General features: G+C 38.4%; 1 protein-coding gene and 1 pseudogene across 5 annotated transcripts; one reads left to right on the plus strand and one right to left on the minus strand.

The window, feature by feature from the left end:
• Positions 1–24,340: 24,340 nt before the first annotated feature.
• Positions 24,341–87,231, minus strand: GUCY1A1 (guanylate cyclase 1 soluble subunit alpha 1). Of its 5 annotated transcripts, none has more exons than XM_011281606.4 (11): positions 87,090–87,231; positions 86,640–86,713; positions 57,388–57,540; positions 55,823–56,191; positions 52,144–52,205; positions 48,884–48,942; positions 46,873–47,582; positions 44,749–45,234; positions 40,484–40,627; positions 35,838–35,992; positions 24,341–25,235 (listed from the first exon to the last, which is right to left on the minus strand). In XM_011281606.4, the coding sequence occupies exons 4-11, from the start codon at positions 56,075–56,077 to the stop codon at positions 25,034–25,036; spliced, it is 2,073 nt and encodes a 690-aa protein (XP_011279908.1). In that variant the 5' UTR covers positions 56,078–56,191; positions 57,388–57,540; positions 86,640–86,713; positions 87,090–87,231; the 3' UTR covers positions 24,341–25,033. The 5 variants fall into 5 exon arrangements, with proteins under 5 accessions (XP_011279908.1, XP_044911679.1, XP_011279907.1 ...); XM_045055744.1 differs by lacking the exon at positions 87,090–87,231 and adding an exon at positions 86,861–87,001; XM_011281605.4 differs by lacking the exon at positions 87,090–87,231 and adding an exon at positions 86,815–86,956.
• Positions 87,232–100,590: 13,359 nt separating this feature from the next.
• On the plus strand, positions 100,591–101,003 carry LOC101091692 (annotated as a pseudogene).
• Positions 101,004–144,179: the final 43,176 nt, after the last annotated feature.

The following is a 144,179-nucleotide window of genomic DNA, read 5'->3' on the forward strand; positions in this document are numbered from 1 at the left end:
AATGAACTTGAATCAGCTCTTTAATCACGGCCATTTTTTAAGTCTTTTATTATTTACAGACAGTGATACTTTTACTCAGATGCTCTTATAAAAGTTTCCTGCAGATGTGTTTCATCTTTAGCGAGACTCATGGAAAGAACTCTGAGTACAGGTTTCTGATAGCTTTAAGATCATAAAACTGACTAGGTAAAAATTTCTGGTTCTACCAGAAATACTGAATTCAAGTAGAACAAGAATTAATATCATGAGACTTGTATAAACTAAGGAGCTATATATTTTATAACTTTTGTTTGTAACGTTGCTGACTTTTTAAAGTGTTTTGTTTTTCTTAATTTAAGAAAACTTCTAAGCAAACTGATAGTAATTTGATAAAATATACATTTGTGAACAAATTGAAACATTTGTTTTCTCCCTACCTAAACCCTCCAGAACTCAGAAACTCTCAGTTAGTACTCTTTTTTTTTCTTTTTTTTTTTTTTTAATTTTTTTTTTCAACATTTATTTATTTTGGGGACAGAGAGAGACAGAGTATGAACGGGGGAGGGGCAGAGAGAGAGGGAGACACAGAATCGGAAACAGGCTCCAGGCTCTGAGCCATCAGCCCAGAGCCTGACGCGGGGCTCGAACTCACGGACCGCGAGATCGTGACCTGGCTGAAGTCGGACGCTTAACCAACTGCACCACCCAGGCGCCCCTCTCAGTTAGTACTCTTATATTTTTATGGCAGTATATTTATTTGCATAAGTTCAATAAGAACTCGTATTTCTTATGACAGGACACAACTGAAAACGTAGGTTATGTTACCAAAACTTTGACTGGAATGTCAAAAAGAGATATGCATACACTCAGATATGACCAGCTTTAAGGAATTAGGGTAGACTCAGCTATGACCAGCTTTAAGGAATTAAGTCCTTTGGAAATATCAGCCTGGTAATTCGTTTACAGACTTTCCAAAGCCTTACCAGTTGAGTAAAGAAGGTCACTTCTGGCAGGTGCAGGAAACAGAATATTTTAAGGCCCTTGGAAAGAAGGAATTCACCCAAATGTATACATATTGCAGGCATTTTCTGATGGCAAGTATTTGGCTTGGCTTCTGTCCTTGAGAGGCTGTTCAAAGTTCAGTCTAGATATTCCTAATGAAAAGTTCCAGTAAAGTAGGTTTTAAAGTGTCTATATGGTACATCACTACTGTCACAGCGCTTATGCAAATAATTGGGCCAAGTTTTGTTCTGTTTTTGTTCTTTGAAACTAGACTTGTTTTGTAAATTATTGTTAATTTGGCTATCTTTGGTAGAAATGAGAGTGATTACAGACAGAAAATTTGTTTCAATAGCACACTTTTGTAGATATTAGATTTTAATACTATTCATTATAAACTGGAGTAAATCCCTATTTATTCTAGCATCTTCCAATGCCTGGCTACAACCTCTAAACCAACATTTGATTTTTTTCCCCATCTTTTCAACTTGGAATCATTTGAGAGCTAAAATTATTCTTTTTCCTAAAGCCCTGAAAACTGACTATAAACAACTTGATGTAAACGTCAGAGAAATTGCCACAATGTTCACGTATAGCTGATGTTTGTGTGTGTTACTCTGTGGTCCACTCAAAAAGATGGCCAGAGACATTTAAACTACAAACGAGGACAATCTGTGAGATTATCCCTGCCTGTCCTCACTCTATCTGAAAATGCTTGCAGCCTGACATCTAGAAATTTTAACTGGCTACCTTTAAGAACTCAGAAACTGGTTTATAATTTGATCCAATAAGTAACTGTTATTTTGCTTTGGTTTCTAAAGAAATACCTCTCATTTAATACCTGAATACTTGAACCATAGGCCTGACTTTGAGAACACAATTGTATCACTGCCTCCTGAAATGAATTGAACTGAATTGACTTGTTGTCAGGAGTAAGGGACGAGTTCAATGAGATGAAACAATATACCAGGTCAACTTCCCTGAAATTTCAGAGGAAGGAATTGTAGGGGCCAAGGGCAGCTTGCCCCAAGATGAGCCATTTGGCATGTAGACTGTTTGACCTGAAGGCAGTTGAGACCCTGTAGTCTCATGAGGAATTTTTGCCCTTCCCTTTACTACATAGGAAAATCTAAATTGGGGATTTTTTTTTTCCAGACTAAGGGTTAATAGAGATAAATTTTATCTCAGTGGCCCATCTGCATGGCAGGGCAAACATCTAATTATGAAACATTTGTTGTTCTTTATATCACCCTGTGAAGTGCATTCCTTTCCTCTTAAGTCCTAGACTAATACCCTCTTCTCTAATTCAGGATGACATATATGCCTCATTTTCCTGATTGTCTTTGGAATCCCGATGTCTGTGTGGATTCCCTGTATGTACATTATTAAATTTGACTATCTCCTGTTCATCTGTCTCATGTCAATTTGACTCTTGGTCCAGCTAGAAGGATCCTTAAAGGGACAGCATTTCTTGCTCCCTGACACCCTCTTCTCTGTATACCCCATGCTGAGAAGAATTCCTTAGGTAGGAATAGGAAGATCTTGAGGAATTCCGTAGCCAGCCCTAAAGTTAACACTATGCAGATCAGTTCAATGCATGAAAAATAAATATATCAAAAGACAATATGTGGCCTTCAGAAATATCAGCTGAAATGACTCACATTTTCAGGTAATAAAAAGGAATTAGTTAGGTAAGTTAAATATTAAAGGTATTTTAACTATTGCTTTCAAGGCTTTTCAAGAGATGTGAAAATAATAAACCTTAGGTTAATGACAAAAAGGAACACATTTTTGGAAGGTGTTCTCAGGTCTGTGCATGTGTTTTTCAAGGTTTTGATGTTTTGCCAGTTTTTTCTACCATGGAATCAAAGCTTCTGTTTTTGGATCATTTCATGGAACAGCATGTTCTTTAAGTTCGATAATTCCTTATACAATGATTTGATTTGTATTTGTATGCTTCTTAATCTCCACGGTTCAAAGCCCGATTAATGTGTCTTCATGGAGCTTCTGGTCCTAGTGTTGGATGGGTAGTCAGTAATCACACCTGTTGCTGTAATTTTTGCTAATACAGTCACTTCAATACTTCAAAGCCAGGAATGAAAAATGCTTATGAGCCAAAACTGTTCTAAATGACCCATTAGATGATGTAGTTGAGAGACTAAGAGAAAAATTACTGCAAAGAAAAGAAAAGACCCCCCCCCCCCCCATTCCTGAAACCAGCCAGGGCGTGCCCGGTTGTCGTCTGACCTAAAGGCAGGAACCAATCAAGTTCGGCTGAGTGGTTTGAAATAAAGGCAGGAACCAAACAAGTTCTGCTGAGCGTTCAAATTTAAATGTCAACCAATAACAGCTCTGTAACCTCAAAAAAATCCCTAACTTGTTTGTGCCTGTCTATAAAAGAAGCTGTAAGATCCTTGCTCGGGGCCTCTTAGCGTCACCGGCAACGAGTGCGCGGAGGACCGGGTTCGAACCTGCAATAAACGACCCTTGCCGCTTGGCTTTGGCTCTGGACTCTGGTGGTTTGTTTTCGGGGGGGTCTCTCGAATCGGGGCATATCAGTAGTAGTGGATCAATGGAAAAAATTCAATAGTTCAGATTCCTAAAGAGGTGACATTCAGATTTCCTTTGAATTTGCAAATCAATTATGAGTGTAGTCACATAAAAAGTTACCATTTCTGTATCAGATTTGTTTAAATGTTTATCTTGTCATCAGAATTAATAAACAAATAAGCAAAAATAATCACACACACATAAACACCCACACACATATAGTCAAGCACTATATATATATATATATAAATTATTTACTCTGTAAATAAATGGAAAGAAATGAAAAAAGAATGAAGGATAATGCTTACTATTGATGACTTAAGAATTAGAAGCATTAGGGTAAATCAACCCATTACCTATATTTATATTAGAATATATACAATTAAATAAAAATATGTTTTATTTCTGAGAAAACTTTATGAAAACAAGATTCACCTCTAATTCAGCCAAACTGATTAAAATAAAAACTAACTGGTCTCAAAAACAAAGACAGAAACAAAAAACTAACAAGTCTTACTGGCCACAGTCTGCACTTGTATATGACTGGGAGAGATTATCAGATTTTTTTATAAGAATAGGTCTACCATGACTTTGTCAAAGCTTCATCTACTTTGAGCAGTGAAAGATAATTTAAAGGCCATTTAGTAAAACTTTATTTTTCTATATCAGGAAACCTTTTATGTACTTTGCTTTGTTAGGGGAACAATGAAAAATTAAAACCTTAGCTAAAAAACAGTAATTAGTAAAGTAATAGGTTATTGGCCTCAGAAGCCCTGAAAGATTTTAAGATTCCCATGAAATTAGAGCTAAATATACTTTCCCATAGTCTCATTTAGTGGTAGATGGAGTCTATTGAGCTGCATGTGTCTATTCCAAAACAGTTCACAATTCTTAAAAGCCTCTAGATATCACATTACAACATTGATCTTTTCTAGCCTACGTTCAGTTATATACTGAGTATTACTGATATCAAAGGAAACAGGAGAGAATGAGCCGCTAATTCATTTGTTTGAATATTTGTTTGATTATCTTTTTTTGGTTGGAAAAAAAACAACAACAAAGAACAAGGTTATTAACTATGAGGACAATATAGTCTCATAGTTAATTGCATAGATTCTTTAGTCGGACTGCTTTTGCCCCTACCATTTAGTAGTGGTGTCACATTGGACAGGTACTTGATTTTTTGAAGTGCAGTTTCATCACTTTTAAAATGGGAAAAATAGAATATTAAAAATATTACCTACCTCGCAGGTTTATTGTGAATAGCAAATTGCTAATGCAAATGTGTTGCTCAAAACAAGAGTGGCACCCTAAAGTACTAAGAAACTATTAGTTAATGCCCTTTTTGAAGTTGTTGCTGTTATTGCGGTTTTTACAATCAACCATTAACATGAGTCAACTCCTTGCATCCCAGATATGTCATAGGTCCACTGGCATTGCACGCATGACGAAAAAAGCTGGAACACGGCAATTTAGAAGATTTCAACCAGCCTTGTCAGTTACTGCTTGGCAGGTTAACCTGAGCTCCAAATTCCCCATTTTACAATGGTGATAACATTGCCTGGCCCACTTTCCTAAACTAAGGTTCAAGGAGAATCAAATGAGACATATTTGAAGGCTTCTCCATAAACCCTAAAGAGCTATACCACCGAGTTACTGATTGTATGGAATTAGTAACTAAATAAGCCAAAGACTCACATAAGAAGCACTCAGTGACAAGTGACAATCTGACAATCTCTTGACTTTGTTAGAGGCCAAGGGCAGGCTGCCCCAAGATGGACCACTTTGGCATAAACATTGTTTTGAGTAAAGAGCAAATGAAACCTGGGGCGCCTGGAGGGTTCTGTGGGTTAAGTGTCTGACTTCAGCTCAGGTCATGATCTCATGAGTTTGAGGCCCGCAATGGGCTTTGCCCTCAATGCAGAGTGCCGAGTGGGATTCTCTCACTCTCTCCCTCTCTTTCTGCCCCTCCTCTGCACCCACACACACACTCTCTCTCTCTTAAATAAAACTTAAAAAAATATATATGTATAAGAACAAACAAAACCCAAAACCCAACAGATTCAGAAAAAGCTCTTTAACTGTTCCCAACTGCCTGCAGGTACGAGGAAGAGAGCTATTAACAGAGATTCATCTTTATCTAAGATACTTATTTGTATAATAGGGGCACCCTTTGTTTTCCCAACATCTCTCAACTTCCTCCTAATGGTCTTTCTCATCTTTATATCCTTGGACTCCTGCCATCTCCTTCTCACTTAAGCCTCATGTTGCCTTACTGTCTTTGGGATTTCATGTCTTTGTGGATTCCTCATATGTGTGAAATTCAATTTTTCTCCTATTAATCTGTCTTATGTCAGTTCAGTTCCTAGTCCAGCTAGAAGGATCTTGAGGGCAGAGTAAATTCTTTCTCCCCAACAGCGGCATCCACCTTTGACATTCATATTTGCCGTTCTTTAGCTTTTTGTTAAAAATAAAGTCCAAACATAATGGAATGATACAATAATGTTATGCATTTTTTAACAAACACAACATGAGTAAAAATAATGAAATGAAAGTAAATTGTCCACTGATCCATTTACAGAGAATAAGCTTTTTTTTTTTCTGAATGAGTACTTTATCAGCAACATAAAAGGTTAAAATGTGATAAAATATTAATCATTTAATTGACATTTAAAGCAAAACAATTGCATTGAATGTAATCACAAGTGTGTTTACAAAACATAAGTATTTAATAAAATATCATTTAGAATGAATTTTGAATGCTCTTTAACTATGATTTCTGGTGTCTCTATATGATGGCTCCCCACATAACAAAGAACATCAAACTAGAATGAATAAACAAACAGTCCTAAACTGGTTTAATTAAATTCAAAGAGCTGGCAGTGATGTTTCACTTGAGAAGCATCAATACCTTATTGAAAAAATTAGAGTGCAAAACAACATTTGCTCTACTAGAATGATTTTAATGCTATTTAGGTTTTTTTTTTTTTTTTTTAATACATCTTGCCTCTAAATAGCCTTTGCCATTCACCTAGTACTTGCAAGCACAGTATCCCCTTGCCTACGAGGAAGAAGGTTTTGCTCATTTTATTTATTTATTTATTTAAAAAAATTTTTTTTTAACGTTTATTTATTTTTGAGGCAGAGAGACAGAGCATGAACTGGGGAGGGGCAGAGAGAGAGGGAGACACAGAATCGGAAGCAGGCTCCAGGCTCTGAGCCATCAGCCCAGAGCCCGACACGGGGCTCGAACCCACGGACCGCGAGATCGTGACCTGAGCTGAAGTCGGACGCTTAACCAACTGAGCCACCCAGGTGCCCCGGTTTTGCTCATTTTAGATGTGAAGACCCAAGGGCGAAAAGGGTGAGGGACTCATACAATGATAAGGGCAATGGCTCTACTCATTGATTCCTTGGCAGATCATTGATTCCAAACCCATAGCTCTTTCCTTATGGCATCATTCTTTTCCTTTATTTGTCTGGAGAAATCAACAACTGGTGTTTGTTTATTATAATGCCTAATAGAGTAAAAAGAAATCAAATCAAAAGAGAAGTTATCTGCAATGAGCTATGTAAATTGGAAGGAACTAACATAAACCTCACTTTTCTTGTCTTTAAAACAAAGACATTATAAATAGTAACTTTTATGCCTTATGTAGGATTTTGGTAGGGATCAGATGAGTAAATACAAAGAAATGCATTTTATATACAGTACAATTAATGCACATTGTGTTTGCTCCCTTTATTATATGATTCTTTGAATGATATGAATGGTGAACATGAGTGTTTTCTTAACTCATGTTAAAATAAACTATGTACATTTTTATAAACACATTTCTTAAATGGATTGTAAATTCACATATGATGAGTATTTACTGTGCACCAAGCACTGTGATATGTCCTTTACATATATTATCATATTCCATCTCCACAATTGCCTTAAATCTTACAGCTTTAGACAGTTCAGTAACTGGTCCACAGTAGAACCAAATGCCAGCAATCTGACATATCCCACTCTCCTATCTCCTTTGTGCTATTTTCTCACACGACAAAAGGGACTTTGTACATGTGAGTAAGTTAAGGATATTGATTTGGGGAGAGTCTCTTGGATTTTTCTGAGTAGGTCTAATGTAATCACAAAGGTTCTTATAAAAGAGGGACAAGAGCATCAGAGTCAGAGAAGATGTGGTGAGAGAGACAGAGGCGGGAGTGATTTGAGGCAAGAGCCATGAGCCAAGGAATGCAGGTGGCCCTAGATAGGGAAGAAGATGGATTCTTCTCTGGAACCCCTAGAAGGAATGCAACCCTGCTGACACCTTGATTTTAGGACTTCTGACCTTCAGAACTGTAAAGAAATAACTTTGTGTTTCAAGGCACTGAATTTTTGGTGATTTGTTAAAGCAGCAATAAAATACTAATAGTTTTTTCAGTATCTTTTCTGAACCAAATTCTGAGATCTCTTGAAGACCTTGTTAGGGACTGAATGTTTATATCCCCTAAAATCCATATGTTGAAGCATTTCTTAATTCCCAATGTGATGGGATTAGGGCCCTTGGTAGGTGATTAGGTTTAGATGAGGCCATAAGTGTGGGGTCTTTATGAGGGGATTAGTGTCCTTATAAGAAGAGGAAGAGGTCAGCCATGTGAAGACACAACAAGAAAACAGACACCTGCAAGCCAAGAAGAGAGACCTCACCAGGAACCAAATCTGTCAACACCTTGATCTTAGACTTCCTAGCTTCTAGAACTGTGAGAAGTATGATATTTAAGCCACCCCAGTCTATGGTATTTTGTTATGATAGCCTAAGATGACCAAGACAGACTTATAAGTTATATTTCTATACTGAGCTTTCAGAGATGTTGGTAATAATAGCACATCTTCCACTCTATTCCATGCATATCCTATCACTATGTGTATAGATCTCTTGTTCTGCCATTGGCTATGTTGTGTTTACTGAGAAAAGGATCATACTGATAGAGCTGATATATAATGTAGGACCACCAGTGGACCCCTTCCCATGGTTAACCATAGCCTTCTTTGAAAGAATGATCTTTCCCCAGAATTATTGTCACAGAAATTGTTAGTCTTTCCATCAGTCCAAGTTTTGCATTGCAAGCAACATAAATTAGCTATGGCTAACTTAAACACAAAAGGAAACATACGAATACTGAGTAATTCACAGAATCACAAGGAAGACTGGAAAAATAGTGGGAAAAACATAAATTATGTGTAATTCTATTCATTTCCTGCATGAAGAGTGATCCAAGAGATATTGATTTGAATCATCTGTATTGTATATATTACAAAAACATGTAGATTTGGGGACATTTCCTTTTTACAAGAAGATAGATAGTTTTATTTAATAGTTTTTCATCTGGGGAACTAAAAAATATATCTCTGCTCTTTGTGCTGGTAGCTGCCTTATAGGGTCTGAAGTTTTTTTCCTGCCTGTTTTCTTAGCGCTCTCCCTTCCACTATTATCAAAATATTTGGTCTGTTTCCCAACACTAATTAATTTTCCTTTTTTCTAAATTGCACTTGAACATCAGGAATATGTAGAGGGAGGTAGTTCATCCTGAGAGTTGAGCATAAGATTTGAGAAAATGCCAACAGTGAAACTAGAAGGCTGGGAAAGGAAAAGGGGAGCAACATATGAAACTAATCATCTCGGGGGTAGGGAAAAAATCCCCAGAAGATGAGTCACATTTCAGTGATGAGTGTGAGAATAAAAATCAAAAGGCTATTTATCATGGGTTTAACTAAAGATTCTGATAACGTATTTGAGAAAAAAAATGCAGTGAAACCCCTGTAAACCAATTGATTGGCTTTTTTAGGTCTCAGTTCTACTATTTCATCTTCTGGTTCCTGACTTCCCTATTACTCCTTGGCACAGATTCTTAATATCTGTCGTTTAGTCTTGGTCCCAAATGCAATCTGATGGTGTATGGTCTAGCATTTTAAGGTCCCTTTTACTCTAGACTCAGTGTACTGGACTGTACATATCATCTGCCTAACATACTGAGCCTTGGAGAGCTAGAAATAACCAAGATGGAAGGAATCCAAGGAAGCTGCATGTTCCTTACCTCTGTAAATACCACCATGGTCCAGAAAGTAGGGGAACTATGAGTTGAAATGCTTACCAAGCAATCTACATAGTTAGAGAAATATTAGTTGTTAGCAGGTCTTTCCACCTGTTGGGTAAAACCTTAACAGTTACTCCAACACTTTGGGAAGAGCTATAGTAGGTTATTGGGATTGAAAATGCTGATAAAAATCTCATGAGAAGTTTGTGTAAAATACAGATCCCTGGACCCCAATCCTGCTATTTTAACTGTTACGTCTGTGATTGTTTCCCTGGATTCTGCAAGTTTAACAAGCATCCTATTCCTCCAATGATTCTTTTATTTTGATGTTTATTTACTTTGAGAGAGAAAACAGGGGAGAGGCAGAGAGAGAAGAGAGGAAAGGAAAGAGAATCCCTAGCAGGCTTTGTGCTGCTAGCCCAGAGCCCAACGTGGGGCTCCAAAGGACGGTGAGATCATAACCTGAGCCAAAATCAAGAGTTGGATGCTTAACTGACTGAGCTACCCAGGCACCCACCTCCAATGATTCTAAAGCAAGTGGCACACATTTAGGGTTCCACTGTCTTGTTCTCAGATGAAGTCTAATGCGTGGTACTCTTAGTCTCCTCTTACTCCTTGTCAAGGTTGAAAAATGAATGACATCCAATGTGCAGGGAACACCCTGTAAAAAAACTATAATACATTTTTAGACAGGTTGGATCAGCTACAAGAAAATTCTATACAGATTCCTTCCAGCTCTGGCAGTGATTGGCTCCAATTAGCGATTGCTTTGTAAGGCTCCTGCGCTTAGTGTAAAACTTGTCCTGAAAAAAACTGCCCTCAGTGTGCTGGTGGGGAGAGAACCAGCATGTAAGAACTGATTGGTCAGAGCATCTGGCCAGTGAACGCTTCCAGAGTACCCTCATAGCTCATACTATAGCCAAAGAGTGGTGGCACCCACCATCCACATAAACAATCTATAAGTAAGAGACATTTCCTTGCCTTGACTCATTATTTCTTGTTAGGGGTGCCCTGTTCCCTCACCTGGGAACCACCAAGGTTTATAATAGGGAGTACGATTTTTGCTCTTAACTCACATGTGTTTCATCTTTCCCTGGAGACAAAGGGTTCTGGGCTCCTGTCCAGTAGGCTCAGCAAATGATGGGCAAAATCCAAACAGCACCATCAATGGTTGTCCTGATTTGGGTGAGGGAAAAGGGCACATCATGCTATCCCCACAGAGGCTTAGATGCATTGCCACATTGAGATTCTTCCTTCATTGTCACCTACTCTCAGTGCTACATGGCTTCCAGACTTGAAGATGGGCCTGATCTGGCCAAAAGCGTCCAGTCTCCTGAGTATGTAGAACTGCCAAATGATTTGTGGCACAAAGTACAAAGCACTGCCTGATCCCAGGTACGTCTTCCGTAAATCTTTGTACCAGGAACTGCACTGATCAACCAAGCGATCAATTTCTTCCCCTTCCTTGCAGTGAAGCTGGCCATGTCACTTCGTTTAAGCTAACAAAATGTGAACCAAAGGGACATGGGTACAACCTGCCACACAAACATTCCCATTTTCTTTCCGCATCTGCCCAATGGGTATCCATGCTGAGGATGTTGCTGAAGATGAGAAAGTTTCGTCTGTCCAGGCCCTGAATGAATGGTGAAGCACCACTCTTCCCCATCCCTAGTTTGGTGAGAGATAAATAGCTCATGTGGGCTACAAACATTCAGGGTTTTATTTATTTGAGGGTTAACCTACCTTAAATAACACAGGACTAGCTGAGGGCCTTGCAGACTGGATTACTCACCCTGGTAATAGGGTACCATATACAGCTTTCCGGGGACAGGAACTTGAGGAAATTGTTTCCCCTATATTCTGTCCATCCAAATGAGTGTGGGACTGTGCCTTGTCCTTGTGTTACAAATTGGATTCCAGTTAAAGGACACCTGGGTGGCTCAGACCATTAAGTGTCCGACCTCGGCTCAGGTCGTAATCTCACAGTTTGTGAGTTTGAGCCCCATGTTGGGCTCTGTGCTGACAGCTTGGAGCCTGCTTAAGATTCTGTGTGTCCCTCTCTCTCTGCACCTCCGCCACTCATGCTGTCTCTTTCTCTAAAAAATAAATAAACACTAAAAAAAAAAAATTTTTTTAAAAGAACTCGGTTCCAGTTAAGAGGATTACTTTTCCGTAAACAGGAAGCAAAGGTGTAATCTGCGACTTTATCTGGTCTCAAAATCATCAGCCAGAAGGTTTGGCATGAGTCATAATATTCAAGTTATTGACACAACAATCCTCTAGGGACCCCAAGCTGTGAATGTCTGTACTACTGGGCCAGCTCCAAAACACAAACCTACCACCCTGTGCCATCTACAAAATAAACACAGCTCTCTCGTAGCAGAACGATGAGAGAACAGTATTGAAGTAAATCTCACTTTATAGAAGCTGTATTCCTGACAACTACATGCAGTTCTTAAGACCGTAAATCAAATCACATTTAGATGTACCAAGGGTAGATACTTAATGAAATCCTAAAATGAGCTAAGAGTTATAAAGGAAAGACTCTTTTGACACAGTGAACATTCCATCTTCTCATCATTTTCGCAAAGCAGGTTTGCTATCCTGGTGAAATATGCAAGAGCCACAGTCTCTAAAGCCCACTGGGTTTGGGAAGGTAATATAAAGCGATGAGGCAGTTTGGATACATTTAAGATAAAAGAGAGTGTTGGGGAATGCAGTGAACTAGTCAGTATTTTTCCAGCCCCAGTGAGGCCTCTGCTACTCAGGGACAGCCTTTCATCGACAGGATAGATTGTGGGCCAATAATGCCAAATACACTGAAATTCCTTAGCGAGATCTATAACTAGATTTTTATGCAAAATAATCTAATTTTTGAATTTTGGCATTCTGTCCTACCTTTGCCTACTTACAAGCTAACAAGTCAGCCTGAGGCAGTTCCAACGATGCTGGCAGAAAACTCCAGATTCGGGAGAGTGACTAAGGACTGTATTATTCACAGCAATAGCGATAGCCAGTTTCCTGAGTCCCAATTCCCACAGGGTGATGCAGAGTGGGCCAGGAGACACCTGTGTATGCAGTGGGTTAAAAAATAGGAGCCTTGACCTTAGGGAACCTAAGTGTTTTATCCTGAACTGTAAGGGCGCCTCCCTTTGCTCCAGAGGGAGATACTATCTGTATCTTCCAAAGTAGTTTGCTATACAAACATCCTTGAAAAAGATAGAGTGGAAAAAGACAGTCAGAACCTCTGGTCATAAGACCCACACAAATATGAGGGGTGCATGGAAAATGATCTCCCAACAATATTCATCCTTTTTTTCTACACCATCCTGGATTTTGGTGAATTTTATAAGTATAGCACTCTGATTAATCTAATTGAAAGAGCTGAGTCCAAATCCGTTCAATTTGGCTCATACAACAGTTAATTATAGCTAGTGTCAACAGCACTTGGGCAACAGAATGAGGCCACGATGAAGTACTGACCTCAACCTTGCCCCAGAGTCCTAGACAGATGAACAAGCCCCCAAAACCACCAGGTCTAATTTAGAAGGCCAGGTGGCTTTCTTGTCAATTTTTGTAGTGACCTCTCCACTCGGTTATGTTAGAGATTGCATAGACTCCACTTTGACCTGCAAGGGGAAAGTCTAGGGCAATTTTATCATCATTCACAATCACCCAGACCAGTCAGTTGAGGCTGAGTGTAATGCCTTGGAGGGCCTAGGTAGTTTCTTTGACTTTAGCTAAAGGCAGGGAAATTTTATTTTATTTTATTTTATTTTTAATTTTTTTTTAACGTTTATTTATTTTTGAGACAGAGAGAGACAGAGCATGAATGGGGGAGGGACAGAGAGAGAGGGAGACACAGAATCGGAAGCAGGCTCCGGGCTCCGAGCCATCAGCCCAGAGCCTGATGCGGGGCTCGAATTCACGGACCGCGAGATCATGACCTGAGCTGAAGTCGGACGCTCAACTGACTGAGCCACCCAGGCGCCCCTAGGCGGGGAAATTTTAATTGCACCATTCTAACTGTATGACTCCCATCACAGGAACAACTGCTTGCAGTGTATGCATAAATAACCAGTCAGTTATTCCTCCAGGAAGCTTCCCTGAGTAATCAAGGATGGCCCCACTCTGGAGAGATCTCTGTAGTTGTGTGCAGTTGTTTACTCTGGGTGTTGCATTAAACATTTGAAGGTCTCCTATTCCTTCCTTATTCCTCCATACCCCTACAGTACAAATCACTTGTTTTCAGAATGAAGGAAAATTAATGCTGTGCATCCACACAGGGAATACGGTCCCAGGTCGCATGTGGTGTCCCCAGAAAGGAAATGGCGTTGTTTATCATTCCTGGGATCTCTCAAGTGGATCCTGCTTTATTCGGGGGCACAGGTTGATAATGCCTCGTCTGCTGCTTCCCAGCAAGCTAGTAGACATTGGGGTGCCCAGTTCTGTTTCGATACATGAGTCTAGTCTTTGTTCGTGGAGGCACTGGGGGCAGATGGCCCAAGCTGTGCTGTAGATCCATGCCACCAGCCAATGGTATTCATTGGGTCCATGAAATGACTGAGCAACAGTCACAGGAATGGGGTGGAGAACACAGGTAGTTTGTGTAGGATACACATGTGCTACAGTCATCTCCTGTCTGACAGATTCAGTAAAGTTAAGGGAGTGGTAATTAATTCATGTTCAGAGTTGTTTCAGAGGAAATGGCAGGCCAGTAATCAGCAAAAGTTAAGGCATTTAAAACAGTTTAGAGCCATATTAGAGCATTTTCTTTTATGAGACAGGATCCAGGAGTGGCTCTGAATGATAAAGATTGTCAATATTCTTCCCTCTGCCACATCTCCTGGGGTTCAAAGTGTTTGCTCCCCGGGTGCCAGGGTTATTGCTCCTGCTTCACCACCATGAATCTGGGTCTTATTTTAGTAGTTATGACTTCATCTTTTTAAAATCTTCCTCTAATTGCACCCAGACCATTTATCTAGAAAGGTTAGATGGTGAAAGACAAGGGCATTTTTTAATGAAATTTAGAAAAATGGATTGAGTTCCCCACTTTGGCCTATCTGGGGACTCAAAAATTACAGTCAATCAAGAGGTCATCCTTATGATTTAGGACCATGTTAACACAACAAGGGAATCCAAGTGGCTAAACTCAAGTCTGAATTTTCTAGGTTCCATTGTATATGGGGTGCCAACCTAGAGGCTGGAGAGCTATGCTGGCCTGGGATTTTCTGTTAGGAACAGAAAGAAGCATCATGTCCAGGAAAAGTCAGAGCAAAATCCCAAATTTTTAAATTCGGTCTACTTAACAGCTCTTTATCCCTTTCATTCTGTTCATTATCCAAGAAGCAGCCTAGAAGAGATGATTCGTTTCTTCAGACAACTGCATTCAGTAATCAAACTTTCTTATTAAGGAAGGTGATGGGAATACTGTCAAAAAAAAATTGTAGTCAATTTTTGAGAAGCTCATTCTAGTCGTCAATGATACAAGTATTTGAGGATGGTAGGAAGTATGGAGGTGAAAATTTGAGTATCAGGGGCACCTGGGTGGCTCAGTTGGTTGAGCATCCGACTTCAGCTCAGGTCATGATCTCACAGCTCATGAGTTCGAGCCCCGCGTCAGGCTCTGTGCTGACAGCTTGGAGTCTGGAGCCTGCTTCAAATTCTGTGCCTCCCTCTCTCTCTGCCCCAGCCCACTTGCATTCTGTCTCTGTCTCTCTCAAAAATAAATAAACATTAAAAAAAAATTTTTAAGAAGATTTGAGTTTCAGCACATTGGTGAGTGGCTTTTGCACTAAAAACTACAGCATTGTTAGACTGTAAATGTTCCAAGAAACCTAAAACAATACAGAGCTTATGTGCAAGGACTACAATGCTTCAAGAAAGGGTCAAAGGTCTGAAACACATTGTTATGCCTGACCTATGATGGCAAATGTGTTGCTATGTTAGTTACAGTGATGGATCCAGGGTAGTGATGGTGGAAATCTGAATGGTGCAGTTTCATTCAGTCCCTGCATTCCATCCCGTATCGTTAGAGAACAGATCCTCATCGCAGGCATTTACATGAATGATTCAGCAATTGCCATTTGTTTTGAGTGTTCATGGCCCCAGAGAGGGGTGTCTTTAGTCTGCTAATATGTAGCCGTCCAAAGAGCCAGGACATTAGCAACAGCCCAAGAATAAGTAAAAATATAACAGGGCACCAATGGGTTTTAGCTTAGCTGAACCATCAGTGAACCAGGCCCAGAGAGGTGGGAAACCTCTGTCACCCAATGCCTCCACTGAGCCAGTAGCTTTCCTTTAAGCAGCAGAGTAGGATATAAAGTTTACCCCACAGTGACAGCTGTCACTTTTTCTTATAAAGCGGAGATGCTGCTCATGTGAGGCTCGCTGCCTGCTTGAATATCCTGTTTCTATTTACCTAGTGAAGCTTGTGGACCATTCCCACCTTGTTAATTATTGAGGCTGAGTCAACCCACCCTGAAATGGGAATATCAGACTGGACAGTCACAAGACCCTTATGAGTAAGGCATTCAGTTTTGACAAGAGTCTAATAGCATGCTGCCCTTCCTTCCTTCCTTTATTCCTTCCTTTATTCCTTCCTTCCTTCCTTCCTTTCTTCCTTCCTTCCTTCCAGAATTCCTTCTGGCATTTAGGGAAAAAGGAAGTACAAGCATATAACACATCAAATCTTAATATACATTCAGATATTGATGTGACAACAATGCACTGAATTAATCTAAAAGACCCCAAACACAAAGTATGTCTGCCTCCCTTCTCCACTATGATTCCTGCCTAAATCCCATTACTTTAATTCACTGCCCCATCCCACCAAGGACAGCTAAGATGATGATGTGTATACAACAGAGGTATACAATTTGATTTCCTTCCTTACTCCTCCCCAAAGGCCTCCCAGCTCCAGATATTTAGGCAAGAGCTTACTTATTACCTTTGATTTTCCTTGACCCACCCATAATAGTCTTTCTCCTTAACGCAATTGAGGTCAGAGTAGAGAAGAAAGGATAGGTCAAGGGGTATAGAGGCCAAGAGTGGCTCTAATCCACTAAGCAAGGAACATCTACTATTAGTTTGGAGCACATGGTGGTAGCTCATGGATTGAAAAAATGAACTTCCAAAGTCTTTGACTCTGCACAACACTCTAGCAGGTGGACATCCCTTGATTCAGCAGCCACAGCAACATTGTATTCCAACTGGGGGCTTGGGGTTTGCTCGCTTTAGCTGACAAGTGATTGACTTAGACAACAGCAACTTCTTAAGGAGATCACCTTAGTCCGGGGAAATTGCCTCATTACTAAGAAAATATCTTTAAATTCTTGCCCAATTTAAATGTAAGGTCTAGGGGAGGTTTCCAAGGCTGCAGGTCTGCCTTCAATAATTGATCTATTTCAGTCTCTCGTTCTCCAGTGAGTCACTTTGAGCAGCATTGTAAATCCAATTCAGAGCATTAAAAGTCCAAATATAGGCCAATGTCTGTATTAGCTACTAGGATTGCTGAAACAAGTATCTGGGTGGCTTAAACATTACAAATTTATTGTCTGTACTGGGGTACAGAAGACAAGAAGTCCAAGATCAAGGTGTCAGAAGAGTTGGTTCCTTGTGAGGCTGTGGGAAAGAATCTGTCCTATGCCTCTCACTTAGCTTCTAGTTTTTCTTGGCAATAATTCATTTCCTTGGACTTGTAGAGTCATCACCTTGATCTCTGCCTTAATCTTCATATGGCATTTTCCCTGTGATGTCTGTGTCTAAATTTCCCCTTTTTATAAGGTTATCAGTCAAATTGGGTTAGGGGCCTAACTGCTCTAGTATGACCTCATCTTAACTAGTTATATCTGTTCCAACCTCATTCCCAAATAAGGTCACATTCTGATGTAGTGGGACTAGAACTTCAACATATGAGTTTGGGGTAATACAATCCAACCCATAACAATGCCTTACTATAGTTTCCCATGGGAGTTTGTCTGTTTCAGGGAAATCTCCCCAAAAGAACCAAGCTCCCCTATGGCAGCCAGGACTATTGAAAAGAACATCAAGAACTTTAACTGTCATCTCTGAAGAGATCTAAGGTTAGCATGAAAGATTGCAGGAAGGGTTAAGCCTTAAGACTTCCCTCTACTGCCATCCTTCCTTCACGAGCATTGTGCATCCAGCATGCTCCTTTCCCAAGTGAGCAATCTGAAATTTTAATAATTCACCTGGTTTATGCAGATTTCCTTCCTTTGCTTTGAGTGTAAATGTATATCTCAGTAACTATTGTCTGAAAAGGGTAGGAAACTTCTTTTAACCTGGGATTGTTCTTTCTACCATTTATGATATTGAGGTAGACTTGGGGCTGGCAGCCTGACTGGAGAGGAAGTCTTCTCCCCTAGGGGAGTGTAAGCAACAATCAAGCTGTTGCTCAGGCAACTGGCTTTGAACCTTCTTTCTGATACTTGACATGCAAATTCCTCTCTAATTCTTCCTCACTAGCAGACAACAAAATGGAGGACCATTTATCACCCTGCCGAACATACAATTTGGTCACCATCCTTGCCCCTGATTCCTACAGACTCGTCCCTCAAACCTTGTTAAATCAGCCCACGAGACCCTCATACCCTCTCTTCCAGGAAGCCATGTCTCTGTCAACATTCCATCCTCTTTGCCAAAACTGTTGATAACTATGAGGAGTGAGATTTTACACCATTTGCAAATTAACAAGTTAAAATGCCACAGTTATGTGGATGCAGCCAGAAGACACAAGATTCCTGGGTCAGAGATTAAAGACTTCATTTCTCACAACTATGATAGCAGACAGAGAACATCAGCTTTATCTTGCACTGGTTCCCTGGGTCCCAATTTCCACAGGGCAAAGGGGAGAGAACCCCTGTACACACAGCGAGTTGCATTATAAAAAAGAAGCCCTGAGCTTAGGAACAGAAATTTTTATAATGGCCACTAAATATGCCTGTCTTTTTGCTCAAGGGAAAACATCATCTCTATTTTCTAAGATGATTTCTTATACAAGCATCCTGAAAAGATAGTGTAGAACAAAGGCAGTCTGTACTCCTGTTTCTCTACAAAATATAAAGGCAGTGATGGAAAGCATTTTTTTGGTGGTTTTTTTGGTTTGTTTTTTGGTTTTTTTGTTTGTTTGTTTTGTTTTTTTTTTTAGCAGATTGTAGCTAAAACAAATTGTCCCCAGAGCTTATGCTACTAACCATTACACTTGGGTAGTCAGAGCACAGCTTTATTCTTAAGTTTAGGTTTAAAAAATAATTTGATATTATGGGTGACTTGAAAAACTTGGATGTGAGTTCTGTTGAAAATAAAAGCATTACATACCTAATGAAACGTATCTTGGTTACATTAGTACCATCATTAACTGTAACTTTTTGAAAAGGGATAATAGCTGTCAGTCCTGTTTTTCCACACTCTTGTGTTGGAGGTTCCCTCTATCTGTAGCAGCAAGACCTACATGAGAACAAATGTGTTTGTGCTACTTGAAACAGCATTGCTTTCACGTGATTCAACAGTTCATTTTTCTTTTTAGACAGCACTAGTTTTAAATTTTAAAAAGGTTTTTATTTAACACTTTTGTTACAATATTTATGTGGCAGCACAAACAAGCTTCTGAGACACAGGATCACTTTTTGATAGACTGTGCAACTCTGCCAGAGGCAGAACTCAAAATAAATGTGTTATTTAAAATATCACCTGTGAAAGTAATAATAAAAGGAGTGTTGTTAGTATCAAGGTTTTCAATGCAAGGTCCAACAGTGATTCTATTTCACATAGAGGAAAAGTGAAAAGAAGTACTTAAATTAGAAAAAAAAAATTGGGATACCTCTAGCATACACATTTACCAAAAACTAGAGAAAAATAGGTCGAGAAATATGTTAAATATTGGCTGAAAAGAAACTTTAGTTGCCTATATGTGAAGCCCCATGAATTATTCTACAGAATAGTACCAAATAAACTAATTCCCTTTATTCCTCAAAAATCAAAAGTGGTTTCATCTAAACCAAAAGTCACTGGCTTCTCCTGGTTGTACACTTCTCATTTCAAACATCATTTACTATTTTTCCCTCTCTTCTAGTAAGTTCTCAGTTTGAGGGTTATGCTACCTAACAAGAGTGGCCTAGGAATAGAATCCAGGGAGCCCTCTGGAAATACAGGTAAGTCTTAGGGTATAAGGTCATATGCACATTTTTGGAAGGATGATGGTCTGTATCTATCATCTTTTACCTAGTTCTCATAGTGATACAGGATTCAGTGAAAATGAAGACCCACTAGCCTATTGCAGCAGTTTCCAAAGTAAAATATAAAGATGATTGATTCACTCGGGTTAAGTGAAGAAAATATTAGAATTTTTATTTATATTCATGCTCATTCGAAAAATAAAATAAGCTTTACCACTATACCATAGTATATCAGATTGAGGGTAGCATATTATGTTTATAAATCATTAATCTTTGTAATATTTACATTTATGCTTATGTATTGATAATATACTGTCCATGTACCAAAATATCTTACTAATATTGTACAGGACTCCAAAGATTGAAGAACACTGCTCTAGATTAGTGAATATTAAGTTGTCATAAGATTTTGCAAGGCATCTTTAATTAACATGTGGGAGGAGGTGAAGGAACAGTATATTCTCAAATACTAATATATTTTTATTCACTTCAAATTTCCAAGACACAAGTTGTTTGGGGAAAAAGTTGGCTTATTGTAACTGAACTGTGCCTAGATGCTGCATATCCCTGTTTCACTGGTCATCACTCTCTCTGAAGGCACAGAATTCCGTGACCATTATCACTATAACTTTCTCGACCAGTTCAGTTTTGCCCCTTCCATTCTGCAATGTATTATGTGGGCTTGTCCAACTCCTGTAACTGTATGTTTGTTTCGCTGTGCTTTAATTTTCTCTGAGACTACCTCAGAGTTCTTTCTTCAATACAAATGGATTTGGCAACATTTCAGATGTAACAAATATCTTAGCAGCTACTTTAAGGTTTAGACATTATGCAAAGTCATTTTTCTGCCAAGCAAATTTCTTCACAATCTGTAAGGTTTATTTGCAATGTAATATTTTGACATTAAATACTAAAAAAAAAAAGGAAAAGCAGCACAACTTTATCCAAAATCTTCTACCAGAATATCTGAAAAGTCCTAGATCTGCCATTTAAATTTTGTCCTGATTTCTACCCGGGTATTTAAATCTAAATTATTAACACTTTCCTGAAATGTAAATTCACTATGATGAAAAAGAATCTGTACTGATGATAAAAGAAGCCTGGCTTTTAGAATATCACCTTTTTTTCTCCTTTTGCTTAGTTTGTTTTTATTCTTTTTAAATCAGAATCTATGCATTTATAAAACCTATGCTTTTTTGTTTGCTTTTTGTTTTTGTTTTGTTTTGTTTTTTCAGGCATTGAATAGAAGAAATGGGGGTAGGTATGGGAAGAGCTTTGAATGAAAAACTGTGTAGATTGTGTGAGTTAGTCCAAACAGATGTAGGTGTGACAGGTTCAGAGCAAAGCTCCTTCACAGGAAATGTATAGATGGCAACAAAATGAAAAATGTTTGAGGTGCTTTAAAGTAACAATACCAAATGAGTGCATATCAACAACACAATAAAAGAAGCACTTAAAAGAAAGTTTGCACTTTATGTAAAACCTGGAAGCAGTGGTGGCTAAGAGCAGAAGGCTGAGTGCAACAAAGACTCCCAAGGACTAATTACTTCCATAAGCTTATGCTTTTCGGGACAGGAGTGATGCTTCGCCTTCTCACTAGAGGACGCAAAGATTTCCCAGGCTTTCGGAAGAATCCTAACAGCAAATGTACATTTTTAACACTGTAAACTTTGATTAAAAATTACATTTTGGTGTTCTCTGCTCAATAAAGCAAGCTGTCCCTGCTTTTAGCTTGTATTTAGACAAGAGGATTGAACTTATCTAGGGTCTCTGTAGCACTCAGTTCTTGCATTGCAGAAGATGGTAAGTCCTTCAACAAAGGAATTGCAACACCTTTTGCCTAGCTCCTTCCAGTACTGCCCTCCCACCTCCCACAGGGCCGGCCGTATCCCCCAATCCTTCCACCTTTCAAATCTGCCTTCGTGTAACTTTCCGTGTACAGCCATCTAATGAGTGAAATACCACCAAAGTGCACAATCAGGCAAAACACGTTTTATGTTGTATTGTTCAGTGAAAGATAATGACCTCTCAAGCCACCCCAATGAATGTGTATGAGAGATTCCTTTTCACTTTTTTTTTTTTTTGAGAGAGAAAAAGAATGCATGAGCAAGAGAGGGCAAGATGGAGAGGGAGAGAGAGAGAGCCTTAAACAGGCTCCTTGCCCAGCATGGAGCCCAGTGTGGGGCTGGATCTCACAACCTTGAGATGATGACCTGAGCTGAAATCAAGAGTCATATGTTTAGCTGACTGAGCACCCAGGCACCTCTTCTTTTCACTTTTTAATAGTGATTTATCCAGGTAAAATCCATGTGCTTAAAACTACTACAATAATTCATTAACTTATTCTTTTTGGGACTACTAACTCTTGCTTTAACAGGGATTTGAAAATTGCTTTAAAGCATTGTGTAGCCCTAGACTTCATTGGGGCTTTGCATGTAAAACTCCAGTTCGGCACTTTCCCAGCTGGGGAGTCTCAGGGAGCCATGTCTATACCCCAGACAGTATGTGGAGTAAACACTCCCCTTCGTTCACCTCTTCAGCTTGCTGGGCCCACCAGAGAACATCCTGTTCCATCCTAGGACTGCTTTTAACTTAACCATAGGACAAGACTGGAAAGGTCGGCCTTGGCATGACAGGCAATATGAGGGATAAGTAATTTGGAGAAAAGGTTAAAAAATGTTGAAGTAGCTTTTCCTTCCTTTCCACCAAAGGTTCTGAAGGACTAATGGCCTTTAGAGTAATACGAAATTCCAATGCCTGACGCACCAGTTCATAACTACGTGTACACACCCAGGAAAAGGTATCTTTTGAGATACAGAAGGAATAAGAAGCCACATATGGAGACAGTAAAACCAGAACTGAAGGAACAGTTCCTGGCATTCCTGGAGTTAGGAGAAGCAGGCTGACTGGGAAGCCCTCTTGGGACCCACATTACTTTTTAGAATAGTTGAACTGGCAACAATATTCAGAAGCGTTAGCCCCCAACCCCGTCATAGGCCCTCTCTGTCCATTTTTTCCTTTATCCTTAGTTCCACTCCTAACCTCAGAAGTGCTAGTTTGATCCCTTACTTTCCTTGAAAACTTACTCTCTTGGGTCTCTGGTTTCCATCAGTGGTCTGGATCTGAAAATGTCTCCATAACCACTACCCTCCAAAATGGATAAGAAAGAGAGACAAAAGGGACTCCTTAATGTGCTTGCCATCCACGCTGTGAATTTTGAACACACTCTATCATGGAAATGTATGTTCATCTTACTTATAATCCACAAGGTAATCTTTTGTAATTAATGTGCTTTTGTAGGCTGGGCTGGGTATCTATCACAGATGATTTCATTTCTCCATGAAAATACATTCCTGATAACTTTTTATTTGGGTACAATGTCAAACTTATGGAGTAGTTACAGGAATAGTCACATTGTTTACATTGTCTTCCATTGGTTCTGTGTGTGTGTATAAATTTTAGTTAACTTACAAACTTAGAACATGAATTATTAAAAGATTGGGGTGTGTTTAAAAATTTGATAAAGAAAACATTTTATTCTACGCTTTTTAATTTCCTTTAATCCCTTAATTCTTATTATTTCGCTATAATAAGGGTTCATTCCAAAATTCTGTTTTCCCAAGACCTGTGATACTTTCCAATAATAGGATTGGTATTTAGTGAGATATAATCAGTGCTTCAAGATGTTGGGATATCATTTAATAAATGATAATCATTGCCATATCTGTAGTAGAAAACTGGGGATGCTAGAGGTCAATGAATGGTGACTTTTTATTCCTGAGGTCACCAGGCTAGTGTATCAATGACTCTGCTAATACTGATTTAAAGATTGCAATGTTCATCTTTCTCCTGCTTTGAAACTGAGCTCTTTTAAAAATCAAATCCTTATCCAAAATCAAACTCTGTAGATTACTCTCTTCTTCAGAGAGCTTAGGCTAATGTCATTAAAAATAAAAGTTCCGGCTCCAGAAAAATGTTTAGGAATTTCCATAATGAAGTCGCAGCATCATTTTCATCAATACTAACATTCTCTTTAAAAAATAACATTGCGATACCTCAAATAGAATAGAAAAATTCACAGATGTGTACTTGATTAGACAAAAAAACTTGATGATTCTTAGGATATACATACACACCAAAGTGTCCAACACAAATACTTAAAAAAAAAAAGCTATTAGCAAAAAGAACAAGTCTCATTTCCCACTTCTGAACTTAAATTTCTCACTGGAACTTTATAGAACTCAACATGCCAATGCAGAATGGCTGCTGAAATAGATCCAAATCACTCTACGTGTGTGTGTGTGTGTGTGTGTGTGTGTGTGTGTGTGTTTAAATGTTTTACGTCTGTACTTCATGGTATATTCCCTGATCCTTACATTACTCCCATGTTACTTCTAATTAAATTAGAATGATATTACTGCATTTTTATATTGGCTATAAGCCTCTTGTATCCTGGATATTATGACATAAAATGAATTAACAGGAATTAAATTGCTAATATGAATGAAAATAGCCTTTACCAAAGTGCAGAATAATGTCAAACAAAAGTCAATATTTATTGATATGACACATTATGTTATGGCAGATATTTTTATAAAACAGTCTTTGATATTTATAGATGAACTATTTTATATTCATATTGCATCTAACCCATAATTGCTTATCTTCTTAAAAAATGGAGAAGAAACAGTGCAACAGAAAAAATGCTCAACTTATTTTGTTATCTACGCCAACAGTTAAATGAAGAAATGTAAGAAAAGGCAGACTTGAATGGTTCAAAGAGCTTATGGTATCAAAGACTATCATTTCTATTCAGAAAGCTTTTTTAAGGCAACACTATCACAAATACACTTTAACAACCATTCCACTAGGGCACAGACTGCAGGTAACCCCATCAGTTTGTGCAAGTCAGGTCACTACAATTACCGGATATATGTACAAGGTGCTGAGTTTTGAGTACAGGTAATAAGTGTTTGTTATAGTAACAGAAATATCCCCCAAATGTCATTTTTGAGGCTTCTTTCCTTTTTTTTTTTCTCTGAAGACTTGAAGTATTGAAGTGAATACATTTTTGTCATGTTAAATGGAAGAAAAAGTAGATGGTGACTTAGCTCCTGAAATTTGAATATTGTTCTTAGTCATCTGCAATCTTAAAGTGCTTTCAGAGATTCCACACATGCTCATAGGAGTCAAAACCCAAGCCGAATAACCGGGTTTACATTTTGCTAATCTATTCCTGAGGCTTTGCCTAAAAAATTGGCATTGCCATCTTCAACATCTTTCGTTTGGAACCATGGTTTTGAATTTGTTCCTTGTTGATAAGCTTCCAGAAAATGACAGATTCCAGGAATTTCACTGGGGAAGTTTGGTGGGAGTTCCTCCCTTGATCGAGGGGTAAACACAAAACCAGGACAGTCTTTGAGTAATCTGAAAAGATTAAGATAAAAATATCAATATTAAAATCTACTACCGATATAACTGTCTACACAAGAAAAGACAACCTAAAAATGAATATTCCTGAAAATACAGATCTTCCTTGACTTATGATGGATTACATCTTAATAAATTGAAAATATCATGAACTGAAAATATCGTAAGTTGAAAATGCATTTGGTACACATAATATACAGAACATCATAGCTTAGCCTCGCCTGCTGTAATGTCCTCAGAACACTTACATTAGCCTGCAGTTTGGCAAAATCCTCTAACACACAGCCTGTTTTAGAATAAACGTTTATTACCTCATGTAATTTATCAAATATTTTATTGAAACTGACAAACAATGATTGCGCGAGTGCAGAATGGTTGTAAGTGTATGGGTTGTTTATTCCCGTTTGCAAACGTGGGTCATGTGGCATACTGGTAAACCAGAGAAAAGATCAAAATTCAAAATTCAAACTATGGTTTGTGCTAAATGCATGTAGGTTTTGTACCATGGTAAAGTTGAAAATTCGTTAAGTTGTATCATTGAAAGCTGAGGACTGTCTGTATTAATAAAGCAGCCATTTTCAGTATGATTGACAGATCTTAATGATGTTAACAAACATCTTCACAGAAGAACAATGAAGAATCAGTTCACAAGAACTAAAACAATTCTACCAAATAATATATTCACTCTTATTAGGAAAAGTAATTATAAAATATTTTTGTAAAGATATAATCAATAACTCATTTAACCATGAATTCACAGTACTGGGAGAAAATGCAAAATAACCCAAAAGTCTAACAATAGCAAGAAAACCCCAAGTCCATGCAGAAACATAATGTTATAGAATACGGCTTCCTAAGTTGAAAGAGAAATAACATTATCCCTTTAGCAATTTATTCCTTTTGTAAATACTATTGAGAAGCAACCAAGGGCAATAAATTATAGAAGAAAAATTCTATATAAGATACATGCCAATAATGTGAGAATAACATTTGAATCTCAATAGAATTTATATGAATTCTAGGTTAGTAGGACTAAAAGGAGATTTAATTGTACAAATTGACACTCTTCTTAACTATCTGGTATTTGAAATATTTCTTCTTCTATCTATCTACCAAATTTTATTATTTACTACTATTTGTCCAGTACAGTAAAGTCATTTTAGTTATTTATTTTTATTTTGTTTTAACGTTTTCATTTCTATTCCAGTTAGTTAACATACAGTTTATATTACAAACAATGTTATATTAGTTTCAGGTATACATCATAGTGACTCAACACTTCCATACAGCACCCGGTGCTCATCACAAGTGCCCTCCCTAATCCCCATCATCTATTTCACCCATCCCCCTGCCCACCTCCCCTCTGGTAACCATCAGTTTGTTCTCTATGGTGAAGCGTCTGTATCTTTTTTTTTTAAGTTTATTTATTTATTTTGAAAGAGAGAGACAGAGACACAGAGAGACCATGAATCTGCTGACAGCATGGAGCACGATGAGAGACTTGGATCTCGTGAACTATGAAATCAGGTCCTGAGCCCAAATCAAGAGTTGAATGCTTAACTGACTGAGCTACTCAGGTGCCCCAAGTGTCTGTTTCTTGGTTCCCAGCCCCTCTCTCTGTTTTCCCTGTGCTCATTTGTTTGGTTTCTTCCACATATGAGTTCAATTCATTTTAAATCCCAATCCTACTGATGAAGTTACTGGCTCCTCTTTCTACTTGCTTCCCTAGCTTTCTGTCAAATGCAAACTTAATAAGCGTCTTTCTAATCTATTATTCAGGCAATGGATGAAAAAATGTTGTCAGTTCTGGGCCCTAAACCAGACCATGGCCTCCTACTCATTAGTTTGTGATGTCATGTCCTAATGCAATTGGATGATGGTGCTGCATTAGATTTGGTACTGTGACACCGTTCTATGCAATGAAGGAAAAAAAAACTGAATAGAAACCTAGGTCTCACAAATGACAGTCTTCCAGCAGAAAAGAACATGTGAGTATTCAGTTAGCTCATTTTTGGACAGTCATCAATAAATATGCAATCTGAAAAATAATTAATGAAATGATGCTTTAGTCATGATCCAGAAATATTTAAGTGCGTATTATTTATAAAGCATAATATTTGGTAATATATAATGAAAAGTTACAGAATTCCACAGTATTAAACATATAGGCTTCAAAGTCTGGTAGACCTAAGTTTGAATAGCAGCAAAGGTGTCCATTTTCTAGCCTGTGAAAAGGAATAATAGTACAGGTCTCTTAGGACAGTTGTGAAGATCAAATAAACAGATTAAACAGGATTGGTTAAGCATCAATTAGCTATCACTCAACATTCATACTGGTAACATTTCGGGAACAGAAACCTTCATATACCGCTGGTGGAATATAAATCAACAAGACCAATTTGGACAGCTAATGGATGCTCAGCAAAGCTGAACTGGATATGGCCTATGATCTGGGAATATCATTTATAGGTATGTTATAGCTGTACATGGCTTATTCATACTCTAGAATACATATTATACCACATGCACAGATAGTGCCATGCTAGATCTAGCTCATGCTGGCTTATGAGGACCAACTGGTAAACATTCAGGAATTTTATGAGCCAATGAAACCATCTGTAGCTTGAAACTTGCTATGGTAGCAGTAGGCACGCCACAGAAATTGGTAAATGCTAAAAAGGTAGAGATTCTCCGCTTTACCCCGCCCCACCCCACCCTCCCACCCCACCGCCCCAGTGCTGGTTTACCAGCACACCACTGCATTAGGAATAGTTTAAATAAATGAACTAGATTTACATTTCATCAAAAAAACAATCTCAAAAACATAGTATTCAAGAGATTTAAGGCAAGTCGTGAAAGGATAGGGGCAGGTTGAACGGGAATCAATTTTTCTCTGGTTTTGCTTTTCTACCTGCAGGTACCTAAGTGAGAGTTTAGCCTCCTGGCCTCTCTCTGTCCACTTTCTTTCCTGGTAATTAGAAGCAACATGTCTTATTGGTGAGTTTGGGAGAAGCTGCTGAACATGCTCTTCTCAGTGCCTTCCTGCCTCTCTCTCTGGGAGCCTGTCCGTATGTAGGAAATACATGTTCTCAGCAACTCCCGCAAACCCTAAGGGGCACAGAGTCCAGCATGTCAGACAGCAGGGGCCGGGGCCTAGAATATTTTAATTTTTTAATAAAACAGCGATCTCAAAGGAAATATGGCAAAATGCTGACATTTATTAAATACTAGCTTTGGCCACATGGGTATCATATTTTCTTTGATTTTTTTCTGTATGCTTGAAATATTTAAAAAATAATTATAAAAATGCCCGAAACTATAAAGGTTTGATAAATAAAAACATAAAATTGTAAGTGATTAAGGGCTTTCTTTTTTTCTGTCCACATTATCCCAACATTTCCTGTTAAATATGGTAATTAATTTTTTTTCTTAACATTTATTCACCTTTGAGAGACAGAGAGAGACAGAGCAGGAGTGGGGAAGGGGCAGAGAGAGAGGGAGACACAGAATCCGAAACAGGCTCCAGGCTCTGAGCTGTCAGCACAGAGCCCGACGCAGGGCTTGAACCCATGAACCGTGAGATCATGACCTGAGCCGAAGTCAGACGCGCAACCGACTGAGCCACCCAGGCACCCCTTAAATATGGTAATTATAATCATAACTTTATATTTAAATTTATATAAAATATGCAGCATTTAGAAGTGGCTTTAAAGTATATCATTAGAATTTATTAAGTGCCTTGCTCAAGATGAAATATCTGGAAAGCTCTGTGTTTGGGGCTGTATGGCATGTCTTCTGGATACAAGTTTTATGTTTTTTTAATTTTTTTTAATGTTTTTATTTATTTTTGAGACAGAGAGTGACAGAGAATGAGCAGGGGAGGGGCAGAGAGAGAGGGAGACACAGAATCTGAAGCAGGCTCCAGGCTCCAAGCTGTCAGCATAGAGCCCGACGCAGGGCTCAAACTCACAGACCGCGAGATCATGTCCTGAGCTGAAGTCGGACGCTCAACTGACTGAGCCACCCAGGCGCCCCCAAGTTTTATGTTTTTTAAAGAAACGTACAGATAAACACAATTAGAATGCCATGGAGTTAGAATGTTCATTAAATCATCTTTAAGAAAAGATCAGAATTTTTAAGGAAAACAGGTGGAAAAAATAAAACCATTTAAATGAAAGCTTGATGAAATTAAGGCATATGAAAAGCAGCAACAGGCTCAGGCAGGTCATGGGAGTTTTCCTTACTCCTTCTTGACCAGATATCAGTTACCTCAAAATGCTGCATCAACTATCCTATTTTCTGTCATCTCTCCCACATTCTCTTTCTTCTCTTTGTTCTTTCCCCTTATAGAATTCAAGTCCTGTTTCCCTGCTATCAGTTCCCAGCTCTCTTGCAAATAAGAGTTCCGAGGTCTACTACCTGCCTATACTGGGCAGTATCCATTTATACTGCCCACCTGCCATGTTTGTCTTTAATGATCCCTCACCACCACATAAACCTATCTCATTAATCCACTGACCTGAAACTTGGACAATACTTCCGTTTTCTGCACTTCAGTAACTGCTAACAGGAAAGCAGAAAACTGTCCCCAATAATAAACTCCTCATGACATTTAGAATAAAGGAATGTATAACGGTCATTACACAGCAACATTCTAAATTACTGATTAGAACTGGAAATGAAAGATAAGGATTTGAGGTTAGGGTTTTTTGTGCATGTGGGTGTGTACTCTGTGTCTTAAATGTATAAGTGTTTCATAAATATATCAAGGAAGCTACATCAGATATTATTTTATTTTTTGACAAATGCCACCCTAAAATTCAATGTATTACCAATAAAGTTCTCCCAAGGAACTAAATAGGTTTTATATTTGTATAACTTTAAAAAAATTTTTTAATGTTTATTTATTTTTGAGAGAGAGAGAGATGGAGAGAGAGAAAGAGAGAGAGAGAGAGAGAGAAAGAGAGAGAGATACGGTGCGCGAGTGGGGAAGAGGCAGAGAGAGAGGGAGACACAGAATCCGAAGCAGGCTCCAGGCTCCAAGAGCTGTCAGCACAGAACCCCAATGCAGGGTTCGAACTCACAAACCGTGAGATCATGACCTGAGCTGAAGTTGGAGGCTTAACCGATTGAGCAACCCAGGCACCCCTATATTTGTACAACTTTTTAATTTTTTTTAATGTTTATTTATTTTTGAAAGAGAGAGAGACAGAGCACGAGCAGGGGAAGGGCAGAGAGAGAGGGAGACACAGAATATGAAGCAGGCTCCAGGCTCTGAGCTGTCACCACAGAGCCCAACACGGGGCTTGAATCCAAGTGAGCCAAAGTCAGACACTCAACCAACTGAGCCTCCCAGGCACCCCTGTACAACTTCTAATAGCTTCTACTATTTGTCCCCAACTTTGATGGAACTGAAATTATGTCTCTGTTTTATAATCCAATTATTAAATTTCACAAAGCATGGACTTTTTATCAAAATTTAAATTACTCTCTTTTTAAGTTTTTCTATCATTTGGAGAAAAATAAACTATTTTTAAAAGAAAGCATTTTAAAATGCTATTAGAGGTATTTCATGTTAAATATTTCTTTGCTTCCTACATAAAGCATTTTAACTGTCATTTGCCCTTTACGTAAGACATAAATATTTCCTATATAAGAGTGAGAGGTAAGTAAATTGAAAAAGGAAAAATAGTGGCACATGCACCCCAATGTTTGTAGTAGCACTATCAACAATAGCCAAATTATAGAAAGAGCCCAAATGTCCATCGACTGATGTATGGATAAATATATGTGTATATATATATATATATATATATATATATATGTATGTATATATATACACAAATATATACACACATATATATGTGTGTATATATATATATATATATATATATATATATATATGAATATTACTCAGCCATCAAAAAGAATGAAATCTTGCCATTTGCAACAAAGTAGATGGAAGGAGAGTGTATTATGCTAAATGAAATGTCAGTTAGAGGAAGACAAATAGTACATGACTTCACTCATATGTGGAATTTAAGAAAAAAAAACAGATACACATAGGGGAAGGGAAGGAAAAATAAAAATAAGATAAAACAGAGAGGGAGGCAAACCACAAGTGGCTCTTAACTATAGAGAACAAACTGAGGGCTGCTGGAAGAAAGGTGGGCAGGGGATGGGTTAAATGGGTGATGGGTATTAAGGTTGGGGGCACTTCTGGAGTGCCTTGGTGGCTGTCGGTTAAGCATCTGACTCTCGTTTTCGGCTCAGGTCATGATCTCGCGGTTTCATGAGTCTGATCCTGGCATTGGGCTCTGTGCTGGCAATGCGGAGTCTTCTTGGGATTCTCTCTCCCTCTTTCCCTCTCTCTCTGCCCCTCCTCTACTCATGCTGTCTCTATCTCTCTCAATTAAATAAACTTAAAAACAAAAAGGGAGGGGGCACTTGTGATGAACACTGGGTGTTACAGGTAAGTGAGAAGTCATTAAATTCTCCTGAAACTAATATTACACTATACACTAACTAGAATTTAAATAAAAACTTGAAACAAAAAAAAAGGAAAGAAAAGCATACCATATTTGTTTATAACAGATAGAAATAAAAATAGCAAATGCATTGATGCTCAGTATCGATTAAGTTTTCATTATCATTTATATATGTGCATATAAACACATACTAAGAAATCATTTTAAAAAAACAAAAAAGTGAATAGTTATGGTCTCTGGATACTGAAATTATGAGTTATTTTTATTTACGTATAACTTTCTGATATGCAAATATATAACTTTCTGATATGCAAATATAACTTCTGATATGCAAATATAACTTTCTGATATGCAAATATGCATATATATGCAAATATATATAAACTATAAATTTTTTAGAAAAAAATTTTCTAAAATAAGCATAGGTTACTATTATAATACAAGATATTTTATTAATAAAAGGTAACGCTGTAGTGTAAAATCCTGTTTTTGCACATCTAGTAAGTCTAGTAACATGGCCAACATGGTGAATCTAAGGATTGAAGCTATGGACCTTATCCTGTTGCCGAATATGTATATCAAAATGTCATGATCCTCTGTTGGAAGACAAGAGATCCTGTATTACGTTTTGGGAGTAAAATGAGTTGCTGATATCAACGTTTCCTATCAAGATTCAAGACAACCAGACTTTGAGATATGAAAAGAAGGAAGATTTTCTTTTATGCTGCTTAAAGACAATCAGAAGAAACAGAAAATCGCTTTTTCTATATGCAAAGGTTTGGTTTTAAGGATAGACACACACACACGGACTCCTCAACGTGCATGTGCACAAGTATGACATTATTGAACACCCACCAGCAGTGACTGGACTAGCAACTAGTCATGTGATCACAGGATTCTTACTCTCCAATCCTCCAAAGAAAGCAAAGTCAAATCCTGAGACAGAAGTTCTCATCCCTTCCTGGTTTACCTGGGAAGCTTACAGGTCTATTACCATTACAATAATCCCTAGGAAGTTTTCCAATTCTCATGGATAGTGACTCATTTTCGTATCAAAGCGTGGACAATCAATAAATACTCACTACTTTCCTACTACTGTGTACCAGGCATTGATCTGGGAACTAGGGAGAGAAAACGTCTACCACAGGAGGCTGACACTCTACAAGGGGAGGCAGGCAATAAACACATAAAGAAAACAACATTTTAGACACAGGTATGAGCTGAGATGAAAAAAATAAGATAACGTGAGGTGTGTGAGGTGAAAGATGTTCCTCTAAGTATAACAGTTAAGGAGTGTCTTTTGTTTTTGAGAAGGGGGGGGTGCACATGAGCAGGGGAGGGGCAGAGAGAAAGAGAATCATAAGCACTCCACACTCAGCATGGAGCCCAACGTGGGCTCATGACCCTGGCATCACGACCTGAGCCGAAATCAAGAGTCCGACGCTCAACCGACTGAGCCACTGAGGCACCCCAGGAGTGTCTCTTTGAAGAGGGGATATTTGACTTAGGTCTAATTATGAGAAAGAAGAATACATACGATGATCTAGGAAAGGAGTGGGAAGCAGAGGAATAGCCAGTATCTTCGATTCAGGAAAGGGTTTAGGAAGTCTGATAAATAAAAGTAAGGCCAGGGTGGCCGGGTATCAGAGAGTGACGGAAAAAATGGAAGAAAATCAAGTGACACAGGCTGGCAGGATGTTGATCAAAGAGGACATTTTAGTCTGTGGTAACAAATTTAAATTTCATTCCGGCTGCCATGGGAAGCCATTAGAGGGTTTTTAACACAGGAATGATGATATCTGACTTGTACTTCAGGAAGATAGTCTGGCTACTGTGTGCAGGATGAACTGCGGGGAGGAGGTGAGCAAGAAAGCGAGCCGAAGAGTGAGGATGATCCTTGGTTGGCTGAGGTGGAACAGATGAAGGAGGCTTGCCTTGGGGTGTAGTACTGAAGGAAGTCAAAAAAAGAGGTATTCGGGGTATTTAATTGTAGGCGGAGGTGGTGAGCTGTAAGGGGGAGAAAGCAACGATCACTCTGAGGTTTATAGTCTAGGTAACACAATCGACGGTGGTGCCATTTTAAGGACATTGATAAAGCGGAGTGGGAAGTGGATTCATTTCATCAGATTGGAGTGTGTGGGAAATCACTTGTTCTAAGACTATCATGTTAATTTTAGTGTGTCGACTAGTCATCCAAGTAGAAATATAAAATATGATACATGAATCTGTAGCTCGGTGGAGAATTGTGGGATGGGCTAGAGAGAAGAGAAAAGATGAGTCAATAAAGTTCAGACAAAGAAGAGAATAGGGACAGAGCTTTTGGGCATTACAACATTCGAAGGTTCGGTAGGGAAAGAGTACCGACATGAGACACTGAGAAGGTGCAGCCACGGGGTAATAAGAAAACCAGGTTAAGTGTGGTGTCACAGCCTAAGGAAGAAAATGTTTAAAGGAGGGAGTTCTCAAGCTCTTCAGTTGCCAGATGTTGAGGAACATAAGGGGAGAGAATCGACCATGATTTTAGCAAGCAACACTGACGGCCTTGATAAGAACCATTTCAGTGGGGTGCAAGGGACAAACACTGATCGGAGTGAGTAGAAGGGCGAACGGGAGGTAAAAAAGTAGAGACGTGAACATAGACAGCTCTCGCAAGGAGCTTTGTTGGAAAAGGGGGCAGAAATATAGGGGAGTAGCTGAGATACACTGGGAAACAAGGAAGCAACTATTTTAAGAGTTTTAATAGTAAGATATGTCTATATTCTGATGGGAATAATCATTTCACCCGAGAATTTAATCACAGAGGGAGAGCAGGTATTTTCAGAAGGCAAGTTTTGGAGAAGATGAGAGGCAGCGGCACTCAGAGCAAACCTGGAGGGATCATCTGGAAAGGAGCCAGGCAGCTGGTACACAGTCACTGGCCACCGGAATGAAGTCCTAAGACCAGGGTACCGGGATAGCTAGGCTGATGGGATCTGCCCGGGAAGGTGGTGCAGTGCTTACCTGACTGCATTTTTTTTCTTTTCCTGTGAAATATGAAGTGAAGTTATCAACTTAGAATTAGGGCCGGAAAGGAAAGGTTGTGGAGTTTTAAGGAGAAAGAAGATGCTATAAAATATTTGTCTCTGAGAATAGAAAAGACAACTCGCTTGGTGTAGTTTGATAAATCAGCTACCACACATATCTGGAAAGCGTTTTGTTATTCAAGCATTTTCATTATGATTGGATTCTTTTTTTTTTAATTTTTTTTAACGTTTATTTGTTTTGAGAGAGAAAGAGTATGAGCAGGTGAGGGGCAGAGAGAGAGGGAGACACAGAATCCGAAGCAGGCTCCAGGCCCTGAACTGTCAGCAAAGAGCCGGATGCAGGGCTCGAACTCATGAACTGTGAGATCGTGACCTGAGCCAAAGTTGGACGCTTAACTGACTGAGTCACCCAGGCGTCCCTATGGTTGGATTCTTTTTTTTTTTTTTAATTTTTTTTAAATGTTTTATTTATTTTTGAGACAGAGAGAGACAGAGCATGAACGGGGGAGGGGCAGAGAGAGAGGGAGACACAGAATCGGAAGCAGGCTCCAGGTTCTGAGCTGTCAGCCCAGAACCCGACGCGAGGCTCGAACTCACGGACCGCGAGATCGTGACCTGAGCTGAAGTCGGACACTTAACTGACTGAGTCACCCAGGCGCCCCTATGATTGGATTCTTAAAATGAGATGACATGTATCCTTGTCTGACACCTGAATTAAGGATATGTTGAGGACCATGCCCTATAACTTGTGGGGACCATGCTAACTCTGGCAGTTAGCTACCGTACTGGTCAGATTAGCCATCAAAGCACGGAGAGCATTAACACATGCTTCAGAAAGAATAGCGAGGGAAAACAGGATGTGTATCAAGGATTACAGCTGGGCTACAAATATCTCAGGAGGGTTGTTCTCATGATGCTAATGGGTAATTTTAGAAAAAGTGAGGATGATAAAGTCATTGCGTTCCTTTTCCTCGCAAGATTATCTAAGCAAGAAAATGTCATGGAGGATGAAGGAAACCAATGGGAAAAATACAACAACTCTGAATCAGTAAAAATAATAGATTTCAGGCATTCAGTGCAAACAGTACCTGTACGTTGTCGGGCTGACGTTGATTTTCCGTGGTACGCTGCAGGACTCAAATTTGTTTGCCAAGGTGACGTTGTTTCCAAAAAGACAGTAACGAGGCATTTTAACGCCGACGACTCCAGCAAAAACTGACCCAGAATGTAGTCCAATCCGCATCTGAAGGCAAAAAGTAACACGGGGTCCTCACCGTCAGTAAAATGTTTCCTGCTAGTCGGTATTGTACAACTGCTGTTTGTTTATTTATTTATTTTTTTTTTTTTTTAATTTTTTTTTTCCTTTATTTATTTATTTTGGGGACAGAGAGAGACAGCATGAACGGGGGAGGGGCAGAGAAAGAGGGAGACACAGAATCGGAAACAGGCTCCAGGCTCCGAGCCATCAGCCCAGAGCCTGACGCGGGGCTCGAACTCACGGACCGCGAGATCGTGACCTGGCTGAAGTCAGACGCTTAACCGACTGCGCCACCCAGGCGCCCCTATTTATTTATTTTTTAATGTTTATTTATCTTGAGAGAAAACACATGAGCACTCAGGGTAGGGGCAGAGAGAGAGAGGGGGGGAGAGAAAGAATCCCAAGCAGGCTCCTTGCTGTCAGTACAGACCCTGACATGGGGCTCGATCTCATAAACCCATGAGATTATGACCTGAGCCAAAATCAAGAGTCAGACACTCAACTCCATTGACTGAGCCACCCAGGTGCCCCAAACGCTGTTTGAATGATTTTGCCTTTTGCTGTCGCTACACCATTCCTCCCTCGGCAACACCTCCTGCCAACTTCCTTCTTTTCGCATCCAATTACTAGTACAGGGGGGCGCCTGGGTGGCTCAGCCAGTTAAGCGGCCAACTCTTGATTTCGGTTCAGGTCATGATCTCAAGGTTCTTGAGTTTGAGCCCCACGTCAGGCTCTGCGCTCACAGTGTGGAGCCTGCTTCGGAGCCTCTCTCTGCCCCTCCCCCACTCTCCTTTTCCCTCCCTTTCTCTCTCTCTCTCTCTCCCTGTGTCTCTTTCTCTCTCTCAAAAATAATGTTTAAAAAAATAAAAAAAAAACATTACTAGTGCAAAATCAATCACACTTCTCAACTCTTCTCCATTAAGCACCTACGTCTAAACAAGGCATCTTGCACCTGCCCTCAATGTCTGAAACACATTTCCACACATACCCATCACAGTCACCAGAGTGACAAGACAAAGGGTCTATGGGCAGTTTCCGTGAACCTGTTCTGTCCATCAGGTGAGACAGACATAATTCCTGGACCCCAGGTGTTGTTTCCCAATGCGCTGTCAGAGAAGGGCAAGAGAAGCCAGCTCTTAGAAAAGAAAGAATAAAAAGAACTTTAAGACAAACACTACCCTACTGTTCAAATGACTAACAGGAAAGAAGAAAGGCACTGTGACGTTTTCATAGAAAATGACAGGGGAAGCAGAGCGGGAGCCGCTTAGGTCCGCATCACAGTGACTATATCAACACTGTTGTTAAACACACCTGGACGCACAGAAAACCAGAGTTGTGCCATATCTAGATATGAGGTGCAGTCTGGGAAATGTTGGCGTAAAAGTTGAGGAATTCTGAAGGTTACCAGTGATTTGGAGAACAATTAAAACAGTATCTTAAAATTGCATCTTCCAGGGGCGCCTGGGTGGCGCAGTCGGTTGAGCGTCCGACTTCAGCCAGGTCACAATCTCGCGGTCTGTGAGTTCGAGCCCCGCGTCAGGCTCTGGGCTGACGGCTCAGAGCCTGGAGCCTGTTTCCGATTCTGTGTCTCCCTCTCTCTCTGCCCCTCCCCCGTTCATGCTCTGTCTCTCTCTGTCCCAAAAATAAATAAACTTTGAAAAAAAAAAATTAAAAAAAAAAAAAAAAAACTTGCATCTTCCAGAAGATCTGAATTCTTGATGATCTTAGAGGATGCGCAAATTCTTAAATTGCTGCTACAACTCGGCAAGTTCAAGTGGAGATGTTTTATATCACAATCAGACACCGTGTTCATTATTTTCAAGTCCTATGTTTAGTTGACCATTTAAAAAAAGTTACATTATATATGAATTTTAAACAAAGGCCAAGTACTCAACAATTTAGATGTTATTCAAGGAGACTCCAGTTTTGCCTAGTTTTGCAACAAATTTTTGGTATTTGCTAACAACGTTCTAGAATCATTTGTTCAGAAGGTGTCAAATATGAATTCTGCAAAATTTTCAAACAAAGCACCAAATTATAAATCAGGAGATCTGCATTCTCAACCAAACTTTGCTAATAACTGATGGTCTGACTTTCTGTAAGTCTCTTTATCTCCTTATTATTTCCTTATCCATAAAATAGAGGATTGAATTAGTTTTACAGTCCCTTCTTTGTCAGTCTCATTTTAATCAGCAAAATTTAGACATGTTACCTCTAGCATTTTCTTCTTTATGGACAATATGGTTTTACACATCTACCAACTGATCAATACGAACAAAAAGCTATTTTCTGTGTATAAATGTCAAACACAATTTTAGCATACTTCAATCAAGAAGTTTCTGCTCTTTTTGGGCACTCTTCTGGTTAAACCAGTTTCTCTCGCTGTACTTAATTATTCTAGTTTCTTCTTTAAAAATTTTTTTTCACAGATTTTATTTAAATCCAAGCCAATTAACATATAGTGTAGTAATGATTTTAAGAGCAGAGTAGTGATTTATCACTTACATATAACACCCACTGCTCATTCCAATAAGTGCCCTTCTTAATGCCCATCACCCATTTAGCCCATACCCCCAACCAACACCCCTCTAGCAACCCTCAGTTTGTTCTCTGTATTTGAGAGTCTCTTATGGTTTGCCTCCTTCTGTTTTTATCTTATTTTTCCTTCCCTTCCCCTATGTTCATCTGCTTTGTTTCTTAAATTCCACATATGAGTGAAATCATATGCTATTTATCTTTCTCTGACTGACTTGTTTCGCTTAGCATAATACCCTCTAGTTCCATCCACATTGTTGCAAATGGCAAGGTTTCATTCTTTTGATGGCTGAGTAATATTCCGTTGTGTATATAAACCACATCTTCTTTATCCATTCATCAGTCAATGGACACTTGGGCTCCTTCCATAATTTGGCTATTGTTGAAAGTGCTGCTGTGAACATTGGGGTTCATGTGCCCCTTCGAATCAGCATCTTTGTATCCTTTGGATAAATACCCAGTTCCTCCCATGCTGCTCTCCCTCCCTCTCTCCCCTTCTCCAGTTCTGAATTTCACTCTTAACTCCACAGCTTTCTTATCAGGGAACTTTTCAAATTCACAAGCAAATTCACAAATTCATTTCCAATTCACAAGTAAATGATCCCAAATTTAAGATGCATATCAAGCCCTGACTGGAAACCTGTTGGGGGCATCTTCCATTTGGGGACCACTTTTGATGCAGCCCACGTCCCATCATGGACATCTGGGAACAGGAAGGGGGTTAACAGGAGTCTGTTTCCATGTTCACTTTGCACTCACTGACTTTCCCTGCCACATTCAGCGCTCTGGCTTCTATCAACACTCCACCTGCAGTTTTCTAAGCCAGAGTTGAAGGGTGTCAGTAAGGAAATCAACAGCGATAGAGGATTTATACACATGGCATGTTGGAGAAACACACAGAGCTTGAGGGGAAAAAAGGAAGTATTTCCTATTCTTTCACTCTGATTCTAATCCATGGGGTGGCAGGGCAAGTTGGAGAAAAGGGCTGGCTGGGCTCAGACATATGGCTTCTATTACGAAGAGCACCAAGACTATGTTTTTGTATTTTGCATTTTTCTTTCTTTTCTCTATATCTTATAGCATGCCAGATAGGATTCTGTACTATTTCAAAGGCCCATTTCTGAAGGTCATCAGTTAAGGACCGTCCAATAAAAATTAAGTGGCAGATTCAATGTAAGTAGGACAAATAAAGGTAATCTTCTTGTGTTCTATTAAACCAATGCCTAGCATGGCAATTTTAGGTTCTCATCTGCAGTAAGACATTATTCTGAGATAATTTAGAAATTTCAGAGTGTCACGGGCTTTGGAAAATATTGGTGGATTAGTGGTCGATTTTCGTTGTAGTGTAACGGCCTCCCCTGCAGGGACTGGAAAACCAAAAATTACACTTTTCCAACGCCCTTGCATTTTCTAGGGGCACTGAGGTTTGGTGAATCTGATACACTCGCAAGAGGTCTGGAAGCCAGAATTTCTGCTGCGACGGCCTCCAAGTGTAAGCACAACTGTGGACGTCTTTATTCTGTGGACGTCATTCATTCTGTGAGGGTCATGATGCAGAATTTCCACGTTACTGATTCAAATTATAGTAAGTGCAGTTTTGTTCTGCAGCCAATAATGGAGGCAGCAGCTTTCTGAACACAGCAGTTTCCTGACTGTGGCTGTGGAGGTATGGTGCTGGAGCCAGGTTCTTGATCTTGGGAAAAACAATGGTTTCTGAAGTGCCGCTTTGGGAGCCATTTTGTGAAGGCTGAATGTATAGATGGCTTCTTTAGCTCTCTCGATAGTTCTGTAAGCCACTCGATACCCCCGAGTACATTCCTTCTCGCTTCCACAAGTTAGAGATTTTGCTCTCCGTCAACCCTGAGGGATGCATTATTCTTTGGGTAACTAAAAAGCACTCACTCTCTGTGACACTTCCCGGACAATATCTATCTGCCTTACCTTGATAGGTTCTCCATGGGGAGACATAACTTCATCAGACAGCTCCATCATCTTCAGGGCCATCAGTGCTATCTGAACAGCATGGGTATCACTTTCTTTGTGTAATCCCCCAGCCACACAATATGCATCGCCAATGGTCTCCACCTACACAGAACAGATATTCCATATTACGAGTTTAGAGTTAGAGTGCACATCAGAGAGCAGAAAATCTCAGTGTTTGGGTCCTATAGGAAATCAGAGTAAATCGGATACACTCAGCAATGGCTTTCCCTTTCGGGAAATTCATAAAGTTTAGATGCCTTATATCAGGCACTGCTCCGAAGGGCAGTGGGGTCCTGCGAGCCCAACGTTAGGAGGTGGCTTCTACTTCCAGACTTGCTGCTGAGTCAATACATCCATCAACTCACCTTTTTCCCCCTCACCATGTAAAATGGCTCTTTAGAGGCAAGTGATGCTATGTAAATGATATTTTGGGTTATAACAGAGATAAAGATCACTGGAATCACTTGCTGATTTTATATCCTTTTAGCCTGAAGTATTTTGAACAGTCACCACTCAATCAATGTCATATGAATTTAGTAAGAAGGTGCGACATAAAACTGAGACATTTTAGCTCTTCTAAAGGATTTGGAGGTTCTCATAGCAACTCTAAGTGTCTACATGAATATTAATCACAAAGTATAGAAACCGAGAAAGATGTCAAATAACGGTTCTTGGAAGGCTACTGAAAATTAAGCTGTTTGATAAATTCCGAGTATTATCATTGTCACTGCTGTTGTTGTAAGAAGTGATTTTTATGTCTGTGATGCTGATGACAAAGCTACCGGTTAATTTAAATCTACAAACAACCCACCCAATTTTAATCATTGCATTTTCTCCTCTAAATATTTATGATAGCTTATCAGATCATATCATTCCTCCTCTCCAAACCCTCCAATATAGAGGGATGGAGATGAGAGAAAAAAAAAAGGGGGAGACTAATCTTCGGTGATTCTCCATCTCCTCAGAATAAATGTTGAAACTGTTATAACACCTCCAAAGTTCTCCTAACTTGTCTGCGAATCTCTGACTTTATTTCCTAATCCTCTCCCTTGCTCACTTTGTCTCAGTGCCATTGGCCTCATGTTATCCCTCACACATACCAAACATGTTCCTGCTTGCTATTCCTTTGCCTGCAGATACTCACTTGGCATGTCCTTCATTTCCTTCAGTGCCTGCTAAACATCACCATCTGAGAAATGCCTGTCCCAACTGCCTTCTATAAAGTAGCAATCACCCCTTACCTTCTGCACTTCTCCTCCTTTAACTTTATCCAGAATATTACACCAATTGGAATACTATAAAATATACTCATTTGTTTATTTTCTGTCTTTCCCCCCGTAGAATATTAGCTCTCTGAGTTTGTCCGTTTTATTAACTCCTGAATTACCAGCACCCAGATATCTGCTAATGAATGAACCAGGCGGTAGTGCCTCTTATAAGATTTTCCTCAGTGAATACATAAGAAGTGCCTAAAATAATGTCTAACATATCTCCGGTGCTCAGTACGTGTCACTAATCAGAAGAAGCGGTGCCCTCACTCCTTGGTGTTCGATGCCTACTCTCTATGCTATTATAGCACCTTGTCCACGTGTGTTTGGGTTCGGGCATTCACCAGGTCATAGAGATCGGGCATCGGTCAGCCCCACCTCCTTTCCTTCCACATATGAGATATTCTCACTCATGCTGGCCAATGCTGGATGACAGGAAATATTTGCTAAAACAACCAATAAATGAATACTGAATCAACTGAAAAATGGACAAAAGGCTGAAGGACAATAAGCAAATGAAATTAAATAAAGTCCTGAAACAAACAGGTCCTGGAAAAGAAAAGTTCAACTATTCCTTGGAAGCCATCACACACACAGGTGAGCGTGTGATGATACATTCTGTATATCTTACATTTATCTCATGGTTAAGACCCTTCCTGATGTCTTCACCGCTGCCTTCAGATATTTTCATGCAAAATCAGAAGTGAAGAGAAGGTGGAAATAAGGGCAGAGCAGATGGTTCCCTATCTAGCTTGGGTTGTGGTTGGATTAACCAGGGAACTCTGTGGCTACTATCCTTGGACCAAGGAGCACAGATCCTGAAAATTTGATTGGAATAACCACAGTGTTTCAGTTTCACCACTTCGAAATTTGTAGAAAAGGTGGAATAACCACAGTGTTTCAGTTTCAACAATTCGAAATCTGTAGAAAAGGGCTGCTACTCCTGCAAGCAATCACAGCAGTTGCAAAGGAGACCAAGAATTTCTTCTCACAGTTTCGAGAGGAGACAATATCAAGATAGAAACTATCTACAAACAAATACAGTCAATTCCACAAGAGGCCGTCAAGCTTAACCTAACTGAAGCCAATTATTTTATCTGTAATTATACATGGATCTTTTTTTTTCCCAAGGGAATCATGGTTCAGTCTGGAATTTCCTGCTAGATATTTTAAAAAGGAAGGCTTTACTTCTCGCCATCTAGATTGGAACAAAGCAGAAGCTTATGTATTCCCACAAATGGTATTTGTTTTCTCCTCAATAACTGTATTTATTTCTTGTCAGGCAAAGCTCTGAAATGCCAGGTTGTTACACGGGAAACTAAAAGGTGAGTCAAGCCACACAAACGGGAAGGAAGATTCTTAATGCCAATAGCTAAAATAATGCAAAATACTTTAAATTAGTAAAAATATGTTTTAATTCTAAAAACACGGAACCCCAAATCACTTTATTAGTTCTCTTATTGCTAATAAAGTTACATTTTAAAAAGTTCTGGGGCGCCTGGGTGGCTTGGTCGGTTAAGCGTCTGACTTCGGCTCAGGTCATGATCTCACGGTCCGTGAGTTCGAGCCCCGTGTCGGGCTCTGTGCTGACAGCTCAGAGCCTGGAGCCTGTTTCAGATTCTGTGTCTCCCTCTCTCTCTGCCCCTCCCCTGTTCATGCTCTGTCTCTCTCTGTCTCAAAAATAAATAAACGTTAAAAAAAATTTTTTTTAAAGTTTATTACACATTAGGGATGATTACTGTGCCTCCCTGTGCCTAGAGTGATGCGTGGTAAGCACTCAAGAAATCCTGCTGCATCGTGGATAACCGATGTTATTTTCCATAATCTTTAGAACAGTCTTGTTCATGAAGATAATGGGACATAATGTATGTTATTCATGCGTATAAACTCTGTAGGCGGATATCACTTTCTCTGTGTAAGAAATGGGAAAGGCTACTTGACTTTCCCAGCTGACAAAGCAAGTAGAGAACAAGATTTGAAGACAGACTCTCTTCTTCAGACATCTCTGCCCTTGGTCTCTTCAATAATGCCTTAAGTAGGGTTTTTTTTCCCCTCCTAATCAGCCATGCAAACTATCATGTTAACTCTGTATTTAGTTAATCTATTTATTTCTTTGAGTTTATGTATTTATTTTGAGAAAGAAAAAGGTTGGGGGGGGGAGAGCACGCACAGTGGGGGAGGGGTAGAGAGAGAGGTAGAGAGAGAATCCCAAGCAGGCTCCGTGCCGTTAGGATAGAGTCCGAAGCGGGGTGAGTTAATCTATTTAAAGATCATATAATATTCATGTTTCTTCTATACTTTTATTTTTATAAAGGATAAATCTTCCCCATACAAGTCATATTTAAGAATCATCTCTCGCCTAATAACTCAGTTGCCACAGTCTAGTACCAGGTTCACTGATTCTTTTTTTTTTAATTTTTTTTTTAACATTTATTTATTTTTGAGACAGAGACAATGCATGAATGGGGGAGGGTCAGAGAGAGGGAGACACAGAATCTGAAACAGGCTCCAGGCTCTGAGCGGTCAGCACAGAGCCCGACACGGGGCTCGAACTCACGGACCGCGAGATCATGACCTGAGCCCAAGTCAGCCGCTTAACCGACTGAGCCACCCAGGCGCCCCCAGGTTCACTGATTCTTAAACTGTACCTGCTCAGGGGTCCTATACCCCATCCTCCACTCAGTCAATCACCCCTACATTCTGTGCCTCTTATCTGAGAAGACAATGTGTCAGTCCTTTCGTGGAATAACGATCTCTGTTTCTGAGCGGATTCAGAGCTATTTCTGGCTGGAGAACACCCACATGATTAATGCACAATGCCGGCTCCCAGGGTGCGGCTTGTGTAGCCCTGCAGAGAAAGCCCTTCGTCTGCCTTGTAACTCGAGACCTGGTTGCAGAGCTTTTTTTTCAGTGACTTTTGCCTGTAAAACGGGCCTTGTGCTCCTCCACCCCTACCTTGTAGACGTCCAGCTCTCCGCACTGCCGGTCAAAGCGAGTGTAGAGTGCATTGAGCATGGTGATAACCTGCAGCGGAGAGCACTGGGAGCAGATGGCAGTGAACCCAACGATGTCTGAGAAGAGCATGGTGACATCACTGAACTTCTTGGCTTGCACGACTTGCCCTTGCCACAGCTGCTGTGCAACCTCGCAGGGAAATATGGAGCACAGGAGATCCACGGTCTTCTTCTTCTCCTCCTCCAGGGCTTGGTGGGCCTGCTCAAGGGTGGCCTTCAGCTTGCCCAGCCTCTTCTTCAGGCCGTCCTGTGCCCTGGCCTGCTCCCCTATCAGCACCACGTCCCTCAGTGCATTGTGAATCGGGATGTCTGAGAGGTAGAGCCCTCGTCCCGTAAAATCTTCTAATCGGTCCACACAGGGTGAGCCCAAGAACAAGACTGCACTGGATTCAACAATGTAGATCATCTGGCCTTTGAGGTCCATCACCTGTGAAGCAAAGGCAAAGCCAACTCTCATGGTTTATCCAAGTTTTCAACACCTTTCTGAGACAAAAGGAAAGGCATTAGATACAGCGACACTCCCTTTGCATTTAAACTTGATTGCTACCACTTGCAGAGAAGGAACAATATGCTTTCTATAGTTCTCATTTACTGTGCGTCCTAAAATGCATGCAGACATTTGAAGAACAGATAGACTGGAGAAACTCTACACAGAGATCATGATTTCCAATAAGCAGTGCAAAAAATTCTTGCCTCAAGGCGTTCTCACTAGGGGGAATGCTGATGCTTTTGCTATTATATTCCTTTGATAGCAGCAGATTGCGTGAAGGATTGTACCAAGGAAGCCTTGAGAGAGCTGAGGCTTTAGGTGATCATCCTGGGACACCAGATTTACTTTATGAGGGTAAACAAATATGTATATGTGTGTTCACTGCAGCAAAGAGTCCAAATCAACACAAATGTCCTCCGATAGGACTGGCTAAATAAAGTAGAGGATAACCATACAATGGGATTCTATGTGGCCGTTGTGAAAGTGAAATAGACCAATACCTCCTGACATGGAAGAATGCCCCAAATATTGTTTAGCGAGAAAAAGGAAGTGGCAAGTAGGATTTTGTTTTGATCTATCCCAAAAATGTATATAATTAACGTCTTTGATTTTTTTGCTGCAATGAACGTCTTTAAGTATTACCTATTTTGAACATCTACCGGCATTATTTTTTATGATAAAAAGTAGTAAAACTGTTTTCACTTTGGGAAAAAAAAATGCACAACTCCTGGAATTGTGCATGTTTCAAAGTGATATCCATCATAAGCCTGACTGTTGGCTTTACTTACATACCCTCAACTATGATTTTGCAAACTCTTTCCTTAGACTAAATGCTTACCAAAGTTCTCTACCATCAGAACAACCCTCCCAACATTCCTCTAACAATTAAAAAAGTTAGTGATTCTCCATGTCTATTTTTTTTAAATATATTTTTTTTAACGTTTATTTATTTTTGAGACAGAGAGAGACAGAGCACGAACGGGGGAGGGTCAGAGAGAGAGGGAGGCACAGAATCTGAAACAGGCTCCAGGCTCTGAGCAGTCAGCACAGAGCCCGACGCGGGGCTCGAACTCACACACCGTGAGATCGTGACCTGAGCTGAAGTCGGACGCTTAACCAACTGAGCCACCCAGGTGCCCCTCTCCATGTCTATTAAATATTGATTAAAAAACCCGTTTAGTCACCTCCAATTAGAAACAAGTAGTTTTTGTGTGTTTGTTGTAGAATAATGCTTCCTATTACCCCAAACTGTCAGCTATTTGGTGATAACTGAAAACATATGTTTAAATAAATATTTATCTAGTTTGGTTTATAAAATAATCTGAAAGGATTTTAAAAGGTACACTGCATTCAATAAGTGTTTGTGAAGTAATAAATCAAGTAAGCAAGCCAATGATTGCAAAAAGGATTTTGCTTTAAATTGATCTCAGCCTTAAAATTATGTCAGACTTGCCTTAAACATAAATGTTTTATCAACACATTTGAAGCGATGCATATGTTTTTACCTTTTTGATTGTAGTCCTTAAACAAAAAGTGACTTATTTCATATTCAAAACACTATTCCGTTCTCCTTACCCTGGAAGATTTCTTCACAGAGTTGTCCCACCTCCTCACTCGGACCACAAACTGCATGTTCAACATGGTCAGGATTCCACTGAACGTTTGCTTGATTTTTGGAGTCAGAATTTCAAAGTACTCTTCAAAATTAGGCTTTCCTTGAAAGTCTCTCCTGTTCATCAGCCTTCTAATGCCATTGCCAAACTGCAGAATTGTCATGTCTTTGTCGAACATGAAATGAAAAGGAAAGGTCTTGCAGAAGAGGGAAGCAGGAATCACCAGCGAGGACTGGGGCTTGCCCGGGGACAGGGATGGCTTGGTGCTTTTGACGTGAAGCGAGTATAACAAATAGGGCTGATTAACGAACTCGCTGCCTTCAGTACGGAAGCAGGGAGGCATCAGTGACACATCCACTTCGGTTTCGTACAAAATGTGAGCAGCTGCCTTAATGATGCCAGGAAGAATCAGAGACGTGATTCTCTTAGGGAAAAAATAGTAAACATTTAAGAAATTGTGATCTTTATCCAGGCATAGAATGGAAGCGTCCTCGAACCTGCCTCTCTTTTCTGCCTCTTGGCAGTGGCTGCTCTGTTTCAGAAGGGTGCTGAAGCTATTTAAAAAATCTTTGAGGGTTCCTCCAACCACACCTAAGATATGTTCGTCTTCCTCATAACATATTTTAAAAAGCTCTTCGCCGAGAGATTCTTTGATGATTTCTGCTGGAACTCCTGAAAGTAAATAATACATTTTTTGCCATATCAAACAGATCCTCTTGGAAGAGCTGTACCATTACTACTGTTTTTAACATTGTTTGATGATTTAAGTCTGGTAACAAGAGTTCCAACCAAAATTAATCACCTATATTCAAATTATCTACATGGATTAGTTTCTAAAATCCTGGTAGCTCCAAATAAAAACTTCCCACTCAGTTAATTATACAAGAATGATCAGTTAAGTCTAACACATAATTTTTAATCTCCCTTAAGAGACGGTTCTTACAAAAGAACACCTAGAATTTACAGAATCAAGTTCATTTCAGAAAAAGCTCTCCCACCCTTCTGTTAATGGCAAAAACAGTATGTCTTGATGAAGGGGGTACTGTCCCACCTGGAGGGCCCCCAGAAGTAGGAACGTCAGAGAGGAATTTAAAATCACTGCTCATGAAACTCAATTTGTCGTTTTTCTCTAGATATGACAGAAAGTAATTGTTTTTTGTTTTGTTTTGTTTTGTTTTGTTTTTTAGCAAAACAGCATTCTTGTTGTTTAGTGTTACCTGGAAGAATATTTGTTTGGAATATATTTACTTCCTGTAACTTCTCCTTCCGCAATCTCTTATTTTTTTAAATTCTGTGTGTCATTTTTTTTTTCTCCTCTGTAACTGCAAAGACAATAATGCCCTTTCACAGCACCGTTGTGATGTGTTGGGACTGTGTTTAGAATACTGCCTGGCTCCCAGGAAGGGCTCAGGATGTTTGCCATCACCATCATCGTCCTTAAATTCTTAATACCTTGTACCTTCAGAAAGATTTAACCCGTTACTCCATGCACTCCAATTTTGAAAAGGCCAGTATGACAAAGTTACTCGTCTACTTGTTTTCCTCAAACTCATTAATACGAGAACTCTGTTAATCCTTTTTCCCACGATTGTTTCCAACCTTTAAACAAAATTCTTTATTTTAGTTTGTTGAGTAAAATTTCTCATGCATAAATGAGGAATACTTAGTTTAAGTTCAAGGCCAAAGCATGTAAATGTCTATGAGTCAGCTTCCCATGCAGCCTTATCTCCTTCTCAGCAGACACACATAAAGAAGAGGAAACGTTTTAGGTCAAACAGAAATACACCATTATTCTTTAAGTTAACACAATACATAATATTGAACACTTCATACTGGAAATCACCTTTCAGGTGAAAATATTAGTTCTACAGGTAAATATTTTCTACTAAGAGAAAATATTAGTTTATAGGTAAAATATTAGTTCTGTAAGTATAATTACTCCTTCATTACATATACTTAAACAATTCTATTACCTGCTGCAATTGCTTGGTCTGTAATTATTTTTTCAAAGTCTTCTCTTTCCAAAGATTTCCTGAAAATATGGCAACATCTTAAATTATAAACTGAAAACTGGATGTTACAACTTCAGATTATAACATACAAACATGACGATGGGAAATAATTTAAACTACCTTTTCTGCAGAGGTGAATCGTGACTGTTTAATTTACAGGAAAGGAGCCAACCCAAACAATGTTGGAAAACCCCAAACTATACCTGATTTGAAGTGTTTCATCATCTTCTGAAGCATATTTACCTTTTAAGTTAACTTTACCTAGGCTAATACTGTGGGTGTTTACACTGGCAGGGAACCAACCAAAAGTATGAAGTGGCCAAGTAGGGGATGGTAGTAAATCAGCCAAGGGGTCGTCTGATAACACAATCAAAAAGAAAAAAATTACCTACTGATGGATTTCACTTTTTAAGTATCACCATCTTTTTTCCAAAGCAAATACGTAGCATGTCTTGCTTCTGAGTTTAAGGTTCTATACATTTAACTCTCAGGCATTATTACATTTAACTATCCACATATAAAAATTAGTAACTAAAGAAATCTATTCTTCATTCAATTACTGCATTCAGTTTTATTACATAGAGGTTGCTAATATCATAGCATACATTTTGAATGACAAAAAGTTTTGGCAATTTCAACTGGATAACTTATTGATTTATGTTTGCCTAATTGTTTTTTTATGATTTCTGATAGTGACTGATTTCTGACCAAGTTGGCCAAACTACTAACAAATTTTAAAAGGCACCCAAAGTTCTATTTGTACTTCAATTTGCCATTAGATAATCCAAGCTTACAGACAGGCAAAAATCTAAATATTAGACAGATTCCAATAAAACACAAAACATGCAGAAAAGTTTCCAAAGGATATATTTTCAAGAAGGAAAACTGCTCAGTCCACTACTTTATCACACAAAGGTACATTGCTTTTAATTGTTTAAAATGTTATGGAGAAACACTTTCTTATCTAAACTGGTTGAGGGTCACTATGTAATTTTCTATTTAGTTCACATAATTTTATAACCTCTTGTTATATATTATTTTATATTAATCACTCTTCAGATTTGCTTATTTTTGTCATTTAAGCAATTTCTGTTTTTTTCTTTTCTTTTTCCTAAAGAATGAGAGCATTTCTGCTCAGGGGACTCTAATGCTGGCAATTCCCAGCATCCATGATATGCGATGTGAGCAAAACTTAGTTCAAATAGCATATAATGCAATTAAAAATAAGTTCGCTATCTTTAACTTAACAGAAAAAAAAGGAGTAAGCTTGCATATGTACCAGCAAATGTGTGTGTGCTTGTACACACACACACACACACACACACACACACACACACACACACACCAGCCATGCACAGATATGATGATGTGGTCAAAAGATCCCAGGGAAAGAAACAAAGCAAAAGCTCTCTGTGAAACCAACCGAGAGAGATATCACAATGACTGTACTAAAATTCATTTACTTAAAAGGTGGGGTACAGGGAGCTCCAGTCTTTCATTTAGAGACAGTTTATTCTTTAATATATTTATTCTTTGCTTTTCAAATCACACAAGATACTGAACGTTCCACAAAAAAAAAAAGAGTTAACTTATGGTCAGGCAAGCTGAGAACAGTAGAAATGGCAGCTGACTTTCCAAAATGAAGATGGGGGAGAAACAGGAACAAAAAACAAATCCAAAAACTAAAAAAGCAAAGCAGAGAGAAGCCATTTAGCATATCAGCAGGCAGTCATGAGAAAAAAGGCTCGTTATTTTATTTCAACAACTGAGTAATTATCATTAGGGCAGTTTAAAAGTATGATCAGCTCTTGAAGAAATAACGGCAGGGATAAAAAATTTTTCAAGATTTCCAAAGAAAATGACTTTGTTTCAAGTTCTTTAATTTTTAAAGAGATAGAACGCTGAGAGTACATCCTAACTGAACCCCTGCATCTAGTTTAGGAACATTTCAGAACACAAAGCCCTGAGAATAAATTCTGAGCAAACTGGCTGCCAAAGTCTTAAGGAGACAGACACAGTAGCATAGCTACAATGACTTGTGGCTATCTTATCAGCTTGACTGAGAATTAAGGTCAGAGGCATTCTGGAATGCTTTTGCTATCACTCGTGTAAACAAAGCTTCTGTCAGACACACAGATTCACACTCTCTCCTTCTGGACCCCTCATGACCCCTTCTTGGCTTGCCTGCTGCCTGCAGTTTGGGACCAGTTAGTCAACAAGGAAAATTATGGGCAGATAATCCACTCATGAGAAATAGACGGATGAATGAATTTATAAAACATTCCCAACAATGGTGCTGGTTTGCAAAGCTGCAATGTTCAATTCTGCAAATTTGAATACGAGTACTTATTCCATTATTTGCAAAAGGAATAAGCCTTGAGATTGCATGGAATCAAAAAATAAAAAAGCCAATCAAATTATCCACCAGTAGTGGATGTGCCAAGATATCTTTGAAAAATCAACTATATAAAGCAGGTTTCTAAAAAAAAAAAAAAAAAATCACGTTATATATTGAGCCTTTACAGAAAGCATTCTCTAAAAAATTTTCAGACTACAAGAAAAAGGTATAAAAGGAACGGACACTCAGCCAGTGCACACAAATATAACCCAACTGGTTATGAAAATATGGAAACACCTCCCTAAGGATTGATAAACTGTCGCTGCTGTTAACCCTCTGAGGCAACCCCTCCCTTTAAACAGCCTCCCAACTTTGATTCTTCTTGAATCTCCTCCTGATGCAGCGGCTGAAAGTTGAACCCTTGGGAGGCAAGGGCCACTGGGACCCTGCTCCACCTTTCGGCAGTATCCTTCAGGCACAGAGTCTGTATTGAGCATCCGGGATCCATGCATTCCATGTTAAGTACTGTGGGGATGATTACCTCTTAGTAGGAAAGAACAGGTTTAATGACTTGTCAAAAGCAGCGGTATAGGGCAACATGGTTAAAGCCACAGGCTCTGAAAAACCCAGGCTTGCAACTCAGATCTGCCTTTTCCTAAACGGCTGTAAAATCCTAAACATTTCACATAAATCTGAGCTTAGATGTATCAACTGTGAAAAATTAAGACACTTCCTTTCACATTAGTAGCAGCTAAAACACCTAATCCAGTTTCTGGCAGTGATTCGAAACACGGTGATGCATTTGCTAAGTGATGGCCATTGGCAATGGTATCAGTGATTGTAATGGGGAGTTCACACAACTAAAGTAAGCGGTTCAATTTACCTGCTTTCTTTTATTTTGTGTTTTGCCAATGTTCTCTGAAGTGCAAGGTTCAGCCGCTCCAACTAAAAATTGAAAAGAAAGCTTTTAAACATTCTCTTAAATAATAGTTTAATTGAAGACACGGATTTTACAAATTTGTACTGTAAGCTTCTTCTCAAGCAAAAACACGATTACTGGTAAGTGTGGCGAATTTACGCTTTGGAAACAGAGACTGATTTTCTAGAAGTTTCTCAAGCCTAGAAGAACCGATGAGCCCAGACTAATTTGAGTTTGGATGTGGGCTGTGGCTCACGGGCTCTGCCCTCTGTGGGTGGTCTCCCTGACAGCCACAACACAAGGTCAAGTTGAACCGAAATCCAAACAGCAGACTCCAGTTTGGTAATGCCGGGTCTTCCAAGTAGAAATTGTAGATCACTTCCTCTGGGTCAGGAAATCCTCTTGGATGTGCTGCCAACACTTCAATCTCAGTATGGCTCTCGCCAAGCAAATTTCTGTTCTCTTTGCAAACCCTACACCCAGCCACCCCACTGTTTTGCCCCGCCCTCAACTACAAATGGGAATTTATGTTGCCTATTTCATTTACATGTCCTGGCCTAGAAAACTCTGAAGCTATCCCTGCACCGCCCCCCACCCCCCACTTCTCTAATTCTCTAATCCCTTAAATCCAAGCTTTCACCAAGGTCAGTTGGTCACTGATTTGAAACAAATCTCGGATTTACCTTAACGTGTACTAAGTTCCCTTCTTAGAACTACTAATTTTCATCAAATACTTACACTTTTACTCTCTTAGATTTCTGAGTATTTCATGAGTTTCCCTACATGGCAAGTTATTTTTCTGTAAGTTTCCATACTTTGTAAATACCTGCCTATCAATTAATCTCTCTTAACAGCTTGTTTTCTTTAACTAGGTCGTAAGTGGCAAGTACAACATTGGATAGCAGCACTGCCAACTTTTTTTTTGTTTTGCATTTCATATAAAAACCATATGTATCTATATGTGTATATATCATTGTTGACTCTTTCTGTAGTTTGCCCAGAGGAAAGTGAAAGATTTTCTGGTTACGTTCCAAGTTAGGAAATTCCTTTTTCCTTAAGAACTATTTATATCATGCTTAGAGTTTCCACTGGTCAAGTGAGGCAGCACTGTTAAGCAAAATAGAGCAAGCTTATGTTTCAATAAAATGAGTTATGAAAAGGACTTTCAGTTTTAAAATGCATATAGAGCTTAGAAACAAATCTAGAATTTATTGGAAAAAACAAACAAACCAGAAATGAAAAGTCTGCATTGGATGAGCAATAGCACCTTTCCAGGCCCTTCTATTCTACTATTCTGGAATGACACCTCCCCACTCTAAATTTGCTATGGATCTGTGTCCCACCCCCTGCCAAAAACAAAAAAACAAAAAAACAAAAAAACAAAACAAAACAAAACAAAAACCATGATTGTGGAGTTAAATCGGATTATCTAAAAAGCAAGAGCTGTAATGTTGTCAAATGCTGTTTTGAGTCTCTCCTTTGGGTCCCTGATAGAACTGAAACTAAACAGTAGGCTAAGCATTAAATCTGTCCACTCAAAAAAGAATCAGTAAAAACAAAAACAAAAAAAATGCTGTATTTGATCAAAGACATGCTGACACTTGGATGGCTGATGGAGTAATCTACACCGATCACCAGACAGTCCAAATGCATCCAGCACTGGGACATTTATTGTTATAAGGCAAAATGGCCTCAGTTGTCAGAGTTCTAGTTGCTAATGCCAAATGTACCTCTTTTACCCTCTAGAGTTCCTACAGCTTTGCCTTCCTTGCTACATGATGCTACAGTCAAATTTTGATGTCTGTTCCTATGAGTTCACAAACAACACAGATTATTCTAGAAAAAGAAAAAAGAAAAAAAAAAGTAAAATATCATTTATATTTGGTATTCAGAATGTTTTTAAAAGAGATTCCAAAATGCGTCTGACTTCTATGGCAGGAATTCAAAATTTATCAAACAAAATAATGAAGCCAGGATGGTAATGACAGGACCCAAGGAGAGCATGGAAGCTCTCCAGCATCCCCATCATCACCATCTGTTCATCTCTGTGTATCTCACTCAGTTCTTGGAAATAAGAGTCTCAATCACTTCCCGGACTATGATGCCAACCAGCACCCTGAGAAAGGCGACATCGCTCATCCCAGCCAAAACTGGCTGTCTAGTGACTTGGGTGGGGAGAGAATAATGAAATATTCCCATTTCAAAGGCCATTAACCAAGGCGCGATTGTGCCAATACTGTATTTGAAGTCAGTTCCCTCAACTTTCTGCTGATTCTGCTTTCTCCATCTTCAAGCTACAGTGCTAGTCTCTTCTTTCACAGTCACTCTAGGCATACTGTTGACAGCAGTAATTGCTCTACCCCTGCAAAAGTTGGGTGACTTTAGTCAAGTCACTTGACCTCTCTAATCCTTCCTGGGAGCAAGACAAAATCACTTCTAAAGTTCCAGTAAGTTCTAAAAGTCAGCAATCTGTGGTTCTTCAGTGCTCTACACAAAGCAGAGGGTTGGTGCGGGGTCAATTAAACATTTTCAACGGATTATTATAGCTGGAGTCAGATTATATCAATGTCCAATCTCCCAGATGAAGTGAGTTTACACAGAACTGTAAACACTGCCAGAAGGAGAAAGACATCATGAAGACTTTTTCAGCTGCTCGTCTCTTTAGCCCCACAGGGGGAGAGGAGCTCTCCATATACTCTGTGATTCCTAATATGTGACTTCATTAGATATTTGCCCTGGCCCCAAGGTTCTCCTATAGGTGGATTAACAGAAGGTGCTTCAGATCTTGAAGAGGCATTAGGCTACACAGCTCACAGAGCTATACTGAGAAGCGTCAGAGGTAATTTGCAAGCACAGGGCCATGACTCTGGCTCAAGGACTCTGGCTTGAACAGAGACTTCTGGGTCACACTCAGAGCCAGAGGAGGAAAGGGGAGATTTTCCCACCTCAACAAGTTGGCAGGGAACCTACGATGCTCTTGGGAATTAGAAGAAAACTGGCAGAAAAATAAGTTATTCTTCAAGAAACTTAATTTAAAAATAATAGCTAACAACTACCAGGCACTTAAGGTATGGCAAGAGCTATGGATTATTTCACTTCATGCTCATTGAAATTCTAGGCAGTAGGTACTATAGATAAGGAAGCTGAGGATAAGAGGGCTTAAGCACTTGCTCAAAGTCATAAAGGCCATTGAGGCAGGATCCTTTAGAAAAGAATTCAAAATCTTAAACATTTAAGAGTAAACACAACTGAAGAACATGATTGCTTGGGGCACCTGGGTGGCTCGGTCAGTTAAGTGTCTGACCGAAATCGGGTCAACTTTCACAGTCTGCAAGTTCGAGCCCTGCATTGGGCTCTCTGCTGTTGGCACAGAGCCTGCTTTGGATTCTCTATCTCTCTCTCTTGCCCCTTCCCTGCTCACTCTCACTCTCTCAAAAATAAACAAACATTAAGAAAAAATATTTTTTAAAAAAGAACATGTTTGCTTTTAAGAAGTGTTTTTAGATGTTTCTAGGAAATACTCTACATCTATTATATACATATATCCTTGAAAGTGAGAAAGCAAATGTTTACATTCCCCTTAAAAAATGCTCTTCTACAATCTTCAAAATATCAGGAAAATCTCAGAAGAGCAAGCACTCACCTCTGGGAAAATCAGTTTGCAAATGCTCTCTGCTAACGTGTGAAGGTAGACGCGGCTCCTACTGGTCTTTCTTTGAGGAAGACTTCTTGGTTCATTCTTCTCAGGCACATCCTGACAGATGGGCAGAGTTGTTTTGCCACTCTCTGAGCTTCCTGCTACCTCTTCTGCGGGCTCTTTGGGAGCCTGCCCCGGTGCCAGTAAGGACAAAGGGCACTCTCCTGTGATCTTGAGATCTTTCAGCTTCGTGCAGAACATGGTGTTGGTAGCCTCTCGCCCTGCTGTGGATAGCCTCCCGATGAGCTGTTCTTTTTATGCGGGACTGACAAACAGAAGCCACTATCAGATCAAAGGTCCTGGTGACTGCGGTGTCTACGGGTAGTGGAGAGTCAGAAGAGAAAGGGAAGTGAGGACGTGTACTTGTGTAAACCGGAAAAGACAGGTGTAAAAAAGGCAAAGACCACATGTCCATGTGCCATTTTCAAGTAAAAAGAAAACTCTGGTGGACACGTCAGCTACTATATGGATGAAACATCTGATAAAGACCTTAATAGGTGTGCATTTTAGTATACTAAATACTCGGGTTTTGTATTCTTCAAATGGAATATAATCTTCTCCAAAATGTCCTTACCGCAAACTACTGATTTCCATTTTTATAGATAGCCCACTTCGTTAAGTTTGATTTCACAAGAGTGGAACTTTATGGTTTCATGACAGAAGCCAAGTATAAATCTGTGTCTTAGTGCTAAGTCCTACTACATTCTCATTATGTTTCCCTTCCTGAAAAATCAGAATAGCAGAAACTAGTGTCTCCAATACTTAAAAAAAAAAAAAAAGTATGTGATGATGCTAAAATATATGTTTTTGGTTGAAATACTGAGTTTTAGAGGAAAACAAAATTAATTGAAATGATTACTGCAGGGGCGCCTGGGTGGCTCAGTCGGTTAAGCGTCCGACTTCAGCTCAGGTCATGATCTCGCGGTCCGTGAGTTCGAGCCCCGCGTCAGGCTCTGTACAGACAGCGCAGAGCCTGGAGCCTGTTTCCGATTCTGTGTCTCCCTCTCTCTCTGCCCCTCCCCTGCTCATGCTCTGTCTCTCTCTCTGTCTCAGAAATAAATAAACGTTAAAAAAAAATTAAAAAAATGATTACTGCAAAAGAAGACACTTGTTTCTATAAATAGCGAAATAATTTAAAAATATTATCAAAATGTAAGAAAGTAATATTTTTTTCCAAGAACTCTTGATCCCTAAGCACATGCCACTGGATTTGCAGGGGTCTCTGGATCCAAATCTAGAGGACACTGGAGTAAACCTCTCAGGGGCCCACGGGAATCATATACGTGGCTATTTCAGCATGTTCCCTTCGTACTTTTGTTTTTGCCGATGCGTGACTCTAAATCCTCCCACCCACAGTTTACAACCCATTTATAATTAGTTATTTGTCGCTCAAATGGTCTCATGAACTGTCAGCAATACTAACAGTCTTTAGTAACTGGGTCCACCAACCATCTTCATTCTTTGAAAAGCAAAAACACAAAAAGAGCGCAAAAGAGCCCAAGCTTACTTACTTCGGACGACGTGCCTGGCACGGTGCTGGGGATTCTGTATTTACAGTCAAGCCTCACGGGAACTGTTCCATCGATCCTCCCAACAGCCAGACGACACAATCCCCAACGATCCAGAGGCTCAAAAGTTTAGGCTATTTTCTTTCACTTGATGTGCTGGAAAGTGACAGAGCTAGGGTTCACAGGTAGGTCCCTCTGACACCAGAACCAATGTGTTTTCTATCAACCCAAACTCCTAGGCCAGCTTCTAAATACTCAGGCTTAGTTCATAAACTAGGAGTAAAGATATGGTTTGCAAGTTTATATCAAAAAGCAAACAAAAACATAATTCTCCTGCTCGTTGGTTGGTGGTAGTTGAATCTTCCAGGATAAAACCTTATATTTCAGTCTTTAGAACTGGAGTTCAATTACTTATTTTCTTTCTTTTCTGTGTGCCTCAATGCTCTTAATATGTTCTTCATGTATACCAGCAACAGATTGTAATTTGACACAGATATGTTCTCTAGTAAGTTTAGAACAATGGGCAATTCATTTTCTGAACTGGGGCAAATAAGGAAGCTAAATTCACCAGCCCTCGGGAGCATCATGAGGTATTAGGTATGGGCGAAGATTATGGATGCTGACAGGCCAGAAGAAGCGGGTGCTACTCTCTGTTACTTAAAATCCCCCGAATCTGTGATCACATGTAATTTATGAATCTTCAAGAAGACACAAGGAAGACCCTATATATTCACAAGCAGAGGCCATTTCATGCCAGAATAGAAGAAGCAGCTATCTCAGCTGGCTAGAATGACCCAAAGGTAATTTGGTAAGAGAGTGAATGGTTACTTTGATTTTGAAAGACCTAAAACTCCAAGGCTCTCAAGCACACTTATCTTGATTCAATTCCACAAATATGTGTTTCTCAGTCTTTAATGCATCCGAACATAACTATTACTCTTCACTCACTCCCGTCCTCATACATGCTTTAGATCAGTGGACAGCAAACTTTTCTGTGAAGGGCCAGAGAGTAGATAACTTCAACTTTGCAAGTTTCTATCAGTGACTTAACTCCTGCCATTACATCATGAATGCAACCGCAGCTGATACACAAAGGAATGGTATGCATGTGTTCCAATAAAACTTTATTTGCAAAAACAGGCTGTGGATTTGGCCCTCAGAATGGCCTTATTGATTTGGATCAGGCCATGGCTTGCTGACCCCTGGTTGTAAAAAGCTGAGCAGGTTAACTGAAGCATTTTAATCCAGGTATAATTTGGACTACGGGACCAGAGTCACTTCCTCATCTCCTCTACCCACTCCGCTCCCAAAATATAGTAGCCCATGTGAATCTAGTTTAGTATAACTTGTAAGTAAAAAAGACAGTGTAGAAGATAATATTAAATAACTATAAAAATTCTCATACATTATGTTAATTTTCAAAGAAGAGCTATATTAACTGAATGCCATGATTTCAGTCATCAAAATATAACTAGAAGACAGTACACACAAAAAAAGAAAAAAGCCAAAAAAATTTGAAGATTTTAGGTTGGATCTGATGAAGGTATAGAACTTCTCTCTAAAATAAGTAATTCTGGTACATATTAGAATTTTAGTTTGGGATTTAGGAGTTTGACATAAAAGAGTTTATGATAAAGTCTCCCGTTAAGTTTCTTTTTAATGTTTATTTTTTTTATTCTTGAGGGGGGTTAAGAGAGAGAGGGGGTCAGAGGATCAAAAGTGGGCTCTGTGCTGACAGCAGAGAGCCTGATGTGGGGCTCGAACTCAGGAATCCTGAGATCATGACCTGAGCTGATGTCATACACTTAACTGACTGAGCCACCCGGGTGCCCTGAAGTCTCCCATTAAGTTTAACCTTCTCATTAATGTTGGATTTCAACACTTGTCCCTGAACCCAACATTTTGACTCTCAGTTTCCTGTTAAATCTCATTGCAGAAGGATAAAACGGACCAGTCAACCTTGAAATTCTTTCTTCTCCTCTATTGCACATCACTATAATTTCCAGAAAACGTGTCTAACGCTGTTTTTTTATTAAGAAAAAACAGCAACAGGAAACAAGTTGTGCTTACTTTAAGTTCAGTTAAGTGTTTAGTCTCATTAAATCACATATGTATAAACAAACTAATTAGCATTCTTCATCTGTTCAACCGATGAAATTACATTATGAAACAGATGCTCTCAGTGCCGATACCTTGGAAACCTATGTTTGTCTTGTGTTTGCCTGCTAGGAATACAGAATATGTTCTTCGACTAAATGAGTGGTGATATTGATGTGTAACATTAGCAGTGACTTCGGAAGTGGTTTGGTCAATGGCTGAACTCAGTCCACAGCTGGTTATAGAAATGAGGGTAACACAGTAAGGGAAAAACAAATTAATTAATATAATAAGCTTGGTGACAAGGCCTTGGCAAACAGTGGGATATATGTTCTCAGAAACCCAGAGATGTTATTTGCTATCCCCAAGGTTAATGATTAAATAGCCTCTGAACATACTGAATGCTCTCTCCCTCTAACTAGTAAGTGATTAACCCTTCTATAGTGAGAAAAAGGACTCAGCTACTGGCCTCATATTAATAACCTGGATGCATTATTGTTCGGGTAAGGGGCCTGTCCGTCATTTAAACTCCAGAGTTATACACAAGAATCTTATTTTCTCCCTATCAAAGACCTGAGGGAAAACACTCACAGTAAGGACTCTGACACAGAAAGCCCCTTTTGCAGCAACTTAAATAGAACAGCAGGTCGTAAAGAGCAGGTTTCAAATTAGAAATTTCGGAAGGGGGCGCCTAAGAATTGAAGTCTCCTCAGTAGAAGTCAGTAGTTACATTGAGTGTCCAATATCAGGCCGAGGACCTAGCCGTGCCAAAATCCGGGGATAAAGAGATATAAGTGTTTTAAGATCAAATTCCAAAGTCCAAAATTTTAAGTTTAGCTGCAGGGAGAAGAGAGGCTCGAAACACAAAGTGCCCTGGTAAGGGTAGAGTCTGCACACAGCAGCACAAACTAATCACGACGTTCATAAATCGATGTCAAGGAAAGAGCTTATTTTGCAGGTAGGCTGACAATCTGCAGTTTTTGTTCTTCAAAAATTGAAAACAATTAAAACTCCGTAAGTCAAACTTCCAAAGTGTGTTTCTTTTCATTTTGCAGTAGGAAATATTTATAGGACATTCCTCTGTGATATATCAGGAAAGCAGGACAAAGTACTAGAAAAACTGGTTGAGAATGTCCAAGTCACTCCAGGACTATATTTGAAAAAAAACAAAAAAAGCAAGCAAATGTCAGACTCTCTCATCTCACCATGCCTCCTTCGCCTCGCCATTGTCTGCTCATTATGGTCACACTTCTTGAAAGATCAGGCCTGATGTGCTAGGTTCACTTCCTTACAAAATAGTAATTCCTAAGTCTACAACTCCCTGGCCTTTGCTTCCACTGGGTGACTGCCATGCACCTTGCTCAAGTCAACGACGACCTCTGAAAAGTTAAAGCTCATGAACCTTTTGGCTTGTAACATACTTGAGTTCTCCAATGCTATTTGCATTTTCTTTTTTATAATCTCCACTCCCACAGATTCTTTGATACACCGGATTACCTTCTACCGCATTCACTTTTCATTCTATTCAACAAGTATTTATGGATGACCTACTGTGTGTCGGGAATTCTTACAGACGCAGGGACAGAGCAGTGAATGAAGGACATTGCCTGCCCTCGTGGAGTCTACAATCCAGCAGGAGAACCATTTCTGACACATCAGTTCCATGTGTGATGCGTGCTAATGAAAAGGGAAGTGCATAGTGCTCTAGGAGTGCAAATCAGGGATCCAAACCCAGTCCCAGGAGGAAGAGACATCTGAGCTGAGCTATGACCCTGAAGCAGGTGAAGAGAGTTCCAGAAAGAACAGCATTCTTGGAGGTCGAGACAGACCTAGCCATGTTCTAGGAACTGAAATAATTCCAGAATGGCTAGAGCATGGGGTCAGGGAGAGCAGGGTGACGGTGGAGGGAGCTGAGACAGTGAGAGGTCCCAATTGTGGAGGGCTCTCCAAAGCTTGCTAAACAAAGGAAAACTCTATTCCAAGGGCAACTGAAATCTAAGAGGTAAGGATGTGAACGTATTAGGTTGTATTTTTTAAAGATTATTTGGAACGGAGAATGAGAAATGTGGCAGAGTTGGACAGGTGGCTGATCTGGGTTGAACTAAAATAGTGACCCTGAAGATGAAAAAGTGGATCAATTCCAGAAGTATTTCAGATAGAAAAATCTACAGCCCTTGGCTACTGACTGCATATGGGGTCTGAAGGACAGTGAGGACATACTCCTCTGATCTCACTTCTCAATACCACAGCCCAGGAAAGACTCTAGGCCCCATGGGGAGCAATCAAGAGTCCATAATCCATTTCCCACAACATTGGTTATTCAATCATAACCGAGCCCAGATTTTGGGTTCTCACTATTACATAACACCTTGTGGGAGTCAGAATGCTCCAACTCTCTTGCTAAAAATCTCCTTTTGGAAAGTAATTTCTCCTGCTTCAGAAGCCCAGACGTGGGAAAGCTGACTCCAGTTTATGTCACAGCACAGAGTGTTCACCTGCCATGACTGCATTTACATGCAAGTGTAAGGTGCATCTTCTATCTGGATGAAGAGTAGGGGATACTTACCTTGAATTTTTGTAACTAGAGAGCCCATACTGTTAATCTTCCCACAACAAAGAAGTCAACTCCAGTGCTTGCTTCAGCAGCACAAACACAAAGAAATCGACTCTAAAGGCAATGGCCATGTCAATGCTAGGGCCCAAAATGCCAGAAATCCCCCTTCCCCTAATAGCAACTACCTCATCAGAGCCACGGTACCGATTCAAATTATGTTTAATAATAATTGCCACAATTGTATTTAATACTGATAATTACAGTTTAACAAACTGTATTAATTCTTTACTAAGAATAATAGGGGTGTGATTCACAATCTTTTTTCATTGGAATAGGGAGCAATTCTCTGACATCTTTGAAGTGATAGCAGAGTTTAGTATACTCTAGTAGGGAGATTTTATCTCTGAGAATTAGCATTATGGGATTCTCAGTTTTTATAGCAAAATGCTTACAGCATACTTCATAACTATACAGCAAAAGTTTTGGGACTATAAATCCTAAATCTCTATGTTTAAAACTCTCTAGTGTGATTATCACCGAAACTTGAATACACGCAGTTAGTATGTCTTCAATATCATTACCACTGATGGCAGGTCATGTCGGTTATGAGGAAATCAGATAACCATTTCAATCTTTTGTTCCTGTGATATATAAAACAATTTCCTGCAGCTATTTCTGTAATTGCCATCATAGTTTTTTGGGGTTTTTTTTGTTTTGTTTTGTTTCTTACTAAAACAGTTCCTTAGAGACTTGGTCCTTTAAAAATATATTTACTGAAAATATAACAATTATTGTGAAAGGAGTGAAATGAGAAATGGAATTCCTTCTTACCCCATAAAAAGCCATTTTGGTTTTTTATCTGTTTTCAGATAAATACTGTGTATTTCTGTGATGTGAACTGGCTCAGACACAGTCATAAAGAGGTGAACAAAGTCGGTCTAGAGGAGTAGTCATGCTGGGTCTCCATCTACCCCATGGTCTTCTTCCTAGCTCCGGTCTGACCATGTGTCCTATCTCCGAAGTACTTACTACGGTTGTCCTCTATTTCTTTTTTTTTTTTTCAACGTTTATTTATTTTTGGGACAGAGAGAGACAGAGCACGAACGGGGGAGGGGCAGAGAGAGAGGGAGACACAGAATCGGAAACAGGCTCCAGGCTCTGAGCCATCAGCCCAGAGCCCGACGCGGGGCTCGAACTCACAGACCGCGAGATCTTGACCTGGCTGAAGTCCGACGCTTAACCGACTGCGCCACCCAGGCGCCCCGGTTGTCCTCTATTTCTTTCCCCATCTCTGACACTCAGCAGGCTCAGCACTTTCTTATAGCCCCTTCCCATCAAACTACTTTCACCCTTTCCCCTAATGTCAGGCTTATAATTGCTTTCGTGCAGGATTCCTCAGAATTCAACTGGTCTCCTTCACAAGCTTATACAGTTTTTATGATTGTTACTGCTTTTGTTGGTGCTCAGGGTGTCGACTGGTTTTTACCCTAACACATTTTCTTCCCACAAGTCCTTTTATTTTTAGTGTGGTTCTGCAGCATGCGAGGTTTTTCAGGAACATATGTAATGTGTTGTTTCAGAAATGCCTGTGCTCTCGACAATGTTTGATTTCAGTTTGCAAGGTGAAAAGCGGACATAACTACTTGGAAAACACACCCAATGAGGCCACATTCTTGAGGACGCTATAGATTCCATTATGATCTAGGTACTACAACTGGATGAAACTTTTAAAATGAAAACAAGTCCATGATGATGAAACAATTGGGCTGATTGGTACATTTCGTTTAAGTAGCATAATAAAACTCCTGACTATCTTAACATCATTACTTCTCTCTTTTCTTTTCTTTTTAACGTTGGTCAGTCAGGAAGACCTGGAAGCACATGTTCGACTTGATAAACCTGCATACACGCACAGAAACACCTATTTTCCCTCTCGTGCAACGGTGGGTTGTTTTTAGTGTCTGAGACTCTCTGTTTACTCATTATCTGTATCACTGTGAAGATACTTGGTGTGATAGAGACTTGGTGGTTGGAAAGATCAGTTCACACGCATGTTGGTGCCACGCACAGGTGTGCCCTGAGGTAGTGGAGTTAGTGCAGCAGTGATGAGCTCAGGCCCCAGGACCAAGGACCAGATGGTCTGTGTCTGCTCCCTGCCTCTACCATCTACTAGCTCTGTGACCTTAGTTAAATTCGTAACTGCACCTCAACTTTCTCCATCTGGAGAATAGGGACGTGAACAGCCACTATCTCATAAATGTGTTGTGAAAGTAAGCAAACGGATAAGAGTAAAGGACTTAGAATAAGCACCTGTACCCAACATGTAATGATTAATGTTGACTATCGCAATTGCTATTTAGAAGGAGGGCGGCAGTGGGCAGGTTTCTCTCTTTTTTTTTAATGTTTATTTATTTTTGAGACAGAGAGAGACAGAGCATGAACCGGGGGAGGGTCAGAGAGAGAGGGAGACTCAGAATCTGAAACAGGCTCCAGGCTCTGAGCTGTCAGCACAGAGCCTGACGTGGGGCTTGAACTCACGGACCGCGAGATCATGACCTGAGCCGAAGTCGGCCGCTTAACTGACTGAGCCACCCAGGCGCCCCGTGGGCAGGTTTCTTAACTTCACTGAGCTTCTGTTACCACGATTGTAAAATGGTAAAAAAAAAAAAAAAAAAAAAAAAAAGGGGCGCCTGGGTGGCGCAGTCGGTTAAGCATCCGACTTCAGCCAGGTCACGATCTCGCGGTCCGTGAGTTCGAGCCCCGCGTCAGGCTCTGGGCTGATGGCTCAGCTCTGGGCTGATGGCTCAGAGCCTGGAGCCTGTTTCCAATTCTGTGTCTCCCTCTCTCTCTGCCCCTCCCCCGTTCATGCTCTGTCTCTCTCTGTCCCAAAAATAAATAAACATTGAAAAAAAAAAAATTAAAAAAAAAAAAAAGATTAAATAGAGATGTAGGAAGGATTAGAAAAAAATCTATGCAAAGGCACTGTACAAGATGCAAGATGTAAAGCATGCTAAAGGAATCACTAAATAGAAGAATGACAAATTTATTCTATTTTCTCAGAAAGATCCAGTAATGTTTTATATCTATGACACCTTTCCTATAACTTGTCAAAACCAGTTTGAGGAAACTAATATATAGCAGGTGCTTGGTACTCTACAAATTTGGAAAACATTCTCCCCTTGAAATACACTAATACATACCGGGGAAAAATAACATCTATGTCAATACTTAGGGTTTATTTTATTGAATTACAAAATAATAGAGTTTACAGCCTAGCCCAGATTAGTAAGATTCTAATTTGGTTTTATCTTATATAATTCCATTAGCTAATAAGTTGCATGTCAAATTTCTTTAATATGATATTAGAATAAAAATTGAAGGACGATGCTAGATTTTAAATCTCTTTTTCCACTCATGAAACCAAACCTGTTATATAAATCAGGCAAGCCTGACATCAGTGGAGTACATAGTATTTTCCATAAATCCACACAATTTCTAATGTGGAAACATTTTTAAACAAAATAAACCCGTAACAACTGAGCTTAAACAGAAATTCTGTGGTATCTGATTTACTTTTCCTAGAATGTTAGATTGACAAATGATTAGTATTGTTACACAAACACTCTTGCCTCCGATCGTGGCTTTTATAAGCCAACTGTTCTCCATATTGATTCAGTGTTAACTCTTTTATGTACTTATCTCCTCAATATTTACTTATTTTGTATAAAGGCTTAAGAGATGGGCAGGAAGATATGAAACACTAACCAGCAATGTTAATTTTAGGATATTTGTGAAATCTAGGTAAGTCACCCAAAGTCTGATTAAAATAGAAAAATGACAGGGTTTCTAGCAAGAGTAAATAAAGCGGATTCTGGTTTTCACGGTCATACCTGCAGAGCAATTGAATTAACATTTCAACAATGAGGAGATATCAAAGTGGCCTCATCCTTGAAGGGAATAAAGGGGTAATCCGTGCAGCACAGAATTCACACTATGGTAGACAAAAGTGCAATTATCTGGGCTTTAATTTGTCGTATTTGGAGAGAAAATTCTGGAAGAAGACACAATAGTGACCCTCATGATTCTTCTACTCCAGCCCTTGAAACTTTTCTCAAAATCCTTGAGAAAAAGGGCCAAAACTAATAAAGCCATAGAAATATAGCACTTTTCTCTCAACAAAGAGAGAAAACACAAGAACAGGAACAGATATACCAATAGTAAAGGCTCAGGCAGTGAGGGAGATGCCCACACTGGGCCAGGGCTGGCAAGGGCAGATAAAGCCAAACCACCACTCAGGAACACACTGGACCTTTCGGACCCTTTAAAGCAGACTCTGGCATAAAATGGCCTGTGATCCAAATCTAACCTGCTGCCTTTCTTGTCCAGCCCTAGAGCTAAGAATGGTCTTTACGTCACTAAACGTTTGAAAAAATCAAAAGAAGAATATTTCACGATACTCGAACACTACATGAGATTCAAATTTCAGTGTCCATAAATAAAGTTTCATTGGAACACAGCCGTGCTGTGACAGAATAAGGGATATATATTTGGTTTCTGCCTGTTGTTTCCTGGCACACAACTACTAAAACTCAAGGAATCTCCAAAGTGATAAGTCTCCTTGGATAGCTTCAGGATGGGTCCTGGTTGCCAGGGGAACCAACCAAGTGATTAGAGGGTTGGAACTCTCCATCCCACGGTGGTATCTGGAGAGAAGACAGAGTCCGAAGATTGAATTAATCATTAACAGTCAATGATTTCGTTAATCATTCCTACCTAATGAAGTCTCCATGAAAATTCCTAACCAACAGACTTTTGGAGAGCTTCTTAGATGCTGAATGCATGGAGGTGCTAGGTGGATAGCATCCCTGGGGAGGGCATGTAATGGCTGTATTTTGAAAAAGACCTCCATCTTCTACAATTCCCTCAAAACTTCCACCCTGAAGACCCCAAGAAAGATGTTTCTCTGGAAGCTCCTGGGGACACGATGGGGCGGGGGGTTGGTCAAGAGCCTATGCTCTTTCTCCACTTCTCTGTTAAGTTAGTTAAGTGAAAAACCATACATGTGTCCAATACCTCACTGCTTTATCAGAAGCACTGAGCACAGTATCACGTATTATCTGGTATTCAATAAATATGAACTCTTTCATCAATAAAATACGCTATTATCAGGCTATTAATTATAACCAATATAAAGGACAAAACACAGACAAGAAAGTATAAAATAGAAGTAAAATGAGGCTGGATTGGAACATATAAAATGTGTTGCCTCTTGAAAACAAGTTTTTATGAGCTATTAATAAACCAACCTTATTCAATCAATATTCACTAAGTTTCTGAAAAAGATAAAACTATTTCTTTCAAAGTCTAGTATGGGTGATATACATTTTCTTAAATGGCTAAAATAAAAGGTGGAGAATAGGTAGAGATAGAAAATTAATGATGATTATAAAAAACATTGCTTTCAGGCAACAGCAGCAAAACGGTGATCAGGGAAAACTTCTTGGAATGCAGGGAATTTGAGCTTAGTTTTGAAAATGACTAGGGTTTGGGCACAAAGTCATTAGTAAAAACTCATGCCAGAGAGGGAGAACAGTATAAGTGAATGTGAGTGAAGGAAGTTGTGGGAAAGGGCAGGAAAGCATGGGTGATAGAGATATTATAAAATTAAAGTTGCCGTCACATGGCCAATGACTAGGTCTGAAGAACAAGATGACTGAGGTTTTATCTGGAAAGATAATGGTGCCATTAATAGAAAGATGTAACAGAAGTAGGCTTGACAGAAGGGATGTTGAATTTTGTTTTGTACACATCTTGAACTGCTGGCAGGGCATCTATGCAGAGATGCATTTGAAAACTGGAATATTTAATTAAGGATTAGAGATAGGAGTGTGTGGTCTGCCACACTGAGGAAGCTATTAAAGTCGACTTTAATTCAAACTGTTCATTGTCAAAAGGATGCAAGTGGAGAGGGAAAATAGCCAAACTCATTACTCTGGGGGAACATTCATTATTTAAGAGTTGGAGAAGGACGTTATGACTAAGATGGAGAAGGAGCAACCAGAAAACTATGACAAAAGGGGCACCTGGGTGGCTCAGTGGGTTAAGCATGACTTCAGCTCAGGTCATGATCTTGTGGTTCGTGGGTTTGAGCCCCATGTTGGGCTCTGTGCTGACAGCTCAGAACCTGGAGCCTGCTTCAGATTCTGTATGTCTTTCACTTTCTGCCCCTCCTCCACTCGTTCTCTCTCTCAAAAATAAATAAACATTAAAAAAAATTACGAAAACTATGATGAGAATGGAAACAAAAGAGAACACATGTTCAAAAAGAAGTGTGCATTTTGCAAGTCTGAAGAGGGGAAGGGGGTGTATTAGTCAGCTCAGTCTGACACACACAACAAAATACCACAGACTGGGTGGCTTAAACAATAGGCATTTATTTCTCATAGTTCTAGAAGCTGGAAGTCCAAGGTCAGGTGCCAGCATGGTCGAAGAGCAAGCTGCCTCGTCTTATAAGGTCATTAATCCCATCATGAGGGTCTCACCTTCATGACTTCATCTACACCTCATTATCTCCCAAAGGCCCCACTTCCAAATACATTGGGGATTTTTAAGAGCTTCAACATATGAACTTTGGTGGGGACACAATTCAGTCCACACCAGGAGGACTGAGAAAATATCATCTGACTTTTAGATTTAAAAAAATTTATAATTTTTATGAGACAAATTTCAATAAGAATAGTAGGGTAAAAGTAAAGAAAACAATGGGTTATGATGAGGAAATACTATAGTGTAACTGATTGCAGATTACACTGAAAAACAGCAAGTTTGAAAGAAGGATTTTGAGAATACGAAATCTTTTCTTCTTTGTTTATGTTTATTGGTAGTTTTCTGTAAACAGAAATACTTAACTAACTACATACTGTAACAAGTTAGTTCAAAGTCACAGTACAGAGACTTCACTTCTGATTAGGTTGTAGAAAATCACAAGAGACTCCCACTCAAGCCCCAATGATGAGAACTAACTCGATACACTACCTAATCATAGTTTTAAAAAACCTATCAGAGGGTATCTAAAAAAAACTACAGTTAAAGTCATACCCCAAGTTAAAGATTTAACACTTATGCAGGGATACCTCCTCTCACCACCCCTAATCAATTGCATTGAAATTAGATCCTAGCCATTGCAATAAGTTAAGAAAAGGAAATAAAAGACACAAAGATTAGAAAGAGAGAAGTGAAGGGGCACCTGGGTGGCTCAGTTGGGTGGCCCAACTTCCACTTGGGTCACGATCTCATGATTCGTGAGTTCGAGCCCTATGTTGGGCTCTGTGCTGCCCCTCCCTCCTTCACACTCTGTCTCTCTCCCTCTCAAAATTAATAATAAAAGAAAAAAAAAGAAGTGAAACTGTCCCCGTTTGCTATATGTATATATAACTGTTCACATAGGAATTCCCAAGGGATCTACCAAATATAGGCATGTCTCAGAGACATTGCAAGTTTATTTCCAGACAATGGCAATAAAGTAAAATTGCAATAAAGTGAGTCGAATTATTTTTCTGGTTTCCCAGTACAAATAAAAGTAAAAGTTGTATTTACACTATACTGTAGTCCATTAAGTGTACATTAAATGTGTATTATGTCTCTGTACATACCTTAATTGAAAAGTACTTTATTGCTTAGAAACGCTAACCATCATCTGAGCTTTCAGTGAGTTGTAATCACTGACCACAGATAACCATAACAAATACAATAATGAAAAAGCTTGAAATATCATGATAAATACCAAAATGTAACACAGAGATACAAAGTGAGCAAACGTTGGAAACATGGCATCAGTAGACTTGCTAGATTCAGGGTTGCCACAAACTTTTAATTTGTAAAAACACAGGATCTGTGAAGCACAATAAAGTGAAACACAAAATGAGGTATGTCTGTAACAACTATGATTAAGAAGTGAGTTTAGCAAGGTTGCAGTTATACCTATGTACTTATGTATGCTAATCTACAAAACTCCATTGTAATTTCTGTACTCATAGTAAATAACTGGGAAATAACATTTTTAAAAACCTATATGTAATAATATAAATAAATATAAAGTACTTAGAAATAAATCCAACCATCCTAGTATCCAAAATCTATAAAGAACTCACCAAACTCCACACCCAAAAAACAAATAATCCAGTGAAGAAATGGGCAGAAGACATGAATAGACACTTTTCCAAAGAAGACATCCAGATGGCCAACAGACACATGAAAAGATGCTCAATGTCACATTTCATCAGGGAAATACAAATCAAAACCACACTGAGATACCACCTCACACTGGTCAGAGTGGCTACAATGAGCACATCAGGAGACTATAGATGCTGGAGAGGATGTGAAGAAATAGGAATCCTCTTGCACTGTTGGGAACGCAAACTGGTGCAGCCACTCTGGAAAACAGTGTAGAGGTTCGTCAAAAAATTAAAAATAGAACTACTCTATGACCCAGCAATAGCACTACTAGGAATTGGCCCAAGGGATACAGGAGTACTGATGCATAGGGGCACTTGTACCCCAATGTTTATAGCAGCACTCTCAACAATAGCCAAATTATGGAAAGAGACTAAATGTCCATCAACTTATGAATGGATAAAGAAGATGTGGTTTATATATACAATGGAATACTACTTGGCAATGAGAAAGAATGAAATCTGGCCATTTGTAGCAACGTGGATGGAACTGGAGGGTATTATGCTAAGTGAAATATGTCAGGCAGAGAAAGACATATGTTACCATGTGTTTTCACTCTTATGTGGATCCTAAGAAACTTAACAGAAGACCATGGGGGAGGGGAAGGGGGAAAAAAGTTACAGACAGGGAGGAAGGCAAACCATAAGAGACTCTTAAATACTGAGAATGAACTGAGGGTTAATGGGGGGTTAATGGGAAAGTGGGTGATGGGCATTGAGGAGGGCACCTGTTCGGATGAGCACTGGGTGTCGTATGGAAACCAACTTGACAAATTATATTTAATAAAAAAAAGAAAGAAAGAAATCTAAACCAAAGGTTTGCAAGACCTCTATACTGAAGACCACAAACAGTGGTAAGATAAAATAAGGAAGGCAAAGAAATTGAGAGGTATATCATGCTTAATACTGTTAATGTATCCATTTTTCATAAACAGTCTACAGATTCAATGCAATCCCAGCGAAAATCCCAAGAATCATTTTGGTAGATATTGACAAAATGATACTAAGAGGTAATGAAAGACACAGAATAGCTACATCAATACTAGAGAAGAAAAGCAACACGGGAAGATTTATACACTTTATTTTTAAAATTATTATAAAGCTAACATAATCAAGAGAGTTGGATATTGGTTTGAAAGAGTAACACAGAGATCAATGGACTCTTAGAGAGTCCAAAAACAGATCCGGATTTATATGTTCAATTATACAACCAACATATCAAGGCAATTCAACGAGGAAATTTTTTTTCAATAAATGATGTTGGAGCAACATATGATGTTGGATATGCATATGGAAAAAAAATGAACATTGACCCATATTTTACACCACATACAAAAATTAATTCTGTATGGATCACAGCCATAAGTGTCGATGTTAAAATGGTAATACTTGTAGAAGAAAATAGGAGAAAATCTTTACCTTGTATGAAGCAAAGATGTTTATTTTTTATTTTTTAAAGTTTATTTATTTTTGAGAGAGAGAGAGAGAGAGAGAGAGAGAGAGGGAACAAGCGGTGGAGGGGCAGAGAGAGAGGGAAACGCAGAATCTGAAGCAATTTCCAGGCTCTGAGCTGTCAGCACTGAGCCCGACGTGGGGCTCAAATTCATGAACCATGAGATCATGACCTGAGCCGGAGTTGAACTCTTAACTGACTGAGCCAACCCCGGTGCCCCAAAGCAAAGATGGTTAAATAGAAAAAACAAATCATGAAACATCAAAGCAAATGATAAATTAGAGTTCATCAAAATTTTAAATATTTCACTCTTCAAAAGATACCATTAAATAAACAGAAAGACAAGTCACACACTGGGAGAAAACATTTGCCACATATATATCAGCAAAGTAATTAAATCCAGAATATATAAAGTTTTACCACTAAATAAGAGAGCAAACAATTCAATTAAAAATGGGCAAGAGATCTGAACAGATATTTCACTAAAAATGATATAAGAATAGCCCATAAATATCTGTTTCTATGTTCAATAATATTAATTATGAGGCAAAACCCCACTGGGATGTCTAAAATTTGAAAGTTTGCCAATGTCAAGACTTAGTGATGATGTGAGATACCTGGCATTTTTTTGATATGTTGCTGGTGGGAATGTAAAAAGGAACAACCACTGTGGAAAACAGTTCGGTGGTTTCTTAAGACGTTAAACGTGCCTTCTCATACCACCCAGCTATTCCATCGCTAAGCATTTACCCAAAAGAAAGGTAAAGATATATTCAAACAAAGACTTGTATGCAAACGTTTACAGCAGTTTTATTTGTAATAGCCAACACCTGGAAACAATTGAAATGTCTTTGTTCATGTGAACAAATAAAGCAAGATGTCGTATAGCCGTACATGTAAAGAGCTATTAATTACTCAGCAGATACATGCCACAACGTAGCTAAATCTCCAAATCATCATGTTGTGTGAATGGGGCCACACATACAGGAATATCTCATTTTCACATAAAATCTAGATGCTGCCGACAAACCTGTAAGCACAGAAAGCAGATCGGTGATCGTGTGGGGACAGAGGAAGAGGGAGGAATCGATTGGAAAAAGACACAAGAAAACTTTCAAGGGGTGATGGGAATCTTTTTTTATGTTGAGTTTGGTGGTAGTTTCACAGGTGTATACATCTATCAAATAGAGTCCAGTTGGGTATTTTATATATGTGGGATTTATTGTATGTAAGTTATACATTGGTTAAGTTTTTTTTTTTTTTAAGTCAAGGACTCAGATACACCTCAATGAACTATATTCCTAAATAAATAAGTAAGTAAATAAGTAAGTAAATAAAAGGTCTAGGAGAGATGAGGGGCTATTTTCAACCCAGATGAAGTAGTGGAAGGTTACAGAATCTCCCCCAGGCAGGGGTCAAGAAAAGTTGGTTAATTGTTTATCAAACTTTTAACTGCCGTATGACAGATTAGAATCTGGAGAAGCCCCACAATTTATAATGACTCAGTCTTCTGCACTTGCAGCTTAATGTACACGTGTGCATAAGTAAATAGAGTATCCACTGAGAAACAGAAAGCAAAGAAAATGAAACAATTGGAAATGTGCTAAAAATGAAAAATACACAATCTGCAACAAAGAATTCCATTTAATTGGCTTAACATCAGAAGAGAGGATCAGTGGACTTGAAGTCAGGTTGATAGAAACAACTCCAACAGAATCACAAAAGAACAGAATAAACAGCAAAAATACAGAAGAGCACCTGACATCTATGGAACAATGTCAAAAGGTCTGCCATACATGTATTTAGACTCCCGGGGGGGGGGGGGTGGTGGAGAGAGTGGGGATACAAGAAGAAATATTTGAAACGGCTAGAAATAGTCCATGTTTGATAAAGCACTAACTCACAGATCGAAGAAGTTCAGCAAATCCTCATGCACAATAAATACAAAGAAAATCACACCTAAGCATATTGTTACCAAACTTCCGTAATTCAAAGATAAAAAGAAAAAAAAAACAGTGAAAGAATCATGGAAACTAGCAAATAATGAAACAAAAAGTTAAGGACTGAGGAAAGGAAACAAACAAAAAAAACCTGTTTCCCTTAAATTACACATCCAACAAAATATTCTTCAAGAGTTAATATATGTGAAGAAAAGAGTTGCCGGACTATTGCAATCATAACTTTAGACTGATGGAAAACTTAAAGATACTTTATTTTAATTTGACTGAATTTTTATCAAAATTCTTTCAAATGCATTAATTTTCTGTTTCATGCATTAATTTGGAAGTTCACAGGTCTTTGAAACCTAACTCTAGAGTCTCATTTGACCCTGTAAAAGCAAATATGCTATTGAACATATGCAAAATCATTTACAAACCACCAGAAAAACTTATATATATCCAGGAAAGATGGTGAAGCATAGTATTTAAGAGGATGGACGCTGCTTAGCTACAAACACTGGTTCCACCACTAACTGAAGGTATGACATTAAGGCAAATTACTTTTCCGCTCTTGACTCCATTTCATCACCTGGACATTAAGTGATAAGGTAGGACATTTCTCAAGGGGCTCGGCAAAGTTTTCATTTTAATTCAGTTTTAACAGTGCTTAGAATATAGTATGTGCTTAATAAAATGTTGACTCCTATTTTCTGAAATTAGGTACAAAATTAGTCTGGCACCTCTCTGCTACATTGTTCAAGGCTTGGTTGATCTAAGGCAGCAGCACACTAGTTCTCAAAGTATTGTCTGTAACTTCTTGGGGATGCCCCCGAGACCCTTTAAAGGGTGTGCAAGATTGGAGCTGTTTTCATTACAGTACTGAGGTATTATGTGCGCTTTTCATTCTCATTCTCTCAAAGGCACACAGTGCAGCTTTCCACAAACTATGCAACATCTAACAATGTCCTCATTCTCCCAGCTAATGGAATGTGTGCTTGGGAAGAACTCTCTAAGGTAGCGGATTTAGTGTACAAATGTATGTGTGTTCAGGGATTAACTCAGTTTGTTCTTAGAACTTGCACTGTGCTCTTCTCAGCAATCACTGGTTAGACTCGCTATTATCTCTGCAACCTCATCATTGTGCAGTGTTATTATTTTAAAATTCCCAAGTCTTCCTTACACCTACATGTATACACAAAAAGCAACTACACTTTGCTGTTTTGTTTCGTAGTAATATTAAATTCTGTTAAAGTTTTCTAAATTTTAAATTTTCACTTAGCTGTTAGTTTAGAAGTTGATGATATTTATTTCAATTTAAAGGGAAATGTATTTGTATCTTTCATATATTTAAGGATGCACTCTTGGCTTGAAAAGATGACACTGGAAGACTTTCTCAGGCCACAGCTGTACCATCTACGCCTGCCACGGCGGACTTGACATCCTCCCAATACTTAAAACTCTTTCCAGACGATAGCCACGGTGATATTAACAAATGTAGTTTTTTGATAAAATGCAAAGTGTGTCAACATTTGGAAGATCTGAAAAGCTCAGTGAACCCGTATTTTCCAATGACCACGATGTTACAAAATCATATATTAATAAAGGATCCGTTCACAGAACACAGATTTTAGTGGTTTCATGTCCCATATTGCAAGTAACCTTTAAGTTATGATCATTTCAAATTTTGAAATGTTTTACACCAGAAAAATCTACAATTATCTTTAAAAAAAATTTTTTTTAATGTTGATTTATTTTTTGAGAGAGGCAGAGAGACAGAGCATGAACAGGGAAGGAGCAGAGAGAGAGGGAGACGCAGCATCTGAAGCAGGCTCCAGGCTCTGAGCTGTCAGCGCAGATGTGGGGCTTGAACTCACACACTGCGAGATCATGACCTGAGCCAAAGTCGGATGCTTAACTGACTGAGCCACTCAGGCTCCCCCACAATTATCTGAAAACACTATTAAATCACTCCTCCCTTTTCAACTGTGTACCAGAGTAAGGCTGGAATTTTTTCATATACTTCAAAAAAACCTGATTTTGTTTTATATTTTGTTTTAATATATTTTAATATGTTTTAATATAATAAAGTATATATTTTGTTTTAATATTAAGAAAATATTACTTTTTATTTCAGACAATTATATAATTATTGTGGGTTCTTATACCAAATGCACAGTTAGTGCTTACAAATAATATACTTTAGGTTTATATCTCACCAATCAGTTGGGTGACACCACTTTACTCTTCCACAGGCTGTACCTTAATGTGACACTAATTCTATACCCAGTGGATCCTTCCCTGTGATACTGGACAAGACAATGTCTTTCCTCTTCAAAGTCTATGCATGGCTCTAGACTCTAAAGCAACATGCTTTCTCCAGGGTAATTCTTTATAATTACCTCATCTTCCCTTAAAATCTTTACTGTTTCTTCTACTAGAATCCCTCAATGTATCCATTCATCCATCCAACCATTCATTTATGTGTTCATATATCCTGGAAATATTTATTGAGCACCTCTATCATTGCATTCTAAGACATGAGGTTTCAAGAATTCAAAACAAAAAGAAACAAAAACAAAACACCACTAGATCCTTAAGGAATGTGTCATGTAGGGATTGGGGTGTGGACAGAATAAAAACACACAAATTCAATTAAAAGGTGTTCTCATGTGACAAGTGATGGGGACCCAGAAAATCTGCATCTAAATCTGACATGGTACATTGGTAAATGCTTCGTCAAAAAAAAAAAAAAAAAGAGTTGAGTCTTCTAGAATAAGTAAGAAAGAAATAATAAGGCACACAAAACAAGAAAGGTATTCCAAGGAGTAGAAAAATACGTTCAAAAGACAAAGACAGAAACAAAAAAAAGAGTTTGGTGTCCAGTTACAGCAAAGGCAATATGGCTATAACACAGAATTCAAGTAAGAGAATAATCAAACACTGAACAGCAGAGTTAGACAGAAAAGTAAGGCTGTCAGAATACCTGCTTGAAATTATGAACACTGCATGTTTTTACATCACTTACAATGTCTTTTAACACGTGGCATGCAGCAAATTCTTAATACTCATACAATGACCAATGACTATTTATCAAGGACAGTTAATGTAAAGAAACATAGCCAAGTACCATTTCCCTGTGTGTAAAATAGACTAAGACAACATACAACTACCCATTTCCACTATGTACTGAAACAGATCCAATGTTAAGATAAAAATAACTCAACCAATATTACTCTGGTTTGATTTGTGTAGATAACCAAGGCCACAACATGCTGGTGAGGGAGATGTTCTAACTGCCCCCAGTTCGGACAGGAAACAAAAGTGTGAAGAAACAACTCTTTTCAGGACCTTCTTTACTTTTTTTAACCTTACTCTTCCTGTTTGAGCACCATATTGCCACCCAATGTCCCCTACTTGTATCTGCCTTTCTTATTTATGTCATGCATGCTACGTCTTTCAGTTTTCTTTTTCTCTTATATTTAAAAGTCTACATCAACGAAACTATGCTCTTGGTTGACGGTAGAAGGCAACGTAATAAATGTGACTTTTGGTATTGGGCAAACAAGTTTATACTCCTCTTCTGAGTAACAAAGTTATTCTAGGGTTCCTAGAAATAAAATCCAAAGGACTACATCGATCCAAAGGAGTTGTCCCTAGTATCGGACAAGTGGAAGAAAAACTTATGTGGTAGATGGTCTTATGATACCCCTTATATACATACCTCTTATACAGCCTTCTTGCCCTTGGCCAAGCCATCAGGTGAGTTGCACGTGGTAACCCAGTCTAAGTCAAGATAAATTCTTATAGCTTCCAAGGATGGGGAAGAAAGAGAGGGGGAAAGATAGCAAATTCTACTAGGTATAATTTAGTATCTAACCCAAGGAACAGATTCTAGCAAGGAATATCACAACTTTTCTATATACTATTGCTGATATACATGTTTTTAAGCATAAGACAACACAACATGAGCTTAAGAATTACTTGTAAATCAGTCACTACAAAAAAAAAAAGAACCAGAAATAGATGCACGGCATATTAAATTATTATTTGGGGTAGAAGTGGAGAAAGAGGAATGTTACTTACAATTAGTGACTGTGAATATTTTAAAACATTAAAAAAATGGAATTTTACCCAAAGAATCTTCACTGAGAAAAGTGCCATTGCTAATCACATTTACAAATGAATGCTAATTTGATGTAAGCATATCTTGTTTTTTTTTTTTTTAATTTTTTTTTCAATGTTTATTTATTTTTGGGACAGAGAGAGACAGAGCATGAACCGGGGAGGGGCAGAGAGAGAGGGAGAGACAGAATCGGAAACAGGCTCCAGGCTCCGAGCCATCAGCCCAGAGCCCGACGCGGGGCTCGAACTCAAGGACCGCGAGATCGTGACCTGGCTGAAGTCGGAGGCTTAACCGACTGCGCCACCCAGGTGCCCCAAGCATATCTTGTTTTAAATACTACATATCATACTACTTGTTTTAAATACTACATATCATACTACTTGTTTTAAATACTACATATTGACAATGTTAATGTGTTTACCCAAATCTCTTCCATGCTACAGTTGTAATAGCCCATTGTGCTATATCAATTAAACTCTAGGTTCACAAATACACAACTTAAATGTTTATATTATGTCAGTGGAACATTGAAATCCCTTGTCCTGTGTGTTAACAATATAAACCAAAGAACCTTTGACTACTTATAATAGTAAGTATCTGAAGCTGCAAAATGATTGAAAATTGAGCACAATTAGCAGCTAATAATTTCAGTTCCTACAAACAAAATTAGACTAGTAAAATAACAAAACTTCTCTAATAAAACACACGGCATTAAAGTCACAGGGTTTCCCGACCTCACAGATGGAAACACCTGATGCAAAGTAAGGAGCCAAATAATCCCTCGTTAAAGCTAGAAATGCATATCAAGCTTTGAATAGTTTGAATTGATTTATGAAGGTCTAATTAAAAGTCAGGAATATGCCGTATCCTGTCCCCAGACTCAAAAAACAAAATGGTTCTACATTACCTAATAAAGCGAAAACTCTGCCTGACATCCTGGCCTTTTGTAATCTAACCTCTCTTTACCTTAAATCTTTTTATAAATAAGTCCCCGCATAGCCTCATCACTCCAAGCAGGCCCCTCTCACATCACACATTTTTACTGAGTGCTTATGATCCATGGGACACTTCTATTAGGTGTCTCTGAACAGAATGAGAACTGAACAGCAATGGCGCCTCTGGCCACCGAACAGGAAGGAGTGTAATGGTGAAAACAGACAATTCGTCGAGCAATTACAGGACAATACAAGCATATGACGGGCAAGTGCAGGGCCTTGAAGGAAAACATAACAAAACACTCCACGGAGACTCATAAGGTCAGGGAAAGTTTCTGAGAAAGTAGAGCCTAGTTTGAGGTTTGAAGGATGAGTAGGTATGGGCCTCTCCATAACTGAGCAGAGGGAAAAGGGATCTAGAAGCGGAGGGAGGAGTAGAAGGGTTTTCCACAAAGGAATACTGGCAAGTTGTGCTTGAGAAGTCTCGGTGTGCCCTTTCCCCCTTCACACCCCGGTTCCACGTGGACGCGCACGCACACCTGCACCCCGCACTCATCCCCCTCACCTGCTTCCGGCACTGCGCCTCTCTTTTCCTCTGCCCAGAACACTCTTCCCACGCTTCTCTATATTTAAGTCCTACGGGTCCTGCAAAGTCCTACACGGGTCCTCTTTTAAAATCTCAGCTAAGAGCCAGATCCTCTCTAGAAAGCCTTCGATGTCTCCATCCTGCAAAGCGCTTTCTCTTTCAAGTTCTTCAGAACTTATTAAAAAGGCACCACAAATATTAAGCTCATTGTTAAGTGCTGACGTGTGTAATTCTGAGACTATTTCTGGGCTCTGTTATCTCTACGCGCAGACTTTAAATTCCCTCAAGTCGGGGGCTGTGTCATAAACTGTGCTTGTATGTCCCTCAGTGACAACCATAATCCGTAATAAACTTTATTGTGAGAAGTACAAAAAAGGGACTGAGCCTCTGAGAAGAGTATCGTAATACATAAAATAAGCCGAAGCTTCCAAAAATTACAAATTCAAAAAAAAAAAGTTCTTTCAATTCTTTATTATTACCAGATCAAGTGGAGATGATGGCATTTGCATTAGGTGTGTGAGGAGTTCAAAGACTGGGGGGGATGTGAGAAAATTCAAATGATGGCAAAGGACTGGTCCAGCAGAATTACTCTACTTTCATTTCATCCCCATTCTTCAAGAAAATAATTTTCATACTGGCAAAAGTAAGACCAAAATCAAAATAACAAATTTAAGGTTCAAGATATGGAATGATGGTAAATATTCTAAATGAGTTTAAATCCATTCATTTGAAGAAACTGCATTACAACGTACCAAAAGCATTTGCGGATGAAAGAAGGGGAGAGTTAAAATCATCTTTAAAAATATTACAATGAAGAAAAGTGTTGATAGAGAACAAAGAATCCAGTCATTGTCTCAATTTTCAAAATAGAGAAGGTGAATTCCACCAACTGCAGCCTAGAGAGCTTGACATTTCATTCCAGGCACGATTCCCAAGAGATTCTTAAATCTACGGTATGGTATGGCAACTCAAAATGTGAGGTGTTGTTACCTACAAACTAGTGAAGTGTTGCAAGGAGCATATCATTCTAAATTGATCTAGTGTTATTTCCTTTTGTTCTTTGTTTTAACGTTTATTTATTTTTGAGACAGAGAGAGACAGAGCATGAACAGGGGAGGGTCAGAGAGAGGGAGACACAGAATCTGAAGTAGGCTCCAGGCTCTGAGCTGTCAGCACAGAGCCCGATGCGGGGCTCGAACTCACGGACCGCCAGATCGTGACCTGAGCCGAAGTCGGATGCTTAACCGACTGAGCCACCCAGGCGCCCCTTCCTTTTGTTCTTAATAAGGGTACTTGGGATCTATTCTGCAGAAAGTGGAAATGCATTTTAGAAAGAAGTTTGACCAAGTCTATTACCTGTCTCTCCTGGGCCACATGAAGGAATGCAAACTCCAAAGAAAGAGAGTTACTTGACGATGTAACTGGTTGGACGTCCATGTAAAGAGGACTACTAACTCACGGACTCATGTAAAGAAGAGGAAGGTATCTAGGACGGTGACAGATGTCCTTCCAGTTAGCATTTTTAACAGTTGCTTGGATGAAGACATTAACCATATCACAATCAAATCTGTTACGGCCTCTGAATTGCGAAGAATGGCTAATCTTCATCAAGGAATCAGAATCCAAAAATACCTTGACCTTCTGGAACAACAGGCTAACTAAAGGTAAAAATTAAATTTAATTGCAGCATCTTTAAAAGTCCCAACTTAAGTGGCCAAATGTATAACTGAGTAGAAGTGTATCTTCAGAAGAGTATGGATAAAAGGATGTATAATTAAACAGTACAGTGTGGATGTAAAAAAAAGTGGGGGAAAAACAGATTGGATTTTTAGGATGATTTACTATATGGTATCCAGAGGAGATAATCAGGTATATCCAATGATATCCGTCCACTCATCCATGTTCAGCTCGGGGCACCACATTTTAAGAAAAACACGAATGCATCCAAAAGAGAAATTCCCTGATGATAAGACTCACAAACCGTGTCAATTAAGGATGAGTTGAATGAACCGGATATTACCATAGAGACACAGGAGTCGTCATATATAAAAGCATTTTGTGTAAGTGCTCTAAGACGTAAAAATCAGGATACGAATATTGCAGTGTTAAATAGTTTCATGCAATATAAGAAAAGGATTCTTGGGGCACCTGGGTGGCTCAGTCAGTTAAGTGTCTGACTTTGGCTCAGGTCATGATCTTACGGTTCACGAGTTCGAGCCCCGCAATGGGCTCTGTGCTGACAGCTCAGAGCCTGGAGCCTGCTTCAGAGTCTGTGTCTCCCTCTCTCTCTGCCCCTCCCCTGCTCATGCTCTGTCTCTCTCTCTTCTTCTCTGTCTCTCTCAAAAATAAATAGAAACATTAAAAAATTAAAAATAAAACAAAATAAAATAGTTTTTATGCTTAGGGTGGGTCAAATAAAGAAATGCTTCCTAAGTTCCAGATAATTCCTGACAAATAGTTTGCCTAGACTGATCTTAATATTCCCTGTGAATCCGGACATAAGGTCATCCACTAAGAATGAAAAAAATCAAGATAATGTGGGTGGGCTGGAAAACCTGGAAACATCGAGAACAAGCACGATGGAGAATTTGATACGGAATTATCCAAGAAAGGACAAAAGAACTTCCTAGCGCTGTTAATCATCCCTTAAGCTGAAGTCAGAATGAACTAGATTCTGGTAGGTACAGTGGTTAGAGATCTGAAGTCTGCAGCAGAGTTGACATTGTCCAAGATGAGTGTGGTGAGTAAAGAGAGGAAAACATGAGCAAATTGGGCGTGGCCAATGAACAATAACGGGAGAGAAGGATGTTGGGCAGTTGTGCGTGAGTGGAAGGATCGGAAGGATAAGAGGCTGTGGAAGAAAGGACATGAAATTCTTAGCTTTCTGTTCAGCTGGGGCAATCCTGAGCGATGAGAAGACCCAGATGGGTAAATACCAGCAGACTCCAGGAGAACAGCAGAAGTAGAACAGGTCAAGGTGCGGTGAAAGCCAGATGCGTAGATGTTGAATGAGTCTCCGAACAATGACAGCTGATGAAAACCCTTCATTATTTTAGATTCCTGAGGAAAGGAGAATGTTCAGGATATCAAAAAGCACCGGTAGTGGGGCGAGGGTAACATGAGTGAAGGATGTAAATTTAAAAAGATAGAGAGTAGCGGCACCTGGGTGGCTCACACGGTTAAGTGTCTGACACTTGGTTTCGGCTCAGGTCATGATCTCACAGTCTGTGGGTTTGGGGCCCGTGTCGGGCTCTGGGCTGACAGCACAGAGCCTGCTTGGGATTGATTCTCCGTCTCCCTCTGTCTCTGCCCCTCCCCTGCTTTCTGTCTCTCTCTCTCAAAAATAAATAAACTTAAAAAAAAAAAAAAAGATAAAGGGTAACTGGATGATGATAAAAGAAATAACAGTTTACAAGCAGTTCTGAACAGACTGCATGCCATGAGAGAAAAGCACAGCAGTGTCTCTGGATGATGAAGACCATAATATTCCACAGAAGGTCAGTGGAAAACAAATGTATATATTTTTTAAATTATATTCTTAAACAAAATAACTTATAGCATCAAGACATAAAAAAAAACCTTAATTCAATCATGACAAAGACAACATAATTAATCTTATTAGACACCTACTATGTACCAGGCACTGTGGATCCAACGGTTGAATATCCTGAAAGAGATGGGAGTTTGGTAGGCAATACAGATATCTTAACAGGAATTTTTAATGCAGTGTGGTGCAGACAAAGGAGATACATATGCAGACAGGTCAGACCTGGAAAAAATTTCAGGATTAAGAAGTTTTTCTTTGCCCAACTTCCGTTCCCCAGGGTGCTCCCTCTCAAAGCCATCGTCTTCTGTTGGCTTCTTGCTAATTCCCACTACAGTGAGTAGGAGGAGGTGGTCTGTGAGTTAATTAATTTGAGCTGCCTTTGATTTTCTGAAAGGGAGAGTACATTTTATAAAAAAGTGTGAATTGCCAGAAAGCATTTCAGGTCGTTGACATGAGTAACTACAAGCAGTTAAAATCACATTTTTGCAGCAAGGGGGAATCATGACCAGAGACCCTCAGATTTTATAAGATAATCATTCTCTTCTACTGTAGGCTGAGGAAGGAGCTGGCCTATCTTCACTCTTTGCAAATAACTATTCATACTCAATAACCCTCATGGCTATAGGAAGATAAAATCTGTTGGCCTGAACCCAGGAAAGAGAAAAAAAATATGAAATAGGTCAGACGCTTCCAAACTGTTTGAAAGAAATAAAATAAGCATATATGATTCAGGATAGCCAAAAACTTATCCCAACCCCAAATAAGTCAACTAGTCTATGAACAACTAAATTTGTTCATAGAAAGCCCTAAAAGTTGCCCAAAGTTCTTATTGTATCAGGTCAAGATAGAGATACTCAAAACAAACTTATTGGATAAACACCTAATAAATACTTATTGAATAAATCTAGATGTTCTAGAGACTAAAAACTATTGCAATTATTAATATTTTATAAAGAAAATATCTTTCTGCAAATATGCAGAAAAATAATAAGTAGTGATGTTTAAGAACAGTTGCTTGGATGGATATTTATAATCAAATGGTGTAAAAATTAGTGCCATAAAAGTTATATATCCTAGCAAATGAGAGAGAAAAGCTAAGCAACTTCCTGGCAAATCTGACATATAGAAAATATTCTGAATAACTAATTTCCTCCAAAATACTTTCCCATCAATAACATGCTTTTTGGTTTATTCAAATACTGCTTTAGCTTTCCACTTCTCTTTACCTGGAAAACTTCATTACGACTAATTTGAATTTTTTCTATTTTTGAAAAAATATTAACTACAGACATTTTGGGTATCTGTATTGTTTTAAACTAACTTGTAAAAAAAATCAGTATTATCCCCTCCATAGTCATTATGAATTGTTAGCAAATGTAATGTATAAGTGTAAATATAAGATTTAATTTCCCTGACATGGTTTCTGACAAAATTCAAGGTTATCTAATCTTAATTTATAAAAAAAAAATGATATTAACTAAAGATTTTAGGCTTTTTTTGTTTGAAAAATGTCTGCAACAAAACAGCTAACATTTAGGCACAAAAATATCTTATTGACATATTTATAATCACATGATAATGGTTTAATTTTATCACTTCTTTAGCTTTCAGTGCAATATTAATTAAAGCAGTTTTTCAAAATGACACCTTAGAACAAAATTGTTTCATAAACCATAGTTATAAGAGATATAAGGACTAAGGCTTTGAAGTTTACCACATTTCTTTCTCCTTTGGTGTTGCCAGATAGAAGTCAAATACCTTTACAGTTTCTTTCACATTCTCTAAATAACAGAAAACTATCTTAGATATATTATACCTGGAAGGGCCTTTAAGAGATTATTTATATTCATATACTTTGAAACACCACACCATGTAGAAGTACTTTATCTTTTTGTTGGGTTCCAAATAGAGAAAAATGTAATTTTTATTTTCTATGTCATACACTAGAAAGAGATCTCCCAGTACAAGAAGAAACAGAATGTACCTATCTATTCATCACAAATTTCTACTAAACAAACTTCACCAACCTAAGTTGCCTGATACATTTAAAAACATGCAAGTGTTATATGAAATGTTTAAATATTACAACGCTAATTATTCTAGAATTTTCCTAGTTTATGTCTGCAGTCTTTATGCAGAAAGCCTATTGTTGTGACAAGAAGTAAAGCTTATATATTTTAACCTTGTAGTTCTTATTTTTCTGTTGAGTCAAAGATCCCTCTGGACTACCACCTAAAAATAGAGCGACTCAAATGTTTAAATACAGTATCAGGGGCTGCATGACCCTTTGAAGCAGATACACAGACTTGAGTTGGTTAATAACTAAACAGAACACAGACCATCTCACAAAAAAAGTAATAGAGTTTATATGGCTTTTTGACAAATTAAAGTTTGCTTGGAAATTTTAGATTTTCATACTGTTGTGATATTTTTGTTGCTCTTGATTTTTACCACTCTTCATAACATAGCACCTGAAATGACCCCTCTTGAAAAGAAAACATAGCCATTTTCGGAAAAGCAACAGATTACTTCTGCACTATGAACCAAGATATGAAAATCTCCACCATTAAGTGCTTCAACGTTTATGTATCTGTCACCAGAGGGTTAATGACGTTCCCACCAAGACTAGTTCAAGTAAGTAGGTAGACCTTTAATGATATCACCAATGGAGGGGTGAGCCTGAAAAAAATCACTACTGATACAAAACAAAAGCTCAAAAAAACCCATATGTATATAGATATCTAGAGAGAGAGAGAGAGCTCCTCTTCTATTTAAAACTCAGACGGATTTTCAATATATTGTAAACCAAGGTGCCTTTGACCAGTTACCATTAAGCGAGAGGTTCACTGTGGTTTATTTCAGAAGACACAAACTGTTTTATCAAGTGCAAAATGAAGGAAGAACCATATGAAAATAAGCGAGCAAAAGAAAGACGCACGAAATCCATAGCCTGAATCACATGATCACGATGCACCGCAGCCCCTCGCACCACCGACCGCCACAGCGAAGCTGCTCAGCTCACCACTACAGGCTGCAGCCACAGACCCGACGCGCAGAGGCTGCTGTGATCCCCTGCTTACCATTACCCCGAAGCGCGGCGGTCACAATGAAAACAGAAATTAGACTGCCAAATTAGACCGCGAGCGCGCGCGCGCGCGGGCACACACACACGCACACGCACACGCACACGCACACACTTACTCTTCGGTCGAGCCCCGAGCAGCCCGGCTGGAAGTTTGCTGGATGCTTTGTCTAAGCAATTCAGCAATCGTTCGCGGTTTGCTCTCCAGAAGGGCGATTGGCTCGCCCACGCAGCAGCCGGCGGGGTGAAGTTGCGGTAAAGCCGGGGCGCGGCCTCGAGCCCCGGCCGGCTCTGAGGTCCCCGCCGCCCTTTGCTCTGCCGCAGCTGAACCTCGCGTGCGCCGGAGGCCCGGGCGCCCCGGCCGTGGGAGAGCAGCGGCCCCAGCGCGCCCTGCGCGTTCTCACGCCCCGGCCGTGCGAGCCCGGCCGCTGGCGCTGCGCGGCCCGGCGCCTACCCCCTCAGTCCTCTTCCCTCTGGCCCCGCAGCTCCCCCGAGCCCTGAGCCGGGCCCCCGGGCGCCGTCTCCTCTGCTCCCTCGCTCCTCCCCAGCGTGGGAACCGCGCCCCGGCCCCCGGGGGCTGAGCAGCTGGGAGCGCATGGAAGTCTCCCCAGGGAGGAGAAGGGGGACGAACCCAGCCCTGGAGCCCCGGCAGATGGCCTGCCCCTCTGGGGAGCCCCGACCCGCGTGGGCATGCAACGACCACTTACTCGCTGGCTTCCCAGACCTCGCGGCTGCGTTTCGGGATCTCCGGCAGCTCCAGGGCGCGCCTCGCAAATCCCCACTGCCAACGCAGAAAGAGAGTGGGCGTCAGGAACCAGAGAGGGTGAGCGGGAGAGGGGACCCTACGGCGGCACCTGTCAGTCCGTGCTCGAGTGCACCTACCGCACAGGCGACCGCGGTACTGACGCTCGGGCTCACTCCCGTCTACCTGCTCAACAGGCTGGGCGGGACGCGACGTGCCTTGCAAACCGTATTCCCCGCGCTGCTCCCAAACACTCAATCGGTTCTGGCCGTGGTCCCTCCCTGTCTCCGTATCTCTCTGCTGACCCCGAAGGATCCCTTATAATCCCTTTCCCTACTGCATTCAAGTTCTTTTCAGAATCCCTCCCCTTCTCTGCACCGAAAGACTGAAAAAGAAAGTAGCGACTAAAACGCACCATGGTGAGGTCACTCAGGGTCTGGGTCCTGCCGAGGCTCGTGACGCTCCCCGCCCCCTCTCCCCCGACCCAGCCTGCCGCAGGTATGGGTCGCCTAGGGCGGCTCCCCAGCTGCTCTCGGCTTTTTGCCTGGGATCGAGAGCAGCGAAACTGTCGGAAAGCTTCGAAAAAACCTGCTTTGGAAAATCAGCTCAGTGTTGGAGTCCCACCCACTACGCCCAGACTAGGGCTGGGGACCCGAGTCCTGGCCTCTCCAGCCGTCACATCGCCATCCCAGCACTTACTGTGTGGAGACTGAGACGAAGGGACAGGGACAAAGAAAGAGAAACAAAACAAAAACAAAAGGAGGGAACTCAAGGAAAATCTGCTCCCCCCTCCGCCCCCCAAATCTTCTCCACCATGCATTGCTCCGGAAAATCTGTCGTTTTCAGCAGTAGTTAAAACCTCCAACATTTCTGCTGAGAAGTTAATATCTGCACAGATGGTTTTCCTGTCCTGGTTTACAGGTTTAAAAACAATCTACGCCTTTGCAAATGCAACCTTATGGTTGCACAGTATATACCATCTTCCCAATAGAGTTCTGATACAGCTTGGTTCAGTGCATTTAGTTCTGCTGGGTGTGTGTGTATCCCAGCACAGAAAAATAAATTCTGATATTGATTTTGAGTCAATTTTCTGACTTAAAAATGTCATTATGCTATTTCGTTGTGAATTCATAATTAATCATGATTACCGTGTGATCCTTCTTCAAATTCAGTAACTCTGAAACATTGTTCTTGGTTATCTACAATTCTTAAACCTCTCCCAAACCCCACCACATAATCTGGTCTCGTGTTAGATTCACCACATTTGCAAAATTTTCTCCCAGCCTTGTCGACTATGCTCTCCTCATGGCAGACATTAGTCAGAATAAGCAAAGAAGGGGAAAAAAAAGACATTTAATTTTTTTAAGAAAGGCATTTAAATAAACTTTGCCTTAGTATCAGGCAAAAAGTTCAGAGCTACAAATTTGAATTTTTTTGGTTCTACCATATCTGAAACCTTCTCTTCCCCTATAATCAACCCATGAAAATGTCTTAAGTCAGTAGGGCTTTTGTCTTCAGTGTTCTTAGAATTTAAGACCTAGAATAAAAAATAAAAATAAATACCTAGTAATGCATTGTTCACTAAAACTGCAGTAGGTGACTATGTTAGCATTGTGTGATTGTCTCAAGAGATCTCAAGGAGAAATCAAGAACAGGAAGAACAGGAAAACCAGTTAGGTAGAGGCAGGCAAACAATATTTTTGAACAACCAGATATGATAGATACATAATGTATTGAGATGACTAAGGATCTTCATTGTGTCTATGTAGAAAGCACAAAACCGTAATTTTTACAACTATATTACAGTTATAACTACATTATATTTTACAACTGTATATACATATTTTTACAACTGAATTATACCTTATGATGTACAGGTATCTGGAGAACTACTTGTGAGCACATGTACCCCTTTCCCTTTTGTATATATAATTCTCTGTAGCTAACAAGCTTTGAAGTAATTCTTCGGAGCAATCTGAAATACTATGTCCCAGGCTATAGTCCTCAGTAAGACAACCCACTGTGGGGTTGGCTTTCTTTCAGTGGACACCATCATTAGAAGAGGGCCCTTACTATAATTGTTAAAAAATAAATTTGATGATGTGGAAGCTCAGAGGAACAACAGCTATCTTCTGACAGGAGAAATACTTCTTAACAGAGCAGCATTAGAGTTAGGCCTTAAAAGTTTGGTCATCTTTAAGAAAAGATGAAATAGGGGCGCCTGGGTGGCGCAGTTGGTTAAGCGTCCGACTTCAGCCAGGTCACAATCTCGCGGTCCGTGAGTTCGAGCCCCGCGTCAGGCTCTGGGCTGATGGCTCGGAGCCTGGAGCCTGTTTCTGATTCTGTGTCTCCCTCTCTCTCTGCCCCTCCCCTGTTCATGCTGTGTCTCTCTCTGTCCCAAAAATAAATAAACGTTGAAAAAAAAAAAAAAAAGAAAAGATGAAATACAGGAAATTTTTTGTTCATTTTGTTTTGTTTTTGGGCCAAGGGAAACTTGTGAACAAGGGCATGGAGGTGGGAAGGCATCAAGACCAACATTCAAGAAACAGAGAGTGATGCCATTAGGTAGAAATGCCAAGCAAATGGGAAAAAAAAAAAAAGTATAGGAAGATAAAGTGGAAACATCAGTTGGGGCCAAATGATCTCATTGGCCTGTCTTCTAGTTGCTGCACAGAAGACTTGTATAAAAGCAGTGCTTGTGTTTTTGTGTTCCTTTACTGGCATTACTCTTGTCAATATTCCTTTCATCCTGGAACACGACTTGCTTAACCCATTCATCTCTGCCTTTACCGTCCTAGTATCCCATAGCACACCAGAATCCATAGTACGTTTAACTTCAGTCCTCTCTGCAGGGGCCTACCAGCTTTACCAAGGGTAGACTCTCAGCTTGTATTCTCCTTCTCCCATCTTTTACGACTTCCAGGCAATGGGGTGTGTGGGAAAAGCAACCAATCTAGGGTGCCGGGTGATTGTGAAAAACATGTTCTAATCTGAATGTTTGATACGCCCTGACACAAGGTTAAGAGTTCCCTGCTGTTATGGAAGGAATCTTTGTAGCTAAGTGCCTAGCAATGTATACGGTTCCTAAGAAGGATTCAGTGAAATAATTATTGAGTGGCTAAATGCATATATGAGTGTTTCATCATCTTCCAGGTCTGTTCTTCTGTCTTATAGATAATGTGTAGGTTAAAGCCTACTTGTCTCCACTTTATTGAGAATCAGAAAGTTGTCATGACAACTTAATAAAAATGTTAACAACGACAAATATTTGGTTGAAAGCAAGTCTTGGTATTCTTGTCAGCTTTGGCAGAACAGCTCAAGTTTTTCTTCTCAAAATGCTTTGTTTTTCCTGTATCCACAATTGATGATAGCACAAAAGCATTTAAATGTGTATTCTTTGCACACTTACAAATGACCATGGCAACCAGACATGTGATCTAACGCCTTGCTACTCAAGATATCAGCAATATCAGCATGACCTGTCTTCTTGCCAGAAATACAGAGCCTTGGACCTCACTCCAAACCTACTGAATCAGAATATTCATTTCACAACATCTTCAGGTGAGTCTTATGCATATTAAAGTTCCGGAAGCCCTGATCTAATATCAATGCATTAAATATGCTAGACCTAGAAACAGGTTGCATGAATCTGTTGAAATCTAGGAATTTTGAGAACCAGCATCTTTTTTTTTTTTTTTTTCTGGAATATTATTACCAAGTCAGTTTAAATAAAGTAATGGGACTAATTAAGTCATCTCTGCTGGCTTCTTGGTCCACTTAAGAACCAAACACAACTTCATAAACCAAAGGGAATTGAGAGAGAAATGGGGGGGGGGCAATGTGGCAGGAGGGAAGATATGAGAAACATTGTATACTTTTGTATATTATATCCTTTTTAAATATATGTCACAGGCAGAGCTTCACTTTATTTTTTAGCAAACAAACTACTTGATTGTACTGTTTATCAAATCAGGATAACTTGTCAAACACAAGAAAGATAACTTCATTATCTTTTTCCCCTTTATTACTCTTTTTTTCTTCCTTCTTAAGATTATTTACTTCCTAAATTTTTTTTAATGTTTATTTATGCTTATTTACTTTCAATTCGTTTGAAATACAACTAGTTAGACAGACTTTACATTAGTAACTTGTAATTATGGGGGCCATGTTAGTACTCCAAAATGTCCCTTTTAGAATGTGAAGTATTAATTAGGAAAAGGCCATGGAGGGTTGGAGTCCCTAAATTTCCAGCTCTGGTATAGACATTCATGAAGCAGTTTGGACTCCAAGAGATTCTAATGGTGACAGAAATGTTCACCATGTTGTCTCAAACAGATGGTGTTTGTTATCAGCAAATAGGGTGGTAGGCAGAATAATGTGCCCTCCTTGCCCAAAGATGCTCATGCCATCCCTGAAAACTATGACTATGTTACAATATGGCAAGGGGAAATTAGGTTGCACATAGAATTAAGATTGCTTGGGGTGCCTGGGTGGCTCAGTTGGTTGAGCGTCTGACTCTCGATTTCGGCTTAAGTCATGATCTCATGGTTCATGAGTTCCAGCCACGCATGGGGCTCCTGTGCTGACAGCGTGCAGCCTGCTTGGGAGTCTGTCTTTCTCCCTCTGCCCCTCTCCCCGCTGTATCTCTCTCTCTCTCTCTCTCAAAATAAATAAATAAACTTTAAAAGGAAAAAGAAAAAAAAATTTTTAAAAAAGGTTGCTAATCAACTGACCTTGAGATGGGGAGATTATCTTAGATGATCCATATGACACACTGTAATCGCAAGGGTCCTTATAAATGAAAACTGGAGGGGAGCCTGGGTGGTTCAGTCAGTAAAGCATCTGACTTTGGCTCAGGTCCTGATCTCATGGCTCATGAGTTTGAACCCGGCGTTGGGCTCTGTGTTGACAGCTCGGACCCTGGAGCCTGCTTCGGATTCTGTGTCTCCCTCTCTTCTCTCTCTGCCCCTCCCCTGCTCACACTCTGTCTCTCTCTTTCTCAAAAATAAATAAACATTTAAAAAAATTTTTTTAATGAAAAATGGAGACAAGACAGTCAGGGTTAGAGTCAGAGTGATGCAGTGTAGAAAGACCTTACCAGCAATTGCTGGGTTGGAAGATGCAAAGGGGTTATTACCAAGAGATGTGTGCAGCCTCTAGAAACGGGATTAAGGTAAGAAATCCTATTCTCCCTGAAGTCCTCCGGAAAAGAAGCAGCCCTGCCAATATTTTGATTTTTAATATAATGAGACTCATTTCAGAGTCTCAGTTTGTTTGTTTCAAGCAACTAGGTTTGCAGTTATTTGTTGCAGCAGCAGTGGGCAACTAATACACATTTTGGTACTGAAGAGTGAACTGCGGTGGTAACACCTAGAAATGGGGAAGTGGCTTTGAAATGGGGCATCGGCAAAGCCTGCAAGAATTTTATTGAATATGATTTTTTAAAAGCCTGAGTTGCTTTGAATGAGCTGTCAGTGAAAACATGGCTGTTAACTCTGCTAGTGAGGACCCCACGTGGTGGAGAAGTAGAAGCATGGTTGGGAAAGCCTATAGCATTCTACAGAGCACTTGACGTGTCGCGATCTGACTGGTCGAATTATGATGTTAAAAGCGCTGCCAGTGAGGACATAGATGGAGATGACGAATCCGTTCCTGGAAACTGGAGGAAAGGCTTATCCTTATACACTGGCAGGACACTTAGCTGAACTGGAGTCTGCAGGTTTGCCGAAAGAATGAATTTGAATGTTTAGCGGAGATTTCTAAGCAAAAAGTTGAAGGCGTGGCTTGGGCTTTTCTGGCTGCTTATTATCAAATGTGAGAGGAAAGAGAAATTGAAAGGAGGAACTATGAAGCAAAACGGAACCCGGATTGGTGATTTCGGACATCCTCAGTTCATCGAGACTGCAACAGATGCCATTCCACCCTTTTCTAGGTCCGTGTAATGTCCCTGTACTTTGGTGCCATGGAGCGGCTTTCTCGATTCTCATATTTGAAAAATTTGCTGAACATACTGATACAACAGATCCCCAGATTCTAGGCTCGTGTCCTAAAGTACTAGTCACATTGACTCTTTTAGCCCCAATATCGTTACATAGCACCAGTATTATTCCATGAATTGCACTTCAAAAGGTGGCCGATGTAGCCTACAGACCTCCATATATTTACTGCTGTTGACTTCAGAAAATTGACAAGAAAATGTAGAGTGGAGACAGTGATGTAGAAGTCCTTAAGATGAATGGGTTGATGAATACTGCAAAGGAAACACTTGAGACACTTGTTCAAAGATATTTATTGAGTGTAACTCTTCACCTCGTAAAACATATTTCATTTAAGTAAAAACTGACACATGTAAAAGAACATTTCAGCCATACACAGATATGATGTCTGTGGAAACAAAACAAAAAGTCCATAGCTATGGTTAAGCTATCGTTCTAACTTAATTCGAAACACACTTATTTTTCAATATTGCTATTTCTTCTCTAGCTAAGTCCCCATTCCCCACCGTGCCTTTATAAGATTTCTAGACTTTCCAAAATAATTGACCATATAAAGACAGATTCTGTTTTCTGAGCCTTTTATTTTACTATTTTTTTAAATAGAAAAACTAGTGCCAGCTTCTAGCAAAGGTTATCTGGACTGTTTATAATAGCCCCAAACTGGAAACAACTCAAATGTCCGGCAACAGATAAGTGGATGAGCAAATTATGATATATTCATATAATGGAATACCACTCAGCAATAGAAAAAAAAAAAAAGAAACGACTAATACAAAGAATAACAAGGATAGAGCTCAAAAACATTGCGCTGGGGGAAGTGGGGAAGACATAAAAGAATACATGTCCTACATGATTGCCTTTGTACGGGATTCTAGAAAGGGCAAAGTTAATCTGTAATGACAGAGGGATGATTAGTAGTTGCCTGGGGCCAGGGTGGGAAGATGGCAGCAAAGGGGCACAGGTGACTCTTTGGGTGATGAAAATGTTTTAGGTCATGATTGTGGCGGTGGTTCTGAGGGTATATACATGTATTCAAACTTATCGGACTACACACTTAAAATGAGTGTATTTTATTGTATGTACATTTATCTAATAAAGTTGATTTGAAAACATTAACAACAACCAAAGTTAGCAAAAGAAGAATGGATGACTTCTGGGATTCGAACATTTTAGTTGTCAAGAAGAATCGTAATAGTTGGCATGGTAAGATATTAAATATGTGCCAGACACAGTTCAAAGCACTACACGCATTAGGTCATGCTTTTCTTCCAGTAATCCTTTGAGGTAAGCACTATGATTATATTTGCTTCACACATGACAAATTGAGGTATAGGAAGATTAAGTAACTTTCCCAAAAGCACACAGCTAGCAAGTGACAGAAACAGGACTCAGACTCAGGCCATCTGGTCCATAATCCTGAGGTGTGAATTACTCTGGTTATGTTGCAAAGAGCTTCTTAATTATGCAAAATAAAGAGCCCCGGTTCAGATGTATTAAATCAGATTCTTTGATGGGGCGCCTGAATGGCTCAATTGGTCAAGTGTCCGGCTTTGGCTCAAGGTCTTGATTTCACTGTTCTGAGTTCGAGCCCCAAGTCAGTCTCTGTGCTGACAGCTCAGAGCCTGGGTCCTGCTTCAGATTCTGCGTCTCCTCTCTCTCTATGCCCCTTCCCTGCTCGCACTCTGTCTCTCAAAAATAAATAAACATTTAAAAATTAAAAAAAAATCAGTTTCTTTGGGTACTGGTAGGTCCCAGAAACCTGCTTTTTAACAAACACTTGTGGATCATTTTGATGGTTGAGTATGATGCCCAGAAACAAATATTTCAAGGTAGTGTTGAGAATTCTTTGAACAGAGACATATTCCTGACACAATTATGCAATAGGTTTGGATTTTCAACACTTGCACTTCAAACTGTGTATATATTCTCTTAAATTCTTTGCTTGACATTAGTTTTAAGCTACCAAGTAAGCAGTGGGGAACATAAGTCAATAGCTCTCTTTTTTAATAGACTGGTTAATTAAATAAGGGTAGTATGTTCTCTATGAATTATGTATTTATAAAAAGAAAAGGGAAACAGAGAGAGAAGGAATGAAGGAAGGGAAGAACAGAGCTAGGAAGATTGCTGGAGAGGTAGGCAAAGCATTGGGAGTATATTGGTAAGCAAAGCATCTCACAGAAGAAATTATTAAGGAAAACACACTTGGGTAATTTTCTCCCAATCCTTCAAATGTCATAAAGGTTGATTTCTTCTTGTTTTCTCTTGAAGCAGGTATGTTAAAAAGTAATCATTGGGGCACCTAGGTGGCTCAGTTGGTTAAGCGTCTGACTTCAGCTCAGGTAATGATCTCACTGTTCACGAGTTCAAACCCCCCATTGGGCTCTGTGGTAACAGTGCATAGCCTGCTTGGGGGTCTCTCTCCCTCTCTCTCTCTCTCTCTCTCTCTGTCACTCCCCCACTGGCTCTCTCTCTCTCTCTGAAAAATAAAAATTTAGAAAATAATCATCGATTAAATGAATGTACTATACGGAGAGTTGAAAATTCTCTAACACTTTTTATCTCTAGGCACTATATGTATAAACAACCCCAGAGCTCCTGTAAGTGAAACTCCCAAGAAATCTTCCTCCACAGGATGACAATACTATCTCAAGGGGTTCCCGTATAGCTGGGTTAAAATACAGTTTAAAAATATCACAGTCTTAATAGAATATTACTTATAAAGGAGAAGATTTAATCAAAGTGAGAATTTTTATATGTGAATATAAATACGTGGACATGTATCAATCCTTCAATGTTAAAAGAAACATTCCAAAGCAACATGACCTACGGACCCATAGAAAAGAGAGCCACCTGTGTGCAAAGACATATTTTTAATTTTTTAAATAATGGTAAATGAAATGAAAAGTATGCTTTAGTCAGTAAAGGTATCCTCTCTCCTTTTAAGTGTTGTAACATAAAAACTTTGCTGCTTCCTGCATTACTCTATTATAATGCAAAGCCACAAAATATGGTATAAGAAGCATAATATGCCTCTCACCTAGCAGCCCAGTGTGACCATGACCCCAGTAGTTTTCATTATTCTAACACAGGACACTCACCAACTGGTGACGTGTTCTACTAATGAGCTAGATAGAGAGCTCTACTAATGTGTCAGAAACATCTGCTGAATGGGATCAATTTTGCTTTCGGTTTGCAATTTACTTCCAAAGCCAAGATGTTTTCTTTGAGCTTTGTTTATAAGAGTGTTTTATGTACGCTTCTCCTTCTGAGCACATGGATCCCGAAACTGGAAAAAGCAGCCAAGGAGACTGAGATGCTCTTGAATGATAGTCCCACCAGACGGGGCCAAAAGGCATCTCCTGTGCCACAGATTAAAAAAAGGGACGAATTCAAGTTTCAGAGTAACTCTGTTTTAACTCTGTTTTGACACTGAAAAAAAAAAATAGGCAAATTATGCACAGGCAGACTTGTTGAAATCTCATTTTGTGAAAATGACAGTTATAGCTGCTGCTTTTATATTTATAAAATAATGTGTTTAAATAGTTGGCAATAGTACCTAAGGGAAATAGTGCCTTACCAAATCTCTTCTGACTTGTTAAAATAGTCTATTTGGGTCTGATTATGAAAGTAATGCAAGTAATAAAACAGGTCTTCCCCTTCCAACACTATGGCAGATGTGCAGAGAAACCCTGCCTGGGACACAACACTAGACGATGCTGGATAAAACATTAAACACGACTTTAAGGTCTCACCGGGCTGGATGTCCGGAAAGTGTAACAAGCCCAAGCTAGATACAGTGAGAAAGAAAGACTTCCCTGGGAGGCAAGCACCGTAGCTGGGTAGCTGGCAATTGTTTAATGGGCATGTGCTTATCCACCGTGGGCCAGAGCTTGGGTTGTTGGACAACATGTGACCTAGAAGGCAAAACCAAATGCAAAGAGGAAGTGACAGCACACTTACTGGGAATCTTGGAGGCCATGTTTTCACCAGGTAACTCTCTCTCATAAGGTATTGACTCAGAACGGAGGGGGGTGGGGGTGGGTGGAAAACAAGTCTCTCCTAAGTATTCCTGATCCCAAGCCAGTTTGGGACTGGAAGTTAATACAAATTCAGTGGCTTGAAAATCTGCAGGCAGAACCTGTGTTTTAAAGTGGTCGTGCATTGGGAATGCTACAAGGAACCTGGCAGAAGCAGCCACAAATCCCCCCCCTGGGGGGATCCATTTTAAAGAAAGCCTTCAAATAATTTCTATAGGTATAGTCCTAAGAAAACTGAGCCTGTAATAAGGAAGTCACCAAATACATGAGGAAAAAGACAACCATATTATAGAAAAAACTCAATAAATTAGAAGTCAGACCTACAAAGAGAAATTATTCAAAAAATATAAAATAAGTATGTTTAGGGGCGCCTGGGTGGCGCAGTCGGTTAAGCGTCCGACTCCAGCCAGGTCACGATCTCGCGGTCCGTGAGTTCCAGCCTCGCGTCGGGCTCTGGGCTGATGGCTCAGAGCCTGGAGCCTGTTTCCGATTCTGTGTCTCCCTCTCTCTCTGCCCCTCCCCCGTTCATGCTCTGTCTCTCTCTGTCCCAAAAATAAATAAATGTTGAAAAAAAAAATAAGTATGTTTAATATATTTTATAAAATAATATATATTCATTGTGTAGGAAAGAGACCAGAATATAAACTTGACCAGTCTGAAACTAGAACCAAAAGGAACTCTTCAGGAATAAAAATATAATGATTGAGGGGGACCTGGGCGGCCTAGTCAGTTAATCATCTGACTGTGGCTCAGGTCATGATCTCACAGTTTGTGGGTTCGAGCCCCACATCGGGCTCTGTGCTGACAGCTCAGAGCCTGGAGCCTGCTTTGGATTCTGTGTCTCCCTCTCTCTCTGCTCCTCCCCTGCTCCCACTCTGTCTCTCTCAAAACAAAAACAAAAACAAAAACACATAAATATATATATATATATATGTATATATATATAATGATTGAAAATAACTCTTCTGCTGGGAGAATTAAATAGCAGATTACAGTGAAGAGAATACTAATAAACTGGAAAATAGATCTGGATAGATCTAGATAATTTTAGATAATTAGATACACAATTAGATACACAACTTAGATAATCAGTTGGGTAAAAATATAAAGGACAGGTGAAGATACTACTGAGAAGGAATAGACATCTAGTAGAAAGGTATTTAAAAGGATATTTAAAGGTATTTAAAGGTATTTAAAAGGATATTAAAAGGGACAATTGATAAAGTTTTCCAGAATTTAATTCCCATCGTCCTATCCTCTTGTTAGTCCAACAATTTTCAAAAAGGATAGATGCAGTTTTTAAAAATCCACTTATAAAGCATTTGATGAAATGACCCAACCAAAGATACATAGATTTTAAAAGTGACCAAAAAAAAAAAAAAACTAATTAAGATCATCTACAATGGAATGACAGGTTGACTGCCAATTTTGCTAACTTCTGGACAGAAACAATTGAAGGTAGAAGAAAATACACTATTACCTTATAGGTGCTAGAAAGTGCTGAGAGAAAAAGAGCTGTCAATTTAGAACTGTTTATCCAACAAAATTGACTTGCAAGATTTGGCAGGTAGGGTGAGAGGAGGGTGATTTTATAGCCATCAAATTCTTAATAACACAATGTCTAAAGATATACTCCATTTTTATTAGAAACATTTTTAGAAAAAACAGTATCTCCAGTCAGACCATCGGAAAGCAAGGCAGAAGAGTCAGTAAAAAAAAAAAAAAAAAAGGAAATATTTAATATGTTTTAGATAAATTTAGACAAAGGAACTGATTGCTAAACTCTGACTAGTTTCATCAAAGACATTATAGACTAAAGAGACAAGATATAAACAAATTGAAGTTATTGACAACACATAATTAACAATGGATGAACAATTTTGTAAGTAAGTACGTTTGTTCACATGCCTTGTATTTTCCTTTATTCATTCCCAGAGATTTAAGTTCTAGAAAATGAGTTATTTTATGGTTACTAATGCCACTTGCCAAATCATTTCATAAGCTTTAATCAATTTATAATACGAATTTTTTTTAAATGTTTTTTATTTTTATTTTTGAGACAGGGAGAGACAGAACATGAACGGGGGAGGGTCAGAGAGAGGGAGACACAGAATCTGAAACAGGCTCCAGGCTCCGAGCTGTCAGCACAGAGCCTGACGCGGGGCTCGAACTCACGGACCGCGAGATCATGACCTGAGCGAAGTCGGCCGCTTAACCGACTGAGCCACCCAGGCGCCCCAATACGAATTTTGTATAAAGGATGTTCCACATGCTTGGTATTATTTTAATTAGACATTTATTTTAGGTTAAACATTTTCATGAAAAGTGAATCTCAAATTGTATTAGTTTCATAAACGATTTTAAATACTTTATTTATATACTTATGTGGTCATTATTATGATCATTATCTCTTGTTTTTTGAAATGTCAGTGTATGCCCTTTGCCCTTGGTTGAGGTATTAGTGCTTTCTTCCTAATTCGTGTGAAGGACCTGCTTATATACTTAGAATATTCTTCTGAAATATCAAAATTATCAACCCCCAAATTGAATTCTTCTTGATTAAAATTATAAGCAACTATAGATCACAATGGAATTTAATGATAAACCATGAGAAAAACACTACTTAGTGCTGGGCTGATTATTACCCTTTTCAAGTGAGTTAAAACTTATGGTGACCATAGTAGACAATGAAGGAAGAACACGGCTGGAGTACTAGTCAACTAGGATAAGAACTTGCTTGAAATTAAAACATGCATGCTCTGTTTCTTCTTACTCTAGTTGGGTCTCCTCTCCTTTTTTTTTTTTTTTTTTCTGTTTACTGACACTCAGGAAGAATGAAAAAGCACTCCCTCAGATTCATGCATTTATTTAACTACTTGTATTGAGTAACAATCACGTAACAGGCACTGTTTTAGAAACTGGGGACTCACCATTTAGTATGACGGGCAATTAAAAAGATTAAAAAGTAAAAGATCCAGGGTGTCAGACAGTGATTTTGTGCTATGGAGAAAAATCAAGCAGAGAAGGAAGATGGAGGTGAGGTGCTAAGAAGAGGTTCAACTGTTCAACCAAGAAGGTTTTTAAAAAAAAAAAATATCTCAGGTATCACATATCTAAGTTTTGGCATAACCACTATATCAGAATCTTTTTCTTCAGGAAAGCAGAAAGCATCATGCATTTCAAGCAGAAAGAGGTGTTAGGAGAACTCCCGGAAGACCCTGAGGAGGAAAGTACAGATCAGAGGAAGATACCACTGAGGATGTTAGCTGCGTGTGGCATGCATGTGGCTGATACAAATCTCAAGAGTCTCTTTGTCAATGCAGGTGCCTGCTGCTGCCAGAGGGAAATGGCACTTCTCCTTTTCTCTGCCATCTGAAGCTCATGATTCAAACTAAATCCTGTGGGTGAGGGATTCTGGGAACTGTAGTTTCCATGCTCCCGCTTGCATCCTTGCATTGCAAGAATACAGGAAGGGGCAGGGCTGACGTTCAGTTTACAAGACTGGCATAACAGCAAAGTTTGAAATAAATTTATTATTGCAAAAACTGCATAAGTGTGTTTTTGTCCTATTAGCTTATGCAATCTTTTTGTTATGGGACATTGAATTTGCTCACCCAAGGTATAAATAAACCCACCAGTTTTGAGTTAATTAGCCAGAAGTTCAGGGCACGGAGATGGTGTTAGAAGAAGAGCAGGTTGCCTCTGTCACCGGGCCTCAAAGGCAGAGGAAGTGCTTCCTGGAGCACAGAGGAGGTACAAATCCTGTGAGCACGGCTTTCAGGGGAGACTCTCTTTGAAGCTCTTCCTGAATTCACAGTGGAGAGAACACAGCAGCCCAGAAAGCCAGGTGTGGAGATTGAACCTGTAGAGGAAGGGGTTCATCATGGCGGATGGCCTAAAGTGATTCCTGTATAGAAAATTACCAGGTGTTGAAGGACTCCATGCAATTGTTATGTCAGATAGAGATGGAATTCCTGTTATTTAAGTGGCCAAAAATAAAGCTCCCGAGCACGCCTTGAGACCTTGGTTTCTTATCTACCTTTGCCTTTGCAACAGACCAAAGGAGCAAACTTCTTTCAAAAAATAAAAGTATCATCCACCAGGTGGTTCAATTCGATCATTTACAGTTGGTTGTGACTTTCATAGCCAGCAGCAATGCCAGTACAGAACTAATTGTCAACTTAGAAAAGGAACTTGCTCCATTATTTGAAGAATTGGGACAAGTTGTGGAAGTTTCTTAATCTGGCAATGGTTTTGATGTACACCCTGTTTTCATCATAACAGACGCAATAGCAATCCAACAATCTTTAGACGACAATAATACTTGAATTTCATGTACTCAAGAAAGGGCCCCTTTTTCTACCTTACACTAAAGAGCCAAAAGATGTAATTTATAGACAGATTAATTGTGTGTGCGTGCGTGTGTGTGTGTGTGTGTGTGTAGGGTCTTTTCTTATTTAGTGAGATCTGGGGATACCACAGAAATAGTTCAATACATCACAACTCCCATGAAGTTAGTCCAGTCACCAAATATGCACGAGATTCTATTCAGTGGGTCAGAATCAAAATGGTGCTTTGATCCACACGGGCCATTAAGTGCTGCTTATTATAGAATATGCCCAGGACTGCAGAATGGAAGCAGACCCTTTTTATTGTGAATAATAACGAGGACGCATTTTTCTTTATAGTGTTTTATTTCTTTGCATTGAATGTGAGGAAGATAAAATGGCTTAGTAAAAGTAATAAAATTGGTACAACTACTAGAAAGAAAGGAAGGAAGGAAGAAAAGGAAAACAGAAAAGAAAAGAAAGAAGAATAAAGGAGAAAAAGAGCAAGCCAGAAGAGAACATTGTGGGGAGATGGGGTTAAGGCTGACAGCAAAGGACAGCTCTATTGCCATCCATGCCCTTTATGAGTTGTTTGGTAAATCAAGAAAATCTAAATCATGAAGTGCAATATGAAATTTAATTCAATCAGCTATATTTCAGATTTATTCATTGATTTCACACATTGAAACAGTCTACCATTTCAGGAGATAAACTAATGCCACTAATAATAATGCTTCAATTAATTAATTAATTCTTTCACTTGATTCAATGATATGTCATTAGTTGCCTATTAACCTAACTGTTGGGATTTTTTTTTTCCAAAAGTGATCTAATTATGGCCCTCCAGAAGTTCACAGTTTAAAAATGGAAAGGAAAATTGAAAAATAATTGCAATGCAGAAATGCAAATGCTCTGATAGAAATGCTCAGAGAGTGCTCTAGGACTCCATGAAGGGTCATGAACAATTTGAAGAACTGATGATGTTTGAATTGAGATGTCAGGGCTGGCTAGTAATTTTCTAAGTGGAAGTATAAATTATTATTCCAATTTTACAGACCAAGACTTGAAGATTGAAAGGCTAACTTTGTGAAGCCATACAGTGGGCATAGTGTCTGTCACAGAACAGGGACTCCTAATGTGAATATTTATTGAATGGATGGAAGGGTGAAGGGTGATTTAGTGTCCAGAGCGATGGGGATGAGGGTATTACTGACTTTACTGAAGTTTTCTAAGGTTTATATTTTCAAATTTTAGAAAATGCTTAGTGCTTGCTTCAGATTCTTTTTGAAAGAATCGTGATGTACTTTTTTTAAAAAAAAGACAAAATTCAGGGCACCTGTGTGGCCTCTGACTGAGGCTCAGGTCACGATCTCGTGTTTTGTGAGCTTGAGCCCTGCCTCAGGCTCAGCACTGACAGTGCAGAGCCTATGTGGGATTTTCTCTCTCTACCCCTCCTGGACTTGCTCCGTCTCTGTCTCTGTCTCTCTCAAAAATAAATAAATAAACTTAAAAAAATGAAATAAGACAACATTCTTATTGTGATAATAACCTACCAAACAGTACCAGTAATAAAAAAAAAAGAATAAAGAAATCGAACCTGCTTAAAGGGCCTATTACATAATTACGTTAGATGATCATAACAAGGCGAACCAAGAAGGCGAGTGAAACCTTCAAGAAAATTCACAACTACATTCATACATTTTAATTATGGCTTTATGTAATTCAACAAATGCTATTAAGAATTCCCAAATACTTTCTGTTTTTCCTGTAAATTTGTAATCTAAGTTAGAGATCAAAAATATAAGAACCAACTCAGACTATTGCTTTTACAGAACAATTATTTTAGCCTAGAGACCATGGAAAGTAAATAGCAAGTGTCCAGGCACTTTTGACGAGTTATCAAGTCAATTATTTTAACTATAATGGAGCAGCAAGAGCATTTTTATCCTATTACCTATATGCTTTTCTTCTACAAATAATAACTTTTTCTTTTGGGTATTAAAATGGGTAAATTAAAGTACCTAGAAATTTGATATGTTAAAGAACAGTTGTGGCTAGAGAGAAAAAACAGTAAGAGTAGCAAAATTGCCATGGTTTAATTTTTCTTTCTTTGTACAAAGTTAATTTGGTACATGTAATAGAACAATTTTTAAGGACTTTAAGACCATCAGCTGAAATATAGAAATAATTTATAATGCAAAATAATTTAACATATTTAGTAATCAACCTTATCTGACATTTTGGTATGGAAAATGAGCAAAACAAGGCAGTTATAACGAGCAAATAAAAAGACCTGGCTATATTAAATTATTCAAAAGTCAGAACTGGTGATGGGTCTGAAGGTTGGAAGGATGACTTATCTAAACTGAGCCATTTATGAGAATGAAAAAGATAAGAACAATTATTATGTTGGGATAATGGACATAAAACAAGAATTTCCCCTGGGGCAAATTGTCTCTCTTTCCCCATCAACACTCTTAGGCACCTCGCCTCCTACCCCCTACAGTGTGGTAGGATTGTAAGGTAATACATTTTACTGAACACAAATCCTCTGTTCCCACCACCCATATTCTCTTCTAGACTGTCAGATGCTGCAAATTTGGAATCTTTTCTTAGTTTGCCATCTCTCCAGTCTTATCAGGAAGGGTTCTTTCATCTCCCATCTTACTCAGGATGTCTTCCCCTAACCCTACAATGTCCAAGTCATGATGGACCGGTTGGCCATATTATTCTTGCCTATGGTTTCTCCTGTCAGATGCGGTAAGCAAGTTAGCAGCAGCTACATGTACTACATAAACGTGGCTCACAGAGATATGGGGCTTTGTGGTAAAGGGATCTGAGGAAATGGTAGATGGAGGAACAGAAAACAATGGTCTCTGGGGAACAGGATTTTCTATGTTTGAAGTCACAGTTGTGGGTCAGGAAAAGAGAGAGAGAAATTGAGAGGAGATTGGATTTTTGTGTAATATTAAGGAAGGAAAGGTATCCATATAGGTTATTTTTAAAGATACCAGAAAAACAATAAAAAAGAGAGTGAAGAACAGATACGGCTTTGTGGTTATGCAAATGAAACATGGTATAATCTGATATCTGGACTTCCTTCTGGTCTTGGTAAATCACAGTGCAGTAGATTAATTGTTAACATATTATTAATGTTAGTATTTTACTTATTTTATTTGATTGTAATTTTTATCTTCTGTTGCTTCAATAAAAAGACTACTGTAATTTGGGCTGCTGCTGGCTATTAACCCTTCTCAGATACGCATTAATTTCCAGTATTTATCTGTGTTTTACACTGAGCTTCTCAGTTACTTCTCAAAAATTTTAAATTATTCTTGTGAGCATTTATGTATAACTATTTCATGGTGAGTAACTCGACCTAGGGCACGCACACCAATTTGGCAACTAGCCAAATTGGCAATTTAGCACCTAGTGTTTTTCACTTTCCTTTGGAGGTGGGGTGAGAGTAGGGCTGAATCATCTCCATAGCCCCTCCTGGGTTACAAGCTTTTTATCACATGAGTATTGTGAGGACATTTAAAGGGTTGGGATAAAAATCAGAAAAAGTATATTCTTTTTCATTTCTTTTATATGTGTTGGAAATAGGCATGCAGAAATTTAAAGAAGAAATCTTCTATTCAGTAGAAAATAAACATTGTAAGTTTAAATACCTGTAATTTAACCTTTGTTAAAATTAGGTTGACAAGAAAAGATAAAGCTTCAAAAACAAACACCTTTAACAGAAGTTAAACAGTTAGCGATGCTAGTCCTTTAACACGTGAAGCAAAGTGTTGGGTAAACAATGCTTTTTTTTTTTCTTTTTTAAGCTAGAAAATATGTGTGCACCTGTGTTCATATAACAAGTATAATTTATACCTCTTGTGTATCTTATGTCCAAAAGCTGTTTCATTTTCATTGTATTCCCTAAAAGAAGCAAAGAATGGTCTTATTGTATGAAGGATATGTTTCAATATACACAACTGAGATACAATTTTGAGAACATTAAATTTTTTTGTAGAAAACTTTACTTGCTCGCTTAGTTATAAAACCATGTTTGTCATCAGGAGGAAATTTTACTCACCGTCTCTGTGACAATTAATATACTGATTATTAACCCGTCGATCTCCTTTTAATTAACTCAACCAACCTAGAAAGACATTGCGGTGTCCTTTAAAAATGGGAAATACTTCGTAATTCTCCTTGCTAATAGGGAGTTTCATAAAAAAATAAATGCGACTCTCTTAGATGAATATTGTAATAGAGTACGGGATTTCAAGTTCCCGTGACCTTTTGGAAGCATGGTTTGGGGCACACTTAAAGTTGATGGAGTAAAATTTGCTGTACAATTCGATTTTTTTTAGGTGTAGGTAATGCTTATTCCACCAGATTTTCTTTGAACAGTGCAGGATAACACTTTGTACACCTTCTCTAATGCTTCTATTGCAGAGAGAAAGGCTCACTTCAGGTAACAGTGATTACTATGGACATTAAATAATTCAAGAAGTGTGTTTTAAACTTTCTGTAACATTGCAAGACTGAAGGAACTATTACCTGGAATTAGTAAAACATTAACATTGGACTCTTAATTTAGTCTGAATTTTATTTTCTTTCAGCATAAACTTTATTTTCAGAACTTGCTTAATTTAGCCTTGATTTTATTCCATAACTACGTGGAATGAAACTTTCTCAGTGAATGTAATGTCTTGTAAGCTGGATTCTCTCAAGAATTATTTAAATTTCCTGGTAAATTGAATAGTTACACAAAGCACTAAAGTTCGTCTTCTACTTACGTCTTAACTTCTGCAAGAAAAGAAAGTGGTTTTTGTTATTTTTGGGAAAGACAATAGCTCAGCTTTTCCAGTGTTTTCTTCTTCATTTCAGCACCCCCCCCTTTCTGCTCTTATTGTCAGAAATTCATAGTGAAAACATAAATGTATTTGGATAAATGGCTATTTTTATTGTGGACGTTTGGGTGAGTGCGTGGCACAAGAGGATATTTTTGTGGTGATAAAACAATTATCAGAATGTTTTAGCTCTTTTTTTAGGTGATACGATATGAATTTCACCATATGGAGAGGCAAAGTTTATTCATCACAACACAAGAAGGAAGATATCAGAATTATCCACAAGCTTAGCCTGTCCAGAAAACACAACCGATTCACTCAGATTCCCAATATTCATCTTACTCAACTAAATTTAATCAATGTCAAATCATTATACTGTACACCTGAAACAAATATAACACTGTATATTAACTATACTGGAATTATTTAATTTTTATTATTTATTTTATTATTATTATTACGTTTATTTATTTTTCAGAGACAGACAGAGCATGAGCAGGGAGGAACAGAGAGAGAGGGAGACACAGAATCTGAAGCAGGATCCAGGCTCTGAGCTGTCAGCACAGAGCCCGATGCCGGGCTCGAACTCATAAACAACAAAATCATGACCCAAGCCAAAGTCGGATGCTTAACTAACTGAGCCACCCAAGCGCCTCTGGAATTAATTATTTTTTTAATTTCAAAATAAATAAATTTAATGAGCATTAGCCTTAAGATAATTCCAAATCTCCTTAAGAACATACTCTTGTTTTAGATATTGAAAAAAAGAGAACAAACTAAACGTTCTTGATGCTATGCTTTTATTATTGTTCAGCTATACTCATACTCCTGTAACCTAAGACAGGGCTATAGAACCCTGAATCTGTAGACCATCTTTCCCTTCATTCATCTTCTGAGAATCACCACATGAATTCATTTCTTAGGGCCGCCATAACACGTTATCACAACTTGGTAGCTTATAACAACAGACATATCTTCTCCCACAGGTCGGGAGGCCAAGAGTCAGAAGTCAAGGTGTTGGCTCCAAGGTGGGAGCCTCTGAGGGAGCACCCCTTCCATGCCTCTCTCAGAGCTTCTCTTTGCTGAGAAGGACCAATGCTTGGCCTTCCTTGGCTTGTTGCTACATGACTTCCATCTCTGTCTCTATCTTCAGGACTTCCCCCTCTGTGTCTCCATGTCTTCTCCTTTTCTGTCTCTGATAAAGACACTTGTCATTGGATTAAGGGCCCATCCTACTGCAGGAAGATCTCATCTTGAGATCCGTATCTTAATCACATCTGCAAAGACCCTTATTCCGATTAAGGTCACCTTCTGAGGTTGCAGATGGACCTATCTTTCAGGGGCCACAATTCAACCCACTACAACCGAGTTATTAACAACTGGACAGTTTTCATGTAAACTCTAGTTTGCATGAAGTTTTGGTGAAGGATTTCAGGACTATCTTGTCATAAACACAAGAAATTAGGAACTTAAGAAAGGTGATCTCCAACTGTACCCCATCCATCTCTAAGAGTCTGTAAGTGTGATACTGTGATAATGATTACATTATGCCATTTGCAATATTGATGGTCTTATAAAATTATCACTTCATTTTGTGCTGTATGCAAACAATGGAAATAAAACCTATTCTTTATCTTTTTCTTTTCAATGAATCTAGTTTATTTTTCCACTGGAAAGATCAATGTCATTTTAAAAGATACTCTCACAGAGTATCATAATTTTAAAGAAATCAATCAGCCTCCAACAAGGGTTACAAAATTAAAAATGAGTGAAAGACCAATTTTTGCTTAAAATGAACATATTAATTATTAAAATATATTTCTTTAAAAAATTTTTACATGTTTATTTTTGAGAGAAAGAGAGAGAGAGTGAGAGAGAGAGAGAGCAAGAGAGAGAGAGAGAGAAAGTGGGGGAGGGGCAGAGAGAGACAGAGACACAGAATCCGAAGCAGGCTCCAGGCTCTGAGCTGTCAGCACAGAGCCCAACAGGGCTCAAACCCATGAGCTGTGAGATCATGATCTGAGCTGAAGTCAGACGCTTAACCAACTAAGCCATCTAGGTGCCCCTAAAATATATTTCTTATTAAAAATACATATTCAAGAATTTGTCTACAACAAAGTTTGGTTTATTCTTAGGCTTCCACTTATATTGATATGTTTCTTCATGCATCAGGATAGATCTATATATTTATTTATTATATATATTTATATATAATAAATATTTTGCCACATTTGCTAGTTTTTAGATAGTATAAAGAAATCAACTAGTGATACCGTATTCACCATAGACTGATCGATATTTCATTTCCAAACCACTTGTTATAAATCCCTTTTTGGACTCACAGCTCACTCTCTCTGTGTGTGTCTCTATCTTTCTCTGTCTTTCTTTCCACCTCTGTTTATCTCTCTCTCTCTCTACACACACTCTATATAAAACATATTAAATGTACATTATATAATTCAATATATGTAATATATATAACTTTGTATATTCATATATATATAACTCCATATCTATATTTTTGTACATATATATGTAATATATATACATATATATATGTTTGTGTGTCTAATTAACATTTTCTCCAATAAAATGTTAAACTTTACTATAGCTTTGCCAGAATGGCTTTTAGTCACTTATTTCTTAAAGTATATTTCTGCAATTATCTTTGAAGTATCCTTTTAACTTTTTTCCTGGTTACAATAGTTTCTAATAGTTTTCTTAATAGTTCTTGTTTAAAAGCATATTCTCTCCGTGTATTACCAGAGAGCCAGACTAATGATTTATTTCTTTCATATTGCCTTCTTTTAGGCTGCTAGCATTTTTCTCTGTACTTTAAATAGCAGTCATGATCAAACATTTGATTTTATAATCAGAGTTGTGGTAAATTGGTCACTTCTGTTAAAGTGAATTTTTGAGACTTCTCTTGTTCAACTTTTAAGTAGTTACATTACCTCTTTTAAATACACAGAAACTTTTATATGCCAATAAAAGATTAAATTTGTTAGAAAAGCCAAAAAGCAGGTGACTTGAATTGCTTTTGCTTGTTTTAATATCTTTTGTTACATACAAAAATGTTCTAACTTAAATACTAATTATTTATATTGGGATAATTAGTTTCCAAGAACCTCTCTAGACAAAGTGGTTCCTAGTGAAGTGAAAAATCTCTCATATAGTGAATTATAATCCAAAATCATAGCCCAAGAGCACAGAGTCATACAGTTTTACCCTGGAAGGATTACCGAGAGATGCTGATTCACCCTCTGTCAGGGCTGCTGGGTTGTGCTGGGAAGATACTTAGGGAAGGTGACATCTTACTTTACCCCATTCCATCTCTGAGATTCTGTAACTGTGATAATGGAGATTAGCTATGTCATCATTTCAATATAACCTTGAATTTCATATAGCATTCATTTATTTATTATTTAATAATAATGCAACACAAATTTAGTGGAAGAAAGAAATGATCACTATAGAGAAACTTAACAATTAAAATTAAAATTTCATGTAACATTCACCATTTTGTAATATTTTGACAGATATATTCTTATTATTTTATTCATTCATATGCCTACCATTAAACTTCAAGTCAGAAATCAAGTCATATTTTCTTTCTTAAAATGACATTACATTCTCCTTGCTATTAATTACTCTAAATATTTCTAAACATTAATAGGTAATTACTAAGGATAAATTCCCCAAAATTGAACTGCTGAGTCAAAGATTACTATTGTCTTTAAGCCATGGTTTTTTTTTTTTTTAAAGTTTATTCATTTTGAGAGAGAGAGAGAGAGAGAGAGAGAGAGAGAGGGAACAAGTGGTGGAGGGGCAGAGAGAGAGAGAAACACAGAATCTGAAGCAGTTTCCAGGCTCTGAGCTGTCAGCACTGAGCCCGACGTGGGGCTCAAATTCATGAACCATAAGATCATGACCTGAGCCGGAGTTGAACACTTAACTGACTGAGCCACCCCCGGTGCCCCAAAGCAAAGATGGTTAAATAGAAAAAACAAATCATGAAACATCAAAGAAAATGATAAATTAGAGTTCATCAAAATTTTAAATATTTTACTCTTCAAAAGATACCATTAAATAAACAGAAAGACAAGTCATACACTGGGAGAAAACATTCGCCACATATATATCAGGAAAGTAATTAAATCCAGAATATATAAAGTTTTACCCCAATGCACAGAACCCCAATGCAGGGTTCAAACTCTCAAACCGTGAGCTCATGACCTGAGCTGAAACCAAGAGTTGGATGCTTAACAGACCCAGGTGCCCCAAGCCATAGATGTTTTTTAAACAACTTACACATTTATGAAAGAACTATTTCTTCTAGCATTAGCAACAATCCTCATAGGGAAACTGAAGCACAATTATCAGGTATAATAGTGTTGCCATTATAAACATATAATTAATTAGAAAAATTTTTGAAATAAAACCAAGGCAAGAAATAGTTGTTCAGAATCCATGCTGTGTGAAATGCTGCAGTGTATTTCTGCATATGCCATCAGAGGATATAAAAAATGGAACAAGTTCAAAGCCTATGGGAGTTTCAATATTCTTGGAATAAAACATAGTCTGCACTATGTTTTTGGAACTCTTATAAAATAAGATGAATGACATATGATAACTAAAAAGGAAATAAAACAGATTTGTAAAACTCTCTGGACGTATTTATTTCATTCATATGAACCTTGCCATTTCAAAATTGTGTCCAGTTTTTTAAACATTTGTAATCTTGTGGGGCGCCTGAGTGACTCAGTTGGTTAAGTGTCCGACCCGGCTCAGGTCATGATCTAACAGTTCGTAAGTTCGAGCCCTGCATTGGGCTCTGTGCTGACAGCTCAGAGTCCAGAGCCTGCTTAGGATTCTTTGTCTCCCTCTATCTCTGCCCCTCCCCACTCATTCTCTCTCTCTCTCTCTCTCTCTCTCAAAAATAAATCAATATTATTTAATGAATTATCTTTTCTCATATACATCTAGACTGATACTAGTTATATAACATTCATTGGAGAATAGGGCTTAAGTCTTTCATGGAATACTGGTGGAGAAAGGCTGTCCTGTGATATTCATGCGCTTATGTGACCCAGGCATAGGACTAAGGCACAAGAATAGGATGACCACGTGGACGCGAGAAGGTCACGATGTCAGCACTGCAAACACCAGCTCACTGGGCGGTGAGTGAAGGAGCAAGCATGCTCTGGCAGCCTGACCTGATTATCACCAAAGAAGCTGGTATTATTTCTACCTGCCCAATGGGCTGTCTCTGGGCTTTGCCTCAGCCCAATGTAAAGAACATCCTTAATTACAGGATGGAGAGACCATAGATGGTGAAAGGGTCCAATAGCATGCCTTGTTTATTCTGAGAGCTGGGGCATAACATGGGTACACCATTGGAGCTCAGTAAATGTGGTGTAGAGGACAATAAACTGCAGACATCTTAATTCCGCACTTGAACTAGTCACCATTTGAGCCTCTGTTTCTCCATATATAAAGTGGAGAACATGATACATGTACTTCAAAGGGATTGCTTCAAGAATAAAATCAAATAATGCTGGTAAAGATGATTTTGTGAATTTTAGAACTCCAAATAAGGGATTTTTTTAGAAAGCAGCTTCCATGGGGACCAGTTCTCAAAAAGAGAATGTTAACATTTTGTTGTCTGGCTAAATTGCAGTACACATTTCCTCACCGACATGCTATTGTGTATCAAGTACAAGAAATCTGTACTACTAAAATATAATTTTCCCCATGAGATTAAAAAATATTATTTTATTTTAAATGGAAAAAAAAATGAATCCCATAAAAAACTTACTTTCCAGGAATAAACTTTGTTCCAAGTAGATTGTTTAGTTGGTTTAAACAATCTAAAGTTGACTAGTTTTATGCTATTGGAAGAATTTTAGATGGACTTAAGGACAAATCCCCTAAAAATTGGTAGTCATATTTATATATAAAAACTGGCATTTTGGATGTAAAGGGGACATCATTATTGCAAAGACATATCTTCAGAGATTTTATATATGTAACTAGATCCAAAAAATATCTTCCATTAAAATTAAGTCTTTAAAAATAAGTAATTTTGGGACACCTGGGTAGCTCAGTCAGTTGTGTCCAACTTCAGCTCAGGTCATGATCTCACGGTTCATGGGTTCGAGCCCCACTCAGGCTCTGTGCTGACAGCTCGGAGCTTGGAGCCTGCTTTGGATTCTGTGTCTCCCTCTCTCTGCCCCTCCCCTGCTCATGCTGTGTGTCTCTCTCTCTCTCTGTCAAAAATAAACATTAAAAAAAATTTTTTTAAATAAAAATAAAAATAATTTTGTTTTCAGAGTAATAAATGCCTTTATCTCATATATTTAATTTTGATTGAAAATTTTAAGAGGCCATTTATGTTTAGTAACATTATATAATCTATACTTGTTTAGCTAACCATTGTGATCTTTTATAAAAATTTTATTATTTTAGAGTTTGAATGTGATAATTTTTTAAATTAATTTTTTAAAGATTTATCTTCTTTAGGACAATTTTAGGCTCACAGCAAAGTTGAAAGGAAGCTACCGAGATTTTCCACATACCCTTTGCGCCTATACATGCATAGCCTCCCCTTTATCAACATCCCCCCCTGCCCCCCCCAGTGATACATTTGTTATAATTGATCAACCAACGTTACCCATCATCTGCAAAGTTCACAGTTTTGCTAGGGTTCACTCTTGGCTTTGGACACATGTATTATCGTACCATGCCAGGTATTTTCACCGCCTCTTTGCTGTGCCTTTGATAGACCATTTAAATCATTAGACAGCCATTTAAAGAGGTCCATCACTACCACTCTTTTGTTTGACATCTGAAAATGTGTCATGTCAATTTCCAACAGCTCTTTTGAGAATGGAATAAAAGTTTTAAAGCAGGAAGAACTAAAATTTGGGGGCGTCAGGTTGGTTCAGTTGGTTAAGCGTCTGATTCTTGATTCTGGCTCAGGTCCTGATCTCACCTCAGGCTCTGCACGGACAGTACAGAGTCTGCTGGGGATTCTCTCTCCCTCTCTCTGCCCCATTGCGGCTTGTGCTCTCCTTCTCTCTCTCTCTCTCTCAAAATAAATAAACTTAAAAAAAAAAGTGGCCGTACCATTGTGAATTCCAACCAGCAGCTAATGAAAGGTCATGTTGCTCTTCATTCTCACCAGCAACTGGTATTGTCAGATTTTGGGGTTTTAGGCATTATAATGTGTGTTAGAGTATCATTTTCTGTTAACTTGCAGTGCCCTCATGGCAAATAATGGGAGCATTTTTGCTCGTGTGATTATTTGCTATCTGTATATTTTCTTTGCCTATTCAGATATTTTACCCGTTTTAAAATTGGCTTATTTGCGGGGCACCTGGGTGGCTCAGTCAGTTAAGCGGCTGACTTCTGCTCAGCTCATGATCTCGCGGTCCGTGAGTTCGAGCCCCGCGTCGGGCTCTGTGCTGACAGCTCAGAGCCTGGAGCCTGTTTCAGATTCTGTGTCTCCCTCTCTCTGACCCTCCCCCGTTCATGCTCTGTCTCTCTCTGTCTCAAAAATAAATAAACGTTAAAAAAAAAAATTAAAGTTAGCTTATTTGCTTTTGTACTGTTGAGTCTTAAGAGTTCTTGTATAGTTGGGCATAATTTTTATCAGATACATGGTTTGCAAAGATTTTCTTCTAGTTTATGATGCAACTTTTCATTCTTTTCATAGAGTCTTTTGTAGAGCACAATTTCTTAAAGGGACTTTATTTAAAAGATACAGTTTTATATTTATAGAAAACTTCAGAAGTAATTACAGAGTTCCCATATACCTTACATTCGGTTCCCCTTATTATTAACATCTTACATTAATATGGTACATTTGGTATAATTAATAAACCAATAATGATAAATTATTATTAAGTAATAATATTCCCTTAGTTTTAATTTTTTTTTCAACGTTTATTTATTTTTGCGACAGAGACAGAGCATGAATGGGGGAGGGGCAGAGAGAGAGGGAGACACAGAATCGGAAACAGGCTCCAGGCTCCGAGCCATCAGCCCAGAGCCCGACGCGGGGCTCGAACTCAGGGACCGCGAGATCGTGACCTGGCTGAAGTCAGACGCTCAACCGACTGCGCCACCCAGGCGCCCCAATATTCCCTTAGTTTTTATGTGATAGTGTACTTTTTTTTTTTTCCAGAATCCCATCGAGCATGCTCTCTTTCTATACTATACACTGGTTTGTAGTTTTCTTTCTTGTAATGTCTCTCTGGCTTTAATATTAGGGTAATACTTCATAGAATGAGTTAGGAGATATTTCTTCTGCTTCTATTTCTGAAAAAGATCGTTGGAAATTGTTATCATTTATTCCTTTAAGTTTTGGTAAAATTCACCAGTGAAACCATCTGTGTCTGGCGATTTCTTTTCTGGAAGGTTATTAATTTTTTACTCAATTTTTTTAGTAAGTATAGGACTATTCATCTTTCCTTGTGTGAGTTTTGGTAATTTCTGTCTTTCAAGAAATTGGTCCATTTCATCCAAGTTATCAGATTTATGGGCATAAAGCTGTTAATAATATTCCTTCTTCATTCTTTTTTTTTTTTTTAATTTTTTGGGGGAGGGGCAGAGAGAGAGGGAGACACAGAATCGGAAACAGGCTCCAGGCTCTGAGCCATCAGCCCAGAGCCCGACGCGGGGCTCGAACCCACAGACGGTGAGATCGTGACCTGGCTGAAGTCGGACGCTTAACCGACTGCGCCACCCAGGCGCCCCTATTCCTTTTTCATTCTTTAATGTCCATACGATCAGTAATGATAACCCTTCTCTCATTTCTGGTATTAGTAATTTGTGTATTCTCTATTTTTTTCGTCATTTACCTAAGAGATTTATCAATTTTATTTATCTTTTTAAATGATCAACATTTGGGTTGACTTTCAAGTTTTTGTTTCCTACTTTCAAGTGCATTGCCATCTGCACTAATTTTTGCTGTTTCTTTTCTTCAGCTTATCTAGGCTTAAATTGACCTTCTTTCACTAGTTTTCTAAGGTAGAAGCTTAGATTTTATTTTTACATCTCTTCTTTTTTAATACATGAATTGAGTACTCTAAATTTCCCTCTCAGTATCTTTCACGGCTTTTCACTTTTATTTAGCTCAAATATTTTTAAATTTCACTGGAGACTTCTTTGACCCATCGTATTCAGAAATACATTGTTATTAATTTCCAAATATTTGGGGAATTTCCAGCTCTCTGTCTGCTAATGATTTCTAGTTTAATTTTATTGTGATCTGAGAAAATATGTCCTATGATTTGTATTCTTTTAAATCTGTTAATGTTATTTGTATTCTTTTAAAATTGTTAATGTGAGTTCTGTGGCCAAGAATGTGGTTTATCTTGGCAAATGGTCCATATGGGCTTAAAAAGAATGTGTAATCTGTTATTGTTGGGTGGATTATTCTACACATATCAATGAGATCAAATTAATTAGTGGAGCTATTCAGGTCATTTTTATCCCTATTAATTTTCTGCGTGCTTAATCTATTAATTATTAAATGAGAGATGTTGACGTCTTCAACAATAGTAGTGGATTTATTTGTTTACCTATCCTTTCAGTTCAGCTTTGCCTATTTTCATGCTCTGTTGTTTTGCACATTCACCGTTAGGACTGTGATGCTTTATTGGAGAATTGACCTTATTATTGCCAAAAGCCACTCTGTATACTGATAATTTTCTTTATGCTGAAGTCCACTTGGTCTGAGAGTCACACAGCTACTATAGTTTGCTTTAGATTAGTGTTAGTATCGTACGTTTTTCTCTACTGCTTTCCTTTTAGCCTCTCCATTTATATTTAAAGTGGGTTCCCTGTAGACAATCCACTCATACAATTATCTTTTTTTAATTAGTGTATGTATAGTTTAAGGTATTTATTGGTATAGTTAATATCCACCACACCTGCAACTTTTTTTTATTCATTATATTTGTTCATTGTTTCTTTTTCCTTCCTGCTTTTCCGTTCCTGGTTTTAAAGAGCATTTTCATGATTCTGTTTTATCTTGTTTCTTAGCATATCAGTTATATTTGTTTTAAAAAAAGATAGGGTTTTCCCTAAACTCTCTAATATATATATATATATAATAGAATATCACTTATTTTGAAAGAGAGATTGACAGAGCCTGAGTGGGAGAAGAGCTGAGAGAGAGGGAGATACAGAATCTGAAGCAGGCACCAGGCTCTGAGCTAGCAGCACAGAGCACGATGTGGGGCTTGAACTCACACTCTATGAAATCATGACATGAGCCAAAGTTGGATGCTCAGCCAACTGAGCCACCCAGGCACCCCCCTATATATATATATATATATATATATATATATAGGCATAAAGTTCATAATATTATATGAAATATAAATACATATACACACACACATATATATAAATACATATATATATATTTAACTAATACAAGTTATCCTTCAACTAATGCTAGACTGCTACTTATGTAGTGTAGGTAACTTAGAATATTCTCTATTCCTATTCCCATCCCTATGACATTGATGTCATTCATGTCACTTATGCATATGCTATAATCACTCAACACACTTTTACTATTGTTACTTTAAAGGAACAATCATTTTTTTTACATAAACTTAAATAGGAAAAAGAAAAAATACTTTTATTGTTTCTCCAACATGTTATTTTTGTGGATCCAAGCTTCTGACCTATATCATGGTCTTTCTCTTTGAAGAACTTTATAGATTTCTTACTTGGTTGTTGGCAATGAATCTCCTCAGTTTTTGTTTGTCTGAGAAAGTCTTTATTTCTCTTTCATTTATAAAGGTTAATTTTGCTGGATATGTAATAGTTGGTGGGTGGATTTTTTTTCACTTAATACTTTTTTTTTTTTAAGTTTATTTAAGTAATCTTTACCCCCAACGTGAGACTCAAACTCACAATCTCAGTGGTGATCAAGAGTCACGTGCTCCTCTGAGAGTCAGTCAGGTGCCCCTCACTTAATACTTTAAATATCTGACTCTACTTTCTTCTTGTGTGTTCCTGGTGAGAAGTCCAGTATGATTCTTCTCTTCATTCTTCTACAGTTAGTATTTCCTCCCTCCCAACCACTCTCCAATTTTTTTTGAAGATTTTCTTTTTGCCTTTGTAGTTTTGCAGCTAGAATATTGTATGCCTGGGTGGTTTTTTTTTTTTTTTTTTTAATTTTTTTTGTTTGTTTGTTTGCTTGTTTTGGTGTTTATCCTGCTTGGTGTTCCCTAAAATTTCTGCATCTGTGGTTTGCTGCCCTTCATTTTGGAAAGTTCTCAGCCATTATTATTTCAAATGTTTCTTTTGTTCTATCTTCTTCTAGTAATCCAATTATGTTATACCTTTTGAAATTTTCCCATTGTCCTTGAATGTTCTATTCTGTTTGTTCTTTTTTTTGTTTTGTTTTGTTTTTTGTTTTTTGTTTTTTGTTTTTGAATTTCAGTTTGTAAAGATTCCATTAAACTGTCTTCAAGTTTCTTGATTTTTTCCTTGGCTGAGTCCTATTTACTAATAAATCAGTCCAAGTCATTCTTCATTTCTATTACCCTATTTTTTATTTCTACCATTTTCTTTTCATTCTTAAGAGTTCTCATCTCTCTGCTTACATTACCCATCTGTTCTTGCAAGTTGTCCACTTTTTTCATTAGCACCCTAATATACTAATTTTGTTTTAAAATTAGTTGGTCTAATTATTCCGACATTGGTGTCACACCTGAGTCTGCTTCTGATGCTTGTTTTGTATTTGTTTTAATGTTTATATATTTTTGAGAAAGAGAGAGAGAGCATGAGCGGGAGGGAGAGAGGGAGACACAGAATCTAAAGCAGGCTCCAGACTCTGAGCTGTCAACACAGAGTCCGACAGGGGGCTTGAACCCACAAACAACAAGGCCGTGACATGAGCCAAAGTCAGATGCTTAACTGACTGAGCCACCCAGGTGCCCCAACTTGCTTTGTTTCTTTAGACTGTGGGGGTTTTTGTTTGCTTGTTTTTATCATTGTTGTTTTCTTTCATTTTTTTGGCATGACTTGTAATTTTTGGAGAGAGCTGTACGTATTACACTGTGTAATAGAAATTGAAGAAAATAGGACTTTAGTGTGAAAATTTATGTTATGAAAGACATTGGGGTGCTTGATGTTTGCTTTAGCTCTAGGTGCCCGAGGCTTCAAATTCCTTTAGTTTTTTTTTTTTGTTTTCATGTCTCCTCTTGACTCTGGGCTTCCCCGAGTTTGTATATTGTGGCGATGTCAGCTGTGATCCACTACTGCTATGCGAGAGCTCTGTCGGTGTGGTGGTGAGATGTGGAAGATGAGAAAGTGTTCTATAATCTTATGATTGAATCTCAGTCTGTCAGTGGGCCTGTGACTCTAGGATGTGACATTGATAGTGTTTTTCCAGTGGTTTCATTTGTCCCTCCCTTAGATAATACTGGGAGGTTGGAGTGGGAGGAATGCCTTCCTCCAGAAAAGATAAGGTTCTGGCAAAACTTTTTCCCTAGAGAATAGGTTTTTGTCATGGAGGAGGCAGTGGGCATATTTCACAATTATTTCTGTCTTTCCCTCTACTATTTTTCCCAGATTCTCACTATGAGAACATGAAGAGATGCCTGGAGGTAAAATCCACATGTATGGGGATCCTTATTAGACTGTGGCCTTCAGGAGTTTCTCACTCTCATCCCAGACCATCCTCAACATCTGGTGATTAATCAAAATGATCATGTGAATGTTTCTACCAGTTTATGTCATCCCCCAATTCTCCCATCTCTTTAGATTTGGGGATTGTGATTTGCTGTGCCACCTCAGTTCTCTGGTGGGTTTAAAACAATAGCTGATATTCTGTTTATTGGAATTTTTCTTTTTGTGAAAACAGGGAGTGACAGCTTCTTAGCTCTTTACATGTCAGAGCTGAAGCTAAAAGTTCAGCTTACATTCAAAGTAGTCAGTATAAAAAAGATTAAAAAGGGGCGCCTGGGTGGCTCGGTCAGTTAAGCGTCTGACTTCGGCTCAGGTCATGATCTCACGGTCCGTGAGTTCGAGCCCCTGTCGGGCTCTGTGCTGACAGCTCAGAGCCTGGAACCTGTTTCAGATTCTGTGTCTCCTTCTCTCTCTGCCCCTCCCCTGTTCATGCTCTGTTTCTCTCTGTCTCAAAAATAAACGTTTAAAAAAAAAGATTAAAAATATCACTTTGATTTAATTTATATAGATATGTTACTTTTTTATTTTAGAGAGAGAGAGAGAGAGAGCACCAGTGGGAGAGAGAGGCAAAAGGAGAGAGAGAGAGAGAGAGAGAGAGAGAGAGAATCTCAAGCAGGCTCCATGCTCAGTGCAGAGCTCAACGTGGGGCTCAATCGATCTCACGACCATGAAATCGTGACCTGAGCTGAAATCAAGAGTCAGATGCTTAACCAACTGAGACACCCAGGTGCCCCCAGATATGTTGCTTTTAAGAAGAAAATACTTTTGAAAACAGACGTATTTTTTAAAAAAATCCACAATATACTAAAAGTGTCTTATCAGAAAAAATTAAACATTGAAAGTTATATTTATATAATTTTAATTTTACTGTTAGTATTCTCTTGCCATCTCAGAAGTGTTTGAATTGGACTATACATGGTATGGGGAAACTTGAGAACCTACAGTTACAGAGCCCTGTGCAAGTGTTTGACTATAATGTATTCTGTTTCATCTACAATGACTCATTATCTAGTTGCCATTACCATATTCAAATATTTGATAAATATAAAATCATCCTGCATTCACAGAAAATGGTGTAGACTTGCCAATAACTAAATATACTTACCTATATTAGGTACAAACAGCAAATATTCCCATCAAGTTGATAAGAATGTTGTTGAATATCTATTTCTTTAGAAGGAGCAAGTAAATTTCTGTGCGAGGGATTTCTTGGATTTGTTATTAAGTTATTTTTATTCCTAGGTGGGAATAGATGTTAGCAATAATAACTTTCTTAGAAGTTATGGAAAAGGAAACATCCAACTTCCTCTGTTTATAACAGAAATTTCCTATGCTTCACTTTAGAAGGGCCTGTGGCTCAGAGGTCTTTTCTTTCTCAGCAGAAAATTTTTATAACTGCCAAGTTAGATGTATCAAAAGAACAGCAAAAATGAAAAAGTGGACAGTAAAGATTTTTCCCTTAAGCCTTACTTTTGAAAAAGCAAAGCTAATTTTCCTTTTCGAAGATTAGAGATTATATACTAGAAGGTGCAATGGAAAATAAATAAAACATCTGATTTGAATAGTCTATGTTGAGATTCAGAAATGAAGGGTACCACTGAAGTAGTCATAACAAAGGAGTATATCAAAGATAACTGTTTCAAATATATTTAAGCATATATTTTATTTATTAACTAAAGTCTAGACTGAATACACATTAACAAAATACAGTGGGGAGCCAAACAGTTTAATATTTTGTCCATATTTAGTGAGGTGGGAAACAATAGCCAAATATATAATTAAAAACAGCCTAAGTGCGATGAAAAAAAACAAAGAACAGGGAAGAATGAGAACTTACAAAGGGGGCAATCTGATTTTCTCAGATGGGAGGTGGATAGGTGGTCAGGGACCTCCCAGAGGAAGTGAAGTTGAAGCTGAGATGTGATCTGTGCTTGGGAATTTCATGGAGTGTTGGGGAAGGAAGGGTGTTTTTTTGACAGAAGGAACAGTATATGCAAGAGCCCTGAGGATAGGAAACAAAGCATGGTGGAAGAACTGAAAGGGAGATGAGTGTAGCTGGTATGGAAATGGCAGAGAGAAAGACATGGTGGCCTTGCAATGTATAAGAACGATTTCTGACTTTGATCTGTGTTTCAAAGCTCAGTGGTCCAGGGGGGAGTCAGAGGTCACATTCTCTGATCTCCATGTCCACTTTGGACCCATGTTGTAGTCTATTCTCTTATAAATTTGTATTTCTTCTCAGAAAACATTACCACCTGCAGGATGCAGGGGAATTTGGCTCTGTTGTGAAGAAGCCCCGACCTCAGCCCCTTGTACACTCTTCCATGGAGATTTCTTCTTCTATTCCAGAGGTTAGAGAAGCCGAGCATGGCACTTTCTTATGGGTCCTACTCCCCTTGCTGCTCTATCTTCCTGTTGCGTGCGAAGTCTCCCACTCTAGGCCCAAACCCTAAAGAAAGATCGAACCTACTTCTTTTTTGTTTTGCACGTACATGGATTTAGGATTTAGGATGTTATGTTGCACTATTTTGTTTACAACAGTCTGCATTACTTGACTATGAGCTGTTTGAGAAAGAATTTCTATACATTAGAAATTAATATATATTTGTTGAATGGATGAGTAAAATAAAGCTTATGTAGTTACTAGAGAATTAGAACTTTGATGTTGAATTCATTCCCTTTAGGCTTTACCTAAGACAAGTGGCCTGGTCAGAAGAAAGTCTTCATTTGCAATAATCATGGAAAGGTGGCCAAAGGGGGGATTGAGTCAGGCCAGAAACAGCTGCCAATGCAAATCTGCTGCCCGTGACTCTGGGTCTCAAGGTTGTTTGTTTGTTTGTTTGTTTTCACTTTACTATTCTTAAAGGTCGGAACTTCATCTTGACTAGACTGTATTTGTGAATCTAACTCATTTTCAGACCAGGCCTCCTCTTTTTTTGTCTTCCCAACACATCGTGCCCCACATTCCCATGGGTCCACCTCTAGTAGGGACTGTGGTACAGGCAGAAGGGGGCACTGATGAGACAGTCCTAGAGGTGCTCACTTATGGTGTCATTCCTCACCAGCTACTCCAGAAAGCACTTTGAGATGCAAATGAGAGTGACACTATTGTAGGGATAACCTTGAATCTACTTTTATTTTTCAAGCAAAGCTTGCACGTACTTGAGGATTTTGCTAAAAATCGGTCAGGTTTTGAATGCAGTTCACAATTCAATCTTAACACACCGTAATTTAGAACTTCTGTCTCGTTTAACACAGTCACTCTGAATGGAACAGAGTAAATTTTCTCTTAGCAAACGTAGGGCCAATCATGACATAAAAGTGAGAATCATATTAATCATCAAACCTGTTAATCAAAACATTAATACCAAGCCACTTGCAGGCTCTCAGGACAGGTGAAGATTGTACACATTGCATACTGCACAGCTCCGGGAGTACCAGTCACCTGTACTCATGTAAATCGTAGCTGCACGTGGAGTCTCTGTGGACCTTCCCAGGGTATTATGTGATATGTCATTACCAAGTTAAAGATCACTGATGTACCAGTAATGCATTCCAGACAGTTCCAAGTGCATTCACCAGATTAGTTTCCTATAATTTATTAAAGACAAACAAACAAACTACAGCCGATGACTTGTTAAAAAAAATTTCTTTTCGGTGATTTGTTCAATTAATTTTGTCAACAGACGAGGTAAGTAGGTGAATAAATCTTGCTCAAGTTTTTTTTTTGTTTTTTTTTTGTTTTTTTGTTTCTGTTTGTTTTGTTTTTGTTTTTTGTTTTTTTAACAGACTGATTATTTGACTTCAAGCTCCACCAAATTATAAACTCCTTAAAAACAGGGACTGTGTCTTATTATCTGTGTGTCTCTAAATCTGGCGGAAGAAAAGGTGTATGTTAGGTGGTTGAAGTGTTGGCTATATGTGAGACTAGGCATGTGTATTTTTAAGAAATACTGCTAATAAAAAATCACTTAATATTGAGTGAATCAGTCCATTTATTTAAGATGTTTAAGTAGTGATTTGTATAAATAACTTACATATATTTATTTTATTTTATTTTTGAGAAGAGAGGAGGGGAGGGGCAATGAGAGGGGGAGAGAATCCCACGCGGTCTCCATGATGTCAGCAGAGAGCACAGCATGGGCCTTGAACTTGGATCATGACCTGAGCTGAAACCAAGAATCACTCAACTGACTGAGCCACCCAGGTGCTCCATGATCTGAATGTGTTTTAATGATTATACTCCCACAATCATACAATATTCATAATAAAAAAATAAACAAATAACAATTTTTGATAATTACAATTATTTTTTACCTAAAGATCCTTTGATAAGTAGCCATAAAAGGTTTTCATAGCAAGGACTTATTAAGTTGATTCAAAGTGAGTTTTAAATGTGGACTGTCTAAAAAGAAATATATTAAGTATTGTTACAAAGCCAATATATTAAGATTTGTTTTTAAAGAACTACATTTCTAAGATCTCATGCTAGTTAAATTTTTTTTTTTAATTTAAATTTTAGTTAGTTAACATACAGTGGAATTTTGGCTTTAGGAGTAGAATTCAGTGATTCATTGCTTATATATCACACCCAGTGCTCATCACAATAAGTGCCCTCCTTAGCGCCCATCACCCATCTAACCAATCTCCCACCCACCTCCCTCCATCAACCCATAGTTTGTTCTCCATCACTAAGAGTCTTTTGTCATTTGTTTCCCTCTCTTTTCTATTTCTGCCCCCTTCCCATATGTTTATCTGTTTTGTTTCTTAAATTCCAAATATGAGTGAAATCATATGGTATTGGTCTTTCTCTGATTGAGTTGTTTCACTTAGCATAATCTATTCTAGCTCCATTCACATCACTGCAAATCACAAGATTTCATTCTTTTTGATGGCTGAGTATACTCCATTGCATATATATATCACATCTTCTTTATCCATTCGTCAGTTGATGGACATTTAGGCTCTCTCCATAGTTTGATAATGTTGCTATAAACATTGCTATTGTTGATAATGCTGCTATAAACATTGTGGTGCATGTACACCTTCAAATCTATATTTTGGATCTTTTGGGTAAATGCCTAAATATACAATTGCTGGATCATATGGTAGTTCTGTTTTTAGTTTCTTAACGATCCTCCATACTGTTCCCCAGAATGGCTGCACCAGTTTGCATTCCCATCAACAGTGTGAGAGTGTTCTTTTTTTCTCCACATCCTCACCAACACCTGTTATTTTTTATGTTGTTAATTTCAGCCATTTTGACAGGCGTGAGGTGGTATCTCATCGTGGTTTTGATTTGTATTTCTCTGATGATGAGCGATGTTGAGCATCTCTTCATGTGTCTGTTGGCCATCTGGCTGTCTTCTTTAGAAAAATGTCTATTCATGTCTTCTGCCCATTTCTTTTTTCTAAAATTTTTTTTAATGTTTATTTTTATTTTTGAGACAGAGAGAGACAGAGCATGAGCAGGGGAGGGGCAGAGAGAGAGGGAGACTCAGAATCTGAAGCAGGCTCCGGGCTCCAAGCTGTCAGCCCAGAGCCCCACACAGGCCTCGAACTCCAGGACTGCAAGATCATGACCTGAGCCAAAGTCAGATGCTCAACCGACTGGACCACCCAGGCACCCCTCTTCTGCCCGTTTCTTAACTGTGTTATTTGTTTTCTGGGTGTTGAGTTTGACAAGTTCTTAACAGATTTTGGATACTAACCTTTTATCAGATATGTCATTTGCAAATCTTCTCCCATTCTGTAGGCTGCCCTTTAGTTTTGTTGATTGTTTCCTTTGTTATGCAGAAGATTTTATCTTGATGAAGTCTTCATAGTTCAGGTTTGCTTTTGTTTCCCTTGCCTTCCGATACGTGTCTAGTAAGACGTTGCTCTGGCCAAGATCAAAGAAGTTGCGGCCTGTGTTTTGCTCTAGGATTTTGATGGTTTCCTGCTTCACATTTAGGTAAGATCTCACATTATGATGCTATGGACAATGAGATATCATTGCATTTTTCCATGACAGTTGGAAATCTGTTTCATGCTGTCAACCAAGAACTGTGCACTGTAATAAAGTTTCCAAGCACCCCCAGCCAAGAGGTCCAGTATAACTCTCATCACACAGCTTGATATATATATATATATATATATATATATATATATATATATATATATTATAAACTATATATGTAGTTTATATATACGTATACATATATATACATATACATATGTATATAAACTATACGTATATTTTATGATATACATATCATAAACTATAAATATCAGACATGTATTGTTAGATAAATACTAAAAGATGAATCTGTTGAAAATTTGACTTGAAAAAGGGACAGATATGAAATGTGGTTCAACAGGTGGAATATTTAAAACAGAAACAGCTGCTTATCTTCAGCCAACGCATTTTCTTTGACAAATCTCATTTCCCAGTCATTAAAACACTTTTTTCAAGGCAATGTACATAGTTTGGAGTAGCTATTTTGTCAACACACGTCCGCATGATCTTAAAGGCTACCTGATGTGACTTTACAATGCAATTACTGGAGTTTCGCTTGAAAGAGCCTAAAATAATGTAAAAAAGAGGAAAATGCCTCTCGATAAGAAGCAGAAGGATGTATTCCAGAAGAATAATGATAACTTTCCACGTTAGTGCATAATAAATGTCCATTTTGTTATTGCTTTACAAACAGTAATGAAAAGATAAGCTGAAATATGAAAAAATAAGCTGTAGTCATGGAAGTGATAAATTGCATAAGATTTTAAGTCAACATGTTCTTCCATTTCTAAAATAACAGTTTACTTGAAGTGACCGCAGTGATAATTGTTAGATGAGCATTTAATGATTAACAATTAGCAAGCACTTCATTCTTTTCGGATGGTAGTGAAGGGTGACAGAGAGGATACTGGCCAAAAGTCATAATTCAATACTCCATAAGTCGTGTTAATACCTGTAAAGAGTAGTTGTATAGAAGTTTCACGCTTGTAGCATAATTTAAGTTACAAGAAAGATTTGTTTTTACACTCAAAGATTGTATCTACATACAAGATGTATCTACTATACAATAGGATGAAATACATTTATGTTTCGGTGTTTATCACTATCTAGACTGTTGGTCTCAGAGTGGCAAATCAGTTTCTCTTCTTTGCCAATTCTAAGTGATTGGTAGTGGCTGCCTGTTGTGTTGTGTTGAGAGAGATTCTGAGGACACTTTGAGAAGACATATAATGACAAGTTAGGGACTTTGGGGGTGGGGGTGGTGGGTCATCGCCCATATACTTAATATATATTCTTTCTAGAGCTAAATTACATTAGAAATGAACCGTAAAGACCAAAATTTCTAATTATATATCCCTCAATATATAGTTAGCATTTTATTCCTCAAAACTCAACTTTAATTGTATGTATAGTGAAGGTTTTATTTCTTTTTCTCTCTAAATCACACTTAATACTTTCCGTGGTATACAATAACTTTCAGATTGCTTTCAGGTTTGGGGCAATTTGGGTTTGTGAAAATAAAACAAAGAGATTACAGTACACTGAAAGCATAAATCCTACTCTTGACAGAATACTTAAAGGAACAGTTTAAAAAATAACACTTGACATACGACCAAGAGTCCAAACTTTCTTATAAACTGCTTGGATAGTGGGTGCTAAAGAGTTTTTACATCCGAGTTGACAATAACAAAACATATAAACAATGATAGTGAAGGTTGGCTCTAATCTAAATAAATGAAAATTGTTGAAAAGGAGGTTGTAATTACTGTTGGAAAATGTAAGTTATAGGAAACACATTCACTGGGCCATTGGGGGTGCAAAACTCAACTCCTGATTTCTGGCCTCTAAACAAGTCTTCTGGAATTAATTTTTTTTATAAGTACGATGGTGTTCAAAGTTTTTGGTTCATACAGAGCTCCACAGGAAAGATTGCTAAAGATTTGGTAACGTAATTGGAAAATGGAACTATTTTATCCACCATTCAAGCGTATCTGCCTGAGGGGGGAAAAGACAAAGATTAAGGTTAGGGTTAGGGCCAGAGGGCAACACTTATAGAAGTAATAGACACGTCCAAAACGAGCAACGTGAAAAACAGCAGTCTCACACGGAAAAGACTTCCTAAAACGTTTGTTTTCCTTCAGTTTCTATTTAAAAGGAGCTGACCCTTATCTGATACTTGGTTTTCAAAGGAAGAATGAGTCATGTCAGAAATGTTGTCAATTTTTCTTTTATGAGGTTTGGCAAAGAACTTTCTATTTTCTGCGTATTTTATGAGACCTCGAAATAGATTTAGGAATTTCCCCTCCTAGAGTGAACATCATAATACCAGTTTGTATTGAAAAGATACTTTTCAGCTTCCAAAGAGCTTTCGTCTATATTATTCAGCTTTGCCCGTTCTGACAACCTCACTCAGTGTGGAATGGGGGTATTAGCACCCACGTGTCACCAATGAGAGAATTAAGACAGGGCTGATTAAAGGTTTTTCCAAGAACACATGGTTGCTATGAGCAAAACTAGGAACTGAGACGCAAACCTCACGACTCACTAGTGAATTGGTCTGACCACACTAAGATGAGTGCTGGGCCGATCCTGAGGAAGCACCTAGGGCCCTTCTCAGAGAACGATGGCCCTTCCTCTACCAGCAGACTAATAAAAGTAGGGGGAGTACACTTTCAATAAAGGCCGGAGAAAATCTCTGCACAAGAAAAATACGTTGTGCTGCATTAAATTTTAATACTCTCTCCTTTCATACCATCACCCTGGATGACATCAGTCACTCTATAGCTTAGTTTACACAAACTGTATCCTGATGACTCCCGTATTTATATCTCTCTGGCTTGGATTTTCCTTCTTCCATAACTTTAGATCTAAATGAGTGCCTGTCTACTGGATACTTTCAGCGGAATGCCTTCCAGGGAGCTGCACTCAAAATGTCCCAAACAGATTTCCCATCTTGTTTCAAAACCTGATCCCTCTCTGTGTTTTCTGCATTGGGATTAATATCACTCTACCAAATCAACAAACAAACAAACAAACAAAAACCTTGAGCTGCTTCTTTACTTCCTTTCCTGTTAACCTCTCATATCCAAGCAGTCTCCAACCACTGCTGAGTCAGTTTTCCAAACATTCCATAAATCTTAGTGGCTTTTTCTATTCCTTCTGGTTTTATTTGGGTCTCATGATTTTTCAACCGGCTTAAGACCCACACTTTCAAACTGGTCCCTCTTACTTCGATCTGGCCTGTCTCCAATCTAGTTTCCATGTTCCAGTCAGTCATCAAAGGCTACCCAAAGCATTTATGATAAGGTTCTCACTTCTTAATTGCCCTGTAGAGTTTACTTAATCCAGCTCATGCTCACTAATCCAGCTTTATGCCTGGTCACTTTTCTGCTTCATCATCTAAGCTCTAGCAAATTGAAATCATTTTAAGTCTTAGGCTATACCAAATTCTGTGTTGGGTCTGTCCCTTTGTTTATAGCGCTGATAGATGATTTCATTGTTCTGCTATTACATCCAGTTCTCAATGTGGCTCCCCTCCCTGCCCATTGGATGATTATACATCCTTGTCCTGTGGATTTGGCCACATGATTTGCTTTGTCCCGTGAAATGTAAACAGAAGTGGCACTTGTCACTTCTGGATGACAGCTTTAAGAGCCATTGTGTGCTTAAACAGGATATATGTCTTCTGCCACACACAGCCAATGTCTCAACTGAGGGATGATTCATCAACTTGCATCCTGGAAAAAAGAAGATGTGGAGAAAAGCTGCAACCTATCTCTGATGGACACACAGAATGGAAGCAAAATCAGCCTCCGTAGTTGTAAACCGTGATACTTGGAGATCTTGTTATCTCAGCATAACTTTGCTTACCTACTTTTACTAATACATCTGCCTGGAAGAGTCTTCTTCTTTGCCCATCTAACTCCTATCTCTTGTTTCAGCTGAAATTTTATTCTGTTCATAATCCATTTCTCAGTTCTTGGCTGGTACCAACTCTTGTGTTTCTACAGCACTCTGTAATAATAGTGCTTATTGTATTGCATTGTGATTATTTGGTTGTTTGTATCCCCTACTAGGTGGTCAACTCTGGGAGGACATGGCATTCTTTCTTTTCCATCTCTTAGTACCTTGAGTACCATGGCCATGTTGTATGAATGAATGACAAACAAATAAATGAAGGAAAAGTAGTCAAAGCAGTTCTCACATCCGTAAGTGTTGGGGGAGATTGTGTGAGCGACAACGCTACATCGAGATTTTCTCTGCTGTGGTGACAGATGGGATTCTAAAAGGAAAAGCGTTACCACTGACCTATAACGCGCACCAGTCCCACTTTGTGTTAATCACACATTTTCAAACTACAGAACTCTGTGAAAAGTTTTAGTCATAAACTGCAGCCTAGATTACATTTTTGTCAGATGAGTCCCCTGAATGTGTTCAATTTCATAGTGGTAGTCATGCCCCCTAATGATTTCAGCAGCCACAAAGGACAATTTATCTTTGGGTCACAAATGTGAGACAGCAAGGCCAGCCTATTTCAGGCAGACCTATAGAAGTTTCACATGAAGATTTGGTAAATCACCATCTTCCTTAACCTGCTTTCTTCTTTATGATGTATATTTTTATAAACAATGTTTGGCAGTCTAATTTTGATCTAGAAATATGATAATTTTAGTTTTACATTAACATCACAGTATAGTTTTAGGTCCGTGTTTATGATATATGTTGCTGACTCTCTAGAATAGTGTCATACGTGCAATAGATTTTTCTTTTCTTTTTTTTTCTTTTGTTTATTTATTTATTTACTTTGAGAGAGAGAGAAAGAATGAACAGGAGAAGGGCAGAGAGGGAGAGAGAGAGAAAGAGAGAGGGAGAGAGAGAATCCCCAGCGCTAACAGTGCAGAGCCTGATGCAGGGCTTGATCCCACAGTGAGATCATGACCTGAGCTGAAACCAAGAGTCAGTCAGATGCTTAAATAACTGAGCAACCCATATGCCCCCATGAAATAGGTTTTTAATAAATATTTTTCCCAACCTACCTCTTGCTAATACGTACTTTTTCCCCTTCACTATTAGATGTCTTGAAAGCATTTAAAGAATAATTTATGTATTTTCACCTTCATTTTCTAACATTTCATTTACATTTTAGCCCATTGCTTTTTAGTTTTTAACCATCACACACACACACACACACACACACCAGCCAGGTAAAATATTTTAGCTTAGATCATGATGATTCTGTGACAAAATTCTTCTAAGAGAAATTTCCTAGAACATTTCTCCACCTCATTTGTATTTTTCTCCCTTCTGCCTAACTCTTTTAGATTGTTGATTTTCTTGGGTAGTATAATTGGCTTTGGATTCAGATTCTTCCTAAGATGATATCTTAAATTATTATTTTGTGCTACATATTGTAGCCCATGGGTGAGAGATGCCTATCCTATAATTTACCCAGACTCCCAAATACTGTACCCCAACTCTTGCTCAGAATTTCAGATCCTGATTACTTAGGAAGGGGAAATTAGAGAATCACAGGCTCTTTTACTCCCCTTCAGTAATGTTGAGCACCACCTGGGAAGGGGGGTGCTTGTTGAGAACTCTCCTTAAATCTAGGGGCCTCTGATAATTTAGCTTTAATGACACCATCTGGAAAACAGGAACATCTGAAGAAAAGTCATAAAGTGTTAGAACTAGAAGAGACCTTATGCCACACACCCTATGTATGCCTCATCTCATAGATGAAGACATTGAAAGCCAGGGGATGTTTAATGGTTTACTAGCACTAATTAGTGGGAAGTACAGAAGTAGAACCTGGATCTCCTAAAGCTTTATTGAGTACTTTTTTATTTACAGCATCTTTTCTTTTTTAATTTTTTTAATGTTTATTTTATTTTTGAGAGAGACAGAGACAGAATGCGAGTGGGTTAGGGGCAGAGAGAGATGGAGACACAGAATCTGAAGCAGACTCCAGGCTCTGAGCTGTCAGCACAGAGCCTGACATGGGGCTCGAACTCACAAACCACAAGATCATGACCTGAGCCGAGGTCAGAAGTTTAACCAACTGAGCCACCCAGGCGCCTCTATTTACAGCATCTTTTTTCTTTTTCCTTTCCTTTTCCTTTCCCCCTCCCTTTTTTTTCTTTCTTTCTTTCTTTCTTTCTTTCTTTCTTTCTTTCTTCTTTCTTTTTTCTTCTTCCCTTCTTCTTCTTTCCTTTTTTAACAATTTTCTTACTCCAACCACAAAAATAAATTCAAAATGGATTACAGACCTAAATGTGAGAAATGAAACCATAAAAGTCCTAGAGAAGAACATAGGCAGTAACCTTTTTAACATAAGTCATAGCAACTTCCTTCTAGATATGTCTCCTGAGGCAAAAGAAACAAAAGGAAAAATGAACTATTGGAACTGTATCAAAATAAAAAGCTTCTGCACAGCAAAGGAAACCATCAACAAAGCTAAAAGGCAGCCTATGGAATGGGAGAGGATATTTGCAAATGACATATCTAATAAAGGATTAGTATCCAAAATCTACAAAGAACTTAGACAACTCAACACACAAAAGATGAATAATCCAGTTAAAAATGAGCAGGAGACATGAACAGACATTTCTACAAAGAAGACATACAGATGGCCAACAGACACATGAAAAGATGCCCAATATCACTGATCATCAGGAAAAAAAAAGGAAGAAGAGATACCACCTCACAACTGTCCAAATAGCTAAAATCAACAACACAAGAAACAACAAGCGTTGATGAGGATGTAGAGAATAAGGAACCCTCTTGCATTGTTTATGGGACTGCAAATTGGTGCAGCTACTGTGGAAAACAGTATGGAGGAGTTCTAAAGATAGAATTACCTTATGATCCAGCAAATTTACTACCCGGTATTTACCCCAAAAATACAAAAATACTAATTCAAAGGGATACATATAGCTCCCTACATTTATAGCAGCATTATTTACAATAGCCAAATTATGGAAAGAGCCCAAATGCTCATAAACTGGTGACTGGACAAGGAAAATATATATACAATGGAATATTACTCAGCCATAAAAAGAATGAAATCTGGCTATTTGCAACATGAATGGAGCTAGAGTGTATAATGTTAAGCAAAATAAGTCAGAGAAAGACAAATATTGTAAGATTTCACTCATATGTAGAATTTAAGAAACAAAACAAATGAGCAAAGGGGAAAAAAGAGAGAAAGAGAGACAAACCAAGAAATAGACTCTTAAGTATAGTGAACAAACTGATGGTTACCAGAGGGGAGGTGGATGGGGGGATGGGTGAAATAGACGATGAGGATTAAAGAGGGCACTTGTGATGACCACCAGGTGTTATGGAAGTGTTGAATAACTACATTGTACACCTGAAACTAATATTACACTGTATATTAACTGACTAAAATTTAAACAAATCTTAAAAACAGTGCCTATTTCTCAAGTAGTTTCTGAACCTCATTTGACTTACTGTTGACATTTCAAAAGAAGCCCTTCAGAGGACCTGTTGCAAAACCCAGGCATACTATTGATGGGGTAACCAATCAATAGTAAACTAAATAAACTGATACCTCAGATGAACGAGTTGGAAGAGAACATAGGAAATTAGAGCAGTGGTTTTCTAAGTATTAGGAATAACTTAAGGTAGAAGGCTAACACGATGTATATGGTTGGGATAATGTGCTATTAAGGGTTTTTTTAGGAGAAAAGAGAAGGAAGATTGCAAGTTTAGGTTTAAATATATTGAATTTGAAGTGACAATGATTTACCCTGCTGGAAATATCCAGCAGGCAGTAGGGATGAAGAAGAAGAAGGAGAAGAAGAAGAAAGAAGGAGAAGGAGAAGACGAAGAAGACAGAGGGGGAGGAGGAGGAGAAGGAGAGGGAGGAGAAGTGGGGAGTAGAAGAGAAGTCAAGAGAAGTCAAGGCTGATGAAAGATGTTGACCAGGAGAGGTGTTCTTTAAATGTTGAGTGTGCCTCTGAAGAGGAAATTTAGAGACAGGCAAGAGAGGGGAGGCTATGCCTACAATGAGTACTGCTGGCAAAGGAAGCAGAGAAAATGCAGCCAGAGGTGTTCTCCTTCTCTAAATAATAGTGATATAGTTTCCTAGAAACCAAGAGTGGAACGATTCTGTGGAAACAGTTAAGACTACAGGTAGGAGGAAGCATGATGATGTGTTTGGCTTGTCCCTCAGATGCCTTCTCTAGGACTATTGACTCTTCCTTGAAGAAGTGAACTTGGACTCTTACACAAAGAAGCTTGGAGACTGAAATAAGCAAGGTTCTTGGTGTGTGAGAAAAACAGACTGCTTTAGCCACGGGAACTGGGCAGCCAGCAAATCCTGTGGCCTCTTTGTTCTTGCCAGATTTCCTGAGCAGGTCCTCAGCTTCCCATTGATCATGAAGTCCCTGGTTCTGCTCAAAATTCTTTCTTATTTCAGATGGCCAGCACCAGTTTCTGTTTCTTGTTGCAAAGCACCATTTCTGACACACGGGGTGTCATCATATTATTTCTGGGAGCCTAGAGAAGTATTGATTTCTGCAAGTAGGACTGGGAATGGCAAGGACTAAGAAGGAGCTATATTTAATGTTGAAGAAGTCATCGGTGATCTTAAAGGGGTCAAGTTTAATAGCCTGTGGAAGGTTAGATGTTGCCATGTAGGGAATCATTATGCAGGGAATGAGGAACTGGTGATTTAAAAGAGGACATAAGTACAGAAAAGTTCAGGCAATTTGGAATTATTATGAATCTTCAAATTTATTTGCGGATGGGATATGGATGTATGGCAGGGGCGGTACAAATGTCATGAGGATAAATGTGACAAAATCAAACATAGCACACTTAGGGTAGATCAACCAAACGTGTAACTAGATGTGTTGGTGAGGGTGAGGTGACATGGCATTATAGCCACGGAAGTGAATAGAATTATTTCTGCATATTAAATGCTAATGTGATGGGATTTCACTATTATAATCTTTATCTATACCAATATCACAATTGAGATAAATTATATTACACTAAGAAAAAACAGTCAATAAATTGCTACCATTAACCTACTTGATCATCACTATTATTGACATAAACTCAAGCACCAATGAAAGTAGGTTCATGATTATTGGCTAAGAAGGCATTTTCCCCCAATTGTTCCATATATCCTAAATTATGAAACATTTTTGACACCTGAAACCTTTTACATGGGATTGGGGAAATATACCCATCTAGTGTATGAAAATTCACTGTTGATGTACGAATTAGTTCTCTTAACATACATTAGTCAGTCACATTTATTTTTCCATGAGAAATCATGTTTTGGTCATACAGAGCTTTAGAGGAAGTATGATTAAATATAGAATAACTTTATTTTTTTCCCTCCACTGTTACTGCAGATAGATGAGCCATATTGTGTGTGTGGGGATGATTAGCAAATTTCACAGTTGTCAACAAATTTATAAAACATTGCATTTAGTAATTTCATAAAAAAATTTCTTTCTTTTATGTTTCAAATATATTTTGAGTTAATCTGAAGTAAAGAAATTTTAAAGTCCAAAGAAGAATTTTTTGATGTTATTAAATTGTAGAATCTTAAAAAAAAAGCAAACACTAGGGGCACCTGGGTGGCTCAGTTGGTTAAGTGTCTGACTTTGGCTCATGGTTGGTGAGTTCAAGCCCCACATCAGGCTGTGTGCTGACAGCTCAGAGCCTGGAGCCTGTTTCAGATTTTGTGTCTCCCTCTTGCTCTCTGTCCCTCCCCGGCTCATGCTCTGTCTCTCTTTCTCTCTCAAAAATAGTAAAAATAAACATTAAAAAAAAAAAGCAAACACTAAAAAGAACCATTGATTCTTTTGGTTAATTTCTTGACAGAAAACATCAACATGTTGGATATATACATAGAGTAGACTCCATGGAGCCACTAGTATGCCTATTCACCATTCTGCTCTTAGCACCTGGCACTGAGCTCAGCACATGGTAAGTATGCAATAAACACTGGTGAATTAGTGAATGAACAGGTGGATGAATGATACTTATGGGAAATACCTTGATTAAATGACTTATATGTAACTGGTTTCTATAATAGCCACTCAGTACCCAAAAAGCCAAGGAGGGAATAAGTAGTAATCTCTGTATCTCTACAAAACTATGAAAGTTGAAGCATACCAAACAGGTTAATGTTAAAAATTCCTGCATCTGGGGGCACCTGGATAGCTCAGTCCGTTAAGCAACCAACTGTTGGTTTCTGCTCAGGTCATGGTCTCCTGAGTTCGTGGGATAGAGATCTGCATGGGGCTCTGCACTGACAGCAGGGAGCCTACTGGGATTCTCTCTCTCCTCTCTCTCTGCCTTTCCCCCTGCTCGCATGTGTTCTCTAAAAAAATAAAAAATAATAATAAATTTAAAATAAATAAATAAATAAGCAAGCATTTAAAAATCCATGCATATGGCTTGGAAAGCTCGCCTTTCAGTGGGAGGCTTTTGGCATGAAATTAGCTTTAACTGATAAATCTATATCTATATATATTTACATCTCTATCTATAGTTTATCCATATCCATATCTGTAGTGATAAAGTATATATTATATTTAATATATCGATAATATATATAGTCATGCAAAATTTAAAAAATATATGAAGCTAAAAAACCTTGTTGAAAAGTCTTATAGTGCTCTGGATATAATAAGTTAATAAAACTAAACATTTTATTTTGATCACTTAGGAATAGTCTAATTTTTATAATAGTAAATTTTTTTTTGTATATGGCAATTACTATTTTATGATCCAAGACACTACACATATAGGAACAAGTTGGAAGACTTTTAAGACTGAACAAATTCTTTTTTTTTAAAGCATTTACTTTTCTGAGAATTGAATATTCTTGAAATTGTGCTATTATTTGATCAAACTGAGTCAAGAGGAGGAAAAGAAAAAAAGTGCTGTTGAGGAGCTTGTTGAAGAGCTATGATTTGATACTATCTCAAAGAAATATAGCAACTTGCATTTTTTCAAAATGTGGTTTGTCATGATGAAATTTCGACAAAGCCATATGTCATAAGATGAGAAAGATATCATCTCTGGTCTAGAAATAAAATGTTACAGTTTTCTGAAATATTAATTAACTTGGTACCACAGTCATACCATTAATGAAGAAACAAATTAGTGACTAATACACATGCCTCCTGTCTGCTAAATGAATACATGTTATATGCACCCTATTTTCTTATAAACATCTTAATTTTATGCTGTGTACCTTCCTACTATCTTTCAGTAATGACAGTGAAGACTCTCCTGACTTTGACATGAATACAATGTTAACAACATCATTAAATGACTACGTATCCAAGTCATGATGTTAAGTGTAGAAAGAAATTTAAATATGGCTCTCCTGCTCTTCCTCAACAGCAACAAAAAAAAAATGGATTTTTTTAGTGACTAGTGTTGAGATTGCTCATTTCCAGCCACAATATGGATCTTTAGAATATAGGGATAACACAGAAAATTAAATAACCACAAACTATGGCTTACAATTATGTCCTTTTATAATTCTTTTGGAACCTATAGGATTGAGCAACAAAATAGCAAAACAGAGTATTTAAAAGATTTCACATATTACATTCTTTCTGACATCATAATACCTTCAATATCCTCAATATCCTTCCAATTCTGCATTCACCAAACATTTATCCCATCCTATAGGAAGAGTCAAGGCTTATTAAATACATTTTTTTCTAAGGCCTGGTTTTCATATTTATATACAGAATTGACACATCAATTGTACTTAAGAACACTCATGACTGAAATAAGGGTCAGGCTTTGCTTTTATGATCTTATCTAAATTAGGAAAATTAGTTTTCTATGGGAAAGAAGAGGGACTATAGTTACAAAAAAATATCTCATGCCCTAGAGGAGATCTTAAAGTCAATTAGCTAAATAAACAAATAAAGAAAAAAAATCTTTAAATGTTAGTCCCTACAACAACCCAACACTGAATAAGAATTTCAGATACTGTGCACAGCAAAGGAACAAAACTAGAAGACAACCTACTGAATGAGAGAAAATATTTTCAAGTGACATATCTGATAAAGGGTTAGTATCCAAAATATATAAAGAACTTATACAACTCAACACCCCAAAACCAAATAATTCATTTAAAAAATGGGTAGAAAACACGAACAAACAGTTCCCCAAAGAAGACATACAGATGGTCAACAGACACATGAAAAGTTGCTCAACATCACTCATCATCATAGAAATTCGAATCAAAAACACAGTGAGATAGCACATCTGTCAGAATGGCCAAAACAAAAACAAAAACAAAAACCCAAGAAACAAGTGCTGGCGAGGATGTGGAGAAAAAAAGAACCCTCATGCATTGTTGGTGGGGCTGTAAACTGGTGCAGCCACTGTGGAAGTAGGGAGGCTACTCAAAAATTTTTGAGGTTCCTCAAAATATTAAAAATAGAAGTACTCAGTAATCTCACTACTGAGTATTTACCTAAAGAAAAAGAGAACACTAATTTGAAAGAATGCACACAATCTTATGTTTATAGCAGCATTATCTACAATAGCCAAATTATGGAAGCAGCTCCAGTGTCCATCCGTAGATGAATGGATAAGGAAGATGTGGTATATATGCAACGGAATATTACTCAGCCATCAAAAAGAATGGAATCTTGCCATTTGCAGCAACATGGATGGAGCTACAGAGTATAATGCTAAAAGAAATGTTAGAGAAAGACAAATACCATATGATTTCACTCATGTGTGGAATTTTTTTATTTTTATTTTTATTTTTATTTTTTTTAACGTTTATTTATTTTTGAGACAGAGAGAGACAGAGCATGAATGGAGGAGGGGCAGAGAGAGAGGGAGACACAGAATCCGAAACAGGCTCCAGGCTCTGAGCGGTCAGCATAGAGCCCGACGCGGGGCTCGAACTCACGGACCGCAAGATCATGACCTGAGCTGAAGTCGGACGCTTAACCGACTGAGCCACCCAGGCGCCCCTCATGTGTGGAATTTAAGAAACAAAACAAACAAGCCAAGAAAAAAAAAAGGGGAGACAAACCAAGAAACAGACTCTAGAGAACAAACAAATGGTTACCAGAGGGGAGATGGGTAGGAGATTCATGAAATAGGTGAAGGGAATTAAGAATGCACTTATCACCATGAACATGGAGTAACATATGGAAGATTTGAATCACTATATTGTTCACCTGAAACTAATATAACACTGTATTTTAACTATACTGGAATTTAAATTTAAAAAACAATTAAAAAATAATGAAGGAATGTCAGATACCTGCTTTGGATACAGAGAAAAATGGAAAAGATTCCACTTTTCTGTCAGTTGGCCTACTCTAAATAACTGAATGTTAAGTTTCTCCATGATTAATTTTAGGATCTTAAAAATGGCAATTAAGATTTAGAGCTTTTCCCTCCTTCATTAATAGTATTAGATCACTGAATATATCTTGAGAGTTCCAAAATCCTTAGTATTTTCCTCCTTGTTCATCAATACACTGAATCCATAGTTCAGACAATTGATGATGATGAAAACCATTAAAGATCATTTATGAAAATATTTTTAATATATTTTTAAAAATTTTATTTTAGAGAGAAAGAGAGTGAGCAGGGAAGAGGGGCAGAAGGAGAGAGAGAGAGAGAGAGAGAAAGAGAGTGAGGGAGAATCTTAAGCAGACTCCACGTTCAGGGAGGAGCGTGATGCGGGGCTTGATACCATGATCCTGGGATAATGACCTAAGCTAAAATCAGTCAGATGCTCAATTGACTGAGCCAACCAGGCACCTCTGTGAAAATATATTTTTTGCAGGATGCTTATGTTCTGTTGGTTGTTAAAGATTTGGTCTGTGTTGATGTGCATGTATGGTGAGGGACAGAAAGGAAAGTTATTTGCCAAAGCAAATTTGGTAAACAGTGGATTAAATAAAGTTAAAGCATTTGTTTAGCACAGGAAATTTTCCAACCATTAATAAATTAATAGCATTTCTAAATCATATGTCATCATGTAACACTGTTACCTGCAACGACCCAACAATGCCACCACTGTAGAACCAACTGTATATTTCTGGGAACTTCAGTGTTTCACTGACCTCCTACTTGGAAAATGCTGACACAGAGACCAACCAGCTGCTCACCCCATATGTTGTCTAGAAGGCCTGCAGTACCAAAGTCCCCTTGCCCCATCAAGGGAGACTTTTGACATATTTTCTGGTTGCTGCTATTCTATCAAATGAAGAAAGCAAACCTGGAGCAAGGCTGAAATAATTGATCCATGGGTAGTGTCGAGTTCAAGTCTCTTATGCAGGATAAGACTGTCTTGCTTCTTCAAACCCTAGCTATTCTCTAATTTCTAACAAAATCTTTGCAGATAAGTTTTTCACTCCATTCTCTTCTGATTTAGGAAATATAATGATTCCTTAAATTCCTATGTTTTCTCTTTAAGACCTACAAAAATCCAACAAGACATTTGGCCCTTTCAAATTTACCCTGGAAAAATTACAATTTCAAAGGTTTGCCTGTGGTCCATCGTCTAGTCTTTTATTACTTTTTGGTTACTTATGAAGGAAAAAAGGTGTATTTTCCAAGATCACTTGATATTATCTCCCACATGTTTTGTTGTTGTTGTTGTTGTTGTTGTTAGGATCTTCCCATGACTAAGAAGTTTTTGCTCAACAGCGGTGGGAGGGGGAAAAAATCGACTAATAAAAATACAAGTCAATCGTTGTTTGGAACTCCTAATTACTTCTCACCTAAAAAGGAAATGATATTTAAAGTTGGCCTTTCATCAGTTTAACTGGCAGAATGACTGAATTAGCCGCGGTAAGGGTATTGTTAAAATTGCAATTTGTTTGAAATTAGGCTGTGGGAAAGAGGATTTTCTACAGTAAGTTAAGCCAAGTTAAACAGAGAAGGAAAAACATAACTGTTATTCCCTTTACTCCAAGTCTGGGTTAAAGGGTTGATTATGTGGGAACATGCCAAAGGGTCAGATATTCAAAACCCAGGGAATCTGGCTTCTTGACAAACACCTAAATATAACTTATGGCTTTAAGTACTTTTTTCTATCTTGTTCCATTAATTTGGAAATTCTGATATAGATTATAATCAAGACCCAAGAAATCAGTTGATTCTTCTTACAAATGATGTAGATATTTGCAATTAGATAAAAAGATAATATAATACATTCTGCCTACACATTTGTATGGTTTTATAGACATACATTTTATATGAAATATAATATGCTCATTATGTAATTAACTCTTAATACCTTTTTTATGCATCCATAATATCATGGTTTCATTCAATCTTTACAGAAGATTCTTAATGGAATATACCAGCAATTCCTATAGAATTTTCTAGTACTTCCTTTAAACATGAAGCTACAACAATTTGACATTCTTATGTATTAGGAAATTGACTTAAAATGAAATCATTTAATCATATAAATTATTGAAACCAAACTTTGGGAAGAATTTCTCCATCTTAAATCTGGTATCAGTTTGATGATACGTATCTATGTTGTTATTAATGGAAGGTTACCTTGCAAAATTGGTCTTCTGTGGTCAACCATATGCTATGTTGCTTTATTTTAGCATGACTTTGGTCCAATATATACACTGCTCAATTGCAACATCAATATAAATATTATGGGATTGTTGGTATAGTAGATCCCTCATATGTACTGATTATTATATTGAAAAAAACAACTTGATTCTTTTCCAAGAATCATAGTGCTGTTATTTTTGGTTAAGCTTTATGTTCCTTTGGTTGTGGTTTTTAGACTTGAAAGAAATCCCTTAAACTATCTTGAAACTCAAAGCAATTTTTTCTTTTCCTTTTCCTCTTTCTGACCCAATGTCTTATGGCTGCCCTGATTTAAATCTGTTTTGAATTAATTGTTCCTTTGACCAAGAGCTAATAATTTTTCCCCATAGTCCATTCACCCTACTTTAGGAAGTTCAAGATGTTTCTGGAAAGGATTGAGTACTTTTTCTTTCCTTGCTAAGCAAGGATTGCTATTATTTATCCTCTGATGGTAAACAGAAATGTCAGTGAATGTGGAGTTATGATCAGACAACAATTTAATGAGAATGAACAGACCATACATATTGTCTTACTAAAAAAACCTTCTTTCAACAAATTTTATTTAGGCTTCCCATGTTGCTATTCTGGAAAATGTGCAAAAGATCTGGTCTTTTAAAATAGATGTTAGCTTCATTGAAATAATGCAATGATAGAAAATAATCTGCAATCAGTATAGGAATTTAAACCTCAGAAGACAAAATGAACTTTGATAAAAAAAAATAGCTTATATGGTTTAATTTTTACTTCCTTTTTATGAAAAATATAGTTTCTTTAGAAAGAAAGGTCAACTACTCTTTGCTATGTGAGTAATGTCTATCCTTCATTAAAATTCTTGTCATTAGATAAAGTTAATAAACATTAAGCTTAATAAAGAAATTTTTAGATCAACACAGTATAGGTTCAAGGAGGCAATGCTGAAATAAAAAATTCTTAGATGGAAAATTTTAGACTAGAGTGAAGCTATTTTCTTGCCCTTCTTGAACACACAGAAGCAGATAAAGGAAAATATTCAGTTAGCAATTTTGAGCTTGTCGGTTCTGAGTCTCATTTGTGACCTTACACACCAATCTTCCTTTTTTTTTTTTTTTGGAAAAAAAATATATACGTATATATATGTACTTATTTTGTTACTTGAGTATAGTTGACATGCAATGTTACATTAGTTTCAGGTGTAAAACTGAGTGATTTGACAAGTTTGTCAATATTATGCTATGTTTACTACTAGTAAAGTTATCATCTGTCCCATTATGTAGCTATTACAATATCATCGACTGTATTCCTTAGGCTGGGCCTTTTATTCCTGTGACTTATTCATTCCGTAATTGGAAGCCTGTATCTCCCACTCTCCTTCACCCATTTTTACCCAATCCCCACTGCCTCCTCTCCAGCAACCATCAGTTTGTTCTCTGTATTTATAGAACTAACTCAGCTTTTTGTTTGTTTATTCATTTTATTTTAGAGCCCATTTATGAGTGCTCATATGGCCAATGACAGATCAAGATAGAACCACCATAGTTTATCTGGTGCATTGTTATGGGAAATATGCCCACATTGTTAAGCCAACATATCAATGACAGTGCATAATTTAAAGTTAACAAATATTGTCACTTCGTCTTTTGACTAGGCAAGTCTCTAGGACTTCTCTATTGTTGGAAAGGTGCAAGTCAGTCAGAAAAAAAAATATGGCCAATGTTTTCCAGGTTTGCTTGTAAGCTCCCATAGCATTTCATGGAGAAAAATCTAATTACCTTATTGGATTAAGAACTAATCCAATTTACCACGAGCCCTTTACCTTTTCTGATACGCCTTTAATGTTTAGTAACCACCACTGAATGCATGGAATTAGAGAAGGTATCATCCTCTCTAAGTACAGTGGGTTTGGAATTTCAGGCAAGTCTTTTGAATGGCATATGTTTTACAGCAGTGGTTGAAGTAAGAAGAGAAGGAAAGGAAAAAGGAAGTTGGAAGTGAAAAAGATAAGATGGAGAATAGAAGGAGTAGAAAAAGAAAGTTAAAGTTAAGATGTATGGTGAGAAGAAGAGAAGAGAGAACAGAAGAAAGGGAAGGTTTAGTCAGAAGAGGGAAAACAAAAGAAGAAACTAAAGGGGAGAGAGAAGTCGAAGAGATAGTAGTTATATGTCTGAAGACATTTGCTGCTGAAGTGACCACAGAAATTGAAATTGTACTCCTTTTCCATTGAGGATGGTGCCACTCTTGGTGACTTCGACCCAAGATAGGGAGAGGAAAAGTTGGATTCTTATTAATCCTCTGGGTGTCTGTGATTGGACAGGCTTCTCTTGGTGTTCTCTCTCCTGGGTATTTGGGTCTGGTTACCTACCTCATGGCTATATTTCCAAATGAAACAGCACTACAAACAGACTAGCTCAACTTCCAGAAACCCTGCTCAGTGGGGAAAGAAAATTCCCTATTGCAAAGGAGAAGCATGAACTGAAATATGACCCCTCTTATTTGCCCTTCACACGCATAAGGTTGTCCTATGCAAAGAAAAAAAAAAAGGTAGAAAAGTAGGCAACTGTAAACAAATAGCAACAAAGGAAGCTCATTTTTACCATGGCTTGGGATAATACACATAATCATCTTAATTGAATTTAAAAGCAAGCAATTAAAGACGCAATTATTAATATCCATAGTTTTTGTATTTCTATGGTATAGACTTTGTAATGTTCTTAAAAGGTCTTTCCAAATCTAGGAAAACATTTGAATTAGATCCAAAACCATCATCAGCAAGTTGCCTTCATTCCTGTCTTGGTCTTCATGAGTCTTAGCCAAAATATAGACATAATATTTTCAAACTCTGGCATCAGAATATAACAGTTTTCCTGTATCTATGATCACAAACTTTGGCACTGGCAAAAAAAAAAAAAAAAAAAAAAAAAAAAAAGGCATTTTCTTCCAATCTGATTTACTGATAAGCAGAAACAAAATCTTTCTCACACTAATTAGGTCTTATCAGGAAAAACAGAAAACAGTAACAATAAATTACAGTTATCATATAGCCCTTTTTAAAAGTAATCCATCTTAAGTAAATAATTAGTTGAAAAATTAAACAATATATACATTTAAAAAGAAAGAAAAATAATAGCTGGCAATATTATAGTAGCTGTTAAAATTGGTCTGTGCCAATGTTTAAGTTTCAGGGAGATAGTGAAGATTAGCTGACTTAAGTATAGCTATCTAGGGGTCAGGAGCAAGTCAGATTGGAATGGATCTTGTTTGCGTCTTTCAAACTATATATGCATCCACCCTTATAAATCTTCCAGTTACCATTTCCTTTCACATAATTTTCCTGACAAGTTTTGATTTGCCTTCCAATCACCCCCATCGACATACAATCTACTCTGAGTATTCTTTTGTCCCCATACAGGCACAGAAAAGTAAGATGAAATGTACCATTCCTTTCCAACTGATAATGTTAATGCTTTCCACCTTTAGTCTTTTGATGACCAAAAATATATGTCTGTACATTCTTTCGGTTATTAATAGGATTAATAAGATTCCACATCTGAAATTCATATTAAAATTAAAGCTTAGAATTCAATATTATAATATTACAAAATGTTTATTTATTTTTTTTATTAGTGAGGAGGCAGAAGCTATGTTCTAAACCATCTCTTACCAGAAGGGTCACCTCTGAGAATGAATTCCACTGTATTAACTTCATTGTTTCAAAATGGCTGCTGATGGACACAGAGATAGAAAATGGGAGGGGTGGGGAACAGAACTTGACTTAAGGATCCTTATATCCTCAGTAAGATAACAGATTTATATTCTTTCCTACCAGAAGCACTAATCAGAAAATTTTAATTAATCACCTACTCACTGGTGTTCCCAGTACATATTAATAGGTGGTTATGAATTGGTGTTCTGGGTACATATTAATAGGTGGTTATGAATAAGAGAGACCCTGTGCTGCTGAGCAGTCTAGTTAAAATGTCATTGTCAGAATGAGAGGATGGGCCCTATT

Source organism: Felis catus, chromosome B1 (assembly GCF_018350175.1).
Source record: "Felis catus isolate Fca126 chromosome B1, F.catus_Fca126_mat1.0, whole genome shotgun sequence".
Taxonomy (NCBI): Eukaryota; Metazoa; Chordata; class Mammalia; order Carnivora; family Felidae; genus Felis; species Felis catus.

Bases quoted from the DNA above. Each gene is read 5' to 3' on its own strand.
- GUCY1A1 (XM_011281606.4), bottom strand. From the start codon at position 56,077: ATGTTCTGCACGAAGCTGAAAGATCTCAAGATCACAGGAGAGTGCCCT. The intron at 48,943-52,143 runs GTAAATTGAACC...CCATATTTTCAG, and splicing joins CACAAAATAAAAGAAAGCAG to GAAATCTTTGGAAAGAGAAG. The intron at 35,993-40,483 runs GTAAGGCAGATA...TTTTGCCTTCAG, and splicing joins CCCATGGAGAACCTATCAAG to ATGCGGATTGGACTACATTC.